At 41.3% G+C, this 121896-nt stretch overlaps 4 protein-coding genes across 8 annotated transcripts in view; 1 reads left to right on the plus strand and 3 right to left on the minus strand.

The window, feature by feature from the left end:
- Positions 1-33504, minus strand: part of HLCS (holocarboxylase synthetase) — a 118848-nt gene extending 85344 nt beyond the window's left edge. For both annotated transcript variants that reach the window (XM_041487753.1, XM_041487752.1), the window contains exons 1-5: positions 33265-33504; positions 29472-29624; positions 24378-24540; positions 21878-22755; positions 17882-18064 (exon numbers count right to left, since the gene is read on the minus strand). In XM_041487753.1, coding sequence (XP_041343687.1) covers positions 17882-18064; positions 21878-22755; positions 24378-24540; positions 29472-29624; positions 33265-33456 — 1569 coding nt within the window. In that variant the 5' untranslated portion in view covers positions 33457-33504. The remainder of the gene's footprint in view (positions 1-17881; positions 18065-21877; positions 22756-24377; positions 24541-29471; positions 29625-33264) is intronic.
- Positions 33505-45354: 11850 nt separating this feature from the next.
- On the minus strand, positions 45355-49358 carry LOC121364482 (phosphatidylinositol glycan anchor biosynthesis class P). Of its 2 annotated transcripts, none has more exons than XM_041487785.1 (4): positions 49037-49358; positions 48139-48211; positions 47569-47687; positions 45355-45599 (listed from the first exon to the last, which is right to left on the minus strand). In XM_041487785.1, exons 1-4 carry the CDS (start codon positions 49116-49118, stop codon positions 45541-45543), a joined length of 333 nt encoding a protein of 110 aa, XP_041343719.1. In that variant the 5' UTR covers positions 49119-49358; the 3' UTR covers positions 45355-45540. The 2 variants fall into 2 exon arrangements, with proteins under 2 accessions (XP_041343719.1, XP_041343718.1); XM_041487784.1 differs by lacking the exon at positions 45355-45599 and adding an exon at positions 46509-47298 and having other exon boundaries at positions 49037-49349.
- An 80-nt stretch (positions 49359-49438) lies between these two features.
- Positions 49439-104678, plus strand: TTC3 (tetratricopeptide repeat domain 3). Its single transcript, XM_041487786.1, has 47 exons — positions 49439-49537; positions 50194-50282; positions 52352-52397; positions 53877-54009; positions 54528-54612; positions 55427-55480; positions 57244-57367; positions 57592-57677; positions 57886-57980; positions 62908-62970; positions 63412-63466; positions 64121-64283; positions 64376-64421; positions 65133-65256; positions 66833-66887; positions 75736-75796; positions 77029-77095; positions 78427-78543; positions 78774-78911; positions 79445-79525; positions 80334-80446; positions 83559-83685; positions 85598-85720; positions 85855-85956; positions 86310-86402; positions 86777-86841; positions 87430-87566; positions 88916-89230; positions 90327-90590; positions 90804-90850; positions 91848-91904; positions 92914-92990; positions 93102-93254; positions 93422-94262; positions 95172-95237; positions 95681-95830; positions 96348-96487; positions 97152-97220; positions 97504-97600; positions 98098-98198; positions 98709-98802; positions 99331-99429; positions 101419-101831; positions 102352-102472; positions 102562-102774; positions 102979-103068; positions 103606-104678. The coding sequence occupies exons 2-47, from the start codon at positions 50205-50207 to the stop codon at positions 103711-103713; spliced, it is 5946 nt and encodes a 1981-aa protein (XP_041343720.1). The 5' UTR covers positions 49439-49537; positions 50194-50204; the 3' UTR covers positions 103714-104678.
- Positions 102707-117510, minus strand: VPS26C (VPS26 endosomal protein sorting factor C). Of its 3 annotated transcripts, XR_005956868.1 has the most exons (9): positions 117354-117510; positions 114293-114436; positions 113399-113548; positions 111654-111734; positions 109764-109838; positions 108783-108933; positions 107118-107270; positions 105501-105839; positions 102707-102834 (listed from the first exon to the last, which is right to left on the minus strand). XR_005956868.1 is itself a non-coding variant. In XM_041487782.1 (8 exons), exons 1-8 carry the CDS (start codon positions 117408-117410, stop codon positions 105757-105759), a joined length of 894 nt encoding a protein of 297 aa, XP_041343716.1. In that variant the 5' UTR covers positions 117411-117510; the 3' UTR covers positions 102841-105756. The 3 variants fall into 3 exon arrangements, 2 of the variants coding, with proteins under 2 accessions (XP_041343716.1, XP_041343717.1); XM_041487782.1 differs by lacking the exon at positions 102707-102834 and having other exon boundaries at positions 102841-105839; XM_041487783.1 differs by lacking the exons at positions 102707-102834; positions 105501-105839 and having other exon boundaries at positions 107132-107270; positions 108671-108933.
- Positions 117511-121896: the final 4386 nt, after the last annotated feature.

Raw genomic sequence — 121896 nt, forward strand, 5'->3', positions numbered from 1 at the left:
TAAATAGGTTAAAAATAATACATAGGGAAATTAATTATGGTCTTTTCGGCAAATTTGTTTTAATTCCACCTCTCCTGGCTTTAGCAGAGAGTTCCACTTGGGAATTGGGATGCCAGGAGAAGGATGGGAAGAGGTAACCAGGTAAAAAAATAGTACATAAAGAAATTAATTATGGTCTTCACAGTAAGTCTGTTTTAACTGCACCTCTCCTGGCTTTAGCAGAGAGTTCCACTTGGAAATTGGGATGCTAGAAGGACAGGAATAGGTAAAGAGGTTAAAAATAATACATAAAAAAATTAATCATGGTCTTTTCAGCAAGTTTGATTTATCTGCATCTCCCCTGGCTTCAGCAGGGAGTTCCACTTGGGAACTGGGGTGCCAGAAGAAGGACGGGAAGAGGTGCTGGAGGTTTGCTCAGCACAAACCAGCTCTGAGGGGAGGAACAAGGAGGAGGCTGTAAGGTGCATCCCAGATTTTGCTTCCTCTCCTTCCTCAGCTGCAGCAGAACAGTCTGGAAACAATCTTCCCAGCAGCTGCTCTCATCAACAAACTGTTTATTGTAAGAAAGTGCCTGGGTCAAAGGCTAAACGTCATCCAGAACTGAAAGCATAGCTGTAAAAAAAAAAACCAAAAAAAGCCTAAAAAAAATCCTGGGGCCGTCCATGCATGTGGAAAAAAAAGCTCATGACATTGGGAAGGGAACCATATTCCATCTGAAAGGCCAGCAGTCCACTGAAACAAAAATTCCTTATTTTGGTAGAGCTGGGTTTTAGGACACTGAGCTCCTTTCTTGTGGCTGATTTTGAGGCCTGCTCGAGGTTTCTGCTAAAAGCAGAATTTACAGCTCAGTCTGGGTCTCGTGGTGAAAATCAGCAAAGTGGAGTTGTGTTAAAATATTCCAAAATGTTTTATTAGTGCTCAGTCATCTCCACGTACAACAATAAAAGAAGGACTTCTCTAATTTATCACAAATGCACCGTTGGCGCGTTACACAAAAATCCAAGTTCAGGCCCAGTAACAGTAAATGATCAAATTTTCTTTTAAAGCACAGGACACTAAAAATCACAGGGCAAAATCTCATTTACCAGCAGCTTTGAATCTCAGAAATCCAAGAGTGCCCGAGCAGCTCTGAGAGGGGAACCGGTCCCACACCTGCAATTGGGACACGTTTGCTGCCCCAGCCCATAAATCTGCTTTTGAGGGAAAGGACCCAGAGGAACAAGGTCCACCTTTGACACAACATCACCACGAAACACTTCACCAAAAGGCTGATAAATCAGACTTCTGCCAGGTGGTGATTTATCCTACCAGAAAAAAGGTGTGAGAAATTACGGGTCGGGCGTTTAATTCTTGGTGACACCTACTTTGTAACAAAATTGTTATTTTTCTGAGGGAAAAGTCTACAGTAAATTAAACCTACATGCAACTGGGCTAAAAATAAGCCTAGGCAGAAAGGAAAAGACATTCCACTTTTGCACAAAAATCTGAGCACGATGCATATTAAACTGGGTTGATTTTTCTTTTTTAAATGATATAATCAAAGTCATGTTTGGAAGCATAAATTGAGATATAAATCTAACCCCAAATGCTGTACACATATATATTAAATTACTCTCAAAAGTATTCTGTATGGACTAAGAAAAAAAAAATACAGAAGAATTTTGTTCTCAGCTAATAGGGCAATAAATTAGATGCAATATATTCAGCAGCTAAAACTGGCTCTCTTCAACAGCTATCACATAATACTATTTTTATTTGGTACCAAACTTTTTTTTTTTTAAACTAACAACAAAATTGTTTGTTGAAAATCTTGGAATTAGCAGTAGAATGATTAAAGTAAATAAAACCTAAGCAAATATTTTTTCTTCTCCCTGATAATACCCAATTCTTAGCTGAGGGTTTTCCAGCAGGTTTATTTTGCCTTTCAGCAGGGTTACACACATCAAATGTGAATGAATTTAGTGTTCATGAATATGAAATAGCAGCACAGGAGCCAAAGATTCTCCTCTTAGCACTGTAAACATGCTTTAAACTCCCACAAGCTTTCAGCTGGACCTCATTTCTGCCTTTTTTGAGGGGAAAAAAACCTCCCCACTGTGTCACACTGGAGGGGTTTGGGAGCTGGAGAAATGTCTGGGAAATGTTAAGGTGAAACCACAACGCATTTTCACATGGACCACGGCTCGGGGATTCCAGCACAGCCCCAAAACTGCACGGCTGATGCACAGGATTTTATATTCCTTCCTAAAACACAGGCAGGTTGGCAGAGTGGTTTCCCAAAAACAACTTGGAAAAGAAGAATTTTTTGGGAATTTTACGCTACAATGGCAAGAATACACTTGGTCTGTTATCCTGCTCCAAAGACAAAACCCAGTAGTAAGCTGCCAGTAATTTTCATTCAAGATTTCTTTGCTAATCAAAGATATTTTACAAATATCAACATGACAGCATGGGATTATTTTTTTTTAAAGTACAAAAAATAAGAAAGTAAAAAAAAATTTTTAAAAGTACCACAACTTGGGGATTCCAGTATGGCCCCAAAACTGCAGGGCTGACGTTCAACATGGACTGTGGATTTTATATTTCATTATAAAACACAGTCAGTTGGCAGAGAGGTCTCCAAATTTCAAAAGGAACTTCTTGGAACAGAAGAATTTCTTGGGAATTTTATGCTACAATGGCAAGAATATGCTTGGTGTGCTGTCCTGCTCCAAAGACAAAACTCTGTAGTAAGCTACCACTAATTTTCATTTAAGATCTATTTGCTAATCAAAGATATTTTACAAAAATCAACACGATAGCATGGGATTATTTTTTTAAAGTAGAAGAAAAGGAAAGCAAAAAAAATTTTAAAAAGCACCACAGCTTGGGGATTCCAGCACGGCCCCAAAACTGCACGGCAAATGTTTTGAGACTCAGCAATCTGTGACCCCTCTTCAAAAGACTTCAGTTTCTAAATGATCCAAAGTCCAAACTTAAGTTCTCCCCATACGCAAAAATGGACCATGGATTTTATATTCCTTTCTAAAACACAGGCAAGTTGGCAGAATGGTCTCCAAATTCCAAAAGGAACATCTTGGAAAGGAAGAATTTTTTGGGAATGATACGCTATAACGGCAAGAATACGCTCGGTCTGTTATCCTGCTCCAAAGACAAAACCCAGTAGTAAGCTACCACTAATTTTCATTTCAAATCTCTTTGCTAATCAAAGATATTTTACAAATATCAACATGGCAGCATAGGATTATTTTTTTTTAAATACAAAAAATAAGACATTAAAAAGTTTTTAAAAAGTACCAGGGCTCGGGGATTCCCAAGCACAGCCCCAAAACTGCACAACTGATGCTCAGCATGGACCATGGATTTTATATTCCTTCCTAAAACACAGGCAGGTTGGCAGAGTGGTTTCCCAAAAACATCTTGGAAAGGAAGAATTTCTTGGGAATTATACACTTTAATGGCAAGAATATGCTTGGTTTGTTATCAAGCTCCAAACATAAAACCCATTATTTATCCTACCACTAATTTTCATTTAAGATCTCTTTGCTAATCAAAGATATTTTTTAAAAAATCAATATGACAGCATGGGATTATTTTTCTTAAAGTACAAAAGAAAAAAAAGAAAGTAAAAAAAAATTTTAAAAGTACCACAGCTTGGGGATTCCAGAGCATGGCCCCGAAACGGCACGGCTGATGTTCAGCATGGACTGTGGATTTTATATTCCTTTCTAAAACACAGGCAAGTTGGCAGAATGGTTTCCCAAAAACATCTTGGAAAGGAAGAATTTCTTGGGAATTATATGCTAAAATAACAAGAATACACTTGGTTTATTACCAAGGGTTTGTCTGAAGACAAAACCCAGTAATAAGCTACCAATAATTTTCATTTAAGATCTCTTTGCTAATCAAAGATATTTTTTTAAAAATTAACATGTCAGCATGGGATTATTTTTTTTAAATACAAAAAATAAGAAAGTAAAAAAAATTTAAGTACTGTGACTTGGGGATTCCAGCATGGCCCCAAAACGGCACAGCTGATGTTCAGCATGGATTTTATATTCCATTCTCAAACACAGGCAGGTTGGCAGAGTGGTCTCCAAATTCCAAAAGGAACATCTTGGAAAGGAAGAATTTTTTGGGAACTTTACACTACAATGGCAAGAATACTCTTGGTCTGTTCTCCTGCTCCAAAACCCAGTATTAAGCTACCACTAACTCAGTTTAAGATCTCTTTGCTGATCAAAGAAATTTTTAAAAAATTAACATGACAGCATGGGGTTATTTTTTAAAAGTAAAAAATAAAGAAAGTAAAAAAAAAAATTAAAAAGTAAATCTGCTTTTTATTTAGCAGAGTATCAAAGAAGCTTCATGCTTCAAAAATACATTAGATACATACACAGCAATGTAAAACTCTGACAGCAAATAGAGAACCTTGAAAGAAACCTCACGAATTCCCAGTTTATGAGAAATTAATGATTTTTTCTTACAAAACATGGTTGAAAATACAATATTTAAACACAGTATTCACACAAGGCTCAGTTGTGAGAAAGGATGATACAAACTCCATTTACAGCTCTCCCAGCCATGTGGTTTTTAATTATTTTCTCCTTTTTCAGCCTTTTCAGATGCAACACTTTCTTCTGCTGGGACTGAACCTTTCTCACAGAAAAAGGAGCAAAGTTTTCCCCCAGAGGAAACCCAGGAAGACGAAGATCCAATCCTAGACTGCACCTTGGATTTAAGGATCCAAGAACGAGCTCCAGAGCTCTGGAGGGAGCTGACAGCATTTCAGGGAGAAACGGAGAAATAAACACCACAAATTTAATTCCTCCTTTAAAACCGGGCATAAAACTCATTTAAATCTTACAAAATAAGGTCCAGTTTTATGGAACAAACCCAGGGTTTGCCTCAAGTCCAACACACCACGAGCTCCTACTCCACAAGGGCGCATTTTGATTTCCAAGTCCCAAGTGAAAGCTCAGCACTGAAATCAGGGTTTTGGGGAAAAAGGCACTCAAAGAATGAGACAAGGACAGACCCAAGCTGAGGCAGTGCATGAGAATTGCCCTGCAGACCCAACCACAGGCAGGGAGCAGCATTTCTGACCACGGCACATTCTTTATTCTGCAGGATTTTGGATTTTCCTGGGTTTTTTGTTTTTTTTTTTTTCTGAGCAGAACCACCTGTCCCTGCCCCTGCAGATATTTGTGCTCACACTGCGAGCAGGAGTTAATCCAAAGTGCAACTCAAAAAAGAGAACTCAAAACTGACTAAAACCAAACCACAGTGGCTGCAAATACCTCTCACTTCTGTTTTTTAGGACTTCTCTGAATTGCACACCTGAAAAAAAAGATTTTTCACACTAAAATTTTGTATTAATCCAGGCAAGGATTCGCTTCATTCTGGCCAGGTTCTCCACTTCAGAAGGGTTTTTGTTTCACTCCTTGCTTTTGTAAGACTGTCCTGACCTTGGCTGTTTTTCTTTTAGTGTCACGAAAGGATCCAAAATTTTTAATTCTACCACAAATCCACTCCAAAGATAAACTTTTAACTGATTATATACAAACCAACTTTGTAGAAAATCTTTATATTATAATAAATAGTCCCAAACTGAAGGGGTAACTTCTAAAAATGAATTGCCCTAAAAGAAAAAGTTTCAGGGATTAATCAGTATTAAAATGCAAAAAAAAGGAGTTTAAAATGCACATCCAGAATAGCTGTACACAAACTTTGAGCACTAGTTGTACTCAAACCAGACAAAATCTATATTAATACATGGTATTTAGTGATTAATTAATTCATCCTTGGTTAAATAAGGACAGTTTTTTGGGTTTTGAACATAATTGCTGGGGAAACACGAGAACTGTGAGCAAAACAATGATTGTTTAATTTTGAGTTTAAAGTTTGATACGTGCTTTCAGTTTGCCAAACCAGTGGAAAAAAAAAAAAAAAAAGGAGGATTGTGACAGTGGCTGTGAAAGTTAAATTCTATCAGCAAAATTATCAAACACCAGCAAATCATCAAATGCTTCTAAGAGAAAAAAACGTCCTTGAACATATGGAGAATTTTTTATCTATGGAGCAATAAAGGCAGCAATAATTATAATAACGTTTAAATGCAGTTCAAAAATGTCCAATCTGCTAATCCTGGGCTGCTAATTAAACAGAGTGGATTGTGTAGGATAGAAAAAAGCTTGGAAATATTTGGAGAAAAGTCCACTTCCACCTCCAGAAGTGCTGCAGAGATATCAAAAGCAAACCCTTATCTTTTCTGGATATTCAGAAATACCACTGGACTGAAATATCCAATCCAACACTTACCCTCCCACATGTGCTTTAATACCAAAATGTGTTAATATCTGTTAATATCAGTATGTTATTAGTATATTACTAATATCAATATGGCTACAACAGGAAGAAAAAGGAAAAGATGCTAAAACAGGAAGAAAAAAAAAGGCTAAAACAAAAAGAAAAGGGAAAAGAAGGAAAAACCTCCCATAATTGCAAAAAACTCCCAAGTACATTGATTTAAAATAATGAGAGAAATATTCCAAAGGCAGAAGGACAGTTAAAAATGTTTCCTGGTATTTCTAACAAAATCTTTGGAAATTCAAATATTGATTTTAATTTGCAGCTCATACTGCTTATGGTAACCTTGGCAAAGTGCCCCTCTCTTCAAAGGAAGCAAAAAAATAAGAATTACCATTTGTTTTCAGCTATTCTATTTTCTTTTCCACCAGCAAATAATTGTACTGAGATCCCAACACCTAAAACACAGTTAAAAAATGGAAAATACCCAGATAAAAGCTCTCTCTGCAGCTGCTGCTCCTGACAGGGAGCTGTGGTACACTCACTAGTCCTAAACCCAACAATTCCATCTTGGAAAGAAGAAATGTCTTCCAGACCAGAAAAATGCAGGGGTAATTGCTCACTTTATGTAATAAATTCTAAAGTCAAAACATGCCAGATGCAATTTTTTATTTAGATCCTGACAATCATGCATCAAAACACAATTATTGTTCCTTATCTTGCAGAAGAATTTCAGACATACCTCCTGGAATTAATTTGCATCGATTCTGACTCCATGGAAATGCTGAGACATGCTCTCACAAAGTAAGTTTTTAAAACTCCTGAGGATCTTAAGATGTTTTTTAATTCCTAAAACTTGACTTTATTCCATAAGCAGGGAACATCCAAGCACAGCTCTTAACACGAGACACTTTCTCCAGCTGAATGCTGCTCTTCCTTGAAATTATTTTAACAACGAGACCAATGTAACTTTTTATACTTCTACTATGACCTGTTCATCAGTTGAATGCTAAATTACAAAAGAAATTGTGATTAATTTTTTTGTTCCAAGTGTAACATCAAAACACAATCACTAAAAAAGGAGACATAAGTGAATGGTTCAATAATCCAAATTAATATCCATATATATCCATAATCTCTCTTTCTTTCTCTCAGCAAATGAAAACAGCTTTATTTTTGTTCAGTTTCTCTGTCTGAAGTTGTTAAGGCATTGAGTTCTGTAAGTAAATCTATATGCAAAAGAAAAAAGCTGACTAAAAATTTACATGTGGATTGTTTGTCCAGCAAATGTTTTGAGACTTAGCAATCTGTGACCCCACTTCAAAAGATTTTTGTTTCTAAATGATCTAAACTCCAAATTTAAGTTCTCACCATGTGTAAAAATCATAAATTTATTACAATTAATACTCTCAAACTGAAGAAAATATTATTTTCCATGTTAAAATCTCCTCAATACTGATCCTGCTATTGCCTGGCTTTTACTATTATTTTAATTATACATTTATTGGTTTCTTTTACAAATTAAGAAGTATATTTTGAAATGTTTTCTGAAGTAGTTCTTGAAACATTTCTTAGATAAATTCAGGAGCACAATTCAGTACAGGCTTGAGAAACAACTAGAGCAGGAAAGTGATTCTCAATAAAACAAGCTGTAAAAATCCAACCTTGTCCCACATTTTACTGAAACCATCAGTCCAAAGCAGCACAATTTTTATAGTTAAAATTGTGAGACATGTACATAACAACCAGCAGCTGTAGGGAATGCTAGAAAATGCAGTAATAAAGTTATTTTCTCCATGTTCAAGTCTTACTCCTTACCTCTGCTCTTCAGCTGTTGCCCCATTCCCCTCTCTCCTCCTCCCACACAGCCTCTGCTTTTTCATCTGCTATCAAACCAGATCCACCAGCTCTTCCTCCTGCATTTTTTCTCTCCAAAAAAAAAAAAAGTTCTTATCCTCATCAGTCAAGGAGCATGCTCTGATTTACACACTCCATGGAGAACTCTCATCCCAACTTTTCTCAGGGCTGGAGCTCTCTGGTCTCCTCTGGGCCTCTGGCACTTGACTCTCTTTTATTATCTTGTGTATTTAGTAAGAAATGGGTAAAGAAATGAGATAATTTCTGAAACCTGAGGTGGCCAATATGACTGATAGAATAAAATTATACACAGATTAAATAATTACATATTTTTAAACATATTAAGACACACATACACAAGACTGTATATAGAATTATGGAATTATACAGGTGCAGGACCAAAAGTCATCCCTGCTGTGGATCCTCTAGGAAATGCTGGCAGAGATAAAACTGTGAGCAGCTGAAATTCCTGCAATTAAATCACCTCATCCTGTGAAGAACAGCTCTGCATGAGCTAACTGTAAAATACAGGTTGCCCTCATAGACCTTTACACAGGATACTTTTCCTGGGAGAAGAAAAATACATGTACCACGAAAACAGACAGCACAAGATGTATTCTGATTTTTTTTTTCCTTCTGAGAAAACCTTGCCTCGATTTTCCTGTAAATCCTTTGTCATCACCAGTCCAAGTCCAAGTGAGTACAGTGGTTTATTAAAGTCAAACATGTTCTGCTTGTTGGGAACACCCACTGCAACCCCAAAAAAAAAAGAGTAGGAACTACAGCAAACTTTCTGATTTCAGCTAACAGCTGCTCTTTAATCAGCTTTTCACTCTAGGAACTGCATCGTGTCAGCCAGACAGGCACATGCCAAATTCCACTGCCCCTGCACCTGGAATTTCCTGATTTCCTCAACAAGTCAGAAACCATGGCTGGAAATGAACTGTCAGAGGATGAACACACAATCCCTAAGGCAGTCCCTTCCCCATCAACTGCTGGCACAAGTCACACTTGGCAATGGTTTTTTTTGGAGTTTTTGCCCAGTGACAAACTCTGAGAACACCACGGTGTCTTTTAAATCAATAACTCCAATTAAACTCCCATCTTCATTATCCAGAATAAATCCAGCTTGATAAACTTCAATAATAAACTTTGTGTTGAAGACAAGGTTTTTTTCCTGCACATTACTGGACAACTGGACTGTCAAAGGAATAAAATACAAATTCAGAAGACCTGGATGTTGCAAATGCAGCCTTTCAAAGGAATAAAATACAAATTCAGAAGACCTGAATGTTGCAAATGCAGTGTTTCAAAAGCAGATGAAGTTTGCAGTTTTTTCTTTTTTGAAGAAAGATTTGACAGGACACTTCTCTTTCCTCTTGGTTATATACATTTATTTATCCCTATATTTATCCAGCTTGCCCCTTTAATTAAAATATATGTTAATTAAATATATATTCTGGTCATAATCTGCTTAGAAGTGAAGCTACAAAAGGAGCTCTAATGGAGCTGTCAGACAAACCCTACAACAATTTCCCATTGTGGGAAGGAGGCGTCATTTCTGAGCAATGGTAACTCGAGAGGATCTCGCCAGGCTCCAGCTGATGCCAAGCCTGCTCTCATTTTCCCAGTCTCACTTCCATAAATTAGCTGCAGGCCCCATGGACATCAGGGAATCTTGAGGGTTTTTTTTTTATGTTTGGACATCCTCCACTTTTGTCAGATCTTCAGCAGTGAGGTCAGAGCAGTGCCAAACGCGCGGTGTTTGTCACAAGGCAGGGATTCCCGCCCTCCAAAATCCCCCATCTGCTCCAGGGCAGCCCTGACTCCAAAGGCTTTACCAGGAGTGCTGAAACAAAATCCACACCCAGCCACCTGAACCACAGCCCTCACAGCAAGGCAGAATGGGACACCTGAATTTGGATCGATCTGCCACCGAGGGTTGGACATTTTAAATTTAGATCCCCATCCCAAACTCCCAGATTAAACTGAAACTAAGAAAAGTCAGCCTCAGCACTCTGCTGAGCAACCTGTACCCAAGAAATGCTCAGGCCTGGTGCTGCTCTCTGTCATCTCAAGAGTGAGAAGTCAGCAGCAGACCGAGATCACAAATGTTTTAAATATATATTACATAAGCCATTCTGGGGGGATAATGAAATTTTCCATTCTCTCCAGCACAGAAGGAACATGCCTGCTGAAGAAAGTGGTTGTGAAGTATCATGCACACTGACTCGAAGCCAGCCTTGAAACATGAGAGAATCCAATTCCATGAGTGGCACTTTGGTCAGATGCCAGCACATCATAATTTCACATCAGAGTGAGCTCCACAGAAAGATTAAATGCTACTCGGTACAAAAGGCATTAACTTTTAGTTCTCACAGCAGCATAAAGACCCTTTTTATGGAGATTGCTATAAACAGCAGACTTGCTTTCACTCCTCAAAGCCTCCTGCATTTTCCAAATGATCCTCAAAAACATTTTTTGAATCAATACACAGCCCAAAAGCTGTTTACAAACCATAATGCAAAGTAAGAATGTTGTTCATTATTATGTGCCTACAAATGTGCTTGATGCTTGTTTAACAGGAACAGTATGTTTGCTGCCATCCAGCAAGAAGGAAAACAAAATTTGAAGTAGAGAAGTGTAAAGTAAAGGCAATGTTTGCCAGATTTCCCTTTCCCTCTCCCCTAAATACATGGCAAATATTCCCTGAAGATAAAGAGCAGAAAAGGAAAAGGTATCTTTAACCACCACCTGGAATTACTTGGCTCCACATTTGGAATTCCCTTCACCTCCCATCAAGATTTCTTAATTGGAAATGTTTTACTGTATTCTGACACTACATGGCATCAATTCTTGTGGAATTTCAAAGGCTGGTTTCAAACTGAGGAAATATTATACAGGGCAGTTGCTGCAAACATGCAAAGATATTTTCATGCAAATCTATATACAACACACTATGCATGAAATGTTTTTCATCCCTTCCCTGTTTTCCCCCTTGAAATCCAGCTCAGAAGTGTCCCCTGCTGGCAAACACCTTCCCCAGACTGCAAGAGAGGTAGGGAAAGCCTCAGCTGCATCCAGCTTTGGGAGCAGCAGAAATTCCTGGTGATTTGGACAGAATTCCAACTCCAATGTGGCTCAGCTGGGCAGGGACACTGCTCAGTACTGCTGAATGCACTGGGAACACCTGCAGCACCCCAGGGTTCCCTTAAAATCAGCTCCAGGAAAAAGGCTGAAGAAAGTTTTGAGAGTAAACAAATTAGGAGGTAATCCAGCCTTCTAATAATTAGAGAATTCCAGAAAGGATTGGGTTGGAAGGGACCTTAAAGATCACCCAGTGCCACCCCTGCCATGGCAGGGACACCTTCCACTGTGCCAGGCTGCTCCAAGCCCCAGTGTCCAACCTGGCCTTGGGCACTGCCAGGGATCCAGGGGCAGCCACAGCTGCTCTGGCAATTCCATCCCAGCCCTGCCCACCCTGCCAGGGAACAATTCCAAATTACCAATATCCCATCTGATCCTGTCCTCCTTCACCTCAAAGCCAGATTTACAGGATGCAGGCCGAACAAAGTTCATTTGTCACTCAAATCCTGTTTCCCACCAGGATAAACAATCTCACAATTGACCAGTTGAATTTTTGTCTCACAAATTAGTAAAAAGCCTTTTATAGTTTCACAGCCATGTTGCACTATAGGGTTGGTTAAAAAGTTGCCTCTGAACAAAGAGCCAAGAAAATTTTCTTGAAAAATGTTCCTGTGACTGTGTCATTAGTCCTCAACATCTTCTTCTCCACGCCTTCCACCTGCAGTCACTGTTACTATTCCTGATACCGTGGAATTATCAAGATGGGAAGAGCCCCTCAGGATCACCCAGTGCCACCCCAGCCCCACCAGCATCACCCCAAACCCTGTCCCCAAGGCCACATCCAGACTCCTCCTGAGCACTCCCACAGACAGAGACTCCAAACCTCCCTGGGCAGCTCAGCCCAAGGCCTGACCACTCTGCCAGGGAAATTTTCTTTCCCAATCTCCAACCTGAGCCTGCCCTGGTGCCATTTGAGGGCCATTTCCTCTCCTCCTTTCCCTTGGGACATGGCAGTAGAGCCTGGCCCCCCCGGCTGTCCCCTCCTGGCAGGGACTTGTGCAGAGCCACAAGGGCCCCCTGAGCCTCCTTTGCTCCAGGCTCAGCCCCTTCCCAGCTCCCTCAGCTGCTCCTCACAGGATGTGTTTTCCAGCCCCTTATCAGCTCCATACTCCTTCTCCGGACACAGACAAAAGGGTTTATTTTGTTGTTGTTTTTTTGTTTGTTTTTGTTTGAGAACAAAACAATTTTTCAAGGCAAGGTGTTAATTTCATGTCCTTCAGTGATCCAAGCAAGCTCTTCGCAACTGAAGAGAGCCATGAAAAGGACAACCTCAAACAGGGCCTTGAGGGGCTGGAGAGTGTCCAGGGCAGGGAACGGAGCTGGGAAGGGACTGGAAAACTCCTGATGGAGCTCAGGGGCTCAACCTGGAGAAAAGGAGGCTCAGAGGGGACTTCATTGCTCTGCACAAGTCCCTGCCAGGAGGGTCAGGGAAAGGAGGAGAGGAAATGGCCTCCCTTCCTCAAATTGCACCAGGGCAGGCTCAGGTTGGAGATTGGGACAGAAAATTTCCCTGGCAGAGTGGTCAGGCCTTGGGCTGAGCTGCCCAGGGAGGTTTGGAGTCGCTGGAATTGTCCCAGAGGAGTCTGGATGTGGCCCTTGGGGACAGGGTTTGGGGTGATGGCACTGGATGATCCTGGAGGGCTCTTCCAGCCTTGATAATTCTGGGATTCTGTGACTCTCATTTTTCACTGCCAGGGCTACCTTGGCACAGAAGTACCTGTGAAAAGCATCCTGCCCTGGACTGATGCCTTGTGCAGGCTGCCCTAGAGCAGAGGCTGCACAGAGCTAAAGAATAAAGCAGGGATTTATGAAAAGGCCTCCATGGATCCACCTTGGGCAGCACAAGAGCCCAGCCAGGGCTGCACCCAAGATGAACCCAAATGGTCCCAAAATGCACGAGCGCTCACGGGGTCTCTCCCTGGGATCAGCTCTGCTCCATGTGCACATTGCAGTTCAGTGTCCAATTCCAGCTCAGCCCCTGCACTCCCATCCTGCTTGTTTTTCTCTCTCCAGCCCACGGGGTTTGTGCTCTTGGGCTGAGATTTGGATCATTTGTCCTTGGTGCCCAGCTGGAGCAGGAATTGTTTTGTCTCCCTGCTCTGTGCACAGAGCTCACCATCCCCTCATATGAAGCCCAGCCCCACACACTGAAGCAGCACAGAATGTGAAAAATAGAAAAGCTCAAACCTGAGGCATCAGGACTGTTGCAAAATCTGCTCCACAAACTCAGCTTCTTTTAAGCTTTTTCCTCTACCAAATAAGTGGAACCCAAAAATTCACAAATTTAACTCAAGAACCAACAGTTCCATAAGGAAACTTCATTAATAAAAGTGTGCAGAGTAATGGAAGACTGGGGAGAAAGAATTAAAAGATGCTAAAATACACAGAATTTATTCCTCCATAGGACTGTGTGACAAGTGTTAGAATTGCTCACTTGGAGATATCGTACAAGAGGAGATATCACTGAGATATAAAAACCAGACCAGAGCAGCTCTGAACTGCTGAATTTGGACACAGTCCCTACATAATTTCATTATTCTGAGTGTTAATGAAGCAAAAAGAGGAAAACAATGAGGCACAGACTGTCAAAAACCATATTCTTGGAGAACAATTCCCTTCAGAACCACACTCCAACACCAGCAAACAGCAGGAATTAGTATTAGAATCCAGACATTGACACTTCCCATGAATGCCAACACTGAAAAAAAGTTAGCTTTATGATTTGTGTGGCCCTTCTGGGCTTGCAAGTTTTTGTTGTAAAGAAACAAAAGTGAATTTGAGGAGGGGAGAGGGAAGAACACAAAACCAGCAAATACAAACCAACCCTCCCTGCACACACAGGCAACTCAAAGCCTCGCAGCCCGACAAATGACTTTGAATTTATTATGGAAAAAAAGCCCTAAATCCATGAAGTTAAATTCCAAATATTTTTAACTGATAGCACAGCTATCAGTCCTTAGGTGAAGTTTCACAGATACATTAAATCCATTCCCCAAAACCAGTAACGTGCTTCAGCAAATACCCATTTTTATTGGTACAAATGCATTGACATTGCTTAATCTGATTTTTTTCCTTGAAGCTACTTTGCCTTGAAAGACATTTTCATTTTTAGCCAAGAAACAAACTCGGAATAGCTTTCAAGTTCAAAGGTTTTTGCTCATTTCAAATAATACACAATAATACATTTTAAAAAAAAAGGTTAGACACAAATGATTTATCAGTGATTTATTCAAGTCTCTCATGGTCTGTTGGTCATTTAATATTTTTCTTTGCTCTTATTTTACTTCTGAGACAGAGAAAAGAGCAAATTTATTTTCTGGAATAAATAACTCCAAAGAGCTCTTGTTTTTTGTTCCACTGTCTGTAAGGCAGGGATGATGCTCATGCTTTGAGAGTAAGAGAAAACAAGCAAATCTCCCATTTTGTAGAATATACATTTTTGGTTCACTTATAAACAAAAAAAACCTGGGTAGTAATAAAAACTAGGGAGTTTCAGGGTAACTACCCTTTATTTTAGCACTGGAAATTTTTAAAAAAAACAAACCCTGAAGTTGAATCTCAAGTCCTACAACACCCATGAATATGCATGGAAATATTTCAGAAACAATTGTCTCCAAATGTACCCTGAAATCAGGGTTCATTATAGTGTTAGCTGAGAGTTCAAATTTCCCATCCTCAAAGGAAGATTTATTCAGGATAAAGTAACTCCACATTTTCTTGGCTGACATAATGGACCTGGAATTTAAAAGCAGACGATGCCACCCCAGAATCAAGACATGGAAATCTGCTCTGAGCTGATTCTGCCCCAGCTACTGAATTACTCAAAAACACAAAAAAAAATTTGAGTCTGAGGAGTTTTTACTCAAGTTTTAAGATGAGCAAATGTGTGGGTGTAACAACTCCTAATGGGAATAATCATCACTGGGACAAATCTTATTCTTCAAGGAGTAAATCCTTGGTTTGAAACCTACTCTGGCAATAAAACACAATCCTGGCATTTATGTCTGAAAAATTATCCTTGGAGATGGCTGAAAGAGCAAATATTTGAGAGTTTAAGGGCAAAGCTGCAGAAAAAATCAGATCTCTATGCTTGGAGCTGCCACTGAACATGTGGGTGCCAGACACTGGAGTCCCCCCTCCCCGCAGGACACAGAATTTCCCTCTCCATTTGCTCAACTGCTCTGCAGCCCAGCAAGAAAAGCAGAAAAAAACAAAGATTCTGGGTTATGCTATCAACACAGGCCTCTAAAATTACATTCAGCACCAAATTGTGTAGATTTAATTAAGCTTTTAACCAGCATTTTAATTGTTCTTCATTCCAACACTGCCTTTGTGGTTGTTGTAGCAGAATTCTCCCTGCTAAGATGTAAAATCCTTAAAGATGGACATGACCATCCATTAATCAGATAGCAGAGCTTTCATTTGGATTTAAAATAGAATAATTCCAGTTCTGCTCATGTTTTGTTGGCCTTTTGTAGTCCATGCAGCAAGACTATGGTGAATTGGAAATGAAAACTTCAAAATGTGAATTCTGAGGAGGAAAAGTGAAAAAAAAATCCAATGCACCCCTCAGGAATAGCTTCAAATTCCACTGCAAAAGACACCAAGCAACACTCACAGAGTGGAGACGAACATCTTAAATTCTAAATAATCACATTTACATCAATCAGCAGCACGGGTTTGATGGGATCATTAACAGCATCTCAACAATGATGCAGAAAAACACAGACTGTCCAGGAATTTCAGCAAAGGCAAATCAGGAGAAGCTATTTGTTCACAGAATAAAGTTTACAATTTTATTTGATGCCCAAAAGGTACCAAAAAACAGGTCTGGTGAAAGTTCTGATAAAAGATGGAAGAGGCACCAAGGGAATCCCACAGAATTTACAGCTCTGCTGCAAATTGAAGAACTCCCCAAATCACCACTTAAAGCTGAAAGAATTTTAAAATTACCCCAAAAAACCCTCAGCTTCATTTTTTTTTTAATGGAGTAAAAAATGCAGAGCAAACACAATTATTACTTTTTCCTCATAAGCAAAAGGAGCTTGGGGCTCCTGAAATTAATTAGAAAATCTGAGCAGCTGAGGGGAACCAGCAGTTTTTAAACACAACAGAAACTCCAGTTTGGGGATGAGGAATCCTTCCTGAGCTGCCAAGTCTCAGCAATAGTAAAGTATTTCTCATCATTTTTGGATCTGCTAACAAGAGCTTGAGCTTGCTAGATCATCATTTGACTAATTATGGTATTTGTATTACAGGGAAGTAAGAAAACCATCCCAAAATCACTTGCCGGCAATACAATTAAGGATTTCCTCAAATAATTCACATTTTTGGTATATCCTGGCTCTCTGGGAAAGCAACGAGGCCTATAGAGAAAAATAAATAATGGATGGATGGAGAAAAAGAAATAATTTGTGAGAAAGTTAAACTCAAACACATTCATTATTTATTTCAATGTGCTCTCTCTTCGTTAGGAATGCAGTTGTTACAAGTTGCAATTTCCTTTTACACAAAATTCTGGAATTATACCAAGGCTAAAGGGAAAGACATTACAACAACGACTACACACAGCAAAACTACCATTAAGATATGTGAATAAAACAATTAAAATCTCATGAAACCAGATAAAAATTAATAAATTTTAGGAATAAAATAATTTATTAATATAATTTATTATGTAAACTTTAAAAACTAGTTGTGGTATAAACTTTAACTAAAGAAAATACAGTTAAAATATCTTTACTTGATGGTCTGCAGCCCTGGAGTATGCCACTAGATGGCAAGTTTGGATAGAAATTAGCTGAATTTTAATTTATAACATGCTTGAGAAGTCCAAAGGCATTGGATAGAAACAATCATGAAAAAAAAAATAGTGATAGAAAGGAACACAAAAAGGAAGAATTCAATAAACAAGTCTTGTGTCTGGAGCACATTTAATACAAGCCAAAGAGATTAAATGGGTTTTAGTTGTTTCCACATTGCCACACAAATGGAGAATCAATTCACACAGGATTTTGAAGCTGTATTTTAAAGAAAAACAAGTGAAAATCACTGTTTTATACATTCCTCACAATTGTTCAGAGCAGTGTCTCACGTGGATGAGAGCAGCACTGAGAGCTGACATTTGAATTACAAATATTCCCAGGAAATATTACAACATCCTCAGGAACCAGGGATTGATTTCCCTGTGCCATCAGCCCCTTCCCAATCACACCACTCTGCTCTTCACCTTTTCCTCTTTTGTTGCCAGCCTGTGCAGAACTTTTCATCTTGACTTAAAAGGAAAATAAATCCTGGTTTTCAAAGCAGTTCTTTCTGTAGCTCACTACAGCCTTCAAAAGGAACAGCATTAAAAAGTTCTTACCAGAAATATAGAAATATAATAAAATTAACCCTGCACAGTTCCCCTGTGGTGAAATTCAAAACTCCATCTAGCAGGGACCAAAATTGGATGGATTAAAAATTAAAATTTTTGCTTACCTGAAGTATCTGTTGAAAACTCTCCAAACAAAAATAGCAGGCTTTAAGAGAACACTGAATTTCCCTGGCAGGGTAAATCCCAGCTTACCTCATCTGGAGAGAGCAGATAAATGGGTGTTAATTCAGGAATTTCACTCAGTTCACAGCTGAGCCCAAGGCAGGTCAGGATCTCCCTGAGAACTTCATATCTCTTGGAATTGCTCATTTTAAGCAAATTAAAATCCTCTTCAGTTTGCACATCCATGGAATTGCTGTCCAGTTCCAAATGGGCCTGGCAGGATTTATAAAAAAAGAAAATCAGTTTGCAATTCAAGGATCACAGCCATCAATACACCACCATTTCCTCTGAAATCAACCTAAAATTACCCTTCTTAATAAACTTTTTCTGGAGTAGTTGATCAAACTTAGCTTACCAACTTAAATTTAACTTCCTGCTTTTCAGGTCTGCCAGAACCAACAGCAAGGCTGGACATTTTCTGGCTACAACATGAGCAGAATTCCATTACAATTAAAACTGAAATTCCATTAAAATTGAAAGAGCTTTTTAGAAGCTCCTTTTTGTGGTCTGTAATGTGGACTTCCTTATTTCATTACACAAAACCACCCAAACCCATAGAGAAGAAGGTGAAGAAGGAGCAGCCTCCACCCTAAACCCTCCATCCTGCTTTATATCTATTACTGTATTCTAAACCCTTAAACTCTGAGTTTCCCACCCTGTGATATCACACACTTCTATTCAAACTGCACACCCACAATCCCAGTTCTGTCATTCCATTTTGGAAGCTTCTCCAGGGCCTCAGGTCAATGCAGTGTTCTCTTGGGGGTCAGTGCCTGGCAGCACAGAAAGTCTGGAATTCTCAGCAGCCAGGGTTCTAACACACAAGGGCTTTGAAGTATCTTGGAAAAGCAGAAAAAAACGAGCCAAAAAGGAGGTTTATGAAGGATTTTTTTTCCTCTTGCATTTAATGTCAACTTCCAAGCATCTGCTTCCATGAGCAGTGATGAGGAGTGATTTTCTGCCAGGTGAGAAAGTAACTTTTTTAGACAGAAGAGTTTCTTTATCTGCACTGATTTCCACTAAATTAATGTGACTTGCTTGAGTTCCCCATATCTTGTAAATGAAAGTGAAAATTTAAGTGAAAATAATTTAGGTGTCATTCCTTAATTGGACAGTTTATCCTTTAAAGGCCTTGGAGAGACAGGGCTCCATTTTAGTTTGTTAGAGTGAAGTGCTGTAGAACTCAAGGTTTGTGAGACTGCAACAGAAATAAAAACTAATAAACATCTGAGTCCCAAAAAGAAATACCCTCTCACACATTTAATCCTGACCCTGGCAAAAAAAAACCCCAAAGAACCCACACTTGTACTCTCTGCAGATTCATTTACTGCTAATAAATAAAGCCCTTATTTTTGTTAATGTCTTCCATTTTGTAAAATTTAATGATGTTCTTTGTGTTTTACACATTGAAATTCAGGGAAATTAATGAGTGTGGCTGCCCCTGGATCCCTGGCAGTGCCCAAGGCCAGGTTGGACACTGGGGCTTGGAGCAGCCTGGCACAGTGGAAGGTGTCCCTGCCATGGCAGGGGTGGAATGAGATAATTTTAAGATCCTTTCCAACCCAAACCATTCCATGATTGTAAAAAAATACACTAAAAAGGAGGCAGGACACACCCACCCGCCAGAGGAGTACAGAAAAAAGGGAAACAAATCTGCCAGAACATTTCATGGCTGATGTCACTGCCTGGAAACAATAAGGGCTTTTCAAATCCAGACTGGAAGTCATTTAGAATTATAAAATGTCACACTAATCCTTTTAATCTGGTTTTTGAAGCTGTGCTCTGATGCCCTTTTCTTTTTCCTGGGGAAAACCTCTGGAGTATTAAATTTTACTACAGCAGGAGGATCAATTTAAAGGGTGCAGCAAAGCAGAACTTGCAGGGACAGAATCAAATCCATTTTCTGGGTGGCAGAGGTGCCTACAAAAAAAGCAATAAATATCCTCCAATGTCTAACAGAGTTCCCAAAAACCCAGCAGATTTAAGCTGATAAAAGACAAAAACACTTCTAAGAGCCCCCTCAATATTTCTGAGCTACATAACTGCTACAAGAGTCTTGATACCTGATCCCTTAGCAGTTAAATTTCAGTGCTCTGGGCTCCTAAGAAAGTTCCCTACCTAAAATACTGGTAAAAATAGAATCTTTCATAAGTTTGTGCATCTTTTATATTCTCTAACTTAATCTTGGAAAATAAATCTTGCTCTGCTTTTCTCAATGATTTATTCTCTATACTCCATGGTACCTCTTATCAACCTTTCCATCACCCAAAACTTTAGCTGGGAATATTTAAATCATTTCAATCATCAGTGACCAACATTTACCTCCCCATGGAAGCTTCCTCACCCATTATCCAGAACGTAAAATTAAGAAAAAAATATTATGAACATTTGAACTTATCTGTTTCATTTTTTGAGGGCTTTGGCTGTTTTGGTGTTTTTGCTAACCAGAGATCACAATATCATGATACTGGAGAGGCACCTACTTCCTGGGATATTATTTTTAAGTGAAATTAATGATTTTGGCTCATCCTGGACTACCCCAGTTCCATCCCCCAGATTCTCTGAGCTGTTTGATAGGTGCAGAATATTAAACATTGAAACCCTTTAAAGCCTGAATAAGGACTCAGGAAACAAAAAAGTTTCCAGCAAGGTTTATTCTGCACTTCTTGCTTTGCCACAATTCCTATTTTTGTAAGGATTTTGTGGGATTTATTTCCCATCTCCCAAAATCTGCTCAAGCTGTACTCCAGCACCACCTCCAGCAGGCAGAAAAGGAAAGCTCTGCTCTGGAATATGACAAAATCCCAGAATAATTAGGGTAGGAAGGGACTTCTGGAGGTGATCCACTCCAACGCCGTGCTCAGGCAGGGTCACCTGGAGCAGGTGACACAGGAAAGTGTCCAGGTGGGTTTGGGATGTCCCCAGAAAGGGAGATTCCATCACCTCCCTGGGCAGGGCTCTGCCACATCCATGGAAGGAAATTCCTCCTCAAGTGGAGGTGGAACTTCCTGGGGTTTGGTTTATGGCCACTGCTCCCTGTGCTGTCTCTGGGCACCCCTGGGGAATCTGGCACATCCTCTGGCACCCTTTGGAGATATTTCCTTGGATTAATGAGTAAAATTCCTGCTTCCTACACAAAACTGTTCTTTTTTACCTTGCCTGTTCCACACATGCCTGACACCATGGTGAAAATAAGGAAATGTTTTCCCAGCAGTGACATTCCCCTTATTTAACACCAAATGAAACCCACCCTGCACTTGGATCCCCTCTACACCCAGGACATCCATTTACACCTGGGAATGGCTCCCACTGGGAAAGGGGAGATTTGGGTGGGATATTGGGAAGGAATTCCTGGTTGGGAGGATGGGCAGGGGCTGGGATGGAATTCCCAGAGCAGCTGGGGCTGCCCCTGGATCCCTGGCAGTGCCCAAGGCCAGGCTGGACACTGGGGCTTGGAGCAGCCTAGCACAGTGGAAGGTGTCCCTGCCATGGCACTGGATGAGTTTTAGGATAATCCTCTGCTGGCAGGAAAGGCTGGCACAGCTGGGATTGTTCAGCTGCACAGGAGAAGCTTTGGGCTGAGCTCAGGGTGGCCTTGCAGGGCCTGAAGGAGCCCCAGGAAACCTGGAGAGAGACAATTTCCAGGGCATGCAGGGACAGCACACAGGGAATGGCTTCACACTGAAAAATTACAGGTTTAGATCAGATATTAGGAACAATTTCCTCCCTGGGAGGGTGGGGAGGCCCTAGAACAGAATTCCCAGAGCAGCTGTGGCTGCCCCTGGATCCCTGGCAGTGCCCAAGGCCAGGTTGGACACTGAGGCTGGAGCAGCCTGGCACAGTGGAAGGTGTCCCTGCCATGGCAGGGGTGGCACTGGATGGGATTTGAGGTCCCTCCCAGTGCAAACCATCCCATGACTGTACACCTCCCCTTGACAGGAACCCCCAAGAACATGCAATGGGAACAATTTTTTAGGAGTGCACAGCATGCAGCAATGAGGAAATGAATTCCCCTGCCCACAGTACCTGGGAAAGGATGGCTTCTCCTCCACTGCTCCCGTGAGTGAGGTGCACAATCACTGTGTCTTCAGCAGCATTATTCAATCGACTCAACACCTTCACTCTGCTGCCATCTCCCTTCATGCCTTCCTCAAAAACACAGCCACTGACCAGCAGGTTCAGCTTCACCTCAGTGCTGTCCTTTTTAGACACCACCAGCTCATGCACCACCCTCCTCAGTTTGTTTTTGCGCTTTATCTGCACACCCCCAAAGGTGAAGGACGAAGAAAGCCCAAGAATCTTCCCCCCTTTGGACAGAAATTTCATGAATTGCCTGTGGATGCCCTCAGGGATGGGCTCCTCTGTGGCAATGAGCAGCAGCAGGGAGTTCTCAACCCAGGGGTCTCTGAGCACTTGCTCCTGGTGCAGCTGGTACACGGTGTAGCTGTCAGCATCGATGCACTCCCTGAGCACTGACTTCACCTGCTCAAACCTCCCTTTGGCAGCCTCAGAGCCTAGATAAATCAAGATATTAGGGGGTTTCCCAGCCAGGTTTATTCTTTTGATTCCTTTTTGCAGACATTCATGCTCCTTCTCCTCCCTTCTGCTGCTGCAATCATCGGGGAGCTCTGGGATGTTTTCTGCAGAGGCGAATTTCACTGACTCAATGGTGCTGCTCTCAAGCTGCAGGCACTCCTGGCAGCTGGAAAGGTGCAAGTGGTGGTGCTCCCCACCTCCTCTTTCCTCATGTCCCCTTTCTTCTTCCAGCTTGCATTTGTCCTCCTCAGCTCGCCCTAATCCTGATTTCCCAGCAGGAGTTACTGCATCCATGTCTGTGCTTTTCTCCTTCACTGACGGTGCCTCCTGTGCCAACTCCTTCAGAGCAGATTCCTCTAAATGGACAGCTGCAAAAGGTAAAGGATACCAAAAAAGAGTTAGGATAATGAGATTAAAAGGGTTAGGATAAATATCATTAACAGCAGAATTCAATTTCAGTACAAATGCCCTGTAACAGCAAGAGTTTCACTTATTTGACGCAACAAATCCTATTTGCCCCCAGGACAAGATCTGCACTCACACCATAAATCTAAAGACAAAACTAAGAAAAGAAAATACCTCTGGAAAAATACTGCTCTTCTAAGGAGGGCAGGGTTTAAAATTGCTGCTGTTTTGAAATAAACTGTTTTGAAATAAGCTAATAAAGTGATGGTATTGGGTAAGACAGATATTGAACCACGTCCCTTGCACTGCTGAAGGCTGCAGATAAAGGTTTGCCATGAGAAAAGGGAGTAGAAAGACATTTGAACAGATTTCAGTCTGCAGAAAGGCAGAGAGACCCACCCACAGCAAGATTTGGGAGCTAAGAACCCAAGAGAAAACAAGGAAATAAGATGAACTGTTAAAAATTCCCCTTTTCCCCTAAAAATGACAGAAATGTGAAGACAATTCAGAGCAAATACAAGTGAGAAGAGAACAGCAAGGATGATTACTGCCAGCAAGAAATGTGCAGAGCAAAGAGGAGAGAAAAAATACTCTTCACAAGGGAGGGTTTCAAGGCAAAATCTGAAACTGAATCCTTCCCCACTCACACCCAACCAAATCAATTTATTATGCTTTTAATCCAGGGAGAAACTTGATGAACAATATTTTGTTAATCCAACTTCAATCCCTTTCCTTATTATGAAACTACATCCCCTTTGGAGCAGAAACATGAAGCAAGATGATTTTTTTTTTAACATCCCAAGGGAATTTCACAGCTTCCAATCTCTGTTATTTCATCCAGAACCTCCCCCAGCCTGTTCTGGAGCAGCTTCCACACAGCACTGGAAGCAAAACGAGGCAGAAAACATTTTAGGAAGGGACTGCCTGGGACACTCTCAGCTCCCATCCTTCCTTGGGGAAATATTTATGCAGAACAGCACCCAGAAAGACAGAATTTTGCCTCAGATTCTTTTGGGAGAATATTCCTGTCCTCTTGCACTTCAGCTAAATGTTGTTGATTTTGTCATTCCTTCATTTCTGCCTGTGCACTGTGATCTACATTAAAAAAACAGCAAAGCAAAAACAAACCCCATAAAAAAGACCAAAAAAATCCCACTCCAAATTGTTCTCAGTCCATGTTCAGCTTTGAATACACTTTAACTTCAAATATGAAAAAAAAAATTGCCTAAAATCTTCCAGCTTTGGATTTTTATTTAAATAGATTTGTTAATCTAACAGACAAGATTTAAAGAAAACATTTTCTAACTTTGGGTTTGGAGCACCCTGGGATTGTGGAAGGGGTCCCAGCCCACAGCAGGGGTTGGAAATGGATGATTTTTAAGGTTCCTTCCAACCCAAACCATTCCAAATCCTACAAAATTAAAGCAGAGCTACAGAGGGATTCAACCTGGAATCCCAACAGGAAGAAAACATTGCCAAAAAAAGAGCGAAATTTTCAGGTAAGTATAAAAACTATGCACAAAGTCCTAAAATAACCATAAAGCAAGAATGTTGTGCTATTAAAAATGAGCAGGAGGGTACTTACAAACAATCCTGTGTGGCACCATCCCGTTCTCCATCTGCAGCCTGTCTTCCAGGAAGGCTATTCCAAGGCTACTGAAATTATCTACACTGGCTTCAGCAATTAACTTAAAAGGTTCACCAGCTTTATAGGCCAAGGGTGAACAAAAGTCTGACCACTTCACAATCTAGAACAGAGCATAGGGATGGCTTTCAGTTGGGAAAATTATGGGAAAATCCCCAAGTAGCAACAATATTGTGAGTTTGCAAGAGGGACTGCAGGAGAATTGAAGAGTTGACTGAGGGGATGTTGCTTTAGGCAGCAAAGATTGAGCCCTGATGGAAGAGAACAACATCCACATCAAGTGTTGGGAGCAAATTGGGAGTACAGAGGAATCATTCCCAAAGATCAAGGCTCTAAAAGTTCCAAACAACAAAATGGCAGCAGAGCTGTGAGAAAAATTCTATTTGGATTTGTTTCCTTCAGCACAAACTCCAAGCAAGAATGCTGATAAAAAGAACAAAATTAAACTACAAGGGTTTAATAAAAATTATCAGAAGCATTAACTAAACCTCGAGGGTTCGAGATGTTTATCTACATCAAAAATTCCTTTCTCCAGGAAAGAAACATTGCACAAGTAGGTGACACAACTGGATACACAAACCACTTGTTCTCCCGTGAAAGAATTTTTAGAGACCTGCCTTCATGACCTAAAAAAAAAAAAATCAGCCTTTGCCATGTTCCAAAACATGGGGAGACAAAGTGCAACTCCATCAGGGCAGCTGCAGCACTTGGACTCCCCTTCCATGAGCTTCAGCTTTTCACCCCCACACACCAGATATAAAACACTGATTGAAGGAAGGAAAAACTTATTTTGGATGCACAAACTGAGGGTGAGCTGTCAGTTATTCTACTTGTTCATAATTAGACCATCAGCTAAATTTACCTTTTTATTTACTGCAATAAAATGGTTTAGACACCATCCAAGAGAATCCTGCTGCAGCTTTTGACTTTGTGGTGTTTCCCAAGGGAACAAGAGGAAAAAACAAACAACCCCAATGGTTCTGTCTCCTTTCTAAGGCATTCTCAGAGACAATTTCTGGTTAGTAATCAACAAACCCAAACGAGACCATTCAGTCACAGAATCCCAGAACGGCCTGAGTTGGAAGAACCTTAAAAATCATTCCATTCCCACCCCCTGCCATGGCAGGGACACCTTCCACTATCCATATTTATATTTCTGACCTTTGGACTTTGGATTTCTGACCTTTCTAACAAGAAACCCGGCTGGGTATCTTCTGATCTGTGATTTCTGCTAACCCTTAGTGAAAAATTCCCTTTCCAAGAGGAGAAGGGGAGCAGAGTGTGGGGTTTTACCACTTTGAACCTGGGGGTGAAAGCCCAGCTCTGTGACACCAGAGCACAGCCCAGCCCGTGGTGGAGGGTGAGGGGCTCACAGAGCATTTAAATATCCTTTCTTTTCCAAGGAACAGGCACAAGTAACACCCACACCTTGAAGCTGTCAGGAAGGTCTGTTGATGCTCTTGATCTCTCTTCTGTGGCACCAAGTAAAGTCTCAGATGTAAAATGTAATTATTGCTGCACAGTGCAAATGAAGTGAACCCACAGAAGCAGCTCACAAAGTAAAGCTCTTGCCAAAACCTATGACCCTGAAATCAGGCAGCAATCCATTGGCTCAGAGCAGAGCAAAAACCCTCAGGGAATATTTTCCAGCTTTCCTGCTATCCAAATCCAAATTTGGATAGCAATTCTAAATCAAAATTTCGTCAGAATAAAGGATGAAAGCTCTTAGCAAGAGATGAGACATTATTCATACTCCTGTTTTCTGAGTACCCCTCATTTTCACCAGCCACAGATACTGACAGTCCTACAAAAAATGGTTTTTCTGGCCAGAAATTCCCCCAAGAGCAATGTGTTCCCACAGCCCCCAGCTATGGTGACAGCCAGAGGGACCAAAATTTAGAGCACTTTGCTGTGTTCACACAGAACAACAATAAACAAAGTAAACCAACAGTCCCTTTCCTCTTTAGTTTTGATTTTTTTGCCTGGACTATCACTTTTGAGCTTTCTAAATCAAATTAATTAGCAATGTCCTCATAAGAGTGAAACATTTTCCATCCCAAGGAAAACAAAAGCAAACCCAAGAATATTTTTAAAAAACCAATAAACCCCAAAAGAATGGATAATTAGACCTTCAACGCAGACGTTTTTGTGGATCTTTCTGCTACAAAAAGTAAAATAAGACTCTTCCATGTGAGCTGGCCCAGGTGTACAAGAGGGAGGGCACAGCTCATTTATCTGCAGAAGCATCCACCTGGATGGATTCCACCTGCCAAAGGCAATAAAACCATTTCCAAACCAGCTGATGCAGGTTTTCCCAAGGAAATGTGTGCCCAGTGCAATCAGGACCAGAAGATTTGAGCAGAAAAGGTCCCACCAAGCTTCACGGAGCTCCATGAAGCCCAGGATTTCCAGTGACGCAGCACTTCTGGACATCCCTCCTGACTCACAGGCTCCAAATCCAGGCTCTGCTCTGCACCTGGCAGGGGGTGAAGGCTCCCAAAGTCTGACTGCAGCCCCAAAACTGGAGCTGAGCCCATTCCCAAGCTGTCCTCCTGCCCTGCCCTGCCCTCAAATAAATCTATTTATCCTCTCCTCCCCATGTTCCCTCCAGCAGGATCATCTCCTGGGAAAGGTGACCTGGAGGACACTGGGTCCTTGCTGGAACTTTGGGTATAGGGAATATTTCTTAGTTTGTTTTAACAAGTCTTGGCTCTTAGGAAACCACTGGTTTTGGCTTTTGTTTATGGAGAGGGTTTTGAAGACTTTGGAATTAATTAGAATTTATGAGTGTGTAAAATAGATAGTAGTACAGTTTATCACAGGGTGAAAAATTTAGAGTTTTGAGGTTTTAGTATGAAGGTAGATAGAAGACAAAATAGAGGATTTTGGGTGTTGTTTGACCTTTTTCTTTTTCTTCATCTGCTTTATTTTCTACTGTGTTGGTGGTATAGAGTGATTAGTTAGGGAGAGCTGTAATACAGATGTTGTGCAGCAGACAAATAATTAGTTATTGGTAGAAAAGCAGAAATAAAGGATATTTTAAGAGTTAATTAGATAAAATAGCTTTAAAAGACCTTGAAAGTGTACATTTTGTGACTTTTTTTGCTGCCTTCTCTTTGTGTGCCAAGTTTGGTACGGACAGTGTGTAGAACTTCTGATAAGATAAAAAATAAACAACAACTTGAAGACTAAAAAATTATTTTACACAGATCCTCAAACAGGGAGCAGCCAGGCCATGAGCACCTGTGGATGTGATTGCCTGGAACCCCAAGGAGCCTGAAAGCTGATTCCAGGAAATCAGGTGACAGGTGGCCCTTTAGGGACACCCAGGACAGCACCTTAGCTGTGGGAAGTGGATTTGTAGAGAATGCTTCAAGTTTGACAGAAGGTTCAAATAGTACACATCTGTATTCAAACTTTGAGATAAGAAATGCTGACTTTAGGGTTTAAATTAAAATTAAGGTTTCAAATAAAATTAAGCCCTTTTGATGCTGCTTTAGAAATTCTCTACAAATCCATTTCCCACACTTACCCATGGCCCCAGGGGTGATCCCAGCCTGGGGCAGAGCCTGGTTCATGGAGAGCTCTGGGATTCCAACAGCAGCCCAGATGTTTCACTACAGACCCATCCTGACATGGACATCTTCCCTTTCCTCCTCTTCCCTGGAGGCACTGAAATCCATCCCTCCCCTCCCACAGCCTTCCAGGGCCTAAAGGGGGCTTAACAAAAAGCAGGAGAAGGATTTTCCACTGTCCCAGGCTGCTCCAAGCCCCAGTGTCCAACCTGGCCTTGGGCACTGCCAGGGATCCAGGGGCAGCCCCAGCTGCTCTGGGAATTCCATCCCAGCCCCTGCCCACCCTGCCAGCCAGGAATTCCTTCCCAATATCCCACCCAAATCTCTCCTCTCCCCATTCCCTGTGTCCTGTCACTCCATTCCTTGTCCAGAGTTGCTCTCCTGGAGCCTCTTTAGGCTCTGAGCTCTCCCTGGAACTTTTTCTTCTCCAGGCTGAACAATCCCAATTTCTCCCAGCCTGGTTCCAGAACAGGGGGGCAATTCCCACCCACAGCCAGAGAAAAATGCCACTGAAAAGTCTCAACAAAATGTCTCTGGGTCTGTTACAAACACAAAATAGAGCTTAATTATTACCAGTGATCTGAATGAAGCAATTCCCTTTTTATTCCCCATAACACCACAACCCACCTGTGCCCCCTTCTATGCAAGAATATTGAATATCTGTGCCCCTTTCTATGCAAGAATATTGAATATCTGTGCCCCTTTCTGTGCAAGAATATTGAATATCTGTGCCCCTTTCTATGCAAGAATATTGAATATCTGTGCCCCTCTCCCCTCCCACAGCCTTCCAGGGCCTAAAGGGGGCTTAACAAAAAGCAGGAGAAGGATTTTCCACTGTGCCAGGCTGCTCCAAGCCCCAGTGTCCAACCTGGCCTTGGGCACTGCCAGGGATCCAGGGGCAGCCACAGCTGCTCTGGCAATTCCATCCCAGCCCCTGCTCACCCTCCCAGCCAGGAATTCCTTCCCAATATCCCACCCAAATCTCTCCTCTCCCCATTCCCTGTGTCCTGTCACTCCATTCCTTGTCCAGAGTTGCTCTCCTGGAGCCTCTTTAGGCTCTGAGCTCTCCCTGGAACTTTTTCTTCTCCAGGCTGAACAATCCCAATTTCTCCCAGCCTGGTTCCAGAACAGGGGGGCAATTCCCACCCACAGCCAGAGAAAAATGCTACTGAAAAGTCTCAACAAAATGTCTCTGGGTCTGTTACAAACACAAAATAGAGCTTAATTATTACCAGTGATCTGAATGAAGCAATTCCCTTTTTATTCCCCATAACACCACAACCCACCTGTTCCCCCTTCTTTGCAAGAATATTGAATATCTGTACCCCTTTCTATGCAAGAATATTGAATATCTGTGCCCTTTTCTATGCAAGAATATTGAATATCTGTACCCCTTTCTATGCAAGAATACTGAATAGCTGTACCCCTTTCTATGCAAGAAACAAAGAGAGTTTCTCACCTCCTTTGAAGAGTCAGGTCCTTTCTGCAAATTCTCTGTGTGAGCAGAAATGCTTTCTGTCACAAAAGCAATGTGCTCTGCTGGCAGCAGCTTCTCAGGGTGAATAAAGGGAGAAACAAGAAGCCCACTCCACCTGTTTAAGTCATCAAGGAACTGAAAGAAATGGGAAAGGAGAATAAGTCTGTACAGGAAGCAGCTGATTCAATAACTCCTTTTTAAATTGTGCCCAGCTTAAATCCAAATCTGACCCTCCAGCCTTACAGGAAGGGTGATGATTATTTCACTTTCCCCATGAGACAAAGAAAGGGATAAAATTCTGAACCACTACAAAGGAACACTGAAAGTAAAACTGGAAGTGACAAGCCACGTTTTTAAGGCAACTCAAACTCCAGCTTTCAGCTTTACAGGAAGAGAGGGTGGAACACAAAACCCCAGAGCCCCTGGCACTGGGACTCTTGTGGGACATCTGCCACTGGCAGCATCCCTCATTCACCTGATCCTCCTCTCCCATCCACACTGAACATTGAATCCTCATTTCTCTGCAGCAAAATTCCTCATTCACTAAGGAACTCATAAAATATAAAGAAATAATTCATCCAGAATCAATTTTTCCACAAGTTGTTCTATCCACCACTCAGATGATCACTGCACAAAAGTTTTCTTCATTAAATTACAAAAGACTCCCTCTCTTGACCTCAGCAAGGAACAAATAAAGCTGAAAACCTGGAATCAGCAGACCAAAAACCACATTTGAGACATCTCACAGCTTCTCAGGAAAATATTACATAAATTTTTAATTTTTACATCGATTTTGCATAGAACTTCATTTGTCTGCCATATTTAAAAAATGGCAAACACTAGAAACAACTGTTTTGCTGTGGGAAATAGTACAGGTAAGAAGACTTCTAGAAAGTTATGAAAGGAGGCTTTAGAAACAGAAAGTGTATAGAGCTTAGAGCTAGCCGTGGTTGAAAGTCTGAAAGTAGAAAAGTTACAATAATACAGTAAGCAAGGACATGAAACAATAGTTTGAGTTTTAGGTTTGGTTAAGATAGATTTTAGGACTGTAGAAAAAGATGTTTAGTAAGATAAGAGAAGGTTTTAAGTTTAATAATTGTGTATTGTTAATAAAAAGTATGTAAGTAAGTATTGTTTGAAGTAGGTGTGGTTTCAGTGATGAACTACAATAATTATCTGTAAGTTTTGGTAATATGTTATTGGTTTAAATGTTTTTTAAATGTTCTATAACAAAGAAACTTTTGGTTGTTGTTAGTAAGATGTGAGTTGTTATCTTTTAATTGTCTTAATTATGTAATGAGATTGATGTAATAAAGCTCAAAGAACATATCTTGGTAGCCTTGTCTTGTTTGTCAACTTCCTAAAACTCCTCTTACCTTTACTATTTCCCACTTTTTCCTTCTGCCATACCACGAGCACACACCTTCAGTAATTCCATGTGGAAGCAGGAGAGAATTCCCCTGTGCACTGAATTCTAACACTAAATGTGTTCATCCCTGCACACCTCAAATGAAACCACGGAATACTGAGGGGACAGCTCACTGACCCAACCACCCTTGGGAGCACAGAAGCTGCACAAACAAATACTGATTTCTCCCACAGGAAAGTGAACTGAGCTCAGGAAGTTTAGAGTACCTTAAACATCCCATTTGGCTAAAGATCAAACCAAAAAAAAGCCTTTACAGGTCATGATTTATGACTTGCTAGTGTCTTAAGCAAGCTACTGATCACAGTCCAAGCTACTGAGAGAGCAAAGGAGCTTTGCTGGCTGCCCAGAAGCCAAAAAAAAAAATCTGAATTAACCTTTTATCTCTTCAGAGATGATGTAAAGAGCTCCCCAGTGATGCAGAGCCAGAGCTCTCACACTGAGGTGCAGCACAACAGGACCTGCCCCAGGGATTCTCAAATGCTGTCACCATGTATTTTAAAGAGACAAAAATATATTGAATAACAGCCCTGAGCCCTTGCCAAACTTCATGCCAATCTGCAATTCCCCAGAGGGCTTCCCAGCTCCCAATAAACCAAGCAGATTATAAAATCAGTCTGCATGAACAGCACTGCAGACAGAAAAAAATGTGCTGGCAGTGCAAGGACTGAGGAAAAGCTGTTTCAGAAATGAGCAGGAGTGGAGCAAAGAGCAGAAATCAGCTGAAATCCTCTTCACAGAACAATAATCCAGGGCAACTGAGGCAGAGCTGCTCTAAACACAGCTTTGTTTTGTTTTTGAGGGCTTTATTGGAATGTGAATTAGGTATTTCACTTGGCTGTGAAAGATTCTGAGATTGCCACCACCGCTCTTGAGTGTGAAATAATCTGTTCATTAAATAGCAAAAAAACCTAGCTTTAAATAGAACCAACTCCATCAGCATTTCTAATCTTGTTTTCCCTCACTGCAAAAGTTCTCTTCACCCACTGAATTCAAGAAAAGCTTCTCTGCTTCCTGAAGAGCACTTAGCCACTGACACGCTCCATAAATCCCTTCCCAGCAATGCCTGCAACAACTGAAATAATTCCCAACCACTCACACATCAACATCAGCAAAAAGCACAGATCAAGAAGAGCCTCACCCAGACCAATTCTGGCATTTAGTGCCAAATTCAGAGAAATCCACCATTCATTTAAATAATTCAGACCAGCTGGGGGCAGTGCCAGTTCCAATCCTGAAAGTCAAGCAAGCTCGCTTTCAGTTTTGCTTCCAGCAGTGCCAGGTGGAACTGGTTCAGGCACAAGGTTTTTCCACTCTCATGGGCTCCCACAGCCTCCCCCAGCCCTGTTCATTTGTGATTTTCATTTTTCACCTCATTTTCCTCACTTAGAACAACATTTTGTATGGGGAGAAGCAGCCAGCTCTCTCTACAGCTCACATTCCAGGGCAGATCCAGCAGCATTTTGAAGCCCTGACACGAATCTTGAAGGCACAAACACAGCACATATTTTTAGACTAAAGCCTTATATGTTCTCCAAGTATGTTGCTAAAATGGAAGGAGGCTTTTCCCAGGGACAGGACAAGGGGGAATGTCCTTAAACAGAAAGTCAGCAGATTTGGATGGGTGGGATATTAGGAATGAAATCTTCCCTGGGAGGGAGGGGTGGCCCAAATGTCCTTAAACATAAAGTCAGCAGATTTGGATGGGATATTAGGAATGAAATCTTCCCTGGGAGGGAGGGGTGGCCCTGGCACAGGGTGCCCAAAAAAGCTGGAAGTGCCCAAGGTCAGGTTGGATGGGGCATGGAGCCCACAGCAGGGGGCTGGAACAGGATGATCTTTAAGGGTCCCTTCCAACCCAAACCATTCTGTGATTTTATGAAATTCTTTCAAGCTCTCCCAGCCATGCTTTCCTAGAACCACTGCTGCCCTTGCAAAGCTGCACTTGATACATATACATACATATATATATATATACACATATATGGATAGATAGACATACAAATACACATTTGTAGCGCACAGAGCATCCCTCAGCCCATTTCCTACTCCAACAAGCTCCGGCAAGCAGCGAGGAGAGGAAACCACACCTGAACTAACATTTCCCACCAAAGCGACCACCTCGCTGTCCCCTCCTCCTCCTCCTCCCCCTGCCTGTGACAGCGCGTGGGAATTCCCAAATCCCAAACCCCTGCCCGTCACCAATCCCCACAACCAACCCACAACCCCATCCCCGTCGCTCCGCGGGGCCGGGATGCTCAAACCCGTTACCGCGGCAACCGCCGCATCCCCGCGCATCGCCGTTACCGCGGCAACCGCCGCATTCCCCGCGCACCGCCGCCGCTCTACCTGCGCCTCGCCGGTGCAGAACACCTTCCCGCCGATGCGGAGGCAGACGCGCTCCTCGGGGTGCGGCTGTCGGGCGCAGAAGGTGAAGGAGCAGCGGGAGCGGTGCAGCCTCCGCACGGTGCTGCGGACCAGCGCGGCCGAGCGCGGCCCCCAGCGCGCCCACAGGTAGAGGTAGCACAGCGTGATCAGCATGGCGGGCGCGCGGCCACGCCCCCCCACCCCCGCGCGCCCGCCCCGGCCAATGGCAGCGCCGTGCGTCAGGGAGGGCGGGTGGCGGTCCCAGCGCTGATTGGCGGGCGGGGGCTGGCGCGCGCGGCGCCCCGCCCCTTTTGCACGGCCGCGTCTCTCCCCTCCTCCCGTCAGCGCTCGGCCGTGAGGCCGCCGCCTTCCCCTCACGCTGAGGGGAGCGCGGAGTCCTGCGGTGAAAGGAGATGTGAAAAGGAATAAAGAGCGCTCAAAATCGTTAAAAGCGGCTCGGGGCGTTTTGTATTTGCAGCGGGTTAGTTGTAGGCGTGTTCTGGAGGAGGAAGAGGAGGAGGAGCAGGCGAGGTCTTCTCGTAGCCGGCGCCACGACTCGGCTTCTCTGGGAATGGCAGAATGGTTTTGGTGAAAAGGGACTTAAAGCTCATCCAGCTCCACCCCCTGCCATGGGCAGGGACACCTTCCACTGTGCCAGGCTGCTCCAAACCCCAGTGTCCAACCTGGCCTTGGGCACTGCCAGGGATCCAGGGGCAGCCACAGCTGCTCTGGGAATTCTACTCCAGGGCTTCCCCACTCTTTCAGGGAAGGATTTTTTTCCGATTTTTTTCCCCAACATCCCACCTAAACTTGTAATTTTTCAGTTGGAAGCCACTGCCTGTGTGCTGTCCCTGCATGCCCTGGAAATTGTCTCTCTCCAGGTTTCCTGGGGCTCCTTCAGGCCCTGCAAGGCCACCCTGAGCTCAGCCCAAAGCTTCTCCTGTGCAGCTGAACAATCCCAGCTGTGCCAGCCTTTCCTGCCAGCAGAGCTGCTCCATCCCTCTGCTCATCCTGGAGCCTCCTCTGGGCTCTCTGCAGCAGCTCCAGCTCCTCCCTGTGCTGGGACAGGGCTGGGGCAGCTCTCAGGTGGGCTCTCACCTGAGGGGCACAGGAGCAGAATTCCCCCCTCACCTGCTGTTCCCACCGATTGTGATGGAGCCCAGATAAGTCTTCTGCTTCTCCAAAGCTCAAACTGTCCTGATGGACAACAGGAAAGGATCTCATCTTCCTCAGAAATGACTTGACACTGCTACCTGACCTTATTCCCGGACTGATGGTACCCTAAAGGCACAGTATTCCCTTTTGTATCCCACACAGGGATACAAAGACACCTGTCTCCAGTTCCCATTCCTGTAGCCACCAAAGCCACAAATGGATGTATTTATTTCCAGCCAGAAATGCATTTAAATCCAATTCATTGGATTCACCAAATGAGAAGGGGCTGAACACTGACATCAGAGTGAGGAACAGCCTGTCAGGGAATCAAACTGTAGGATTTGCACCTGCCCTGTGTGCTGCAAACAAAAATTGCTCCTCCAGAATACACAACAGACAGCAAATTATCCTTTACTCCTCCAATATATCTATGCACAAAAGTTATCAAACACTTTCTGTATTTTATACAGAAAGGAATCACAACAACAGCTCTGGAAAAGGAGCGTGTGGATCCTAGCAGATACTTGGTGTGTGAGTGGAAAGAGAAGATTAAAAAAAGATGAAAAATGCAAGGCTACAAGAAAGAAGCCAACACCTGCCTTGACAGATACATGACATTTGTTTCCTGAACAAGTTGGGCAGGAAGCCACAACCTTTTTTTTTATTATTCTGAACTCAAGGTCTTGTCCTGCACTTGGAAATTCAGTGCAATGGGTATTCTAAAATAACAATTTTGTCCCTAAGTGTATCTCTAGCAGTAGCATGCTGGCTCTGTAGATAAACAAGGAACAAACTGGCTCTGCTCTCACATTTCAAGTGAAAGGAGGAGAGGAAATGGTTTTAAGTTGTGCCAGGGGATGCTCAGGAAATATTTTTTTCCCTGGCAGAGTGGTCAGGCCTTGGGCTGAGCTGCCCAGGGAGGTTTGGAGTCACTGGAATTGTCCCAGAGGAGTCTGATTGTGACCCTTGGGGACAGGGTTTGGGGTGATGGCACTGGGTGATCCTGGAGGGCTCTTCCAGCCCTGAGCATTCTGTGATTCTGGCCTTGAACACCTCCAGGGATGGGACATAATATTTCCACAACTCATGGCACAAACAGATTACAGTTTCAGTTGTGAGGCCAAATATTTTAACTAATTGTTCATCTCAAGCTTCAGAAACACCAACCTTGTGCTGCTGCCACATCCTGCCCTGCACAGAGAGGAACAAATCTCCAGTGCTCCTCACACCGCTCCTTTGTGTGACTTCATCTTGTGCAGGAAGTCCAGATACCTGCCTGGGCACATCAAAAGAAAGAAAACAATCTCCAAAGCCAGCTCTCAGCTCTGGAATTCACTTTCCCTGGGTTAGCTCAGGTGCCTGCACAGAGCTCTGCTCTTTGTGAAACCTTTCCACAGGCAGGAAGGGGCTGTGCTTCAAATCCTACAGTTTGATTCCCTGACAGGCTGTTCCTCACTCTGATGTCAGTGTTCAGCCCCTTCTCATTTGGTGAATCCAGTGAATTGGATTTAAATGCATTCAGCTCCACAATGAGCATTTCTTGATTTCTGAGCTTCCCCTACCCTGGAAAAGTTCATGAGGAAATGAGAAAACTGAATCAAAACCTCACCATGCAAGGGAATCTAAAGCAGAACGGGCAAAACCAGTCCCTGTTTCAAGATGAGCTCCTGCCACGTTGGCACAGAATTAATTTAGAGCTGTGAAGCTGCTGTTTCTGTTGTAGTGTAACTTCAACTTCATCATGACAAGCTTTTACTAAAAATTTCAGAATTTTATGACAAGCTTTGACTAAAAAATTCAGAATTGTATGACAAGCTTTGACTAAAATGTTGAGAATTCATGACAAGTTTTGACCAAAAAGTTCAGAATTTTAGACAAGCTTTGACCAAAAAGTTCAGAATTTTATCACAAGCTTTAACTAAAAAGTTCAGAAATTTATGACAAGCTTTAACTAAAAAGTTCAGAATTCTATCATAAGCTTTGACTAAAAAGTTCAGAACTTTACCACAAGCTTTGACTAACAAGTTAAGAATTTTGTGACAAGCTTTGACTAAAAAGTTCAGAATTTTAAACAAGCTTTTACTAAAAAGTTCAGAGTTTTAAATTGGGAAAACATTCTGTTGTTATTACTTTTATTATTCAACCAAGGCCTTGCATGCACCAGGGAATTTACTGAAATAGGTTTTCTAAATAAAATAAAGTAACCATGTCAGTCAGCTCCTCTTTACAGAGGGTGGAAGGAAACCTTGGAAAAAACAGGGAGTAATATCAGCCCTCAAACTCCCAGCTCCACTGTGTAACCTTGGAGTAGCTGAGCTGCTCTTGTTGACTTTACAGGAATATTTTGAGGCTTTGCTGTGCTTTGTGACCAGCTGGTTCCTTCTCCTTCTCCTACTTAAAAGCTTTTCCAAGGATTTCTCTGGGAGCAGCTTTTTCTCCTGTGTTTTTTTTTGTTTAATATCAGATATTGTTCAAAACTATAAATGCTGCAGAGGTGTCCAGGTTCCCCAAATATACCAATTTATGTTGGTAATAATTTATTAATTGCCCTTTATTCTTGCAAATGCACAATTGCCTTCATGAGAAAACTGCATGAAACCCATTTCTCATAAAGATCAAATGCTCTTTTAATTAACACAAAATGATTAGCACAGGGCTCATCTTCTGTAGAAGTTGAATCTGTCAAAGTTATTCCCAGGTAATGTCAGAGATCTGAACAATTCCCCTGACTTCTTGGAAAACTTTTCTGATTCTGTGTTCTTCACCAAATATCAAAATTAAGCACCTTACATTAAAATTACTGCAAAAAGGAACCTGACTTCAGTTAATGATTTCCACAAAAATGCAAATTAATATTGTGTGGTTTCCTTGATTAATACTATAATGTAATATTCACATTTTTTTCTACAAGTATTATATTTGCTCAACATTGCAGCTTCATCACCAAAGTTGCATTTTCAATAATTCTGTAATAAATTTGGTCTTGCAGAGCTTTATCAAGAGATTTAATTGAGAATAACTTTGCATCTTCTGAGTGTTACATTCCAGCAGTTTAGGCTCTAGTCCTGCACTAATATCCATGCAGGCGGAGGAATAAATCAATTATCCTCACATCCAGATCCGATCGCAAGATCACAGATATCAATTCTCCAATACAAACTTCCCTTTCAACTCTCAAGTTAAATCAGGACTAAACAAAACTGAGCTGCTGAAATTAAATATGTGGAGGTCAGCCTGTAATTTAGCAAGATATTTAATTACACTGCAGGTCACTTAAGTTTGCCATTTTTCCTCAGGACTTGTGCTGTTATTTAACAAATATTTTGGATTTTTAATATTATTCACTGTGTTATTTGTTCTGTTAATTGTAGTGATTTTGGTACAGAAATGTTCAAAGGGATGGAGACCGTGCATGTATTTTTTATTTGTAATAGGGCACTATTGATTTCTTTACAACTTCACAGATATCACAAGGTATTTAAAAGTGGCAGGGAGTAGATTTAGACTGAAGGTGCCCAATTCACACTAAATAATCTGTGGTCAATAAATAAAATTATTTTTCCATCTCTGGGAAGAAAGTTTAATGTCAACTTGGACTTTTTTTTAGCACAGGATGTGGATGAGTTCTTCCAGGACATGCAAAAATGCATTTACAGAGTGTATTTAATAAAGAGCAAATCCTGATTCTGCAGTAATCCTGAGAATTCTGTGAATTCACATTCAGCAAAACAGCACCAAGAAAGATAAATAGGATAAACATGTTCTATCCCATGGGATTTGCTAAAAACAAAAACCCCATGTCCCTGGGATTGCTGTCCCTGGAACAGCCTCCAAGGTGCGAGTCTGTCCTACCTTTGAACTCGTCTTGGTTTGGAAAGCCAGGTCTGCTAAGGAAGGCAGGAGCCTCCCCTGAAATGGAGAATATAAACCCCCTCCCTCTGAATTACTATAAATTTGAAATTAAGGGGCTCTCAGGCAAAAATATGGGAGCAGGAATAACAGTTCTGTATTAGGGAAGAAAATAAAAAAAGATAAAATAAACAATGCAGTAAACCAAAACAACACTGACAGAGTCAGAACACGACCTGACACCCTGTGGGTCAGGGTGCTGGTAGCAATCCAGTTGGAATGGTGGCTGCAGCCCTCCTGGAGGGTCAGGAGTGGTTCTGCTGGAGCAGGGATCCTGTGGAAGGGTGTAGTCTTCCTCTGAAGATCCAGTGGAAGAGGCAGCTGCTGTTCCTCTGGGAAATCCAATGGAGAAGCCGTGCTGGTGTTCCAGACCTCAAGATTGTATCCAGGTAGGAACCTGCTCTCACCCTGTTTGTTTAGGTGAGTTCTTGGGCAGTTCACACACAGGAGGGGCTCAGAGCTTCTCCCGGCTTTTGGAGCATCCAGAGCCATGGCAGGAGCAGCCGGGAGCCACTCCCGGGATTCCCGGGATTCCCGCAGCTCCTGACCTGGCCAGGCAACACCTGGGCAGGTAAGGCAGGACCAGGGAAGCTTTTCCAGCTGGGGAATCTCCAGCTGGAAAATGTGAGTATGGAATTATTCCATTGCCTAGAAACCCGAAAACATTTGTCAACTTTAGGAGTAAAGGGCAAAATATATTTCTGAAAGTGTTCACAGTTATTTTATTTGTTTTGCTGAGACTTCCTCCTTTTAAGCCAGTATTTTAGAACTAAAATTGTCAGTATTTCAGAACTAAAATTAAGAATTAAAGTAATAACAATAATGTAATAATAATTATAATTATACAATATTATATATTATAATATTATAATCTATTATATAATTATATAACACTACTACTAGTACTTCATCTTCTTCTTCTTCTTTTCTGTTTATTTGAAAGCACTTTTCCATTTCTTCTTCTTCCTCTCTTCCTCTTCCTCCTCTTCTTCCTCTTCTTCTTTTTCTTCCTCTTCTTCTTCTCCTTCTTCTCCTCCTCCTTCTCCTCCTTCTCCTTCTCTTTCTCCTTCTCCTTCTTCTTCTTCCCCTTCTTCTTTTTTCTATTTTTTTTAAGGCAATTTTCCATTTCTCCAGCTGGATCTGTTGCACAGCACCAGAGATGGAAAAAATCAGAAAATCTTGGTGGAAAGAGCATCTAGAATTGTGGTGACCCCACCAAAAAAAGGCAGACACAGCACCCAGCACTCCATCTGGGCTAATGGGGTCAGATTGTCCTCCTTGGATTGATGCTGGAGTTGCTGCCTCAAAAAATAACCAGGCACTCAGAGAGCACAGGGAACGTGTCAGAGAGGCAGGCAGAGGGAATTTGGGGGTTTTGTGCATAAATAAAAAAGATTTCAGTGTTATTTAAACCATCTCGAGTTCACTTGGAGCTGGGAGATCCTAAAGGGAAAGGAGCCCTTGGTGAAAAATGGGCCAGGGGGTGGCTGATGTGTGGGAAGAACCCAAATATTGCCATAAAAATCAGATTTACTCCATGAAAATGGTCCCAGGGATGCACAGGGTGGGATTTTGGGGGGTCTGAGCAGGGCCAGGAGTTGGAGTCCAAGGTCCTGGTGGTCCCTCCCCACTCAGGATATTCCATGATTCCATTGTATCCTGATTTTCCAGCAGCTCTGCTTTGTGGAGGCCCTGGATGCTCCCAGCAAGGGATGGGGAGAACCAACAAAAGGTGAGAGCAAATCCTGGGGAAGAAGAAAGAATCCTTGGGGAAAAGCAGGAATTGAAGATGGGAAGCCAGTCTTGGTCAGTTCCTGATTTGTTCTTTCAAGCATTTCTTTAGTGCTGGAAAACGTGGTTTAAATTTGAGTTCTGTGCATGGTGATGGGTGAAGGTGTCTCTCATTTTGTGTTAGATATAGAATTTTTATAGAATCTTTAATTTTGTGTTAGATGTTAGGATTATTATCAGTTCTTAATATATTTAATATATCTTTTTAATCTATTGAATTTATCTTCTTAGTATATTTAATTCTGTAATAATAATTGATATTACTAATATAATATCAAGAGCTGCAGAAGCAACTGCTTACTCCACACAACCCTCATTTTAACAGCACTCTACATTTGCTTAATTTTATATATATATATATATATATATAAAGAATAACCTCATTTTGAAATCTCCAGGCATAATCTGGATGTGATGTTTTGTATAAAGGGGGAGTTGAAGTGAAAATGACTTTTAAAAACATGTTTTCATGTGCATAATTTTATTTATTGGGTTTTTTGGGGGGGATGTTGCTATAAGTAAACCACTGAGGAAACCAAGAGAAAATTGAATTTTAAAGTAACTCTGACTGGCTTTGACTTACACTGTGATTTTTAGTTTTGCTTGCTGGGGTGGGAAGGCTGAAGGAACAAAAATAGAAATTGAGGCACAACCAACAAAGGCCCTGAGGTTTTATTTTTATGAGACAACAGACCCACAGTGATGATGTCAAGAAAAAGCAAACTTAGAGTAAAAAACAAACAAAGCAACATTGCTGTGGAATTCTCCAGTTACCTACAGAAAATAAGTGAAATCTTCATTTTGAGTCCGTTCTAATTAATAAATGTGTCGCTTTCCAGCCAGAAATGGATGGCCAAGGAATAAATGGGAGATCAAAAGGAGTCCTGGGATTCCAGCATCCAGTGAGGTGAGTTAATCCTGTCACCTGAGAGAGGAAAAGTGACCAAAAAAAAAAAAAAAAAAAGATGAAATTCCTTCCTTCTCAGGAGAAGGATCAGTTAGTCCCTGGAAAATCTCATTTTAGTAACAATTTAATTACTCACCAAACTTCACAGATGTTTATCCCTCAGCAAAGATGCCCAGGCTGAACAGAGCCTGAAAAAGATGAAAATAAGGAAAAAGTAATTTTAAAACCTCGACTTTTTGCCTCACCTAATTTATATTTACATTAATTGCTCACTAAGGCCAAATAATGAATGGGAACAGCTGCTGGTGGAGTGGGATTGGTGCAGATTTGAAGTTGCTTTAAGTTGCTCTTGATTAAAAGTTGAAGTCCAGGTAAAGCTTTTTAAGGTCAGAGGACTGATAAGGGTTTTCACCAATGTTTGTATTCTTTCATTAGGAAACTCCTAATTGGGGTTTTCCTTTAGAGAAGGAAAATCAATGAATATCCCTCTTCTTTACAAGTATTTGTTTTAAAGCTTTGGCAAATGAAATTCTGTCGGACCTTAACTGCTGTCAGATTTCACTGGGAATTGGCCCAGGTGAAACCAAGAGGGGCCATCTATGATTTTAATACAAAACAATGTGGATTTGGAAATAAATAAATCAGTCTACACCTCCTCCTCCACCTGGAGACACAAAATCCACTAAAATCAACCCCAGTCTAACCCTGGTATCCTAATTCTAGAATTAATTAATTAAAAAAATAAATTATAATGTTTAAGCTAGATTGGATGGACAAGTGTTGCACTGTTTAACTTTTTCTCTTAAAATGTGTTTTCTTCTTCTCAGGCTTTATTTGCCCAAATCCAAACCCCAGAAGTTTCTTGCTGACATTGGAGAGAAGGTTCTGGCCAGTTTTCCTGCACAAGCCACAATTCACTTCTACAATGATGATGCTGAGTCTGAGTCTGAGGAAGAGCCCTGAAAGACCCAGAATCCACCTTAAAAAATGAAGAATTTCAAAAAGAACTGTCAGGAATGGGTGGACAGACATCTGACCAAACAGAGAAATACAGCAGAGCTCAAAAAGAAATCATTTATAATTCTCTTTCCAAGGAAAATGAGTCAAAGCACTGGAAAATTGGAGGAAATCCTTTTGTGTTTTTAGAGACTTTCACAAATGATTTAAATCAGGTTGGTTTCAGTAACAGAGATAAAGAACATTGGGAGCATTGTACTGAGTTTTTATTTTAGACACTGCAGCCCTGAGAAAGTGAAAATTGCATTTTCATTGCAGTTTCATTTTCATGTGCATTGATTGTGAGGCTGAATAATGTAATGTACAGCCCCAAAATAACCCAAACAAAACACACTGAACAAATAACCCAAACAAAACACACTGAAATTAGGCAAGGAATTGTTTCAAATGTTGCTTATAGGCTCCCTGGGATATATTTATTCTGCTAAAAATGCTGAATGCCCAGCTGGCCTCACCCATTTCCAGTAGAACCCACAGGTTCTGCCAAACATTTGTGATATTTTCTGGGCTTCTGCCATTCTCTTCTTATCAGATTTTCCCCCTGCAATCTTTTTCCAGACAGAAAAAAAAAAGTCAGCCTTGATTAAAACCCACAATTTAATTTAATACCACATTAAAACTTGCATTATGTGGCACCTTCCCCACAATGTCTTTCATGCTCAGAGAGTTTCTCAGCACTTGCCTTTCTACCAGCACCTCTAAATACCTCAAGGATTAAATATTTGTCCCCACTAGGTTTAAAATTTGTTATTTTTAATGTCCTTTAACTCCAACCAAAACTGCCATGAGACAAAGCAAATGCAGAATTTCAGATTTTGGACCTTTCCTGCACCTCTGGTGGTTGTGAGATGAGGTCAGAGAGTTTTCAGAAGCCCTGGAAGTTTGTGCCAGCTCCTCCTCTCAGTCAGGTACTGGCAAACAAAGGAGTGTCACACATTTAAAGTCTGGAAAAATTAAGATTCCAAATGAATAAACCTATTAGAATGAAGGATTTTTTGGAAGATCTCCACTTGCAAACTCACAAGAGGATCATTAATTAAATTTACACCACGAGACAAAATCCTGTCACATAGGGAATGACAAGAACGAGTTGAAATTGAAACCTCAGAGTGACAAAGGAAAATTCAGCTTTTAGATTCATTTCCACTTCTCCACTTCCAAACACATGGCACCAAAACACAGATAATTTAAGGTGTTTCACAAGATATCCTAAAATAATTTTATTTATTTAAATTTTTGTTTAATTTTGTTTAATTAATTTTAAATTTATTTAATTTATTTAATTTTAATTTTTGTTTTCTTCAATTCACTGAAACGTTTCCTATTTAATGCTATTTATTCTGCACTGCCTTCATCTCTCAGCTGCTTTCCATCCATAGCACAGCACCCCAACAAAACTGACTTTGGCAACCCCTCTGGAAGGGAACTGGCAGAAGAAAACGGAATCCTTCCAAAACTTTCTCCTCAGAAAAAGAGAAACTTCCTGAATGGAGAGATACAAAACACCCCTTTCATCCCAGCTGGGTGAAAGCTGACTGGAAATTCAACAGGACTCAGCAAGCAGGACTCTTAAAATTAAACATTTTAACAACTCAGGCCCACAAGAAAGGTGAACAAAATATATCTACACAAGATCAGTCAAATATTTTGTTTATAAGGCAGAAACATTTTGGGATTTCCACCCACAAATGAAATTGAAGTTCAGAGGAACTTGTTGCATTTTTAATGTTTATAGACTCTTAGCACAGATGTGTCCCAAGATGAACATTTAATATTAATATTAGAGCTTTTTATTTTATATCAGAGGGTCTTGGGTTGTCCTTGCTCCTGTTCTTCCCCTGCCCAGCCACAGGGGGTTTGAGATGATCCAGTGGAGCTGACAGAATTCATTATGGAATAAGGAATTATGAAATAATTTTGGGATGGTCTGGACAATGCTTTAGAGATCAGCAAAAGTTTATCTGCTTAACTCAAGGGAAATCATGGAATGGTTTGGCTTGGGAGGGACCTTAAAGCTCATCCATGGCAGGGACACCTTCCCCTGTGCCAGGCTGCTCCAAGCCCCAGTGTCCAGCCTGGCCTTGGGCACTGCCAGGGATCCAGGGGCAGCCACAGCTGCTCTGGGAATTCTATTCTAGGGCCTGCCCACCCTGCCAGAGAGGAAATTGTTCTTAATATCTGATCTAAACCTGTGATTTTTCAGTTGGAAGCCATTCCCTGTGTGCTGTCCCTGCATGCCCTGGAAATTGTCTCTCTCCAGGTTTCCTGGGGCTCCTTCAGGCCCTGCAAGGCCACCCTGAGCTCAGCCCAAAGCTTCTCCTGTGCAGCTGAACAATCCCAGCTGTGCCAGCCTTTCCTGCCAGCAGAGCTGCTCCAGCCCTTGGAGCATCTTCACAATCCATGTTTTTATCATCCTTCCCATTCCTGCCAAGATGGAAAGAAGAAAGAGACACAAATTTGGCAGCCCCGCTCCATGGAAACCCAGGGACCTTCCTTATTTCATGGTGACTTCCTTCCCTTCCCTTCCCTTCCCTTCCCTTCCCTTCCCTTCCCTTCCCTTTTCACAGCAAGATGTGTAAAACATCATCCATCCCCAACAGGATAAAGCCTGCAGGAGAACCCAAAAAGGTGCATTTAAATGCAAAACCGAATTTTCATGCCTGGCTTTATTCCAGCAGGGACAATGCAGTGGATTGAACTCCACCAGCTGTGCCACTAGTAAGGCAGAAAGGCAAAAACAAGGGCAAGTTTTGGTTTGTTTTTTTTTTTTTTTTCCTTTTTTTTTCTTTAGTTTCCCCCCAGTCTCTGAGAAGAATGGACCCCTGATATCCAGGTGCCACTAGTAAGGCAGAAAGGCGAAAACAAGGGCAAGTTTTGGGGTTTTTTTTTTCCTTTTTTTTACTTAGTTTCCCCTCAGTCTCTGAGAAGAATGGACACCTGATATCCAGGGATGTTTTGTAAAGAAAGGCACCACCGTTCAGTCACGTGGGAGACTTTTTTCCCTCAAAATCTAAGGCAAAATTTATATAAATCTACATTAAAAACCTCCTCTTCTCTTTGCAGAACTGTGTATCTTCTCATCCCAGTCACAGGCAAGACCTGTGGATGCCCAATTCCCCAAAATCCATATTTTAGCCCCAAACTCCCACTATTGCCTGGTTTGATTTTGCTCCCAGAGGCAATTTCTGAAGTGTCACACATGGCCAAGCTGAAGGAAAGGTCACCACGGTGTCTCTGAAGCAGCAGTGACAGAAAAGCCAAGATTGAGTTTCACCCCTGCAAGTTCTCCTTGACCAAAGAGCCCCCCTTGGCCTCCCCATAACTGTGGGGTCTGCAGAGAAGTGAAATTCATCCCTGATCCAATCTTTGCCCAAGGTTTACATCCTTTCATTTGTGTTTTTCAGGTCGTTTTCCAGGAGTTTTCCTTGACCCTGAAGGGATTTGGGCATCCTTGACAAGGCACTGAATTAATCCTCCCATCAAATGATCCCAAAGGTGGCCTTCACTCGTTGGCAGGGAGGAATTCCAGGTGAAATTGCTGTCTCAGGAAGGAAAAAGGGTGGAAAATACACAGGAAAAAAAAAAAAAAAAAGATTGCAGTCAATACTTCAATGTCTGGAACGGGATTAGAGGAGTGACAAAAGGGTAAACACACCTTTGTGGCTGCTGGTCATCAAATCATGAATTCATGGAAATTAAATCATTAATGAAAATTAATAAAAGGACAGGATTGTGGCAGGGCCAAGAAACAACAGCAAACAAAACCCCAAAACTTCTTTAATAACTTAAAATTACCACACAAATCAATGCTGTTCTAATTTAGAAACAAATTCATTTTCATACAAGGCCCCCACATGCCAATACAGCTAAAATTCAGTATTTCAAAGTGAAATGTTGAAAAGCTTTTTTCCCTTCAATAAGGAGGTGTTTTAATCCTACCTGGAATACTGAACAAGGAGATTTTTCCTCCAAATTCAGGCAAAAACCCAACCAGCTACAGATTTATATTTACACCAAAGTGATTGTTACCAAGTCTTAAAATATTCCAGAGCAGCTGATGATCATTTTGACAGATTTCTAAAGAACTGGCATAAGATTTTCCAGGCAAATTCTCAAAAATTTATTATCTTTTAATGAAATAATAACATTTTAAATTAAATTCTCTGCTGAAGTTGGTTACAGGCTTAATAAATACTGAGGTTCTATTCACTGGGTTTTAAAATAGACCTAAATAACATTGAGTCCTGGAGATAACTGTATCTGTGACACTTGGGAGAAGGGAAATAAATAAAAAAAAAGTACAATTCACTGTTTATAAACATCTGAACCACTTAACCTTGGGTTTTAACAGTATGGACCTGTCAGTTCCTCTATTCCAGCTATTCTCTTTAACTTTGTTGTCAGTATTTTCTTAAAAATAAGTTTGAAAAAGTAATTTCAAGACTTGTTTCATCAAATCTTCTCAACCCACCTTTATTATTTTTGGTAACTCAGTAAATCTGATATTTTGGGGGCTGGGGGATCAACAGATTTGGCTAAATAAAGAATTGTGTGAAGGAAAATGGATCATTTATCACCTCAGCCCAGGAGAAACCTCCCAGAACCACAGGTAAATGGTGAAGATGGAAAAAACAGCCACATTTTATTAATATTTACAACAGCTAATAATATCTTTACAATGCAAACACTTCCAGTTAATAATGAAAAAAAGATCCTCAAGTGTTTGACTGGCAAAACACATTTTCTCTCCCTGAATTCAAAGAGAAATAGAACTAAACTCTGTCTAAAAGCTGCTCTTTTTTCCCTCTCAGAGGGGAATTCCAAGCAGAAAGCTGCAAGTAACAGAACACTTTTCAAGCCACTTTTTCAATTTCTAAAGAATAACCAGATAAATTATTGGGGCATAATTTTCAGAGGAATGCAGGTTATTAAGGTGAATAATAATGATAATAATAATAATAATAATAATAATAATAATAATAAATTTAATTAGAAATCCAGGGAAAAAAAAAAGCTGAGAGTTTTTATTTTTAGCTTGGAGAGGTTTTAAATAGTAAAACTCTGTAAGTTTTATTAATCCTTTGTCCAAACAGATTTTAACAACAACTATCTGCTGTTGCAGATCCCTTTTTCAGGGAGGAAGAACATCCTGTTGACTTCACTGATGGGAATATCTCTCAGGGCTGGAATTGCCTCCTCTTGGAATTTCTTCTGCTGCTGCTTTTTTGCAAAGTTATCTACAAAAGATAAGGAAAACATTTCACGGCTTCCAGGTCCTTTTCTTCCAAGAATATGATGTAATTTTATAATGCAGCACTACAAATTTAGCTGCTTTAAAGGATGAAAACCCCACCAGGACTTCCAAGGAATGAAATATTTGAGTTTAAAAAAGGCTTAAAATTTGGGTTTTATTTAAAGGCTTAAAATTTGGGTTTTATTCTTTGTAGAACAAATTCTTCCAGAATTCTCAGTGAAGGATTAAACTTTTCAAAAAGCAATAAAATTACCTGTGATGGTGTGAGTGGAGTTGAGTGGAGCTGTGCTCATCATGTTAATCCCAAAAAGCAAAATATACCCAATTCCCACTGCCACCAGGAGATAAACTGGCAGAGCAACTGCCCAGTACCTGAGAAAAAGGATTTAAAAGTTTACATTTAGTAACAAATGCCTAATAATAAATCAGTTTTAATGTTGGTATTGTATCTGCGATGAATTTCTCCAGGAGGAAAAGAAACAACACCTCTGATTATGGATCCTGACTGCACTGGAGCTACTGACAAGCCATCACATAAATTCCTTTAAAAAGGTGCTTATTTTTTAATTATGGCCTAAAGTTTGCTGTATTCCCACCAGCAAACTTCCTAAAAGCAAAATGTCACATTTATCCTAAAATATCCCAATATTATTTATTTCATGGCACAACAAAACATTTTCACCATAGCTACATAAAAAAATGCTTTCAGAAACATTACAGCCCTTTATCATCAGGAAAAAATGGATTTAATGCAAGGCTATTATTTAAAAACAAAAGGTTTTTTATTTGAAAATAATTAAGGAGTTTAATTGGCTGAACTTACTTTTGAGGCCAGTATGTCAGTCCCAGGGAGAAGAGCCAAGTCTCAGGAATATAAGCCCAGATAAGGTACAAAACTGCACAACAAAATTAAAAAGTCACAGTAAGACTGATGGTGTTTTGGACTTCCTGAATTTTGCTTTTATTTAAACCAAAATACCTCTCCCAAAAGATTGCAGAATTTGCCTCTCAGACACTAATCCTGCCCAGTCCCTGGTTACACTGGATCAGTTTTATATTTGCTTTAACATTTAATGTCTAATTTCCTATGAAGGCAGACAAGAATTTATTCCAATTTAAACTGCAGAAAAATAAAGAAAAAACAACAAAACCACCCCAAACACCTCAATAAAAAGAAGCCAAAGGAATCTGAACAGAGGTAATATTAAAGCAGAAAATTATCTCACAGAGGTCATTTAATGGAAAAAAAAACCGGGTGGAATTGCAGTGTTTGTATGGAACTGTAATGAAAAATTATTGAAAATCCTTCCTGGTTCTTCCTGGGAGAGGAGCTGAGCCCAACTCCCCCTGGTTTCTCACTGCCCGAGGGTGCAAGAGACCCACAGCAGGATCCTGCACTAAAGAGATTTACAGCACCTTTTCTTGTGTTGGAAAAGTGTTCCCTACCCTCTCCAACCCTGGATCCCCAGAGAAATGAGGAACCCATCACACCAGCACAGAAAAGCTGATGGAACCCAAAATATTTTCCACTGCTGTTGACCAGACCGACTTATTTTTTTAATTATTTTTTTTTCAGTATTTTGGTGGGGAAGGCAACGCCACAACTACCTCCAGTGCTCAGTGAATGTGAGAATGTGCGTGATTCGAGTAAAAAACGGATTAAAACGGGAACGCAGCACAGCAGCACTCCGGGGTGATGGATCCGGCTGTGGGATACTCACTGAAGCCAAACCACGAGCCCAAAAAAAGCGCAAATCCGTAAATTGCCCTTTCTGGCAGCGGGGCCGGAGAGTTCTCAACCATCCTGGGCTCTTCCCTTGAACTTCGCGGGGAGGGCGGAGAAGGGACACGAGGATGGCGGAGATTTCCTGGGGAGCCCCTTGGGGGCACCCCCCGTGCCCCTCCCTCCCCCACCCCCCGCCGGGCTCTGCCCCTTCGCCTTCCACAGCCTGGGACAGCGGCAGGAGGAGGAGGAGGAGGAGGAGGAAGAAGAAGAAGGGAGGAAGGGGGGAAGGGGAGGAAGGGGCTCCCTACCCCCGCTCCCGCATCCGGCCACGCGCGCAGGCGCACGGCCCGCCGATTGGCCGCGGCCCGTGACGTCAGAGGGCGGGCGGCCAATGGGCGGGGTGTCCGGCGGGCGGGGCGCGCTGGGGCGGCGGGAGCGGCGGCGGCGTAGGAGCGGATCGGATTGGGAATCAGAATCGGGAATCGGAGCCGGAGCGGTGCGTGCGCGATGCGGGGATGGATACAGGGAGGGAGGAAGGGAGCGGGTGCTCCTCGGCTGCCTTCTCCCGCGCTTCGCCCATCGCGGAACCCCCGCTTGCTGCCCGGTTTGTGCCCGGCACCGTGACGGGCGCTCCCGGCCCGCCCGAGGCGGAGCGCGGTGCCGGGAGCCTCTCCGGGCTCTTGCAGCACCGGCACGGACAGCGCTGTGCCGGCGGGATAACACACGGGATAACGCACGTGCGAGAGCCCGCGGGTTCCGGGATGGGATGGCGACGCTGGGGGGAGCCCGGGAGCTGCCGGGACGGGGCGGGGCGTTCGGCATTCCGGGGTGGAGCCGCGATTCCCGAGGGGTGCAGCCGCCGCGATTCCCGGGGTGAAGCTGCCGTGATTCCCGAGGTGCCGATGTGATTCCCGGGCTGCTGCTCCTTGGCCCTGCAGAGAGAAGTGCCCCGGCTCCTGTCGCGGTGTGGATCAGAGTTAGTCGCCGTGCCAAGCTTTCAGCCGGGTTTAGGATGGCTGTTCTCAGCGTTAAGCTCTGCTTAACTGCTGCTCGGTTTTCCCTAGACCCGGCAAAGTGAGGTTTAGCGCTGTGATCGTGGCAGGTGGGGCACAGCTCCAGGTGTTCGTGTTTCTCACCCTCCCTTTCTCTCAGGGTGATGTGCCATGGCTGATCCCCTCTTCAAATCCGACCTTGTTGCAGCTTTGGCTCTTTTTGCTGGTGATTCATCCTACTTTCAACAGGTAAGTGGGGTTGGAGCTCCATGGGAAACTTGCAGAATGTTCCAGGGGGGTTTTACCCTGATCTGACCCTGGCACAGGGTGCCCAGAGCAGCTGTGGCTGCCCCTGTATCCCTGGAATGTCGAAGGCCAGGATGGACATTGGGGCTTGGCACAGCCTGGGATGGTGGAAGGTGTCCCTGCTATGGCAAGGTGGGATGGGATTATATTTAAGGCCCCTTCCAACAAAAATCATTCTGGGATTCTCTGCTCAGATCTCCAGAGTCATTCCCAGTGCTGATGAACTCAAGCTGCCATACAGGTACCTCACCCTGGCCATGACTCCCTTACAAAAACCCCAAACTGGGGCAGAGCCAGAGCCTGTGTGCCCTGACAGCAGCAGGGGCTTGGTGAGTGCAGCTCCTGTCAGCACAGCCTGCCCAGCCTGTCGGTCCTGTGGCCATTCCTGGGCTGCGGCAGCTCAGCCTCACACATCAAACCCTGGCCCTGCAGGGCACTCTGCTCTGGCTTCCTGGGGTTTCCGCTCTGCTTTCTTGGGATTTCAGCTCTTGGCCCCTGGGTTTTCATGCCTCTTGGCCTCTGGCCTGTGGCATTTCAGCTCTTGATTTCTGGGATTTCAGTTCTTGGTTCCTGGGTTTTCACCTCTTGGTTCCTGGGATTTCAGCTCTTGGTCTATGGGGTTTCAGCTCTGGGTCCCTGACATTTCAGCTCTGGGTTCCTGGGATTTGAGCTCTTGGGCTGTGGGATTTCAGCTCTGAATTCCTGGGATTTCAGCTCTTGGCCTGTGGGATTTCAGCTCTGAATTCCTGGGATTTCAGCTCTTGGCCCCTGGGTTTTCATGCCTCTTGGCCTCTGGCCTGTGGCATTTCAGCTCTTGCTTCCTGGGTTTTCACCTCTTGGTTCCTGGGATTTCAGCTCTTGGTTCCTGGGATTTCAGCTCTGGGTTCCTGGGATTTCAGCTCTTGGTTCCTGGGTTTTCACCTCTTGGTCTGTGGGATTTCAGCTCTTGGTTCCTGGGATTTCAGCTCTGGGTTCCTGGGATTTCAGCTCTTGGTTCCTGGGTTTTCACCTCTTGGTCTGTGGGATTTCAGCTCTTGGTTCCTGGGATTTCAGCTCTGGGTTCCTGGGATTTCAGCTCTTGGTTCCTGGGTTTTCACCTCTTGGTTCCTGGGATTTCAGCTCTTGGTCTATGGGGTTTCAGCTCTGGGTCCCTGACATTTCAGCTCTGGGTTCCTGACATTTCAGCTCTGGGTTCCTGGGATTTGAGCTCTTGGCCTGTGGGATTTCAGCTCTGGGTCCCTGGGATTTCAGCTCTGCAGTGACTGCAGCTTTGCCCCTTCTTTGTTCTTCCAGTCTCTTCCAATTTTACGCATTTCTTTGTGCCCAGCAAGGCTCTGTTTATTTAATCCCAGACTGGTTTGGGTTGGGAGGGACCCCAAATCCTATCCAGTGTCACCCCTGCCATTTCAGGCACACTTTCCACTGTGCCAGGCTGCTCCAGCCCCAGTGTCCAACCTGGCCTTGGGCACTGCCAGGGATCCAGGGGCAGCCACAGCTGCTCTGGGAATTCCATCCCAGCCCTGCCCACCCTGCCAGGGAACAATTCCTCATTCCCAAGATCCCATCCAGCCCTGCTCTCTGGCAGTGGGAGCCATTCCCTGTGTCCTGTGGCTCCAGTTCCTGATGAATTTTCCCTGTCAGTGTCATGGTTTTACATAAGAATCATTTATGGAAATAATGTAAAAGCTTCTGTGTAATTGGCAGTCTGTAGAACCACTAAAAAGCTATACATGCCTCTGAAAAACACATGTTAAACTTAACTGAAATTTAATAAACTAACTACAATTTTAATAAACGTGAGTAAATTAAATTTTAATATAAGTGAGTAAAGCTTTTCTTGTCCATTCATAACCATTAACATATGGCCATTTTTTTAATGGGGATGCAGGTAAATACTCTTTTTTTCTCCAAACAAAACGCTTTCTTTGCTTGCTATTGGCTGTGCAATGTAATAAATGGTAAATATGTAAATATATTACATATAAATATGTAAGTATTGTGTTTATCTTTAGCGTCATGGAACCTTTGGACAGACAGTGCTGCCTAATCCTAAAACAGGTATGGAAACGAAACCAATATTCTTCCATTTCTTGGATCTTTGAATTGCTATTTAATTTTACTTTTCCTTATTTTGCCTGAAAGTTGGTTCATTATTACTTTTTAGCAGAAGCATTGTTATATTCTGTTACCCTGGAACAATTCTCATCTATTTCTCCTAAAATAACTTAAATATTCAGTAATATTTACATAAATGCAGGCAATGAATGCTGTGAGGATGGAGATTCAAGGCTGGTGGTTTTAGCTGTGTAGGTCTAAAAACAACTTCCATTTTTTGGGTTTTTTTTTTGTTTTTTTGCAGAGAAGGTTTTGCAGTAAGAATTAACCAAAAATTCCCAGTTGCAGAAAAACAGATGGCTCAAATTCAAAATTATATTTTCTTCACCACCCTCTAATTTGTGGGAATAAGCAGATAAACAGCTGTGGAAAGTGATTGTTTTGGTGGTTGTTTTTTTTTTTTTTTTTTTTGTTTGGTGGTTTTTTTTTTTTTTTTTTTTTTTTTTTGTTTTTTTTTTTTTTGTTTTTTTGGTTTTTTTTTGGTGTGTGTATTTTTCCATGGGTTTTTTCCTTTTATTTCCCTGTCTGTCTTTTCCCGACTGTCAGGTGAGGCTGCTCTGCTCTGAGAGTACCTGAAGCCACCCCAATAAACTTTAATTTCCTCCGGAGGACTTGAAGCCACCTCAATGCCCCCATTTAATTTTTAATTCCCCTCCATCCCTCCCAGTTCTATCCACATTCTGGGAATTGCAGGATGCTTTTGAGGACAAACCCTGATGCTTTTGTGCCCTCTTGCCCTGCTTAATTCAATTATTCTTGTCCAGAATAATTCATGGATACAGGTGGAAGAGGCTGATGTTTTCCTGGAAAAGAACATTCCCTTCCAGCCCAGCAAGGAGAGGCTGCATTTATCCATTTTTATCTTAATTTATCCATTTTTGTCTTAATTTATCCATTCAGAATACAGGGGTGCAAAACCTTCCAGCAGCTCCCTATCCATAATTCCATAAAAACCCCCTCTCCAAAACCCCCTCAATTACCAGGTGAGTTCGGAGTGTTCAGATTCCCTTGCTTTGGTTTGTCAGGAATACAGGCTGGAAATCATCCTGGATTTTAATTATTGGCACTTCGGAACGCCTGAATTCATCCTTTATTTTAATATTTATTGGTACTTTATAATGATTGATTTTAATATTTATTGGCACTTTGGAATTCCTGAATTAATCCTTTATTTTCGTATTTACTGATACTTTGGAATTCCTGAAATAATGATTGATTTTAATGTTTTCTGGCACTTTGGAATGCCTGAATTCATCCTTTATTTTAATATTTATTGGTACTTTATAATGCCTGAAATAATGATTAATTTTAATATTTATTGGTACTTTGGAATCCCTGAATTAATCCTTTATTTTAATGTTTATTGGAACTTTGGAATGCCTGAATTGTGCCCTGTAATTCCCATTTTTTTTGCCCTTCCAGGAGTTGATCCCTGTGAGGTGTGGTGCAGTCAGCCTGTGGAAAAATTAAGGGAATTTTGCAATGTGATCAAAATCAGAATCTTTTGGTGTGCACTCTTCACGAGGGAGAGCACGACCTTTGTGGATGAATTTTGGTGAGTGTCCACATTTTCCAAGGAGATTTCCCTCCAAATCTTCCCACTTTTCCAAGGGCATTTCCCTCCAAATCATCCCACTTTTCCTTGTTCCGGTGAAAATCCCTTGGGTGCTTCCAGTAAGGCTCCAGCTGGTGCAGAAATGTTGGAGTTGGTTGAGGTCAAGTTCTTGAATCCACAGGAAATGAAAAGATTAAGATTGATTTTCTGAAGTTTGGAATCTTTGGGATTTTGGAGTTCGGAATCTTTGGGAATCTGAATTTTGGAATCTTTGGGAGTCTGGGAAGCTGAAATTTGGGAGGTATTTCAGTATTTTTGTAGATGCTGACATTTCAAAAGCAGCAAAACCTTTCCAGCTCTTCTTCTTTTAATTATTATTATTTTTCTCCTTCCTCCTCTGAAGGGTTGGACGTGAATTTTTAAACATTCTCAGATCTAATCCCTCTAAGTATTCGTAATTAAGAACCTCTAACAGCTTGGTGTTTGTCTAAATAATAATTCATTCTGTTTTCCAACAGCTTGGTGTTTCTGGACTGGAACACGAAGAAAATCTTTGAGTTCAATGTTATGGAAGACCTTGCTGATTTAATTAAAAGAGTTGTTGTAAGTCCTGGATTTTGAATTTCAAATTTCTCCACTTTCAAATATATGTTCATTAAATCTGTCCCTTGAGCATCTCGGGGTTATATCCTGAATTAGACATTTCCTTTTGCTGAAGTGAAGACATAATTATCAATGATTTGATAATTGGGTTGCAGCTTTCCAGAAAGAAATTGTGGCCTAGGCTTTATTCCAGATGGGATAATTTAGGAAATATTTGCAGTCAGAAATGAAGTTGGTGGGTGAATGACTTGAATAAATTTTTTCCCCTCGTTCAAAAAATGATATTTTAAATTTGCTTTAACTGACTTAAAACAGAAACAGAATAGTGGAGAGGAGGATGTGAGGAATTTGTTCCATTTGTTGTGGATTTTATTTTAGATTTACGTAATAAAACATTTCTTACTTCTTTTCTTGAAATTGTGTGTCCAATCCCAAGCTACATTTTTATTTTGTAAATTTAGGTGTATTTTATTTTATAAATATAGATATAACATATTTCTTATTTAATTTCTCTTCATTTTCTGGCTTGTACATCCAAGAGTAAAATGGATTTGGAGGAGCAGATTTTGGGATGTCTCAGCTTTGGGTTTCTTTGGGATTTAGGGCTCAAAGGGGCAGAATTTCCTCAGCAGAAATTCTCTCTTCTCATTTATTTTTCAACAAAAATCTGGAATGCAGCTGCCCCAGTGATGCTGAATTCCAGCAGAACAGGAAATGTCACTGAGCTGAACCTGAGCAGGCAGAAATTCCAATTATCTCCTCTCAATAACTGATTTTTTAAATTTTTTTTAATTTTTTTTTATCCTTGTTCCAGAACATCCCACATTTCATCAGTGGCATCTTGAGGATTGGCAATGGAATAGAAAATGTGAGTTTCTGGAATTGTTTGGGAGATTCCCTGGAACTCCTCAGCTTCAAGGGCCTGGCACAGGCAGAGCTGGGAAATCTCCTGATCCATCTTTTTATTTACAGAATTCAGTTTCTGCTAGAACTGAGCTCGTTGCATTTTCCAGCTTTGGAAACTGTAAACTTTGGGCTGTGAAGATCCTGAATTTCCCTGGGTTTAATCTCTTTTGTCCCACTTGGAAACAACAACATCAATAATAATAACGTCAATATAATAACACCACTATAATAACAATAATATTATTATTTATCAATGATGTTATAATGGTTATTTATTAGTAATATGAATAATAAGCAACTCTTATTATTAGTCCTTTAAGACTAATCCTTTTATTCTTTTAACTACATTAACTACATATAAGTAGAATTTATCATGAAATTGAGAAGTTTTTAAAATAGTTAAAATGCTCTAATTACTACTGCTAATTTGATAATTTGAGGAGAACTTTGGATTGTTTGAATGTTTCATTCTGATGTTTTTCATGTATTTGACACCCTGATTTGTGTGTTTTCTTAGAATTATCAGTAAATATTCTTACAGTGTTTAAAGGCACTTCACTTAATATAGGTTTTTCTCTGAAATTTAGTTTTGTTTGTAACAGTTGGTGACCTAGAAAATAAATATAAACACCTAAAAAGTTTAGTAATACATTTTATAAATCCTCTAGATTTTACAATACCTAATCAAAACATCTGTTTTATCAAGAGCAGATAAATCACTTTAAAATCTTTACCTGCCATTAATAATAATCTTGATTTGGTTTTAATTATTATTCGAATTGTTATTTTTAACATTATAAAGATTACTTTTAGAAATTTATAAAGTAAAAAAATTCTATTATTAGTGAAGGATTTTTTTTTTCAAAGTGTTCTGTTAAAATATGAGACTATACCATTACATATTTTCTCCTAGTACTATTAAAAATAAAAAAGTAATAATATTGTACAACAGTGTGTTTGTTTTCTGGGGCCAAAAGTAAAATAAAATCATTGAATTTGAAAACCAACATGGCAGGAATAAACAGAATAAACACAGCTGTGGATTCCCCAGCTGCTGCATTTTCAGGGATATTCCTGATTTTTTAATAATATTTTTCAACAGCCATAAGAAGTAGTTTCTAAATAAAATTTTTGGGCGTTTATATTATTATTTTTTTAATAATTTCAGTCATCACAGGGAAGTTTCTAAATCAAATTTGAGGGGTTTTTTATTATTTTCCAATCATTTCAGAAGCTTCTAAATGGAATTCTAGCATTTGAATTCAAAAACCAACATGGCAGGAGCAATAGGAAAACCAGAATAAACACAGCTGTGGATTCCCCAGCTGCTGCATTTTCAGGGATATTCCTGATTTTTTAATAATATTTTTCAACAGCCATAAGAAGTAGTTTCTAAATAAAATTTTTGGGCGTTTATATTATTATTTTTTTAATAATTTCAGTCATCACAGGGAAGTTTCTAAATCAAATTTGAGGGGTTTTTTATTATTTTCCAATCATTTCAGAAGCTTCTAAATGGAATTCTAGCATTTGAATTCTTCCTGTTGCAAGTCTGGTTTGATTTTGTGACTGTGCTGTGCTGGAGATCTCCAAATATTTGTATTTATTTGCTGTTGTCAGGTGAAAAATCAGCTGTACACAAGCAGAGATAAGAGCTCCAACACTTTGCTTTGTCAATTAATGACTTTTTCTTGATTTTTCTCTATTTTTTCCCAATTCCAACAGGGTCTCTTCCACCTTGGAGAGGCCCTGGACTGGGTCAGGTGTGTGGGGGATGCCAACATCCTGCAGGACCTGGAGCAGCTGGGGGACTTTGGCAGGGCCATCCTTGCCATGTTTTTTTCTGAGTGTGAGTATGGACACTCCAGAAGGGCAAAAAATCAGAAAAAAATCACTTTTCTCTTGGAAATCATGAAATAATTCCTGTTCTTATCTCCGTTCTGGGCTTCTCCAGTAGTAAATGATTAATTTGGATTGCTCCTGTTGCTGAATTTGTTGTGGGTTTGGGGGAGCAGAGCAGGATTTTTAGTGGGAATTGCTCACCCTCTGTGTTCTCCTGAATTTTGTCTCCAGGGAACCGTTACATCACCAGGGTGGCACTGGAGGATTGTGATTTAGTGGCAGAACTGAGAGCTCTGACCTGTGAGAGCTCCAGGAAGGTGAGAGAAGCTCTCAGGATGTGTTTGGGTCGTTTTTTGGAGGGTTTTGATTGTAAAAAAAACCCCAGTTATTGAAGAGAAATATTTCAAAACCTTGAGTGTTTCATTCTGGCGTCAAAAATTCCCTTTACTGCATGAAATAATGACCTTTACACTGCTGAATTTAATGAGTTTAGTGCATAAATTTGTTTTTTTCCTGGTCCCACAGAAGAGTGAAGCCATGAAGCAGAGAGGAAATGCTGAATTTTCCCAGGGAGCCCTGGGCTGTGCCATCATGTCATACACCAAAGCCATTGAGTTTTGGTAAGAACTGATCTCAACTTCTTCACTTTTCTCCTCATTTTCTGCAGTTTTGCATCAGCCATTTTAATTAGAGGCCAAATGAGACCTAATTTTTTTTAAAAAGCCCTGTAACCCATTTTTATTATATTTTTTTGCTGGTTTTTTTTTCTGTTCCAAAAGTCCTCTTAGGGCTTCTAAATCAAATTTGAGGGGTTTTTTATTATTTTCCAATCATTTCAGAAGCTTCTAAATGGAATTCTAGCATTTGAATTCTTCCTGTTGCAAGTCTGGTTTGATTTTGTGACTGTGCTGTGCTGGAGATCTCCAAATATTTGTATTTATTTGCTGTTGTCAGGTGAAAAATCAGCTGAACAGAAGCAGAGATAAGAGCTCCAACACTTTGCTTTGTCAATTAATGACTTTTTTTTGATTTTTCTCTATTTTTTCCCAATTCCAACAGGGTCTCTTCCACCTTGGAGAGGCCCTGGACTGGGTCAGGTGTGTGGGGGATGCCAACATCCTGCAGGACCTGGAGCAGCTGGGGGACTTTGGCAGGGCCATCCTTGCCATGTTTTTTTCTGAGTGTGAGTATGGACACTCCAGAAGGGCAAAAAAATCAGAGAAAAAAAATCACTTTTCTCTTGGAAATCATGAAATAATTCCTGTTCTTATCTCCGTTCTGGGCTTCTCCAGTAGTAAATGATTAATTTGGATTGCTCCTGTTGCTGAATTTGTTGTGGGTTTGGGGGAGCAGAGCAGGATTTTTAGTGGGAATTGCTCACCCTCTGTGTTCTCCTGAATTTTGTCTCCAGGGAACCGTTACATCACCAGGGTGGCACTGGAGGATTGTGATTTAGTGGCAGAACTGAGAGCTCTGACCTGTGAGAGCTCCAGGAAGGTGAGAGAAGCTCTCAGGATGTGTTTGGGTCGTTTTTTGGAGGGTTTTGATTGTAAAAAAAACCCCAGTTATTGAAGAGAAATATTTCAAAACCTTGAGTGTTTCATTCTGGCGTCAAAAATTCCCTTTACTGCATGAAATAATGACCTTTACACTGCTGAATTTAATGAGTTTAGTGCATAAATTTGTTTTTTTCCTGGTCCCACAGAAGAGTGAAGCCATGAAGCAGAGAGGAAATGCTGAATTTTCCCAGGGAGCCCTGGGCTGTGCCATCATGTCATACACCAAAGCCATTGAGTTTTGGTAAGAACTGATCTCAGCTTCTTCACTTTTCTCCTCATTTTCTGCAGTTTTGCATCAGCCATTTTAATTAGAGGCCAAATGAGACCTAATTTTTTTTAAAAAGCCCTGTAACCCATTTTTATTATATTTTTTTGCTGGTTTTTTTTTCTGTTCCAAAAGTCCTCTTAGGGCTTCAGATGACCAAGAGGAAGAAGAGTAAGCCTGCAAGAAAATGAATTATTTTAATATGGATAATTTTAATTTTAATTATTTTAATTTCAAAGGAATTATTTTAATAATTTAAATATTAATTTAATTATTTCGTGTGGACATCCAAGAGCAACCACTTTGGGTGTTTGCCCTCTAAATGCTCTTGCAAATGTTGCCAATATTTATCATTATTTATCTTTATTCCCATGATGCAAAAGGAATAAAGAACAAATATTTCACTGCCTGTTCTTGGCAGCTCTCAGGCTTTGTTTCCTTTTCAAATCTTTGTTCAATTTCTTCCCTAAAGGCATTTCCTGAAAAGCTCTGGAGACTTTCCTGGGCTCTGTAGAAGGGAGAAAGGGATGAAATGGGAATTTTTAGGACGTTTTTCCCCTTCCCTTGGAATGTCAGCAGGGTTGGTGTGTTCACCATTGGTGCTGTGCTCATGAAAATGCTGATTTTACTCCTCCTGCTGTCTCTAAAATACAGGAAAATTGATAAAATCCCACTTTCCACAAAACCCCCTTGTGCAAAGAGTTGGATTTTTCATTTTTTTTGAGCTCTGTAGCTTTACACCTTTGCCCTGGAAAGGATCAGGATTTTTGATTTATTTACCTCCCTTTCATCTATGTCTCATCACGTTTAATTGAACCAAATTCAATTTAATCAATGAATTTCCAATATTTTGGGAATAAATCCATTTTAATCCCCATAAATGCCACATGGCAGGAGGGGGTTTGGTCCCAAATTCGAGCTGATTTCACCTTTCTTGCATAACTGTAGCAAGGGCAGAAAGGGAAGAGCAGAATTTGGCAGAAAACCAGGAAATCCTGGGGCTGGGAAAGAGCCCAGGAGGTCATACCATTTCCAGGAGCTGCAGAGTAAGCTGCTTTTTAAGAGCAGCCTGAGAATAATTTGAATTAATTGGAAGTTGCATTAATGGCCCCAAAAGTTACAAATGGTCCCACAATTATCATGAACATTCCCATATACACCCATGGGATTTTCTGCGTGGAGTTTTTGCAGGCAAATCTGGTGAAAATCCCTTTTTTTTTCCTTCTCCTTAAGGTTTTCAGTAGTGAAAATCCCATGTTTTCCTTCTCCTTAAGATTTTCAATAGGAATAGCCATCATTAACTAAGTGGAAGTTGCATTAATGGCCTGAAAACTTAAAAATGATCCCACAATTGTAATGAACATTCCCATGTAAACTCACTGAGTTTTCTGTGGGGAGTTTTTGCAGGCAAATCTGGTGAAAATCCCATTTTTTTTCCTTCTCCTTACAGTTTTCAACAGGAATAGCCATTATTAACTCAGAGCTGCTTTTTAAGTGCAGGCTAAGAATAATTTGAATTAATTGGAAGTTGCATTAATGGCTCCTAAACTTAAAAATGATCCCACAATTATATTGGATATTCCCAGTGACAGCTTGTAAACTCACTGAGTTTTCTGTGTGGAGTTTTTGCAGGCAACTCTGGTGAAAATTCAGGATTTTTTTTTAATCTTAGGGTTTTCAGAGGGAATAGCCATTATTAACTAATTGGAAGTTGCATTAATGGCTCCTAAACTGAAAAATGATCCCACAATTATATTGGATATTCCCAGTGACAGCTTGTAAACTCACTGAGTTTTCTGTGTGGAGTTTTTGCAGGCAACTCTGGTGAAAATTCAGGATTTTTTTTTAATCTTAGGGTTTTCAGAGGGAATAGCCATTATTAACTAATTGGAAGTTGCATTAATGGCTCCTAAACTGAAAAATGATCCCACAATTATATTGGATATTCCCAGTGACAGCTTGTAAACTCACTGAGTTTTCTGTGTGGAGTTTTTGCAGGCAACTCTGGTGAAAATTCAGGATTTTTTTTTAATCTTAGGGTTTTCAGAGGGAATAGCCATTATTAACTAATTGGAAGTTGCATTAATGGCTCCTAAACTGAAAAATGATCCCACAATTATATTGGATATTCCCAGTGACAGCTTGTAAACTCACTGAGTTTTCTGTGTGGAGTTTTTGCAGGCAACTCTGGTGAAAATTCAGGATTTTTTTTTAATCTTAGGGTTTTCAGAGGGAATAGCCATTATTAACTAATTGGAAGTTGCATTAATGGCTCCTAAACTGAAAAATGATCCCACAATTATATTGGATATTCCCAGTGACAGCTTGTAAACTCACTGAGTTTTCTGTGTGGAGTTTTTGCAGGCAACTCTGGTGAAAATTCAGGATTTTTTTTTAATCTTAGGGTTTTCAGAGGGAATAGCCATTATTAACTAATTGGAAGTTGCATTAATGGCTCCTAAACTGAAAAATGATCCCACAATTATATTGGATATTCCCAGTGACAGCTTGTAAACTCACTGAGTTTTCTGTGTGGAGTTTTTGCAGGCAACTCTGGTGAAAATTCAGGATTTTTTTTTAATCTTAGGGTTTTCAGAGGGAATAGCCATTATTAACTAATTGGAAGTTGCATTAATGGCTCCTAAACTGAAAAATGATCCCACAATTATATTGGATATTCCCAGTGACAGCTTGTAAACTCACTGAGTTTTCTGTGTGGAGTTTTTGCAGGCAACTCTGGTGAAAATTCAGGATTTTTTTTTAATCTTAGGGTTTTCAGAGGGAATAGCCATTATTAACTAATTGGAAGTTGCATTAATGGCTCCTAAACTGAAAAATGATCCCACAATTATATTGGATATTCCCAGTGACAGCTTGTAAACTCACTGAGTTTTCTGTGTGGAGTTTTTGCAGGCAACTCTGGTGAAAATTCAGGATTTTTTTTTAATCTTAGGGTTTTCAGAGGGAATAGCCATTATTAACTAATTGGAAGTTGCATTAATGGCTCCTAAACTGAAAAATGATCCCACAATTATATTGGATATTCCCAGTGACAGCTTGTAAACTCACTGAGTTTTCTGTGTGGAGTTTTTGCAGGCAACTCTGGTGAAAATTCAGGATTTTTTTTTAATCTTAGGGTTTTCAGAGGGAATAGCCATTATTAACTAATTGGAAGTTGCATTAATGGCTCCTAAACTGAAAAATGATCCCACAATTATATTGGATATTCCCAGTGACAGCTTGTAAACTCACTGAGTTTTCTGTGTGGAGTTTTTGCAGGCAACTCTGGTGAAAATTCAGGATTTTTTTTTAATCTTAGGGTTTTCAGTGGGAATAGCCATCATTAACTAACTGGAAGTTGCATTAATGGTCCCAAAAACTTACAAATGATCCCACAATTTCAATGAACATTCCCATATACACCCATGGGATTTTCTGTGTGGAGTTTTTGCAGGCAACTCTGGTGAAAATTCAGGATTTTTTTTTAATCTTAGGGTTTTCAGTGGGAATAGCCATTATTAACTAATTGGAAGTTGCATTAATGGCCCCAAAAACTTACAAATGGTCCCACAATTATAATGAACATTCCCATATACACCCACGGGGTTTTCTGTGTGGGGTTTTTGCAGGCAAATCTGGTGAAAATCCCATTTTCTTTCCTTCTCCTTGGGGTTTTCAGTAGGAATAGCCATCATTAACTCTGGATAATGTCATTTTTTCCAGCCCCACCAACCACCTGCTGTATGGGAACCGAGCTCTGTGCTTCATCCTCACCCGGCAGTACGAGTGAGTAACCCTGCACCCCTGGGCTCAGCTGCTTTCTAAACAGGGGGCATTTGGAATTCTTGGCATTTTCTTAAAGCCCAAAACATCAAATTGGTTCTGGTTCTGTGGCTGCAGTTGTGGTTAAGGATCCCCCATCCCTGGAGGTGTCCAAGGCCAGGATGGATTTTTTTCTTGGAGCAGTGGAAGGTGTCCCTGCTCATTTTGGGGTGGAACTGGGTGAGGTTTAAGGTCCTTTCCCACCCAAACCATTTCCATAGCTTGGGGAAAAAACCCAAACCATTCCATAGTTTCCATGTGAGCTGCTGTTTTATTCAATTTTTAATTGTTATATTCTCATTTATTGGATTTGTAGTTACGCTTTTTACACCAGCCTGGAGATTTTTTTTTTCTTTTTTGAGCTATAAATAATAAATTTCTCTTCTTTCCCCTCCCTTCTCTCAGGAGAGCTGTTCTTGATGGAAAAAGAGCCATAGTTCTCAAGCCTGACTGGCCAAAGGTTGGTTTCTTGCACATTCCATTCCAAAATCATCTTTTTTCTTTTTTTTTTTTGGCATTTTAGAGCAAGATGAGAACCCAGAGCTGATTTTTAATAAATGGACACGGAGCTCTGTGGCCTGAGGATTCTGCCAAGTGCATTTTGCTTGGGGTTTTAGATGTAAATTGTTATTTTGAGGTGCCTGTCGGTGCTGGTACGAGGTGCTTGGCATGTGTAAAGACAGAAGAAAATGTTCTATTATGTTTTGAGTTAACAGAATACTTTAAAATATAAATTTAGATATATAGCAAAATCCTGGTTAATGGCCAGCAGGTCTTTCCCAATATTCCTGGCCTGAAGGAGAGTAAATAAGGGATACTTAGAACATTGCAAAGTAGCTGAGATTAGAGAAGAAAAAGCAAATTTGCTCTTTTCCAAAACAGAGAAAGCAAAAAAAAAACCCCAAATTTCCTTTTTTCCCAAAGCTTTCCCAGTGCCTTATCCCTGTTCCAGCTAAAATCTGATTTTTCACCAGCTGAGGGCAGTTCACTTGCTGGATTATACAAAATTTGCCTTTTTGCTGCTACCTGCAGCAGGTTTGGCTGTTAAACCCTCCTCTCCTTGGTGTGGCTAAAACCTTGAAATCCTGATTTTTTATGTTTTTTTTTGTCCTAGGGTCACTACCACTACTGCAAAGCCCTGGCCCTGCTGGGCAAGGCTGAGCTGGCGCTGGTGGCCAACGAGAGAGCCCAGGAGCTGTGCCAGAGCAGCCCAGAGGGGCTCAAGGAGCTCGTCCAGCAGCAGGAGAAATTCAGGAAAACCTTCCAGGAGATCCATGGTAATCCCTGCTGGTTGCACACTCGGGGATTGGCTTGGGATCAGCTCGTTTTTGATTCTTAATGCCTTATTTTTTCTTTTTTTTTTTTGTAGGTAATGAGCATAAACAGAAGGCAAGGAAGCCTCTGCCTGAGAAAAAGTAAGGGGTTATTTTTGGGTGATTTTTGGGTGATTTTTGGGTGATTTTTGGGTGATTTTTGGGTGATTTTTTTAAAACATTAGCAATGTTTTTTGGTTCGTTTTAAATTTATTTTTAATTGATTTTTAATTTTAATTATAAAAAGTAATTTTTAATTTTAATTTTTAAAAATTAATTTTTAAAACATTTATTTTTTTTTAAAAATAGTGTCTTTAATTTTTTTAGAATTAGCAGTGTTTAGGTGCTACATAATGTAGATACTGCATAAATTTTGTTGTCTGTCAGGAAATAAAAACGGAACTCATAAATTGATCAGGAGTACTGAGGATTTCTATGAACTAAATAAACTTGAGTATCCAAAGCAGTGTGAGGCCAGGGTATTTTTAACAATTAATTGCCATTGTTAATTACTTCCAAATATATAAATTTAGTCATTCACTTCCAATTCTGGAGGAAACTGAGGTGTTTTTTCAAACTGTTTTATTATTTAATTAATGTTGTTATTTGTGGGTTTTTTTGCTGTTGCTGAATCTTTGCACAAGTTTGGACTGTGCAGTTTGAAGCTGTAAAAAAAGACTGATGAAATCCTTTACATCTGTTTATGGGATTACACACCTCTAAGAGGGGCAAGATTAATTTTTATTAATTTTCATGTTCTATTTGTGTAAAACATGGAGAAAAGCCCAGGAATTCTCTCTTTTCCCACATCAGAGACTGCACTTCCTCAAAATCTCCTCCCAGAATCTCCCAGGAGCAGAACGGAGCGGAAAAGGAGAGGAAGAGAAGCCAGGCTGAGCCCAAAGAGGCCCATGGGGCTCCAAAGCAGGATGCCAAGGTGAGGCTGGGATTGCAGGAATTCCAGCTGGAATGCTGGGCCTGCACCTCTGCAATTCCTTCAGCAACTGTGCATTTTCCTGGGATATTTCCTTCCAAAGCCACCACAGAAATTGGGATTTTCATGTGCTTGTTGGAAGGAGGAGATGGCCACTGTCATGCTTGGACTTGGAATTTTTTAGATTTTATTTTTAAAATCTAAACCTGAAATGTAAATGATTATTTTTAAAATCTAAAAGTAAAATTTAAATTTTTCTATTTAAAATTAGCAAGAAGTAATTATTAATTTAAAGAGCTATTTGTGACATTTTTCTTGTCTTTGCTGTCATTATTTTAAGATAATCAGTTATAATTTATATGTTATAATATATATTTATTATATATAATACACATTATAAATATATATTAAATATAAATATATAATATATATTTATGTATTAAATACAAATATATAATATATATTTATATATTAAATAGAAATATATATTATAAATTTATAATAATATACATTGTCTTTGTATGTCTTTGTAAATGTATAATATATTGTTGTAATTAAATAATGTAAATACATTATTTACATTATGGTAAATACATTATTGTCTTTGTAAATGTATAATAATATACGTTGTTGTCTTTGCTGTCGTTGTTGTAAGATAATCAATTATAATTTATGTTATAATATATATTTGTAGTATGTTTAATATATGTATATTAAATATATATTTATATATTTAATATCCATTATATATATTAGGTATATATAATATATATTATATATAATATACATTATACATATGTTATATATAGAAAATATAAACATTTAATATGTATTTATATATTAAATGTAAATATATAAGTGTATAATATATTTTATATAATATATTATATAATATATAACATTATATATTGTTATACAATATTATATAGTATATAATACTATATAATGTCATATACATTATTATATTATATATAAATATATAATAATATATATTCCTATTTATACATATTTTTATATATGTAATTTGCATATTATAATATAGCCCGTGAATTGCACCATAAAAAAGCTGCATGATGCAGAAAATGCAGAATAATTCGAATTTTCAGCCAGGGCAGGCCAGCTGCAGCAGAGCTGTTTGTGCTGCCAGAGCAGGGGGAGGGCCCTGGGCAGTGACGTGGCCCTGGGAAAACGAAACCAGAGCAGGAGGGCAGGAAATGGAAATTTTGGAGTTTGTTGGCAGAGAAAAACAGGCTGGGGAAAGCCCCAGAAGGGCTCAGGGCTTTCTTGTTGTTTTCTCCTGAAAATCTCTCTGCAGGTCTGTGAGTTTGGCTTCCCTCAGGGGGAATATTTCTGTGTCAGATCTGTAGATAATAGAAATTGAGGCAAACTTGGGAGGAAAATCGTTAAAGAAGCGCTTTGATTAATGAAATCAATTTTTTTTTTTTTGCCTCTTGATTAGGAGCATAATGCAGCACGTTTTCATTTCTTTAGTTGCTGAGGGGTTTGGGGGTTTTGGCTTTGTTTAAATCCACTCAGGGAGATGGATTTGGGGTTTGTAATGTGATATTTTTGCCATCAGGTGACTGAGCCCCAGAGAACAGAAGGCAAAGGTTCCACGCTGGAGCAGCCTCAGAGTGAGTTTTTCTTCTGTTTTTTACCAAGTCTGAGCCACTTCTTCCTCTGCTGCTGCCATAATTAATGACCAGAAGTTAATTTCCTGCCATTTCCACAACAACAAGCAATCGACTTTTACTTCTTCCTTAGACACTTTTCTATTTCTGTCTTAATTCCTCGATGCTTCTGCGGTTTGAATCACCTTGACTGAATTCAGAGCTGAAACTGGAATTAAAGAGTAAAATCTGAGCCACAGGCTGGAAATGCTTTCCCTCCTCCTGAGCCAGGATGTGAATTAAAGAGGAATCTGTATTTCAATATTTACAATTAATTTGTGGTTAGTAAATGCTCCATCAGAAAATAATTCTGCAGGTAAAGAGGGAAGAGGCCACAAAATATTTGGCAGAGTGAATTTTTAGCTGCAGACTTGGGAGAGTTGTGTGGTTTCTTGCTCATGTTTGGGGTTTTTTTAATGAATAAATCATTTTACTGAGAGAACTCCCAGCCCCCAAAGCTTCCCCAGTGCCAGAGTTGCTTTTCTGCACTGAAAGTGAAGTTGAGGCAGTTCTGAGCTTCAAAGGGAAATCCTTTCCTAATTTTTCCTGGGGGTTTTTACCACCTCCTCTCACTTGTCTGAAGCCTTTGGTGCCCCATTCCTGGAATATTTAAATACCTGAGGAGGTGGCAAAGCACAGAGCACTTGAAAATTGGATTTTAGGAAAGCACTGAAGGTGTATTAGGAAATATTATTTTTAAAAGAGCAGGAGGAGAATCCTGATCTTGTGAGCTTTGTGAACACCTTCAAGGATTAAAGGATTTCTTGGGAGGTGGAAAACGTGGGGAAGGCTGCACAGGAAATCCCAAGAGGTTTTTGTTGGGAAGATGTCAGGTAGTAAAGGAGGAAAAAAAAAATGAAAACTTTCTTTTCTGGAGACAGGCTGGGAGAGTTGGGATTGTTCAGCCTGGAGAAGATTTTGGGGAGAGCTTGGAGTCCCTAAAGGGGCTCCAGGAGAGGGTCAGGGGATGGAGGGACAGGACACAGGGAGTGGCTTCAGAGTAGGATTTGATGGGATATTTGGCAGGAATTGTCCCCTGGGGGGGTGAGGAACTCCTGGCTTTCTAAATCTCTTCTCCAGAAGGAGTCTGGGTGTGACTGGATCCAGGTTTAGCGGCAGAGGGACAGACCTGGCCTCTGGTTTATGCCCAAGGTTTGTTGGGTGGGATTGATCCTTTCTGGGAGTTTGTCCCTCAGGATTAAGGATGGCAAACCCAGGGAATTCATACAGGTGAAATAAATGCTGGATTTCAGATGATGGAGATAATGATTAGAGAAGGGGATTTTAATCAATCTATTACACAATGGAAGTGGTAATAACCTGTGGGAAATTTTAGAAGGAATTAAAGATGGGACCTCTGATTTATTTTTGATGATGTGGTTTATTTTTCTTATCTTCTGCATAGGCAGGAAGGGTGAGTTCAGCTCACATCTTCACTGCATGGTTCAGGTCCCAAGACCCTTAGTTAGAAGACTTCTAAGGAGTTATTAACCCATAAAACACTGCTAACAAGGATAACTGATACTTCAGTGCATTGTTTGTTCAAACAATAGTTTAATAATGAAGCAATATTTAATAGTGATTATTTTTTAGCCTGGAGAAGAGAAGGCTCCAGGGTGACCTTAAATCCCCTTCCAGCACTAGTTAAAAGAGATTAATACAGCATAACTTTCCAACATACCACATACAGTATTCATTTTAATATTTGTGAAGAGCCAGTCATATAATATGCATTTTTCACATATACTATTTCAGGGAGACGTATAAGTGTACTACAGTGATGAGGTTACAATCACATACACAAACTTCTGCATATAACAACATCTCTTGCTTGCAGAGTTTAATGGGATTTTCTTTTTCCTGTAAACCTGTCTGACTGAATCTTCTTAAAATCTAGGTTTAATTTTTAAAGTTCCCTTTGCTTTTGCCAAGGCATCCTATTATCAAATCTCTGATGTTAACCAGGTCCAAAGTCCATCATCTGTCTTGTGTCCCCCAACATTCCAACAGCAAAATAAATCCTGGATTTCAGTTGATGGAGATAATGATTAGAAAAAGGGATTTAAATCAATTTACTACACAATGGAAGTGGTTATAACTGATACTTCAGTACATTGTTTGTTCAAGCAATACTTTTATAATGATTATTTTTTAGCCTGGAGAAGAGAAGGCTCCAGGGAGAGCTCAGAGCCCCTCCAGAGCCTGATGGGCTTCAGGAGAGCTGGAGAGGGACTGGGGACAAGGGATGGAGGGACAGGACCCGGGGAATGGCCTTGAGCTGGAGAAGGTGATGCTGAAACCAGCCAAACCCAAACTTTCCAACCCAACCTGAAGCAGTAAAACTCATCCATTCCTCATCCTCAGTGCTGAACACACCCAGAGCCTCAACTCCACTTTTCTGGAATTCATTTCTGTGGAGTTTGCTGTGGGTCTTGGGTCTTCAGAGAGCCAGGAGCAGCTGTTGGTTGTAGTAAAGTTGTTTTTTGCATGAGTTCCTCAGTCTTGAAGGCAGAGAGTTCAAGTGAGTTCTTAAGTTAGAAGATGCAGCTGGCAGTGTTATTCTGTTACTGTTTGTTAAGGGTAGGGCAGTTGTTTTCTGGTAATTGAGCAGTTTTCTTTATCTTTTCTACAGATAATCTTCTTTTTAGAAAGGTGTCTTTTGTTACTAGGCTATTGAGCTTCACTGTATAACTGATAAAATTACATTATTTTATTGCGAGATGCTCCACCCAGTGAGAAGAACTAAGCATTTTTGCTTAAATATAATCAGAGATTTAGAACACCACAGTCAGCCTTTTCTTACTAAATTCTCAGAAGAGCAACTTTTTTCTCTGCTATAATCCCAGAAGAAGACCAGGCTTATCTACTCTACCACTAGATCTTCAGAAGAAAACTACACTTTTCTACAAGATAACTGCTTTAACAAAACTCCATCTGTCACTTTAAGAAAACTGCAGCTATTATTTAATCAGACTGCTGCTAACATTTTGACTAATAGGGTGTCAGGTTGTATTTTAACTCTTCGTGTTGTTTTGTATTACTGCATTTTTAATTTTATTTTTATTTTCTTCCCTAGTAGAGAACTGTTATTCCCGCTTCCCATAGTGTTGTCTGAGAGCCCTTAATTTCAAAATTACAATAATTTGGAAAGAGGAGGTTTACATTTTCCATTTTAGGGGAAGCTCCTGCTTTCCTTAGCAGACACCTGGCTGTTCAAACCAAGACAGTGTAAAAGTCTGTGCTAAAGCTTTCTGGCATAGAGTCCCAAGCAGAGGCAGAAGTAAAAGCTCTCACAGAGTCCCAGGCCAAAGCAGCAGCAGCCCCACACCTTTCTTCTTTCTTCTTCTTGATTGTGATGATGAAGAAGAGAGCAAGGAAGAGCGAGCAGGAACGGCCTTTTCTTCTTCTGATGCCTTGAGAAGGCTGACCTAGAGCAGGGATTAAACAGTTGCAGAATAAAGCAGGGATTCATTAAAAGGCCTCCATGGATGCACCTTGGGCAGCACAAGAGCCCAGCCAGGGCTGCACCCAAGATGAACCAAAATGGTCCCAAAATGCACGAGCGCTCACGGGGTCTCTCCCTGGGATCAGCTCTGCTCCATGTGCACATTGCAGTTCAGTGTCCAATTCCAGCTCAGCCCCTGCACTCCCATCCTGCTTGTTTTTCTCTCTCCAGCCCACGGGGTTTGTGCTCCTGGGCTGAGATTTGGATCATTTGTCCTTGGTGCCCAGTTGGAGCAGGAATTGTTTTGTCTCCCTGCTCTGTGCACAGAGCTCACCATCCCATAATATGAAGCCCAGACCCACACACTGAAGCAGCACAGAATGTGAAAAATAGAAAAGCTCAAACCTGAGGCATCACTTTCTTCTTCTTGTCCTATTGTTCTTCTTTTTGTTGGTGGTTGTCCACACCCCATTACAGAGGTTTTTATACATAAACCACCCAATCAGCTAAAACCATGAATCTAAAACATTCACAATCTGAACTTGACTCTGATGTACAAAAGTGATAGGGAAGTAGAGTCAGTTCTTACCTAAATTAGTTTTATCTATTTACACATACAGCTTTTTCTGTTTGCATGAATAATTCTGTCTAGAGAAGCAAGCAAGTTTCTGCTGTGTTTTTGTTATGTCTGGAGCTAAGTTTAAACTGAGCTTTAAACTAGGCCTTAGGGCTTTTACTAGCTAGTTTTTTAAGGCACTTAAGAACTTTACTGCTAAGTAAAATAAGTAGTAGTAAGTGGTATTTTTAAGAAACTTTACTACTGGTTTCTTAAGGCACTTAAGATACATTTCTGCTTACTTAAAACTTGAACTTACACTTCTACTTCATCTTGTTATATTTGCCCAGTTATCCAATCAAAAAAAAACCCAAACAAAATTAAATGTAACAGCAGTCTTAATTAAGTAGCTTTAATATATATAAAATTGAATACACTCGAAATATTGACAATATAGTTTGGTTAAAATAAGGAATAATTTGGTTCTGATAATAATTAGCGCATAAGCAAAAATAACCGCGCGGGGTGCGGAGTGCAGGGCTTGACCCCCGTCACTTGTCACCCCACTTGTCACCTCACGTACAAGCTTACCAAGCCAAAATTCCCCTTTTTATGCTGTATGTCATTACTGAAATAAATGGGGCAGGTGATCTGTCTCCTTTTTTAGTGCCTTTATTAAAAACCAGCTCGGATGGGGAGAACTGACGGGTCGCGCCCACGCCGCTGCTGCTCCCAGGAGTGGCAGGGAGGAGGAGGATAATGATGATGCAGCTGTGTCCCCTGGTTTGCAGGCACAGCTGGGGTTTCCATCCTCATGAGAGCCCCAGGAGATGCCCCTTTTTCAGTCTGACATTCGAGGTCCTCTTTCTAGTCGACCTCCTTTTAGGTTGGGGTGAAAGGTAAAAAGGATCACAGCAGACACTGGATTCAGTTCCTCACCTCTAGACATCACTTAGATCTCTTAATTCCACGGTGGCTCGTTGTTTTAGGGGTTTTTCCTGCTAGATTTGGTGAGGGGCTTCCTCATCTGCACACCAGCTCTGATGTCACCTCCCCCCTGTCACCTCCCCCCCTATCTGCAGTGTCATCCTCCAGGAAGCAGCAGGGAGACAATTGGGCTGATTTCCAACATTAACAGGTCATTGAAGAAAAACTGTTAACAGCAGGTGATTACAACATGAAATTATTAACAGCTAATGGTTTAACTTGTTAACTCTGCCACTTAAAAAAAAATGGGGAACTTTTCCACTCATAACAGTGACCATCTCCTCCCATTTTTGATGGTCACACTTGTATCTCCACCCTCATCGTCACCTTCATCACGCATGCCCCGCCATTCTTTTAGGGGGTCGTGCCACTCTTTGGGGGTCTCCTTTGAGGAAGGCCTCTCCTGTTCCTCGGTGTCCTTTTGGTAGTTCACCTTTTGGATTACACATGTGCACCAAGCTGGTATAATGTAAGCCAAAGCTAATATAATGTAAGCCAATATTATGTTCTAGCATCAAAGCAATAAATCTCATATAATTAACATTTTCCTGGTGTCGAACCAAATTCTCCTCTCTTCCAACTAAATTTAGTAATAGTTATCTCTTGCTTCTTCCTGTTCTGAACATCTGCAGGAGAAGCAGGGGGGGGAACCTCTCCTCTCCCTTTCTTTCTTGGCATTACACCTTTAACTGTTTCATTATTTCTAAATATTAATTACTGTATCAATATTGATTACTGTTTCAATTTTGTCAGCACAAATCATACCTATTTACCACAATCTCCATGTGGCTTAATAGATCTTAATTTCTCTAAATCCTTAACTTCAATCCCTGCATTCATTCCTCTGTCTGAGGAGCCGAGGGATGCTTGCATTCCATCACATTTCCAGGCATCCACCTCTCCTGGAGCTCCTTTCACAGCCCTGGAGAATCATCTGAAGGTTTCTCTGGGGCTCCATTCACTGAGAGCCCCCAATATTTGCAGTTTCCTTTCCTGAGCTCCACTTTGGGTGTGTGCTGGTGTTTCTGGGTAGGTAATTTTGCCCCAGCCCCTCTGTGTTCCTCATTATCTGTTCCCCCCCAGTTCCCAGCTGTGCTCAGCATCCTCTGTGCCTCTCTGACATCCTTTTATCTCCTTTGCAAGTTGGGCTCTGAGCCCTTATCACCCAGCTTCAGGGGGACTGAAAATTTCCCTTCTCCCTGCTGTGTGTCAGAGGACAGGCACTGACAGAGGATGAAATTGGGCATTAAATTGGAAATTCTTCCCTGGCAGGGTGAGGTGGCACAGAGAGGGCGGGGAAAGGGCAGGGTGGCTGATTTTTGGAGGAATTGAGGAAGAAAGAGGGATAATTGTGGGAGAGAGATCTGACAGTTCTTGGCCAAACACCACAGAACGTGTTGGCTGCAGTAATTTCACCCAACTTGTGTTCATGCCATGTTTCTTCTTTATTTGCACTGCTTTATTTTCACTTTCTGTTCTCCCTTCCTCCTCCCCCTGGTTTTGTAGAGCAAAATATTTGATTTGAAAGGAGGAGGAGGCTCCCAGTGACTGGCTGGCCCCAGTTTGCTGTGGGTGGGGGAGGAAGAGCTTTTTTTTTTTTTTTTTTTTTCCTTTGCCTTTGTTCACTGAACTTGCAGGAGTTTTAATGGAAAAGAACTTAATGCCACATTATATTATAGTAAAGTTGTTGGCCTTTTTGATTTATTTTTCCTGCTACTTCCTATTTTTGGTCTTCATGTACTGTTTCTTTGAGCTCGTTTATATTTTTATTAAATATCTTTGGTCGCTCCTAATGGAAAGTGCTAAGAAAAGTAATACTACTTCTAATATTTTTAAGTGTTTGTGGGGTAAGTAAATGATGTTTTCTGTGGAATTAATACATTTACTTAAGTACTTTAATTGTAAATCAGCTGGATTTCCTTGTTAACCTTGTTTTAGAAGCTTTTTTATTTCAATTTAAAGCAGCATTTGAAGTTGAGTTTTGTAGGGGAGGAGTTGTTTCTATGGGAATTGTTGCTGCAGTAATTTTTGTTGAATGGCTTTTGAAATTGGATGAAAATAATGCTGATTGATTTCTTCTTTCCATGCTGAGGTGGTTTCTCTTCTCTGCACTAAGATTTTGTTGTGAATTAGATTGGTTCCTTAAGGGAAAGCAACACACAAAATGAAGAAAAAGTGAAATATCTCAGTCTTTAGATGGTTAAATGACGATGTGCTGCAGGTGTTTCCAGGCTTTCAGAAGGATTCTGATTTTCCATCATTCCAGTATCTCTATTTAGAGGAATTTGTGGGGATTTTTAGCGTAGCTTTGGAGTTCCCCTGAGTTCCAGCAGCCATCCACTCAAGGAGTGGTCCATGAAGTAACTCTGAACATGTTCAGTCCTAGACTCCTGATTTCTGCGCTGACTCATTTAAGTTTCGGGTCATTAAGGAGCTTTTCATGAGAAATTGCTGCTGGCAGGAGGCTTTGGGTGCCCCTGGGCAGGATTTAGCTGAGGAATGCTCCTTGGCCACCTCCCCTGCCCGCAGGGAGAGCTCAGCGCTGCCTTGGGTTGTTCCACAGTCGCTGTGGCTTTCGCTATTTTCTCTTTGAAATACTCTGAGAATCATTTTTAAGCACAGACGGTTGCTAAAGTTTCACCTACAACGTGAATAACTCCTCCTCCTGTTTTCAAATCTGATTTTCTGGCAGTTCAGCAGAACGATCACCCAGTGCCCGGGAGTTTCAATCCAGGTGCTGCTTTGTTTTCCTGCGGGTGTGTCCAATAAAAAAAAAAAAAAAGATGATTTTGCAGTTAATGGCAGGAATTCCTGGGTTTGTCATCACAACAAAGCCTTAAAGCGCATTTTCTCCTTCCTTGTTGCTCAGGAATTGTTCCCTCAATCACTGTTCCACAGAAGCGTTGGATCTCTGGAGTTTTGAAGTGCTCCAGTGAATTCTGTGTCAAGTCTTTGATGAGAAATTTGAGAGTTAAAAGTGAATTGGTCTCACCTGATAAAAAAAATTTATCTCACCTGATAAAAAAAAAAAATCCTTCCTTGTTTTTGGCATCCAGTATTTCCACTCTGAGTTATTTGTCTGTCTCTGTTTATTTCCATTTGCGATTGACAAGGCTTGAACTTGACTTTAATTTGGGGCTTTTGAAGCAAAAAATTCATCCTCATCGTTTTTTTCCAGAGAAACTTGGACCTCCATAAGGATTTGTTACTCCCTTTGAAAATTCTGATTGATCACTAATAGTATAAGAAAAAAAAACCCAAACAATTTTAATATAACATAGTGCATTATATTATTTTATAATACATTACCTAACGTACAATGTATGCAGTCTAATATACAATACATAATTGTATAAGAATTAAAAATAGATGTTTTTCTGGTATATATATTAGAAATACATCTACTTCTAATATATAAGTAATATATTTAATATATATATGTATAAACTGGTTCTTATATATATAAAACCTTTTATAGGACAGACTGATTTCTTTAGCCTGGAGTCCACTTTAATAATCAGGATTTTGTGATTATTTAACCAGAATTTTGTGATTAAAGTCCTGCAATCCTGCAGGATTTTAAGATTCCTCTATTTGTTTGAAATCTCTCCCCTTTAGGATTTTTTTAATCCTATCTACTATTGAACTAAAACTAAAATCAAATTCATGGTATGAACACTTTTTGTTTGTGTTAGTTTTGACCTTGTCAGTTTTTAAGATCTACATTTCACAGAGCCAAATGTGAGTTCCAGGTGCATTTTTTTGTTTGCTCGTTTTGGGTAATGATCATTTTGTTTAAAATCCTTTTTTTTTCCTCTTTACAGACCAAAGTCAGCAAAACAAACGAAAGCCAAAAACCAAAACTTGTGACTATGAAAAAATGAGGTAAGAAATACTATTTATTTAAAAATTTATTCTTATTTTGAGCTATTTTGTGTAAAATTAATACAACTTGGATTTGCTGCCTGCTCCTTGCTAATGGCTTTGTGTAATTTTTTACATCCTAGTAGTGGATAAAGTCCCCAAAATTCCAATTTTTCCACAGTTATTACTTGAAAACTGAAAATCTTCAGCTGAATTTTTGTAGATGAAGGCATAATTTGAATATTTGCTGTTAAAGCAGGGAGGGGGGACAGGAGTTGTTTCAGTTGTTACATCCAAAGTTACAGCAATAATTGTAACTTTTACCTCATTTCCAAGGCCTCCTTGCACCAAATAATTGTTCAGACTCCTCTGACACTCCCTGAGCTCAGGAAAAAAAATGAAATCTGGTTTTATAAGCTTTATTTTAGGAAAGAACTTTGCTTGGAGTCCTTTAGTTGTTTGTTGGCTCCAATTTCCAATCAAAAGTCTGATTTTAAGGCCAAGGATGCTTCTGTGGAAGAGGAATGTGAATGGTTGGACTTGGGGCTAAAATTCAATTAATTCAGGTAAAACTATAGATTTTATAATATTAAATATTTATATTTATATTTATATGTTAAATATTCATTAATATAGAATTATATATTAAATATTCTATTTATGCAATATTTATGCTTGCACTTAAAACAGAATTTATCAGAGGAAATCATTCAATATTTCCAGTGGTGCTGGGGCCACCAGGCTCTGGAGATTTGTGTTGTGTTTGGGATGGCTCAAAACATGAGGGTGCAGCAAAATGAGATTTTTAGTTTATGGAAATAGGGAAGTTTTCCATTCAAGAGAATTTTTCCAAGGCAGATTTCAGGTTTCTTTAGGAAACCTGATAATTCCCAGTCCTAATCTAAGTGTGACCACAACCCCAGATTTCTTTTAATCAGTGTTTATTTCAGTACAATCCTGTTGTTCTTCTATAATTTTTTGAGTACCAGTGTAGGTAGAAAAATTGAAATTTTGCCACAGGAGAGGTCATGAAACTGAATTATCAGTGGCTTCCTTTTCCTTTCACTTCAAGGAGGGGGAATATTTTTATTTATTGTGGAACAAATCCTCTTTAAAGCAGCTGAACCAGCTCCAAAATTGCTTCTCTGCTGGGGGGAGATGATCAGGCCTAAGAAAACCACATTTTATTGAAAATAAATTGAGATTTAAAGCACATTTACAAACCCTTGGTGCCCCTGTCCTGTTTTTTGTAGGGATCACATGGATTTGAAGAGGGAGTCTAAAGCCATGGAGGATAACGGTTTCTGTGCTGTGCCACAGGTAATGGGAATCCAGCCTTAAATTGGAAATTATTTCTCATTTTTTAGGAATATTGCACAAAACCATGGTTATTTCCAAAATTTAACACTCTGTGCTCTGTGTGGCTTTAGTCACAGGCAGGAGTTCTGTGCTTACACTGATTTATTCTGATTTTCTTCTGGTTTCTCTTTCTTCTCCTGCTGTAAAAACTGGCTGGGATAATTTTAAATCAAAAATTAAAACCTGGCTGGGATCATTCAGGGATTGAAAAAGCCCTTCCCAAATTTCTGCCTCAATGTTTTTTCCAGTGTTGGATGCATTTGGAGATAACCAGTTTTGTGGGATGGCTGTTGGAAACGCTGTAAAATTCATACACATTTCATAAAATTCATGCATTGGGGGAAAATTCTCCTTCTTTGGCCTTAGCACCAATAAATTCCTGAAGGAAATAATGGCAATGCTTGACTAATTAATTAAATTATTAAATCATGCATTCATTCATCCCTGTTAAATGGGGGATGTAGATACCAAAAATCTTTATTCTGATTAAATACCTCACAGGACAGAACTGAATTTAGGAGAAAATGCAGGTTCTACCCCTTATTTCCTATCAAATACCTCTTTTTGTTTTGCTCATTCATTTTGGTGTTAAAAGGAACATTTTCATTAATTTAATCTGCTTCGTATGTCATGTAATTTAATATTAAAATAATATAATTTATTCTGATCTATAACTGCATAGGGCACCATTAATCCAGGAGTTGTAGGAAATTAAAATAAATCTTCATTATTTACAGACTCCCTGCTGGAAATTCCTGCAGATTTTGGGAAGTATCAGTAAAGAAAACAAAAATAAAATTTTTACATAACATAGTAGCAAATAACAGAATAAAATAATGGACTGTGAAACCTTCCAGCATGAGCTGAGCTGGACACAGAGTGCTGCAGAATGAAATAATTCTCAGTCTTCCAAAAACATTTGGATACAAAAAAGTGAGGAAAAGCAGAAGCTTTTTGGTTTTTTTTATATGTGAGGAGGATTAAAATGGTGCTTGAACCAAAGCTGCAGCTTTCTGGAGAGAAATTTAGAATAAAAATGAGGATTTTAAGAGATCAGCAGCTCCATGAAAATCTGATCTGAGAGTTTTATAAAGATGCACCTTGATTGCTGCTTGAAAAGTGAAATTGTGGTGAAACAATTCAGGAGGATGCAGAATTTCCACTTGGCTGTCTCAGAAGTATTTAAGCAAATACTTACTTCCTGAATTAAATATTTTGCTTGCTTTTGAAAGCCAAAAAAAATAATTAAAATGTTGTTTGCTTTTGAACTTTCTGTCTGTTAAACATTCCAGGTGGATTTCAGTCCAGATGTAAAATCCCTTGGGCTGGAGGGTGATGGAACCTTGCTGGACAGGGATAAACCCATTTTATTACCCCTGCTGAGAGCCTTGAATACTCCAGAATTCACGGTAAACTTGGAGAAATAACTTGATTTTTTTATTTTCCCCCAGAAATTAAAATTTATTCATTCAACACCCTCCTTCCCCCAAAACAATCCTGTTGGGTGCAGCGTAAAGAACAATCTGGAGGTGCAGCGTAAAAATATTTGCCAAAATATTACTATTAAGAAATGAAATGAAATGAAATGGAGGAAAATTCCGTTTTCTTTTGGATTGACTGACTTGGATGCACATTCCAGGTGGATTTCAACTCTCTGCCAGAGGAGGTGAAGTCCCTGGCCCGGGATGGCTGCAGAGCCCTGCTGGAGCAGCAGTGCCACGGGGCTGAACGAGCCTTTTCCCAGCTCCTCAGCATCCTCTACACCTCAGGATTTTCGGTAAAAGGAGCAAAATTCCCCTCTTTGTGGTAGGGATGGAGGTTTCTGCCTCCATCACCCTGTGCTACTCCTCCCTTCCCCCAAAATAATCATTATTTTGTTGAATTGTTGGCTGCAGAGCTAAATATATTTCCAAAATATTCCTCTTTTCCCCCTTCTTTTCCCCCTTCTTTTCCCCCTTCTTTTCCCCCTTCTTTTCCCCCTTCTTTTCCTTTCCCTCTTCTTAGATGAGTAGTAGCAAAGATTTGGATGAAATATTGTGATTTTATTAATAAAAACACCACTGTTGGTTGCACTTGATGATCTTAAAGGTCTTTTCTGTGATTGTCAGCTGAACTTTGATTTATAAGAACAAAGGGTAAAAAGGATTTTGATGGCAAATTCTGTAAAATTTGGTGTTTGTTTATCTTTAACCAATCAGCCACGGACCCAAAAGTCATTCTGGATTTCTCTTAATTAATTTACAGTATTTTTACCATGTTTTTGTTGTTCTGTGACTATAATTTAACTCTCTTTTTTATTTTTTTTTTCAGTATGTGAATATTCTTAATATTAATTATGTTATATTCCTCTATGGACATGCCACTGCCCTACTGGGAATAGGACAGCCTGAGGTAGGATATTAATTTATTTGTGTTTTTATTTATTTGTATTTTTATATTTATGTGTATGTTTATAATTAATTGTATATTTATATACAATTTATATTATAATTATATAATATATAATTTGTTATACAATTATTTTATTTTTAAATTTTATTTTATATTTAAATATCGCTTTAATTCCAATTTCTAGCTCAGGCAATTTCCCATCCCTTTTTTGTATCTTCCTAACTGAGAAGATGAGGGGGGAAGGAAACCTCTGGACACATTTTGAAATTGTCCAAATTGAATATATGGGACTAAATCCTTGATGGTTTTGGGTGAATTAAGCTATCAAATAAAACTTCTTTGTGAGCCTTCAAATGAGCATTTGAGTATCAAGAAATTGCAGTCAATAATTTTTATTTCTGCTCTGCACTGGTGTTTTGAACAGAAATATTCTGGTCCTAAAGCAAGAGCCAGGAATTGCTTTGGGTTCTGGGAAATGCCAGAACTGGGGGTTGGTTTTTTTGGGGTGTTTCTTCCTGCAGTGTTTGGTAATATTCAGTGTCTTAAAATGAATTTAAAAACAGCTGAGCTCAGTCATTTAAATTCTTTGTGTTACAGCAACTCCATGTTTACAGAATAAATTGGTTTTTTTTTAAAAAGGAAAGGAAGTTTTGCCTGTGATCACAAGGGTGTGTAATTCCATTTACTGTTCCTAAGATTGATCAGGGAATAGGACACACTGACCCAGTCTAAAGGGGGAAAAGAGCCAGGAAAAGTGGAAATATTCTGGCAAAGCTCCCTGTATTTGTGTCTCACATTTCTTTTGAAGGCATTGGCAAAGGCTGAAGATCAGTTTAAGAAAATAATTGAGGACTATCCAGAAGAAAGTTGTTTTTGTTTGGCACACTATGGAATTGGAAGGGTTTATCTCAGGCAAAACAGGTTGGTCTGATGGAAAAATTCGGGGTTTGTTGGGGAAAAAAAATTATTTGAGGAACTGTGCTTGGTGGGGCTTTAATTTTGCTGTGTTAGTCATTAAATTAATCCATCAGGTGGGTTTAATCCAAAGGGTTTAATAAAATGGGTTTAATCCAGTGGGTTTAATGAAATGTATTTAATCCAGTGGGTTTATTCCAATGGATTTAATAAAATGGATTTAATCCAGTGGGTTTAATGAAATGGGTTTATTCCAGTGGATGTAATAAAATGGATTTAATCCAGTGGGTTTATTCCAGTGGGTTTAATAAAATGGGTTTATTCCAGTGGGTTTAATAAAATGGGTTTAATCCAGTGGGTTTAATGAAATGTATTTAATCCAGTGGGTTTATTCCAATGGATGTAATAAAATGGATTTAATACAGTGGGTTTAATCCAATGGGTTTAATCCAGTGGGTTTAATAAAATTAGTTTAATCCAGTGGGTTTATTCCAATGGATTTAATCCCATATGTTGAATCCAATGGTTTTAATAAAATTAGTTTAATCCAATGGGTTTAATCCAGTGGATTTAATCCAATGGGTTTAATCCAGTGGATTTAAGCAAATGGGTTTATACAATGGATTTAATGCAAGTGGAAGTTTGTTCCTGCTGAGGAGCTGATGGGAGCTGCTGAACAGAGCAGATGTGAGGGAATATTTGGGATTCAGGGATCACAGCCCTGCAGTGGGGGAGAGCTCAGAGGAGAAGAACAAACCCTCTTTGTTCTGAGGGAAAAATGCATCCTAAAGAAATGTGGCTTTATCTCATCCCTGGGGAGCCAGAGAGTGACCTTGGGCTGAGCTGAGGCTCCAGTGAGTCACAAATTCCCTGGAGCTGATAAGCAGGGATGAGTTCCTGAGCTGGCACATCCCAGAGGGACAGGGAGAGCCTGAACTGCAGGGCCAGGACAAGAAACAAACTGGGAGCAAAAAGCTGGAGCTGCTCCCTCCCAGCCAGGGGTTTCTCCCTCGTGGAATCCTGGCTGTGGGAAGCTGGTGGGGGGGATTTTGGGATATTCCTGGTGCTCTGTGGGATCAAAATCCTCCCTAAAGGCTCGTGGTGAGAGCTCCTTATCCGGCTGTGATCCTGCTCCTCTGGGGGAGGGGGGAGAATTCCATGGAAAAGCTTCAGGGTGGAGGTAAAGACAGGGAGACCATGACTCACAGGAAGCACTCAACGTCAGGAAAAATGATTTATTGTCCATTAAAACAGAATTGGAGAGCAGGAAACAGAGTAAAACAACTAAAATCACCTTTCTCCTCCCCTCCTTTATCCCAGGCTGGAATCCACTCCCTCATTCCTGACTCCTCTCCCTCTGAGCTGCCCACAGGGATGGGGAATGGGGGAGGTTTTCTCCCCTGCTCCTCACAGGGATTAAAGGAGGTTTTGTGCAGGATGTTTTTCGCTCTGTCCTGCTCTCCTTGAGGAAAGCACAGCTGGGCCTGGCTGCCTTGGCTCCAGCTGGAATTGGGGTTCTGCCATTGCCCAGGGAGCAGCCCCCAGCTCCCTGCCCCCCTGGCCATGCCAAAATAATGCCAAATGAAGGAGTTTTGGGTCTGAACTTTCTCCCCTCCTGCTGTGGGGTGGCTCAAAGCACGTGCTCAGGGTTGGTGGATGCTCAGAGGGAATTCCTCCTTCCTGGGATCTGCATCCCACTCCTGTCCTTGGGGCTCATTTTCTTGGCAGCCTTGACCCCAAAAAAAAGTCCCTACACAAATGACAACACCTCTGGCTGTTGGATTAAGAAGCCCTTTTTTGACCCAGAGATGGGGCAGCTGAGAGGTGTTTTAAAAACTTTTATTCCATTTTCAGTCTCATGTGAAGGCTGAGACAATACAGATGTTATAATTCACACCATCACATTCAGAAGCCAGCTGAAAACCAACCATCTAGAATTACCCCTCATAAATCTTACTGCAATACATTTTTCATCATTCTATTTCTCCAAAATATCTAGTTTTATTTACAAAACCACCTTTAAAAAATTATTTCCATTTCTCTCAACAATATCTCTCCTATTCCATAACATTTCTAAGCCAGCATTTCTTATCTCAAACTTTACATACAAATCCATGCTATATGAACCTTCTGTCAAGTTTTCAACATTTTCTACAAATCCCTTTCCCAGCTCTGGGCAGTCAGGCTCATCCAGGCAGAGCCATTCCCACTCTGAGCTCAGGGAAAAGCCAAAGCAGAATGCTGTGTCCCCTCTCTGTCCCCCTCACCCTGAATTCCCATGGATCCCTTGGGAGCACAGGCTCATCCCTGCCTGCCTCCCTTCCTTCCTCACACCTGGAGGGTTTTACCTCAAAGATAACCAGAACATTTAAATGTTGGAACCCTGGATGCTGAGAATTTTAAACTTTCTGTGCTGAAAGACACAGACCCTCAAGAGAACACTGCATTTAACCTAAAGCCATAGAGAAGACTTCCAAAATTAGTTAATAACACTATAATTACAAGTGTGGAATTTAATTAGAAGTGTGTGATGTCACCAGGTAGAAAACTTATATAGTAATATATGTAGAACAAGATAAAAGTTTTAAAGCAGAAGCTAATCCTTCTTTTTTACCATGTTCTTTTCCTTCTTCTCCTTCTTCTCATCCTTCCTTCTTCTCCTTCTTTTTCTTCTTCTTCACCTTCACAAGTTTAAGTAGTGTTATATGCTTAGACAAAAAAGTCCACATTACAAGACAGGAATAATTATTAAGTTAAAAGTAAAAATAATTTAAGTGTCATTTCTTAATTAGATAATTTAACCTTAAAAGACCTTATAGAAAAAAAATTAACCATTTTGTAACTTATTAGTAAAATACTATAGAACGCACAACTTACACAACTATAAATAAAAATAATAAACATCTAAATCTAAACATAAAACACCATCTCAAACACTTCAATCCCAACCTTAACAAAAATAAACCCTGAAAACCAGCATTTAATGAGCCAGCTGATCTCTCATCCCCCGTCCTCTCAGTCACCACTGTTTGCTCCTGGCAGGATAAAATTAATGGTGGAAATTTTAGGAAGTTGCTCCCAGGGGATCTGAGTGTGTTTGACCTGTTCCAAACTCCAGGTTTGTTCATGCCCTCGACCAATTCCTGAGGTCAAAGCTGATGATTGATTTCAAGATTTTCCCTGGAGTTTTAACCTGGCCAGGAACAACTCAGGTCATCGAGGAGACACGAATAGAGAATTTACAGGTATGTTTAAAAAAATCCAAAAAACAAATAGAAAGTTGTCCTGCTCCTCCCTGCCAAGATACAGGGGAGATGTGGGTTAAAAAAAGGATGGGGAGCAGCAGGGCAGGGCTTGTGTCAGGCTCTGAGACCTCAAAGTGAGCTGGCAGGACACAGAGGCAGAAATTTCTGTGGGGTGAATTCCAGTTCTCCTTTTTCCACAATGGGAATTGTGCAGTTTCCACAGGCCAGTGGGTTTGGAGAACAAGCTTTGTTTGAGCTCACGAGGTGTAGCCATCTTTCTTTTATCCTTTTTTGTTTATCATTTTTTCATTTATCATTTTTTGTTTATCATTTTTCCATGTATCATTTCCCGTTTATCTTTTTTAATTATTTATCAGAAGTGTCCAAGCAGGGCCTGGGTGTGGCACTCAGTGACAAGTTGGGGATGTGTCACAGGTTGGATTTTGGAGCTCTTTTCCAGCCCCAATGATTTTGGGGTAATGTTTGATTCTCTTCCTTGCACGCTCCCAAACTTTCAGGTGTGAACATGCAACAGAATTCTGGGGAGAACCACTTAAAAATCTGAGCTGGCAAAACCAAGAATTTGATAATTTAAAACAAAACTAGGAGACTTTGACTGTGTAGTTCCTGAATAAAACATTGGGATTTAGTGGTAAAATTCCCTGTTTGACTGGAAAAACCTGACCAGGAGCTGCTCTGCACAGAGGCATTTTTAACACAGCTGAACTGGGGAGGTTTTTCACTTGGCCAAACTGCCCAGACCTGCAGAGTTTGTGGTAGAAATGGCATTTCTGGGCTTTGTCCTGCCAAAAACCACCCTCAGGATTTCTCAGAGACAATCTGGGTACATCCATCCATGGTCTGGGACCTCTGACAATGCAGATGTCTGCCAGGCTTCATCAGGGCTCTGTTCTTGGTGGTGTTAAATTAATCTGGGCTCACTTCTGATGCCTTGTGCAGGCTACCCCAGAGCAGAGGCTGGACAGAGCTAAAGAATAAAGCAGGGATTTATCAAAAGGCCTCCATGGATCCACCTTGGGCAGCACAAGAGCCCAGCCAGGGCTGCACCCAAGATGAACCCAAATGGTCCCAAAATGCACGAGCGCTCCCGGGGTCTCTCCCTGGGATCAGCTCTGCTCCATGTGCACATTGCAGTTCAGTGTCCAATTCCAGCTCAGCCCCTGCACTCCCATCCTGCTTGTTTTTCTCTCTCCAGCCCACGGGGTTTGTGCTCTTGGGCTGAGATTTGGATCATTTGTCCTTGGTGCCCAGCTGGAGCAGGAATTGTTTTGTCTCCCTGCTCTGTGCACAGAGCTCACCATCCCATAATATGAAGCCCAGCCCCACACACTGAAGCAGCACAGAATGTGAAAAATAGAAAAGCTCAAACCTGAGGCATCAGTTCCAGCCCTGCCCTGATTTCACATGAAGCCACTCTGGCGTCTTTCCCTCAGAAATTTTCCTGGGAGCCCTCCCTGGTTCCCCAGGGCCAGCTCTGAGCTTGGTCCTTTTCCCAGGTGCCAGGTGAGACACTCTGGAAATGCTGGGAGTCTTCAGAAATGACCAAAAAACCCCATTTCTGCCCCATAATCTGTTTAATCATTTGGACAATGATAAAACCCTTTGGAATGGGGCAGGATGTGGGATGCTGGCCCAGGACAAACCTGCATTTTTTGGGGTGTTTGAGGCTGTGAGCACTCAGCTGCCAGCGCTTCAAGCAACCCCTGGAATATTTTGGCCATAAAAGGCCAATCTTGCCTGGCTTTCACTAGAAAAGAGTTGGTTTTTTGGGATTAGTCACTGCTTTGCCTAGAGGGATGTGTTTCACTGCAGTCCCCAGGAGTTTGTGAGTAGAAGTTGAATCTTTTCCTGGTTCTGTGCACTTTAACTCTGATAATTCTGTGTTTTCCAGATGGCTTTAAGGAATTATATTGAGGAATGTAAATTCCCTCCAGAGCCAGATGCTGTTTGTCGATATCAGCAGTGCCATGGCTACTCCAAAATCCAAATATATTTTACAGACCCAGACTTTAAGGTAAACTTCCAGTTGAGAAAAGTTTGAGGAGTAAAACTTATCTATTTTCTGCTCCTTTTTATATGATCTGCTGAGCTGAGCACTGCATTTTGTTGTGGTTTTGTTTAAAAATGTTCCATTTTTGCCATTTTCAGGGTTTTATACGTGTTATTTGCTGTCAGCAGTGCAGAGTGGAATTCCACATCAGCTGCTGGAAAAAGCTGAAAACAACAAGCTACAGTGATAAAAATGATAAGGTGAGGGAGGCCTTTGCCAGACTGCCTTTTAGCATCATAGCATTGAGATATGTCAAGGAATTCCACACAATTCAGCAGCCAGGATAAAATGAAGAGAAATGTGGAACTCCTAAAATTATTCTGGAAGTTGACTCTTGGGTGTGAAGTTGGAGGGAGTAAAAGAGTAAAAGATGCCACAGATTTTCCATGATTTTTGATTTTCAGCCCTTCCCAGGTCAACATCCAGGATGTGTTTGGGATTGTGCTTCCTTTAATTGCTTTGGTCACCTCAAATTGAGGAATTAATTTGTGCAGGGATGTAAATGGTGTGGGGATTTAAATGCCTTTGTTGTGTGTGTCCTTTTCTCCTGCAGGATTTCCTTAAGGAAATGTGTTTTACTCCTGATTGTAAAGGCCTTATTTCAAAAATAGCTATTTTCAATTCTTCTGGGCTGGTAAAATGTGAAGTAAGTATGGTCATGTTTTATGTGAAATTAATCAGAATATTAAGGGGGATAAAGCGAAGTGAGAATGTAACTGCAAAAAACCAATTGTGCTGCCTTAACAGAATGTGAGGATTATTTAGGAATATGAATTTCCTGTTCTAATGGAGCAGGAATTGCCCTGTGGTGTTGGTCAGATTGTCATGGATGGGAATGGAGTTCAATGAATTCAATAATCCTTCAGGAATAGCTCCCCAGAGGCACAGGAAAATTGAGAATTCTCCCCAGATTATGAATTCTCCCCAGGGCAATATTGACCTGAGAGAAGCAGAAATGATTGTGGGGTTTGTTGTGTCATAACCCAAACTTAATTCCTGTCCTATCCCTTATTTTGGTAGTTCGAACAAAAAATCCCAAAACTCAAGGAACCACCAAGGGCCTGTATAAAACAGAAATGTTCAAGGTAAGATTCGTCCTGTTTGAATTGATTTGAGAGCAAAGCAGGAGGGATTTTCATGCCTTTTTACAAATATTTTGGAAAGCTTTCCTTGCCCTTGATAAACAAAAAAGTCTGATAAAATCCATTATAATCCAATGGTAAAAGCATTTAGATTGTTCCACAGAATTTATTTTGTGTGAATGTTTAGAAAGTGTAAATAGAAATGTATTTTATGCTGCTGCTGTAGTTACTGATACCCAGACATTTGACATAACTGGGTTGGCAATTTTTTTGGTCAAGTAACCTTTAAATAATGAGGAATCAAGCTGAGAGGACAAACAAAACAGGTTTTTTAAAAAGGAAAGGAAGAAAATGTTAATATTTGGTTGAAAATGCTGAGTGATAAATTAAGAATAAGAGTATTGAAGCCAATCCTAATTTAGACATCCTTAATGGGAGTAAAAGTTGTTACATCTTGAGGAAATCAACATTTTTAGGAAGTTTTGTGGTCTCTGCTTCTAAATGAAGACCACTTTTATTCCATTTGTACTTTCCAGTGTGATATTTGCACCTCAATTAACGTTTGACTGGCTGCTGAATTGCTTTTTGCAGTCTTAGGAAGATAAAAATGAAGGAAGAAAAGAAACAGCGGCGAAAACGAGCGCGAGAAGAGGCCAGGAATTGTGCCAGGAAAAAAGCTGAGGAAAAGCAGGAGGGAGATGACCAATCCCAGTTCAGCCAGCACAGGGGTGGGTGAAAATGGGGAGTTTTGGGCTGATTTCTCCATGGGAAGGGTGGGCACTGGAGTGGGAGGTTTGGGGTCCCCATCCCTGGGGTGTCCAAGGAAGGAGCTCTGGGCTGGGACAAGGTGGGGATCAGAATCAAAGGTTGGGTTTGATGATCCTGGAGGGCTTTTCCAGCCTCACTTTTCCTGGGATTCTGAGTTAGCACAAATCAGTGGGATCAGCATTCTGAATAATCCCAGCTTGATCACAGCAGAATCCGAATACTGAGCATCACCCCCCTGTCAAAAATTTGAATTTTTACTTCAGACAAATTTTATTTCACTTCTGGTTTTATTGTCCAGACTGCTGGGGGATGTTACTGTGTGGTTTCATTGCTGTGTGGTTTTATTCCTTGTAGAAAATTTTCCTTGGCTGATTCCTGCAGAATCAGCCTGGAGGGGGGAAAGGCTCCAATTCTGAGTAAACCCATTGGAAAGGGATTTCAGGAAAAGCACCCTGGGACACTGTTAGAGAAGAAAATATCTCAAATAAAGACAGAGTGATCTTGAAAAGTTCATTTCAGATGATTGGGGGAAAAAATATTTCAGTCTGTGGCTTTGTAAGCATTTAAAGCCTCAGTTTATGCTGTGATGGATGATGGCTGCTCCACATTCCAGAGCTGGGAACTTCCCCTGCAGCTTCTCAGGGCAAAGGAAAAGGGGGCATGTTGGAAAATGATTTTTTTAATCTGTATTATCAACTTGGGATATAATTAATTTATAATTTCCTAGGATTCCTTGTTAAATACTCTGGGGTGCATTTTTTTCATCCCATGCTTGGTGCTGTCTGGGTGCCTGTTACCTGTTCTGTGGCATATCCTGAAAATTTGGGAGATTTTGGCTTCCCTGTGGATTTGTAAAATCATTTATTATTATAACTTCATTTATTTCCTGTTTGTTTTGTTTTAATTCTTTGCTCTCTCCTTTTCTCTGGCTCATCTTTAGTTGTAATCCTTGGAGCCACTGCAGGTCACTGTGACCTCATCCTAAAATCTGGGCAAGGTGTTTGTTTGTTTAAACAAAAATTTAAATGTATGTTGGATCAAATTCCTAATGCTGAGGATGTATGGGGAGAAATAATTCTTTAAATCCTGTAATTCTCAGTGTAAAACAAATAATTAGAATGAAACCACTTAACCCAAATTATCTGTGCTTTTTAAGTTGGTTTAAGTTTTTGAGCTTTTTTAAGGTTTTTGAGCTTTTTAAAGTTTTTAGAGCTTTTAAAAGTTGCTTTTTAAGTTGGAATTGTGGTAAGGACAACGAAATCTTGCTGGTTTTGTGCTTTTTTTAGTTGCAATCTTTTGACTTTTCCAGGTTCTGGCCAGGATTTATACTCTGGGGACCTGATCCTGCAGCACATCCGGCGCAATTCCGAGCAGATCAAAGCTGCAGTCCCTGACACTTCCAAATTATTAGAGGAATTACTGGCCTGGGGTGTGATCAGAGAGGAGGATTTCACCTCGTATTCCCAAATGAGCAGCACTCCCCAGGAGGTGCTGGAGCAGCTGCTGAGCTCCTTAATCCAGGAGAAGGGGCGGGTGCGGAGCAGGGGCTTCCTGCACGTGCTGAGCCAGCTGGGAGAGGTGGATCCCAAAGTGCACAAGTGGCTGCAGCACCTGGATCACCTGGGTGGGTTCTGGGCAGCACAGGAAATTCTCTCTTTTCCTCATTGAAACAGCAAAGCAAAACTTCTCCTCTTTGTCCTTTCCCTGATTTCCAGAGGGGAGCACAGCTTGGGTGGCTCGGGAGCTCGGCAGGGATTTGGCAGAGAAAATTCAACAATTTTTAATGGTCCTAGGACTCCAGAATGGGCTTAAATGCTGATATTTGTAGCAATAGCCTGATTTTGGAGAGTAAATAATGGTGGGGTTTTGCCATTAAACTTGGAAATAATTTCATGCTGGTACTCTGCAGTTTCCTGATGGGTTTATGATGGAAAAAAAGTGGAATTTTGGGGTTTGGGGTTCCTAATTTTGCTTTTTCACATCCATATCCTTCCAAGAATTCAATTCTATTCTATTCTATTCTATTCTATTCTATTCTATTCTATTCTATTCTATTCTATTCTATTCTATTCTATTCTATTCTATTCTATTCTATTCTATTCTATTCTATTCTATTCTATTCTATTCTATTCTATTCTATTCTATTCTATTCTATTCTATTCTATTCTATTCTATTCTATTCTATTCTTTGGAGAGTAAATAATGGTGGGGTTTTGCCATTAAACTTGGAAATAATTTCATGCTGGTACTCTGCAGTTTCCTGATGGGTTTATGATGGAAAAAAAAGTGGAATTTTGGGGTTTGGGGTTCCTAATTTTGCTTTTTCACATCCATATCCTTCCAAGAATTCAATTCTATTCTATTCTATTCTATTCTATTCTATTCTATTCTATTCTATTCTATTCATATCCTTCCAAGAATTCTACTTTCCTCTATTCTATTCTACTCTGTCCCATCCTATCCTGTCCTGTCCTATCCATTCATAGAATAGATCCAAATCTTATTATTATTATACAAATAACAATTGGTGAGAGCAGAATTTATATCAACCCCATTCCTCGTTTTTTTTTAGCATTTCCAAGACACAAAAGCTCTCACATCATCTGTACATGGAATTTCTGGACCAAACTCTTGCCCTTTGAAGAGGAATATCCCATTTTAAGCATTAAAAATTTAAAGCTGGAATGAAATATTGGGATTTTTTTTCCCATCTTTTTCAGGTCTGACGGCTACAGAAAACTTTCTCCTTCAATATGGCCCAGTTCTGCAAGAGCTTGACCTTTCTATTTTAACCCCACTGTGGAACCAGAAATATGGCAGTAAATTTGATTATGTGGCAGCTGATAGTGAAAAGCAAGAAATCTGTGATTATTTCCTCACCCCTCCCCTAGAGAAATCCCGTTGTTTTATATGGCTTTTAGAGGAAAACAGAGAACATTTTCCAGACCTGCATCAAGCTTTAGATGAATTCTTTGATAAAATGGGTGAGTAGGCAAAGGGATCAAACATTTCCAGTAAAAATTCATTTTTATTGTGCATTTTTAACATTAAAGTTCTGCAGCTGCAGTTTTGGAGCTGCTTTGGTGGTGTTGGATGAAGGATTAGAGCAATAATTCCTGGGATTTCACAGTTAAATTGTAAATTAATTAAAATATTGTTATTTCCATCAATCACCATGAATTTTATCCTTTCAACAGATGATCCAACCATTATATTAAAGAAGCAGGGAAATGAGAATTTATCAGTAAGTGAATTTCATTTCTCTTTGGCCTCAGCTCGGAAAGAACTTTTTGCTATTTTAGAAAAGGAAATATTTTGCAGCCTGGTCCTTCAGACTTATTGGAGACTTAATCTCTCGTTTTAGCTCCCTTTTAAATTATTTGATATTTGAATTACTTAATAACAGTTTTTCAAGTGTGCCTCATTCTGAATCACTTTTTGATTGGTGGCATCATTAAAATCCATCCCAATTGGCCGAAATAGATTTTGGATTTCAGTTAATTCTGTGTTTGAGGCACCCTCGTTTGAAGTTCTTGTCTGCAGTTAAATGTACCTTTACAAATCCAGGATTTACTTTTGATTGAGAATCAAGCTTCAAGAGTTAATTCATGTACATATTAATAAAATGCAGAATTTTTAATGTGCGCATTAATAAAATGCAGACTTTTTAATGTACATATTAACAAAATGCAGAATTTTAAAGTGTACGCTAATAAAATGAAGAATTTTAAATGTACATGTTAATGAAATGCAGAATTTTTAATATACATGCTAAGGAAAGGCAGAATTTTTAATGTACATCTTAATGAAATGCAGATTTCTTTCAATCTACACATTAATTACATGCAGAATTTTAATGTTCATGTTAATAAAATGCTGAATTTTTAATGTACAGTTAATGAAATGCAGATTTTTTTTAAATCTATACATTAATGAAATGCAGAATTTTTAATGTGCACATTACTAAAATTCAGATTTTTACATGTATACATAAATAAAATGCAGAACTTGTTTTCTTTTTCATTTCCTGACTTGGGGAAATCCAAGAATGAAATGAAAACCAGCACAAAAAACTGCTTTGGTTTCAGTGTTACAGCCTAGAATAACTTGTAATTATTCTGTTCTTGTGTAATCCCAATCCTGTTAAAGAATAATTTCAATTTCAGTTCCTTCATCTTTGTTTTTCTTGGAAAACCGAAACGTTTACCAATCCTGTGCCTTCATTTTATTTTCTGTTTCAGAATAATGAAATCAAAGTTAAAAACAAAAACAGGAAGAAGAATTTGAAAGATTCAAAGGTCAGTAACTTTGGAAGCTGCTGAAGCAGCTTTTACCAAGCAGGTACCATTTATTTACTACTAAAAACCCACCAAAAAATTGGGATTTTTTTAGAATTTCTGGCATTCAGGTGGATGGGAGCTGTTTTTGTAAATACCTTGAGGAGATTCCTTACTGAAGTGGCTTTTCCTGAAGTAAAATTAAGCTGTTAAGACCTAAATGATACGGTTTTGTTTAAATTTATCAGTATAAAAGCTAATTAAAAATTTATTTATGACTCCCTTTGGCTCTGACTGGAGGCACCTTCCACTGGCTTAATTCTCAATTATCGTTGTGATTTTAATTTTCCATGTGGGAAGATGGGAATTCAGTGCAAAAACTCCATTTCATGCTCACAAATGTGATTAATTATTCATTATTTTATAGATTTTATTGGAATATTATTCTGCCTGAATTTTCTGCTGCTTTTTGGAGGATTTTGCTTTATTGAAAACCTCATGCTCTCACCACTTCATCATTTTTCTAGAATTTCAAGAGTAAACTTCATATTTTTTCCTCAGGATTTATTTTTCTGACTCAGGTGCATGTATTTGTGTATTTCTAAATTATTAGATAATAAAAACAAAGACAATTAAAATGTCTATAATGGTATAGACAATAATAATAACCAGAGTTGTATGGGGAATTAGGGATAACTCCTGCTTGTGGTAAATTTGTTACAGACTCAAATTTAAAAGAAAGTTTAATTAAATTTTGATGAAATTGGTAAAAAAGAAGGATTTGGGGCTGTATATTCCAAGTTCTCTTTCCCAAATAAGTTCTGAAAAAGAAATTAATAACTTTAATTAAGAATTTTCTTGCTGTGGCTTAGCACTGATAATTTTACCTGGAAATTTTGCAGTTCATAATGAACACGGTGAATTTAAAGAACAAAATTCAGTGTAAATAAGTTACTCCTGGTCTTTGCAGTGGATTATTTTACATTAGTTTTTGTGAGATAAAAACTAAAAGGAATCTGTTTTTAATTAGCCTATTTTAGTATTATCCAGTGGAGTTAGTACAGCACCACGAGAAGAAGAGAAGATATTTATAGAAGAAAATAATTTGTGAGTATTTGATTCTGCTTTTATTGCCCAAACTCCAAACTGCTGGAGAAGAATCCCTTAAAAACACCAAGGTTGGGTTAACTTGATTTTTTTTTTTTTCTGATTTTTAAGGTACAGAGATTTTTCCAATGAACCCTTTGTAATCCCAGAATATCTCCAGGAGCAACTGGAGGAATTCGAAGTTCGCTATAATATTTCAAATAGTAACAGTTATCAAATGAATAATAATAATAATCCAGATCCAATCTCTGAGAATTTATATGAGTAAGTATAAATTTCTGTATTTAGGAGCTTCAGGGGGTTTAATTTTACTTCATAATTTTAATAATTTTTTGGATTAATTGGGATCCTGGTGTGTGTAGAGTGACTATGAAGGAATGGATAAATGGATTAAAAAACTTTAATTAATTATAACTTGGTTTTTTTTTAAGTTATTTCTCTCAAATCTTGGAAGAGCATGGCCCTCTGGAAATTAATAATAAATTACTGGTTGGGGAATATGAAAATTTCCCTGAGGAGACTCGGAAGGTGGTGGAAGATGAAGGCGGCCTGCAGGCCTTCCTGCTGAAATCCCTTCGTTTCATCATGGTGGATAATCTGATTGGCCTAAGGAAGCACTCGGTCCTTTTTGAAGGAAATCCAAGCAGAAATGGGAATAAAGAAGAAAATCCACCTGGGGAATTCCAGGGGAGTTCTTCCCCCAGCAAGCTGCCCTTGAATCCCTATGCCCAGGAGTTCAAGCCTCTCTCGTACCCTTTGGGTGCCCCTTTGGCAGCAGCTCCTGATTTAGCAAATTATCACACCCAGCAATATTTTCCCTGCTCCTTCCCTGCCTCCTGCATTCCTGGGAATCCTCTGGAAAATGAATGTGTTGATTCCATGGAAAATGAGACTCCATTTTCAGGTGTTTTGCTAAAGGACTTCGAGCCTCCAGGCCCGGCTGTGTTTTTACCTCAGAGCTCCTGGGGTTATCAGTATGGAATATTGCCCCTGGCACAGGCTGGCTTTATTTATGCTGATCCTGCAGCTCCTCAGGAAAATCAGGAATCAGCAATTCCAGGTGGGAAATACAGTCCTGAGGGTTTTGTGCCAGGTGAAATCCAGGACTACAGAGGCTCTTGGGGCCAGTTGGAGAACTTGGATAAAAAGGATTCTGCTTTTCCAAACGGTTCAGATGAAGCTGAGGGAGGCAAATGTGTTAAAAAGGAAACAGGAAGTAAAAATAAACCTGGCATGAAGAGCAATCCTCACACAAAGATGGTGGCTGTTCAGGTAAGGAGTGGGAAAAATGCTGGAAAGGTTTTATGGCCACCAGGATGAGCAGAGGGATGGAGCAGCTCTGCTGGCAGGAAAGGCTGGCACAGCTGGGATTGTTCAGCTGCACAGGAGAAGCTTTGGGCTGAGCTCAGGGTGGCCTTCCCTGCAAGATTCCTGCTAAAAATCCATGTTGTATCCCTGGTGTAGAGCTCTTCCATTGTTGTGTTTTCATCCCAGACTTACAGATTCCAGGCCCAGTTAATGACTAAGATTAAACCTTTCCACATGGCAGGGGTGGCAGTGGATGAGTTTTAAGGTCCCTTCCAACCCAAACCATTCCATGATTCCTGAGAACTTTCTGTGATTAGTCATTTTTCATTTGTAATTCTTCAGAGCTGCTCACTGAATTTTTGTTGTTCCTGAAGTTCCTGCAGCTCTTTTTCCCTTTGTGTCACACAGGGAACTGCTGCACAAAAGTTTCAGTTCACTTTAGAGAGGAAGCAAAGTCATTCTGTGTTGTTATTTTTCTCCTTTTGTGATGAGTTCAGGGATTTATTTTCACTTCCACATCATTTGAGGGTTTGGATTTGTGGAGGAGGTTCAGGGGGAACCTTCTCATTCTCTACCACTCCCTGACAGGAGGGTGAGACACTTCCTGCAAATCTTAATTTTTCAGATTTTTAGAGCATAGCTTTGTTTAAAGACCCACAGAACTCCCTGGAGTTGCTCATGGTCAATGAAATCAGGAGAAGAAAAAATAAATCCCTTTCAGAAACACCTCCACAATGTTTTCCTACATCATTTCTAGGCCTGGATTAGAGTTGGACTTACAAAACCCTCAGTGAAGTACAAAAGCTCCAAACCAGAGCAGCTCGTCTATGAACTGAGATTTTTAATCAAATTCTCCTATTTTTTCTGTTCTAGGTAAATCAGGAAGTTGCTGATAGGGAAACCAATACTTTGCCTTTCCATCCATTTGAAAATCAACAAGTAAGTTGCCTGCATCCTGGTTTACATTTCTCATGGGAGAAATGGGAGGTTAAAAGAATGTCCAAAAAATGAACAGTGAAATTAAAATTCTCTGAGAACAACAGGTTTTTACAGATATTTTGAATTTTGGGTTGTTTGGCTGTTTTTGTGTTCTGTGATGTTCTTGGAAGCATCACCCAGCCTCACGAGGAAGTGATTTTTGAGCTTTGCTCTGATATTTGATATTCTGATTGTTTTATTCTAAGCGATTCAGATGTTGAATGTTTGAGGTATTTCCTCACCCAAAACCTGGATTTAAATATTCCATTTGGGCATGGAGACAGTTCAGACTGGTGTTAATGGCAGGTTTATGTCTGTACCAGGAGGTAAAAGTGAGAAAATGTGACCTTTGAACTGGGAGCTGGCATCAATCAAACTGGTTTTTGTAACTGATTAATTTCCAGGGGGATATTCTCCGTATGGAAAAGGAGCACCAGGTATTGCAAGAACAACTCAGAGAAGCAGAGGAGAAATTTGAGCAGTCACAGAGCAGGAGCTTGGAGGAAATTGCTGCTTGGGAAGAGCTCCTGAAAAAAAGTATTGAAGAGACTGAGGTAAAGGTTTTCCCATGGATCAGAGGTTGTGGAATCCCTGGGATCCCTGAAGTGTCCAAGGAGCTTGGGGCACCCCAGCCATTCCAGCATTCCCTGACTGATCCCTGATTTGGGGTTTGCAACAGTAATTAGGAAATTATTTTGTAGATATGAGGTAATTCTTGGGAGAGTACTGTTGGTAAATTTGAATTGTTTGGTTAAAATGTGTGAGAAATCACAGTGATGTTTGGTTTTGTGTGCTTGTAATATGAACTGTTTTACTGAGGTGTGTTAATGTTTATTGTTGATATGTTTTATCTAAAGGATATTAGGTATTGGCTTAAAATCCCTAAAAGGTGTTTTTTGGTATATATCTTGTTTATTTATATTTATTGGTAATGTAATAGTAATAATTGTTGGTTTTGATTGACTTACTGTAGGAGTATTGATAGTAAGAGTCAAATATCCTCAGTCTGCTCCAACTTTTATCAGAATAAACCACAGTTTTCAGAAATGAAGTTTCCTTTTCTGCCTTCAGGTGTCCCAGAATGAGCTGGATTGGTTCCACCAAGACTCAGAAGCACAAATGAAGAAATGGCAGCAGGAGAAGAAAGAAAATCGAGAGAATTTAAAAGCTCTGAAGGGCACAGCTAAAAAACACTCAGACACAAATGAGAGGTACAGCTGTAAATAGATTTACATCCCCTCATTCTGACAGTAAAAAGACTTCAGAACTCTTTCAGGAAATTTAATCCTTGGCTGTGAAACCAGCCAGACATTTTCTCCCAGTGTTAGGCTGGAATATGGATATGGCCCCTATCTTATTTTGAATTTTTTTGGCAAATTACAGGTAAACATCTGAAATATCTTTTAAATAACTGATGAAACTGATTTAGCAATAATTCTCCTGATCAGATTTGACAATTCCTACTGTATTTTAATGTCCTCTGAGTTTATAGAGCCCAGACTTTGGTCCTTGAATGCCTTTGTTTTATCTTTAGTCTTAAGTAGTTTGGGCCAAATCTCTCCTGAAAAAATCATCAGCCTGGTTTTATCTTAATCACTGCTTTATTAGCAATAAAGTTAAATGTATTTAGAATAGAATCCCTGAGTAGTTTGGGTTGGGATGGACCTTGAAGACCATTTATTTCCACTCCTCCCACTGTCCCAGGTTGCTCCAACCTGACCTTGGACACTCCCAGGACTGGGAATTCCATAATTCCTCAGGGATTAAACAGGATCCAAACCCTACAGATTGTCCCGCTGGTTATAGAGGAACATGTCCCATATTTGCAAATAAACCTTTTCCACAGCAAGCTCAAGAAATGTTTCATTCCTGTAGGTATTTGAAGACCATTGATGACAAGGAAAAGCAATATAATACATGTTTAAATACATTTCTGGAGACCAGGTAAAACTCATGTTCCTTCCAGCAATATTTACATTTTTCTGCCTCACTCTGGGTAAAGGTTTAGGGGAAAATCAGCACTTTAACCCATATTTCTTACTCTTAGTTTGCTTTTACTTGCCATGAGTAAATACTAATATTTAGAATAAAGAAAATCCTACTCTCATACATTTGCCTTGATTACATGACACTGAGTAGCTGTATAAAACCTCTAAAATGGCATAAATTTTAAATGCTGCTCTGCTGTGAATGTTACTCAAATATTTCATTTCTTTTTCTTTCACAGTAATAAATTTGCTAGTGAGAAAGGCAAATTAGAAGAGCTGATAAAAAAGAGTCAGGATGACAGCCAGGAGTGTGAGAAAAGAGCTGTTAAAGCAGAGGTACAACCAAAAAAAATCCTTGAAAAGCTTTTGTTACAGCTGGGGTTGTGCTGATTGGAGGTGGGGGAACGGTATCAAAGATGTTGAGTAAATATTGGAAATGCCAAGGATGGAAATTCCACCTGAAAATTCCTCACTGTAGGAACAGTGTGTGCACTTTGTATCCTCAAACTCTTACTAAATTTTAAATTCTTATTACATTTTAATTCTTAAATGAAATTCTTAAATTCTTATTAAAACCCAGTTTGAGGTTTTATCCCTTTTTTTCTTGTTTGTTTAACTTGGTGTTGGTGGTTTTTTTGGGTTGGTGTTTTTTTGTGACTTTTGTGGTGGGGTTTTTGAGGTGGGGTTTTGTTTTGGGGTTGTTTTTTTTTTTTTTTGGTTGGGTTTTTTTGGTTTTTTTGTTTGTTTGTTTGTTTGTTTGTTTTTTGGGGTTTTTTTGTTGTGTTTTGTTTTTAAAATTTTTGTTTGTTTGTTTTTGTTCTTTTTTGTCACAGGTCTCAGTGCTCCAGACCTGGAAGGAAACTGAAATCTGGAAGCTCAAAGGCACCATTGCCAAGGCAGAAGGAAATCTCAGGATGCTGAAGGCACTGGGCAGGTCCTGGCAGTTCCCACCAGGAATTCCACTGCTTCTGCTTGTTATTTATTTACTATATAATGCTTATTTTATATTCTATAATTATATCTACTATAGTTCTTATTTTATGTAGTTATATGGAATATATAGTATTTATATGAATAATAAACAATAATAATAAAAAATTAATAGTAGTAGTAGTATAAAAGTGCACAGAATTGGGGGTAAATAATATTGCCCCAAACAAAATTCAGCTGGAAGTTGAGTTTCATCCTGATCCTTGTTGTCTTTCTGAGCTGGGAAAATCAGATTATCTGGGTGGTAGTAGTAGTAATAGTAATAATAATAAAATAATAATTCAGTTATTCCTGCCCAGTATCCCTTGAGCTGCAGTGCAACTGATTTTAACCTGAAATCCTTTGAAAACTTGAACTGGAATTAATTGTTGAGGGAGGAACTGTTGGGCCAACAGCACTGGTGTTAAAAATAATGGGAATGTTGGAGTTTAACTGTAAATCCTCGATATTCCAGCAGCTCAGCTTCAGCAGCTCCTGTGTTGAAGTCCCAGATTGATTCCTGGGAAATATTTATTTCAAATGTCAAGAAACAACTGGAAAAAGTCGAGGTAAAATTTCATTTCTCTCCACCAGCTTCTCAGTTGAACTTTGGAAATGAAAGCATTAAATAACTTTGCATTTGTTTGTTAAAACACCAGTAGCTTGTCCTCCAAATGCTGAGGGGAATTTTTTTAATTACAAAAGAAAGGAGACAGTTTGGAGTCCAGGCTGCTGATTTCTAGTGGATATATTCACTATTTTAAAAGCAAAAATCTGCCTTTTATACACTTGCTTCAAAATTGGGGCCCCACATGTGGTGGTTTTGATTTGTTGAGATTTTACGAATTTCAAGATTTAATTTAATTAATTTAATTTTAAGATTTTTGCATCACTTTCCTAGATTTCCTCCTATTCCAAACCACGACACAATATTAACAAGTCTGTTATTTTTGTTGGTGACCTGTCCATGGAAGTTCTTAAAAAAAAAAACAACCCAAAAACCCAGGGAACTCTGTGAGAAGCTGACTGTAAAATGTGATTTTTAATGAGGAGGGAGCTCAGGTTGATGCTGCTGATGGTTGGTTTTCCTTCTGCAGGCTGAGTATGAAGAGAAAATCGAGCTGGTGAAGAACGGGGCCCGGAACTGCCTCAGTAAAGTGGAAATTGTGGATTTTCCTTGGCCTCAGGGGTTTGCTGTGAGTATCCCACCTTCCACAGCAGCTCCAGTGCCTGGCATTTCCCTTGGCATGGCTGGCACTGCTGGGAGGTGTCCAGAGCTGGAATTGCAGCCTTGGACACAGCAAGCTCTGCCTGCAGCCAGGGGATGCTCCAGAGGAACAGGGGAGGAATACCATATTAACAAGTCTATTATTTTTGTTGGTGACCTGTCCATGTAAGTTCTTAAAAAAAAAAAAAAAAAAAAAAACAAAAACCCAGGGAACTCTGTGAGAAGCTGACTGTAAAATGTGATTTTTAATGAGGAGGGAGCTCAGGTTGATGCTGCTGATGGTTGGTTTTCCTTCTGCAGGCTGAGTATGAAGAGAAAATCGAGCTGGTGAAGAACGGGGCCCGGAACTGCCTCAGTAAAGTGGAAATTGTGGATTTTCCTTGGCCTCAGGGGTTTGCTGTGAGTATCCCACCTTCCACAGCAGCTCCAGTGCCTGGCATTTCCCTTGGCATGGCTGGCACTGCTGGGAGGTGTCCAGAGCTGGAATTGCAGCCTTGGACACAGCAAGCTCTGCCTGCAGCCAGGGGATGCTCCAGAGGAACAGGGGAGGGAGGTGGAGCTGGGGAGGGTCAGGGAGCAGCACATTCCCAGCTCCTGAGAGAGGCTCAAGCTGCTTCAAGTTGGAAATGACTCACTGATGGTTTTGTCTGTTGTAGGGTTCCTGTAGCACCAAAATCCTGGAATTCAGGATGGTTTGGGTTGGAAGGGGCCTTAAAGATCAGCCAGTTCCAGCCCTGACACCTCCCACTGTGCCAGGCTGCTCCAAGCCCCAATGTCCAAGCTGGCCTTGGGCACTGCCAGGGATCCAGGGCCATCCCCACCCTCCCAGGGAACAATTCCTGCCCAATATCCCCTCCAACCCTGCCCTCCTTCAGCTCAAGGCCATTCCCTGTGTCCTGTCACTCCATCCCTTCTCCCAAGTCTGTGTCCAGCTCTCCTGGAGCTTCTTTAGGCACTGGAAGGGGCTCTCTGGAGCCTTCTCCAGGTTGAACAGCCCCAGAATCATTGGGATAAGCCCCATCATGCAGAATCCCCAAATCCCTGAGGCTGGAAAAGCCCTCCCAGCCCATGGAGTCCCAGCTGTGCCCCATGGCCACCTTGTCCCCAGCCCAGAGCACTCAGTGCCACCTCCAGGGGACACCTGCAGGGATGGGCACTGCAAAGCTGCCTGGGCAGCCCCTGCCAAGGCCTGAGCACCCTTTCATGGGGAAGCTTTCCCAAAGGAATTCCTGCAGCACTGTGTGTCACTGACTGCAAACTCCAAGCTCAGCCCCCAGCCAGATGTGTCAGGAGGAGCAGAGCCATTTCTGGGGTTGCATCTGGAATGAGAACAGCTCCAGAAATTCTGTTCACAGACATTTTCTCATGGCCCAACAGCTCCACCAATGCTTTGTTCAAACCAAAGCAGTTTCTTCTGACCTCTCTGATTGGTCCTTTTTAAGTTTTGGATTTTTTTTTTTTTCTCTGTTGAAATCTTGGTTTGGGGTTTTTTTGGTTTTTTTGGTTGTTTTTTTTTTTTTTTTTTTTTTGATCTGAGTGTAGTTTAGATTCAAGGCTCTGGTCTAATACTTGAGATGGCTATTACACTTTTTCTGGGCTTCTGCAAGTTCCTCTCCTGCTCTCCTGTGTAATTCCCCACTTATTTTTAGGTCTGTCCTTTCTATTTACTGACACAGAATATGGAGACAACTTAATCACCACCAATTTACTGGCAAAGAGAAACTTTTCTGCCTCTTGTTCTGCATTTGGAATTTATTTTTCCTGCAGTAAGACCAGAGTGACCTTTTAGAAGAGAAATAACCATGAGGTCGAACAACTGCCCTGATGTCAGGGAGTTTTTAAGATAAACTGATGTCACCTTTGAGATCCTAGGCAGAGCCAAACCTGTTACAATCCCCACTGCAAAGGCTGAATTTGTTTTAATCACTGTTTCCTGTGAAATGTGTTTGTTTCCTAGACAATGCCAGGCAGACCTCCCATGTGTGACCCTGCCATTGTCACCTATTCCTCAGCACCTGCACATCCCAGTGCCCTCCCTGCGTTTTCCAGTTGTGATGGAAAAGCTCCAGCCCAGCCTCCACTGCAAGCACAGACCGGAGCTAAGGCAGCACCTGCCACCTCTGAGGCTTCTTCTGCAGCTGGGAAAGCACATCCCAAAGTTCCAGAGGGATCACATTCCAATAAAATCTCACCATCCTGCCCATCAGGCATTTCTGGAAGTACCTCCCAGCATGTCCAGCCCAACCAGACCCACCAAGATCCCTCAGCTCTGCAGCCGAGGCCTTCTGGAATTCCAACCAACAAAAAGCTTCCAAAGAAAATTGAAAATATTTTAGCCCAGCTCCAGAGTATATTCCCAAGCCACAGCAGGTACTGGGTGGAAGGAGTGCTGTGAAACAAGGTCTGAACAGCCTGGGATGAAGGGCAGAAGGAATTGATTTTGTTGTGCTGACCAGGGGTGGAGGGACAGGACAAGGGGGAATGACTTGAAACTACCAGAGGGCAGAGCTGGATGGGATACTGGGAATGAGGAATTGTTCCCTGGCAGGGTGGGCAGGGCTAGGATGGAATTCCCAGAGCAGCTGTGGCTGCCCCTGGATCCCTGGCAGTGCCCAAGGCCAGGTTGGACACTGGGGCTGGGAGCAGCCTGGCACAGTGGAAGGTGTCCCTGCCCATGGCAGGGGTGGGATGGGATGAGCTTTCAGGTCTCTCCCAACCCATTCCATGATTCTGGTGATTCTTCAGGGGTTTCATCCTGGATACTGAGAGTCACTGGGAGCAGGCTCCAGTTCCTGGGAAAAGCTGCTATCTTTGATCCTGCTGGGATCAAACAGTGAGCCTGTCCTGCTCTCCAGGGCCATCCCTGACCCTGCCTTTCCTGTCCCTGCAGCTCAGACCTCATTGCCTCCATCAGGGATGTGCAGAGGAGAAATGGGAACAGCGTGGCCAGCCTGAGCCCCGATGAGATCCTGAGCCGGGCCACCGAGCTCATCCTGGACCAGCAGCTCAAGGTACTGGGGCTGCAGCTGCTCCTCTTCCTCCCATGGCAAGCAGAGCAGCACAGCCCCAAGAACACAGTTCCTTTCTGATCCCTGTGCAGGCACCTCCAGCAGGCAGAGCCCTGCACTCCCCGGGCTCCGCTCCCCCGGTGCGGGGCAGGGAAGCGCCCATGGAAGGAATCGGCCCCGGCTCTCTCCGGGCAGCACCCGCCCCTAAAACCTCCTCCAGTAAAAACCCCTCCCAGCCAAACCTGCAGCCCTGGGGAAATGCTGGAGCTACACCTAAAGCCAAATGGAGGAAGCAGGACAGTGCTGTAAGTTTTCTGTTTCACTGGAGTTGTTGCCATGTGCTTTGTACAAGACACGAAATAATCCTGGAAAAAAAAAAAAATTGCCTCGTTTATTTTGTGTACAAAAGCTTCAGTAGACTTGGTTAAAGTTAGTGACCTTGTTAATTGAGTAGATTGTGCTGGTTAATTGCTGATTTTTAAATATCTGAGCATTCCTCTCCTGGCCAGGCCTGCAGTGAGGATCCCTGCACCATCTGTCACGATGAGCTGAGCAGAGACTGCTGTGAGCTCGAGTGTGGCCATCACTTCCACAGAGAGGTGAGTTCTGCTCCTGTTCCTCATCTCCACCTCAAAAGCAACCCCTTTACCCTCCCCTTACCCTTCTGTGCTTAAACAACAGGGCATAATTCCTTTTTCTAGCCTTTGCCATCCAAACTTGACCCACAGCCTGTCAGAAAGCTTTAGGTGTTTTTGAAAGTAAAATGATTCATCAGAGTGGATTTCAGATGATGCTTCAGAGAATGAATTTGGTTGGGATTGCTGGCAGCACACTCAGGGAATGGGTTATCCCTGAAAACTCTGTATTTGCCTCCTGCTAGTGGAAATTCATGAAGTAAAAAAGCCAGGATTGTGTTGGAATAACTCCACATGTCTCCCTTTACCTTTTTGGTTTTAATGCTGATTTGTTCTTGCAGAATAAATCTGATCAGAGCAGGAGGACAGTTCCACACCACTGAAATTTGGGGGTGTAGAACTCCCTGAAGAGCTTCCCCACTAGTGCCAGTCAATCATTTTCAGCCTCCCCTGGGCTCCCCTTCCCCAGTTCTGCCTGTGACCCTCTCCCTGTTCCCGCAGTGCATCCGAACGTGGCTCAAGCAGCATTCCACCTGCCCCATCTGCCGTGTCCACGCTCTGCTGCCCGAGGACTTCCCTGAGCTTCCTGCATGGAACAAGTCCAGCTGAGCCTGCTTTACTCCTGTTTTACTCCTTCACTGCAGAATTCAAGATGTAAAGGGGCTGCAGCACAAGCCCAGTGCTGGGGGACAGGACAGAACCCTGGGTTCATTGGCCATGGGATTTCACTCCAAGATCCAGGATTTCTCCTGGTTCCTGCCCGAAGCTGTGCAGTTCAGGGCTGGCAGCACACAACACTGCTGAATTTTTGGCTAAGGGACACTGAAAGTAGCAAATTCTTTTAGCTAAAAGGCCAGTGCATGATTCCTGTGAAGAGGGGGCTTTCCCCTCAGATTTATTCCAATATCAAACAAGTAGGTGACCCAAAGGATGGACCAACAGAATTGGAAATCAAGACATGCCCTTCCTCTGGCATTGATAATCCAGGATTCAAGCCTGGTGTGGTCTTTGCAGCTCCTCTCTCCCCAAAAACCCACAGCTGAGAATTCAAATTGTTTAAATAATGACTTTTAGTCACATTTTGAAGCAAGAATTTTAAATTAATATGGATCAGTTCTTTAATCTCAAAATAAGGTTGAAATTTTAATTTCCCCCCGTGTTGAAGAGCTGCTCTGTTTAACTGGGAAGGATTTTTTAAAGGATTTTTAAGTGGCACTTCCTCTGTATTTTGTGCAGGAATGGTCACCAGTAGCAGGAGGGGCAGAATTCCAACAGCTCAGGGAGTTTTCTCCCACTGTTTTCTGAGTCTGAAGTGGCCAGAGCACCTTCAACACAGACAAATTTGTCCCAAACAGCCAAAAGTGAGGACCAGAGCCTGAGGATCTTAAACTCAAATATTCTGTTGTCTGAATCCAGGGAGCATCACATGGATTAGGAGCTCTTGGCTAATTCCAGGGATCACTTGTTCCCCACACTGCTACATCTTCTCCAGCTGAAGTTTTAAACTCCTCTCTCATTAATCACTGTATTAGTTACCACTTGAATAACAAAATAAAATTACTGCTGCAGTCAAACCTGTTGTTTGTGTGGTATTTCTGCTCACTCTGAGTTAGGGGTGAGTAACTACTCTGTGCTGTAGGATTAAGGCCTAAAAAATCCAGCACTGGAATCCTTTTCAGCTTCCAGAAGTTTGGGGGGCTGCAGCTCTTCCCCAAATCCCCCTGGTCTCAGGGAAAAGTGCTAAGTTTCAGTAAATACCATTTTCCTCCCCATTCCCAGACACTGAAAGGAAAATTTCAGCTTTTTCTTCCTAAAACACCAGGACCCAAACTGGAATTACATTCTCCTGCTTGGCAATGCTGCTGGACAAACCAAAGAAAATGATTTTTCTTAGTTTTCTTAATTCTGCCTTTTTAGAGGCTCATCTTTACACTTCCAATTTCCATAATATAGACTGAGCCTGCCTCTACTCCACATGGAAAATTAATGGAAAACCCACAAGTTGTGGCTGTTCCATGAAAACAACATCAAAATCCACAACCTGTTTGTGTTGGGAAGGTTATTTCTTACTGAATTACTTTTCCTTTAAGTTGTACAGTCACAAACACATGAATTTATTCCTTCAACACCAACTCCTGTTCCCAGTTTGACCAAAATTTCCTTGGTGTGATTTGAAATAATTCATTTCCCATCCACCTTGGGACAGATCCCACAGCACCACCTTCCAGAGTTGTAGCACCATTTTTTAGACCTTCAAAGACCTTATTTCTCATCGTGTAACAATTCCCATATCCTCCCAGTATGGCTACAATGGGATTTATGAGTTTTAAGGGGTCTTCAAAGGACTTTGGAACAAATATTACAAAATTAAATCAAGAGAGGAACTTGCTACATACTTCTACAAGCTGTAGAAAGCTACAGAATGATTCCTTCAGGATTTGCCTGAGAAAAATTGGGAAAAACATGGTTGTTGAAGGCAGTAGGATTGGGAAATGAAGAGAGGCCAAGTCTTGGCCAGGCTAATAGAGAAGTGGAAGCACAAGAAGTGTCCACAGGAAGAAGGAAGTGAGGTGGCTCCAGCTGAAGTCAAGCATGGATAAAGTTCCACTTTCCCTCTGAGGAATTCCCAGAAAATCCTTCTCCTGTGGATGTTCACATCCTGCACAGCTTCAGGGGGAAGTTCTCTGTGATGAGATGGTCGTCGTGCAGGAGGACCACGATGTTCACTTCAAACTCTGGGAGAAGGGAAAAAGAGAGAGAATTCCATGGGAAGCTGAATCCTAGAACAATCCTGCTTCAATTCCACAGGAAGCTGAATCCTAGCAGCAATCCTGCTTCAATTCCACAGGAAAGCTGAATCCTAGCAGCAGAATGAGGCAGGAGCTCCTGAAACATTCCATGTGAGGTCAGAACCTCACCCAGGCATCCCAGCCCTTGGACCATTCCCAGAAAATCCTGCTTTGTTGTAATCTTACGGAATTCCTCTGGATTGCTTTATCACTGATAAACCATGGCAAACAATCCTCTGGAAAAGAGGATTCAGATATCAAAGAACAAAATGGTTTGGGAAAGACACCACCAAGATGGTGTTTAAAGCATGGAATGGGAGAATTCCAGGACAGACCCATTGCCTGTTTCCAGCATGTCACAGCCTTGGGAAATGAAATACTGGAAGACAATAGGCCTGCACACTGGGGAGCAAAAATTCCAGAGGAAAATCTGCTCTTAGATACTACACTGTGTCCTTCAAAACCAAAATCAGTGTCAGATGCAATAATCAATTCTAAATAGAACAAAAAGCCAGGCAGAGTTAATAAATGAAGGGAAGCAGAAGTCAAAATAAATTCAAATTCTCATTGTAAATTGCTAGTGAAGAGCTTAAAATGGCAAAAAAAAAAAAAATTATTTTGGGGAAAACCACTGCACCCAGATTCTGTGCCAACAGATTCCAGCAGGATCAAGGGAAGAAATACAAACCAACCAAGTGGATTCTTGCAGTACTAATTTCAACAAGTGAGGAAAATCCTGATTTTGTTAATAAAAATACTTGATTTTGACAACAATCAGCAGGAAGGAGCACGTGGTGTAGGTAAGAGAATCACACCGTGACCAACCTTGCTGCTTGCAGGGCTTTCAGCAGGAGAGTGGGAAACAAAAAGGAGAAGAAATGGAAAGGGGGGGTTCTCACTGCTGAGGAAAAGAGGGAATTTTATTCCTGCACTACTCCTCAAGTGTTTTATCACATGACCTGTATTCCACTGCTCCTCCTGGAGGAGGAGTTTTGTCCCTCATCATGGAATTTTGTTAGGAGTAGCTTAGTGGCTGCACAGCAGTTTGTGTTGAAGTGTTTGGGCTGAGTTTTCTCAGTCTGAAATGCAGCAGGACTCAGGCTCAGGGAAGCACAGGGATGTCCTGGGCTCCTCCTGCAGCTCTGCTGGATTTATCCCCTCACCTGCCCATGGAAAGGGAATGAACATGGCCACTCCTCTCCCAGGAGATGCCTCCCCACTCACCCACTTTGAAGTTAGTTGTTTCCAGGGTGGGGCAGGTGAAGAGCCTGGGGAACACCATGTGGATGGGGATGGGGAGGCCCCTGCAGACGTCGCCGTCGGCGATCTGGATGTTCTGGATCTCCGTGGCATCCCTGGCATAGCCCTCAGCACACCCTGGGCAAGGAGAGAGAGGAGGAAAATGGGAGGAGATGAGAGAAAGCAGCGGCCAAAATTCACAATGGAGATATGTTGGAGTCCTGGATGCTGAGAATTCCAGACTTTCTGTGCTGCCAGGCACTGACCCCAAGAGAACACTGCACTGACCTGAGGCCCTGGAGAAGCTTCCAAAATGGAATGACAGAACTGGGATTGTGGGTGTGCAGTTTGAACAGAAGTGTGTGATATCACAGGGTGGGAAACTCAGAGTTTAAGGGTTTAGAATACAGTAATAGATATAAAGCAGGATGGAGGGTTTAGGGTGGAGGCTGCTCCTTCTCCACCTTCTTTCTCCATGGGTTTGGTGGTAATAGGACAGAAAAGTTTGCATTGCAGACTTCAAGTGATTAGTTATTGGGTTAAAAGTAAAAATAATTTAAGTGTCATTTTGTAATTGGATAGTTTAGCCTAAGAAGGCCTTGTAGAGAAAGACAGTTAGCCATTTTGTACCTTTTTAGTAGAATACTGCAGAACTCAGGGCTTTTATGTCTGTGATATAGATAAGAAATAACACCTGAGTCTGAACACAAAACACTGTTTGAGAGCTTCAATCTCGACCTTGACAGAGGCAGAAAAAAGAAGCCAAGAACCAGCAGAGATCCACCAGGATTAGGGGGAAAAAATGCCCTGCAAGTTTTCACAGAGTAAAGGATCATGGAGATAATTTAAATTATACTGGGGCTGTTCCTCCAAAGTGCAAACCCTGCAAGGCCTCAGAGCTCTGGCCCTTCTTTCATGCTGGTCCCTGTTTCCCTGGGAAGGTGTCCCAGATTGCAAGGCAAGATGTATTCTATGTGCCACCTGTCAGAGCTGGGGCAGTTCTCTGCTGTTCTTTGGGCAGTTTTTTCTTTATCTCTCCCACAGCCAATCCTCCCTCCAGGAGATCTCTGCTGTCCATGGCCAGGGAGCGTCCCTGCAGGGCTGATCAAATTCCATCATCCCACTGGGAGATGCTCCGCCCAGGGGAGGAGCCAAGCATTCCTACCTGGATACAATCTGAGATCTTGGGACAGCAAGAACAGCTTTTCCACTGGATTTCCCAGAGGAACAGCAGCTGCCTCTTCCTCTGGATCTTCAGAGGAAGCCTACACCCCTTCCACAGGATCCCTGCTCCAGCAGAACCACACCTGACCCTCCAGGAGGGCTGCAGCCACAATTCCAATTTGGATTGCTACCAGCACCCTGACCAATAGGGTGTCAGGTCGTGTTCTGACTCTGTCAGTGTTGTTTTGGTTCACTGCATTGTTTATTTTATTTTTATTTTTTCCCTAATAAAGAACAGTTATTCCTACTCCCATATCTTTGCCTGAGAGCCCCGTAATTTCAAAATTATAACAATTCGGAGGGAGGAGGTTTACATTTTCCGTTTCAGGGGAGGCTCCTGCCTTCCTTAGCAGACACCTGGCTTTCCAAACCAAGACAGAAGGGATGGAGGGAATTCCTGCAGCCTGTGCCTGCCCAGGAGCTCACCACAGGTCTCCACACGCACGAGCTGCAGCTCGATGCTCTTGACGGCCGCCTCGGCGCTCTCCACCACCAGCTCCCCCGTCAGCGGCTGCGTGATCACACAGTTGGTGGAGTTCAGGTGCCCTCTGATCAGGAATTTGGGGAGGGAGGCTCTCTGAAAAGGTTGGAAGGAGGAGAAAAAGATGCCACTGTAAAGAGCAGACTAAGGAGAAAAGAAAAAAACTCTTAAAATAAGTAGGAAATTAGCCGAAAGTTCCAAAGTTGAGAATTCAGGAGTTCAGAAATTCCTCATGTAGCTTAAATTCATTTCTGTCTCTCTGTACCAGAATTTCTCCTACAATATTCTCTCTTGACATGTGTCCTTCCTGCTCCTCCATCCACCCATGGATGGGCTTTTCCTGGGAAGAACTGACAGAACTTGGTTGTTAGAATTCATCCAGGAGCTGGAACCGTGTGGTGAAGGAGGTGGGGACACCTTCCACTGTGCCAGGCTGCTCCAGCCCAAGTGTCCAACCTTGGGCACTGCCAGGGATCCAGGGGCAGCCACAGCTGCTCTGGCAATTCCATCCCAGCCCCTGCCCACCCTCATAGGAACAATCCCTATTTCCCAAGATCCCACCTAAGCCTGCCCTTCTTGAGGCTTCCCAAAGCCACAGAGGGCTGTAAAAAAAGGCATAAGCAAGGCTCCAAACACCTTTTTAAAGGCTCTTGGCTGTCCATGTATAGAATGTTTTCCCTTGCTTCACTGCCATTTTTCACTCAGGAAAGGAATAAAAAATATTTAACCACTCCTGAGCAAAATTCCACCTTCAATTGGTCACCACAGTGCAAGAGATGAGGCATAAAAGTGAAAAAGAAAATGGAAAAACAAAACAAGATAATCTGCCTGATAATCTAAAAGGCAGAATTTAGTCACTCCTCTGGTCTCACTCAGAAACACATAAACTTTACATTTAAAATAAAATAAGAAAAAAATCTTTTTACCTCTTTAACATTTTGCAGAGTTTCAGGAGTAATGGTGAAGTCCACAGGGCTCGGCAGCAGCTTCCCTTTCTGTGACTGCAGGGAGTGGAATGGTTAAACTGAAATCTGATCCCCAAAACAGAGAGAGAATATTAAAAAACCACAACAGCTGGCTGCCCTAAACCACCTGGAAAAGCAGGAATACCCTCCCCATCTGAAGCAGAGAAGAAAAAAAGCTCCATTTCACATTTCTGTATGTACAAATAAATTCATTGTACCTGTCCCTTGGAATGTTTCCTTTCATTATGAAATTTGGGGAGTGGAGATTCTAAATGAACTTATGCTTCAAATCTGCTTTATAAATTCTTGTTCTCCACCAGCAAGGGGCTGATCTGGAACTCTGACTGAAGATCTGCCCTCACTGCTCAAGAATTCAAAATAGCTGCTGCTGCCCAGCTGCAAGATGGAAGAGATTAGCAAAAGATTGGCTGCATTTTCCCAAAATGACAAATTCTGGCACAGAATAAACTGAAGGGAAATGGTACATTGAGCACTGACAGTGAGAATTATATGTTCAGTAAAACCTCATTAATTCACCCTGACTGAGAGATTCATGATTTACTGACTGGTGAGCTCAGAAGTGCTGTAGTGGGAACAAGAAATAAACCCAGGAAAACTGCAGGATGTGTGATTTGTCACTCCTCTGACAAGTGTGGCTCACTTATAAATGTAATAATGGACCAATAAAATGTAGCATCAGACATTGCAGAAAATATTGAAATCTTACCAACAGGAAACTTGTTGGTAACACCAAACTACATCTTTTAAAAAGTTACTTCAGAACTAAAGTAACATTTCCACCACAAGTCCTGAGTAACACAAAGGATTTTGATGTTTACTGTCCTGTTAGAGTTCAAAGGAGTGATAGAAGCAGGGTGTTCCAGCAAGTTATAGATGGAAAAAGAGACATTTCATCAGCTCTGGCCTGTCCTCAGCTGCTCTGGACAGCACAGCTCAATTTAACCAACCCCAAATCCAACACAGGAACTTCTGTAAGAACCAGCAGAGCATTTTCTGGGAGTCCAACCTCCTGTCACAAGGATTAGGATTAGAAACAAGAATCAGAAATCAGAACCAAGTTTTCCCTTGTTTCCCTTGCAGGGCTGGTCAGGCATTGGAATGAGTTGCTCAGGGAGGTGCTGGAGTCTCTGGGAGTGTTCAGGAGCCTGGATGTGGGACATGGTTTGGGTTGAGGATGGGACTGGGTCATCCTGAAGGCCTGTCCCACCATCTTTCCAGGATTTGCACCTGGATGCAGACCCAGCTGTGATAGTTTGGAGTCAGAACTCCTGAAGAACAGAAATCAGGGATTTTTCACCACCCAACTCCCGTTTCCAGGACTGGGGGAACCTAGAAACTTTGGCTGAGAACTGCTGGGATAATTCAAAACAGTGTTTGGAAAAATGACATCACATTTATGTGACCACCCCATTGTCTCAGAACTCCAAGGATGAACAAGAGAATAAACTCAGGGCACTGTAAAAACATCTGAAAATCCAACTCCTCTTTGTTCTTTAAGAGAGGAATGGGTTTTTCTAATCACAAGCAACAGCTCTTTGGGGTGGTTTTGTTTCAGGGCAGATTTCCTTTACTCCTACATTTTGGACAAAGGTTTCAGGCAGAGGATGGGATTTTGGGGTGTCCTGTGCAGGGCCAGGAGTTGGGTTTGATGATTTTTGGGGTCTCTTCCAACACAGGATATTCTGAATCTACACTTCTGTAATCCCTCATGTCACTATCACAATTTCCATGGGTTTATTTGGGTTTATTTTTTTCCCTTAAAGTGAAGTGGGGAGAAAAAAACAATTAAAAGAATTAATTAATTGCAAAATGAACAGAAAGCACACTCACCAGGGAGTGGACAATGAACTCACAAGTCTTGGTCAGGTCCTTTGCCAGCAGGGAACGTCTCATGTCACAGCGCAGGGTGTACTGGGGGAAGGGGATGAAAAAAGGGGAAAAAAAGAAAAGCTTTAATTCAGATTTCCTTCCTCCTTCCCAAATTTTCACCTCCCTTCGGCCTCTGTGCAGAGAGTTGTTGCTGTTTTATCCAGTTAAGGGTGATTTTTCACCCTGTTTTAGTTAAGGGATTATCAATGTGATGTATTTTTGTATTTTGTATTTTTGTTTTCAGCCCCTTTAATTTTGGTTTCATTGTGGGATTGAATTTACAGTTGTTGGGATATTTCACGGGGAGCTTCAGCCACCCAGCTGAGCTCAAAGCAGCACTAAAATCAGGCAATGAGGTGAATTTGCTTCCAATTTGCTCCCCTAAAATGGGAGCCATAAACCAGCAGTTGAAAAATATTAAGAATTTGGTTATCCCAGAAATCCTACACTTCATCTCCAACAAAGCCTCTCCGTGTCCCTACAGGACAGGGAACTTGCTGGGATGGGGGTTTTTTGTTTTGTTTGATTTTTAATTCCTCCATCAGACCAGGATTTGGGTTCCTGACTTCTGGTTCATGGCCACAGCCCCCCAGCAGTGTCTGATTAAAGGTTAAACTGAGACCTGAACCCACAATTAATCCCTAAATCAAGAAAGAGAGGCTCAATTAAACTGCCCAGAGGTTTAGGAAGTGTCTCTTAACCAGCACCTCTGTGTCACAATTCCCTCCTCAGGAGAGCAGGACTCTCAAAGTTTGGCTGAAATTTAAATTATTAAATTTAAATGATATTTTATCCAAGAAAAGCTCCACAGAGGAGAGAAGGAATGACAAAATAAATATTCCTCATTAAAGTGTAGCTCAAACTGACTGATTGATCACAGCAAATTATTTGGGATATGGGAAGCAACTCAACCAGTGCTGCACCATTTTTGACATCCCTACCACAAACAACAGCTGTTGCATGAGGGAAGAAGCCAAAACTGAGCAAATAAAAGGAAAGGATTTAAAAAACACCCAAACACAGACAAAAAACAAGAGATTTTTTTTTTTCTTTTAGTTACTTCTGATAGGCTGCTGGGGGTGATTTGGTTTATTAGGTTGTTTTCTTCATTTCAGTGGCATCAAACTTCATTGTCTAACACGGAATTTATCTTCAAGAGATGGCTGAAGAAAGACTTTCCCCCTAAAAAATACACCAAAAACCACCCAAACAAACCAACCACCTATGATAAGGCAAGTTTTAACCAAAAAATGATCAAATTTCAGAACTCTATTTCCACAAGACTGTGTCCAAGCAGGTATTCCATGCAGATCTGGGCAGGGAATATTACTGCTCCTCATCCCAGCAAAGCAAACAATTCCTGATTTGTGTTGCTCTCAACACCACGGGAAATTACACATTTATCTGGAATACAACCACACTGTGGTGCTGGGGTTTTTTTTAGGAAGGGAATGGAAACAGTTTCCTACCACATCAGGATGGATCAAATTTAGGTTACAGATGCTCTGCTGAGGTATTACAGGTCAAACATCTTGTTTGTGCCATCACTCCTTAAAAAATTTACTGCATAAAGGGTGGAAGGCTCAGTCAGTGTGAAAAGAAAACACCACCAAACTTCCTCCTCAATTTCCATGGATTAAGAGCTGCTTCAGAAGACATTGTGCAGATGAAAATTCCCATTTTCTCTCCAGACAGGATTTCCTCACCTGGATATTGACAAAGACTCCATGGTATGTCTCATAGAGAACTTTGTTGCCCTTCATTTGCAGTGGGAATTCAAAGGGAATTTCTGTCTTGCCACTGGGGAGCTTCCCTGGTTTCACCATTTCAATGGTGCTGTTGATAATCTGAATAGGCTGCAAGGATAAATGTCAAAGAGGTTTAGGCTGAGACAGAGAACCAACAACATCTAAACTCCACCAGAATTCCCGGATTTCCAGAATCCCAGGGACACAAACTGCTGGAATATTTTTTTACAATAGAAATAAACATTAATATTTTGCTCAAGAAAACAATTTCTATTTTAAGGGTGCATCACATTAATGACCAAAGATATTCAGGGAGCTCACCAGCTTTGGGAAGTGGAGCTTTATTTCCTAAATTATGACCCTTAACAGCAGCAGGAATGACCGAGGCCACTGAGCCATCCCCCCTGGCCTCTGCAGTTTATTCTTATTTAGGGGAAGTCTCTCACTACAATGAGGGTTAACTGTGATGTGACTGGGCAGGTGGCTTGGACATGACATTTCTTTTCTCTCTGCAGTTTTGCCATTCTTGTCCCCAACTCTTAGGCTTCCCATACAAGAAGGAAGTGGAGCTGTTGGTGAGTCCAGAGGAGGCCACTAAACTGATCCCAGGGCTGGAGCCAGGCTGGGAGAGCTGAGGGTGCTCACCTGGAGAAGGGAAACTCCAGGGAGAGCTCAGAGCCTCTGGCAGGGCCCAAAGGGGCTCCAGGCTCCAGATAAAGCTGAGCATTTCCCTGCTTCCCATCCCTTCCACACCATGAGCAGCTCTGACCACCTGAGAGCCTTGAAGGAAAGGTTTCATTTGAGAAAAACAAAGTTTTTTGTGCTAAAAACATTCACCTGGGCAGGCCTTACCTTGGCAGTGTTGCAGAAGGCCTCAAACACACCCACATTTTTGGCACTGAGCTGCAGATTCACTGAGCCCTCCATGGTTAAGGAGATCCCCTGGTGCTGCACTGTGTCCTTACTGGTTATGACCACCACTCCAGAAAGAATTTCCTAAGAAAGAGGAAAACATTTGTTTAAATCCATTTTTTCATAGTTGTTACCTAAACAGCCTGGAACTGATCTCCAAACTCAAAAAAAATCCTGCTCCCAAAGAATGGTGTAACCTTGTCAGGACAGACAAACACTGATGAAGGGATTTAGGGTGAGAAAGAGAAACAACAGCATCTCAACTCTACCAGAATTCCTGGATTTCCAGAATCCCAGGGCTCAGGATCAGAATCCCAAGCTCAGGATGAGAGCTCTGCACTTTTGGTTTTTCCTTAGAAATATCATCACCCTCTTGGCTGAAGTATTAACCTGAGCTTCAACTTCTTCCCACAATTTCAAGATTTTTCTGTCCAGGAAGATGAAAAACCTTTCTTTTGGGTCAGCTGGTAACAGCCAAGTTCTGTTTGTGTTGGAATAAACTGCCAGGAGGAACTGCTGTATGAAAATTGGGATGGTCACCCACAGGAGAGGGAAGGAAAGGCACAACTGGAAAAGGGATGGCCAAGCTGAAGGTGAGATTCACCTTGAGAGTGGAGCAGAAGAGATTTATAATACAAAAAATGAACACAAAAACAGTTTTGAAGTGAATCTGAATGAAAGGCAGGAGTTGTGTGGCTCCAGGGATGTTGTCACTCATCCCATGAAGGATGTGCTGTCCACAAAATATCCTTTGCACAAAAATGCTGCATCCTCAGACTTTGTAACACTCAAAACCTGGTGAACTGCAGGAGAGCAGCACAAAACTCCCTTCCCACACTCCATGGTATATCCTCCCCTTCTCCCACACTGCAGAATCTGCTTCAATCCTGAAATAATCCCAGCTGGAAAGGGCAGCAGGTCACTGAGAACTGGAGAGTTCCCTGGGGATAAAGTTCCTCTCCTGCTCCTTGCCCAGGTAAGCTGGCCCCAAGGAACAGCTCCCCCCAGCCACGGGACAATCCCGACTGCTCACTCTGCAAACAAGGATATCTCCAGCAGAATGGGAATTTTGGCAGGTTTTTGTCTTTCCTGGTGGTGCAGGGTGGCAAAAATGGGTCGGGGGGGTTGAGGTAGCAGGAAAACATCCACATCCAAGCAAGGGTGACATCCTGAGAGCCTGGGAAGAGGAAGTGCAGCAAGTGGGAAATGCCGGAACAGGAGCACAAAGGGACAGCAAAGAAAAGCTGACCTAAATTCTGCACTGCTCTGCTAAGGGGCCTTAATTAGCACAAGCAATTAGGTTATTGCTTTAAAAAATGAGTCCAGCTCAACTCTGAGAAGCAAGGACAACCCTGAACACGTGAACTGCTTCAACAAAGGAGATGTTTCCTGTCACACAGCAACAACCCATTCCAGAGCTGCTGCCTGCACATGGGAAGGGGGCACGGCCTGGGAGCAGGAAAGGCAAGGATGACTGGAAGTTAAATATCAATTTTTCTTTCAATATTTCTTCAGAAATGCAAAAAACAGCTCAAAATTCTGCCCCTGTGCTCAGATGAGAGCCCACCTGCTGAGGTTTGCAGCTCCTTTCTCTTCCTAGGAGATTCCTACTAAAAATCCATGCTGTATCCCCAGTGTAGAGCTCTTCCATCATTTTCATCCCAGACTTACAGATTCCAGGCCCAGTAAATTAACTAAAATTACAAACCCTTCCACATGGAGTTAAAGTGGAAGGTAAAAACAAAACTGACAGACTGATTGACCAGATCCTAATTTCAGCTTAAAACCCAGGGAATATTCCTTTCCATACCAATAAAAAATTCATTTTAAAGTGATATAAAGCAAGCCAAGCTCAGTCAAACTGAAAATAGACACAGCACTGAGAAACTGAAATAGATAAATAAACAAAATTCTAATAATTTATCATTTTTTAATGCACAAAGTGATGTGAAAGTGAGACACAGACAGTGTTTACCCCTCTGGAGCCATTCCTAAAGGGAATAATTCAGCTTTGCCAAAGCCATTCTCTAGATAATCTGACAATTGTAGGACAGATGCTGCACGCCCTTCCTTTCAAATCCAGTTTTCCAGGATTAAAATCATTCAATAAATGGAATTCTGGTGGATGGAAAGGATTTTTATTATAGAAGTGCAAGAAAAAAAGACAGACCTGAACATTGCTGCTGAGCAATTGAGGATTTCCAGTTAAACAGTGATAAAAATTAAAAGTATTCTTTTCTCTTCAAGCCATATCAGCCTGTGCAGAGCTGGGTCAGGGTCTGCCCGCGGTACCCAGGAAGTGGGGAAGGAAAAAAAGCACGGCTCAATCCCAAAGGAAACGCCCAAAATCCCGGAGCTGAGCACCTGCTGGGAGCACACCGGGAAACCGGGAGCGGGACAGCTCCGGGCAGGGACGGGGAAAGAGCTGGGAGCGGGGGAAAAGCTCCGGGGAAGGGCAGAGGGAAAGGGACACACGGGCAGGGACACGGGGAAAGCTCCGGGACACACGGACAGCTCCGGGACACACGGGCAGGGACACAGGGAAAGCTCCGGGACACACGGGCAGGGACACGGGGACAGACGCCGACACCGCGGCAGCAGCGACAGGAGAGGGCGAGCGACTCCGCTGCCGAGCGATCCCCGCTGCCAGGGCCGGCCCCGGGCAGCTCCCAGCGGGAATGCCGGGCCAGGACACGGCCCCGAGCCCAGCGGGGACCCCGCAGTGTCCCCGACAGTCCCCGGGTACCCGCGACAGGCTCAGGGAATGCCGGAATAGCTGGGCTGGGAAGGGACCTCTGGAGATGATCTGGGAGCTCTGCCAAGGCAGGGTCACCTGGAGCAGTGACACAGGAACGCTCCAGGTGGGCTTGGAATGTCCCCAGGGAGGAGCCCCCAGAGCCCCTCTGGGCTCTGCTCAGGGCTGGGCACTGCCCAGGGCAGAAGTGGCCTCCCTGACCGCGGTTCCCCGCTGTCCCCGCGGGCTCTGTCGCGACACACGCACCCCATCGCGATAGACCTTCCCGGCGCGCTTCACCCGCACGTCCAGCGCCGTCCCCATCGCTGTGTCACGTGACCGCCGCCTCACGTGATCCTGGGCGGGGTGCGCCTCAGCCCCGCCCCCGCCACATCCGGGTCCTCGCTGCCGTCACTTCCCAGCCGCTGACGCCGCTTCCCGCGCGGCCCCGCCCACTGCCCCGGTTGTCATAGCAAAGCGCGGGCGGGGTGAGTGACGCAACACCCTCAGCAGCGGGGAACTACGGATCCCGGCGTGCTTTGCGCGCCCGCAGCGCCCGCTGCGGGCCGGGGAGCCGCGTGGGCTGATGGGAGTTGTAGTCGCTGCCGCCGCCGCCTTACGCGGCCCTCGAATGTCGCTTGTCGCGACTGCGGGGCGGTGACAATGGGAGCCCGGGAAAGGCCTCGCTGTCCTGAAATGTATCCCTCTGAGTGTATTGCACAGCCATAAGCACCGATATAAACGAGGAGCGAACTTGTCTCCGTTCTAATTCCACGCGGGATTCATCGCTTCGAGTTCCCAAACTCGGCCCGGCCGCGGTGCCCAGAGCTCCCCGAGCCTGTGCGAGACATTCAGGAGGGCAGCGCCTCGCAAATACGCAGCGAGGAATTTCGCCTTGAAAACCCGAAGCACGGAACCGATCAATGTGGGAATGCCCCAGCGCTGAGGGAAACGCTGCCATGTCCTCCAGGTGTGGCCTCAGACGGGATTCCCGGGATTTCAGCCGAACCGGGACTTGTCGGTCGGCGGAACTGCAAGTCCTGAAGGAAATCTGTAAAGCAGCGGTCGAGTTGTGAATGTTATTGCTTTCCTGAGTCGTTATTTTCACTTCATTCTTCACAGATTATTCACTAAATTAGATTTTATTCAGATTCACATCGTTAAAATAAACATAACACTGTCAGTTCCTGGAGGGTGGTTCTGTGCTCTTCCTCCTCAGCCTTCAGTACCCAAACCCATCCACATCCCTTCCTCTGCAGCCCTTACGGAAAACTTGGCAAAACCCACTGCATGCTCCTGTTTAGGGACGAAAAACATAGATATTAAAGTTGTCCCACATTTCAGGAAGGAGAGGGAAAGTGGTCATTGTAGAAAGAAAGGGGTATTTAACTGGGATCACTAAATATTACTGGCAGGATTCAGGTAGCTGAGTAGTTGAGGGAGGTAATTACTGTCATTAATTAGTGTGGGGCAGATAAAAAGGCTTTTTTTTGTTTCTTTTATTTTTTACCCCATCCAAGGGGCACTCAGAAGAGGAAAAAAAAAAGCCTGGACAGCACAGCTGCTTCTGAGTGTGAAGATTTGTTTTGCCATCACTTTCACAATCAGCTGTTTTTCTTGGGAAACTTCTTCCAAGGTACTTCGGTTACTCATTTCTAGGAACTGGAGCCTCGTGTCCAGGAAAAGCTCTGGTTGGAGCAGGCAGGAGCTGCCCCTGAGCCTGGCAACAGAGATCCCACAAACAAACCAGGGAGCACAAGGAACCTGTGTCCCAATCCTGCTGTGCAGAGAGCTCAGCACCCCCAGGGTGGCTCCTCTGCAGAAACAATCCCAGAGTGGTTTGGGTTGGAAGGGACCAGGAAATAAAATTATTTATTTTAAAAAACCACAAAACCAACAAACAAAAAAACACACCAAAGAAACTCTCTAAAAATAAAAAACCCAAACAACAACAACAAAACAACCAAAACCCAAAAAAGCAAGAGAACAAAAACACAAACACAAACCAAAGAAACAAAAAACAAAAAACAAACAAAAAAAAAAACCAAACCCAAAATAAAAACCCACATACATAAAAAAAAACCCCTAAACCCAGAAAGCAGGAGGAATAAAACAACTCTTTCAGGAAGAGAAATATCCCCATGTGGGAGAGGTCATCACTGTCAGCCCAGATGTAGGGACAGGTGAATTCCCTTCGCACCTCCAGGCTGTGGGCACCAATATTCCACTGAGAAGCCCCTTGAGTTTTGATTTTCTGAAGGAATTCCCATTCCCAAATGAAGCTAAAATTGTCAGTCTCAAATTGCCCAAATTTGGGGTGGATTTTCTAAGTGGACAAATGCAGCAGGCTTCTGACAATGAGAGGGCTCTGTGCCAAAAATTCCAGCTTTTGCTCTGATGCTCAAACTGTTTCACTGATTTTGCTGAAATCTTCCAAAATAATTCAGTGGGAGGTGGATACCCTGTAAATTTATCATTTGGATCAACCAAAAGAAATCCTGTTACAGGGCAGGAAACTTTTGTAAGGTCAGGGGGAATGGTTTCAAGTTGCCAGAGGGCAGGGCTGGATGGGATCTTGGGAATGAGGAATTGTTCCCTGGCAGGGTGGGCAGGGGCTGGGATGGAATTCCCAGAGCAGCTGTGGCTGCCCCTGGATCCCTGGCAGTGCCCAAGGCCAGGTTGGACACTGGGGCTGGAGCAGCCTGGCACAGTGGAAGGTGTCCCTGCCATGGCAGGGGTGGCACTGGAAGGGTTTTGAGGTCCCTTCCAACCCAAACCACCCTGGAATTCTGTGATTGAGGAGCTCTGAATTAATGTAAAAATGGTTGGCAGCTCTTAATCACTTAATTTTTATAATTGTTACTGCTGTTGGTTCATTCATTGCTGTGTTCAGCTGCAAGAACAGGATTAAATAAATATATTCTGGTTATTCCTGGGTTTATCACAAAGAACTAACCAGGAGGGTACAGATTTTGCTCAAATCCATTTTGGATGTAACTCCACTTGTGGAGTCAACCAGATCCAAACTTGACTTGGATCTTCATTTGTTGTTTTAGAGTTTGGTGAGCCAGAACTGAATGGAAGAAATCCACTAACAAATGAACCTAAACTGAAAGCCAAGGGAAAATCTGTATGAACTTAGAATGATCCATACATTTGTTTTTCTTCCTGGTTATCACAGAATTCTCATGGAATGTTTTGGGTTGGAAGAGACTTTAAAGACCATCCAGTTCCAAAAACCTTCCACTTTTCTACCTGATTATTTCTGGGACATAATTTAACAAATAGATTTAAATTATTTTGAAAAATTCCATTTCTATATTTGCCTCAACCCAGAGCTGAAATGAATGGATTAATTGGTTTGGAATGACAGCATTCCTCATTTAGGATAACCATAGGGAAGCTGGGGTTACCCAAAATTTTCTTGGGTACCCAGAACCTTTTTTTCTGGTTTTTTGGGGTTTTTTTATTAGTTTTCAATTTTTTTTTTACTCAGAGGACAGTGGTGTAGAATCACAGAATTGTTTGGACTGGAAGGGATTTAACTCCAGGAATTCAATGGGAGAAATTTTACAATTTACACAAATTCATGACAAAAACTACACTTTTAAGGAACTCAGACATTATTAAGTCTAATAAAAAAGTAATTTCAAATCTTGTTGATGTGTTGGACACTTTTGAGAGCTTTCCATGGTTTCTGTAAGCACATTTGACAAATTATTTTCCAGAGCACCTGGGTGGAAAAGCTGCTCTTTAACACCAAGGAGGGTGGAGAAGAAAAGTGATGCCCTGAAGAACAGGAAATAAATTGAAATCCCTTCTTTTTGGTGGAGAAATCAGCAAATCCCAGCTCTGCACCACACAAGTGGTGGTGTTCCTGAAAGAAGAAAGGTAATAAAAAAGAAATTAAAATCTCTGCACCACGTAGAGGGACTGTACACACATTAAATCTCACCAGTATTTTCTAAAATGTTTCCCCACTGCACAGAAATTTCCTTTTCTTTAAAAATGATGTTTGAACGTATATCAGACATCAAAGAACTAGTAAGAAAATACTGAAGAAGGCAACAAAATAAACTTAATTATTCACATAGCAAGGTGAGAAAAGCTGATTGAGATGAAACAAAGCTGGGGGAACATCCAGGAAGAAAAAAGTCTGAAGAAACTGTTTAAATTGAGAGAGGTACAATAAAAGGAAAAAAACCCCAAAATTACAATAATATTGGTGAAGAGTTTTAAAAGGTATGTAAGAATGAACTAATTTTCCAGCCAAATACACAGTTTTGAAGGGAATTCCCTCAGAGGAACTGTCATTAGGTACTTTAAAAAGGACTTGGACTGACTGAAAATTGTACTGAGCTTCACTTGCCACTCAAGAGAATTAGCCAATAAGGAAAATAACGTTATAAAATGTGTAGGGGTGACAAAAACAGTGGATAAAACAAAACAAGTGGTTTAGACATTTTAAAAAAGTGTATTTGGCAGGGAAAGAAAATAATGACTGAATATCCTGAATAAAATGTACTAAGGAAGGAAGGAAGGAAGGAAGGAAGGAAGGAAGGAAGGAAGGAAGGGAATTAGGTATTAATTAGGTAATTTTTCCTAGTAAAAGGTTGTTACTGGATGTAGAGACATTCTGAATGATGATGGGCAAGTGGATATCTTTAAAAATGTCATGGAAAAAGAAACACAAAATAGTGAATTTTGCAGGCTTGTGTGTGAGAACTGATGGATATGAAGGAATTGTTTGGGAATTTGGCAGATAACCTATGGCAGGTATGGAGAAAAAACCACAAATAAATACAAATAA

The sequence above is a fragment of the Pyrgilauda ruficollis genome, unplaced genomic scaffold, assembly GCF_017590135.1.
Source record: "Pyrgilauda ruficollis isolate IOZ18807 unplaced genomic scaffold, ASM1759013v1 scaffold84, whole genome shotgun sequence".
Taxonomy (NCBI): domain Eukaryota; kingdom Metazoa; phylum Chordata; class Aves; order Passeriformes; family Passeridae; genus Pyrgilauda; species Pyrgilauda ruficollis.

Coding starts and splice junctions, on each gene's coding strand:
- VPS26C (XM_041487782.1), bottom strand. CDS start 117,410: ATGGGGACGGCGCTGGACGTGCGGGTGAAGCGCGCCGGGAAGGTCTAT. Junction 111,735..113,398: donor GAGTCTTTGTCAATATCCAG/GTGAGGAAATCC, acceptor CCCTTCCCCCAG/TACACCCTGCGCTGTGACAT. Junction 105,840..107,117: donor AACAACTAACTTCAAAGTGG/GTGAGTGGGGAG, acceptor CCCTTCTCCCAG/AGTTTGAAGTGAACATCGTG.
- TTC3 (XM_041487786.1), top strand. CDS start 50,205: ATGGCTGATCCCCTCTTCAAATCCGACCTTGTTGCAGCTTTGGCTCTT. Junction 54,613..55,426: donor ATTTAATTAAAAGAGTTGTT/GTAAGTCCTGGA, acceptor TCCTTGTTCCAG/AACATCCCACATTTCATCAG. Junction 85,957..86,309: donor ACAGTGATAAAAATGATAAG/GTGAGGGAGGCC, acceptor TTTCTCCTGCAG/GATTTCCTTAAGGAAATGTG.
- LOC121364482 (XM_041487784.1), bottom strand. CDS start 49,118: ATGGTTGAGAACTCTCCGGCCCCGCTGCCAGAAAGGGCAATTTACGGA. Junction 47,688..48,138: donor CTGACATACTGGCCTCAAAA/GTAAGTTCAGCC, acceptor CCTTTTTCTCAG/GTACTGGGCAGTTGCTCTGC. Junction 47,299..47,568: donor CTCCACTCACACCATCACAG/GTAATTTTATTG, acceptor TATCTTTTGTAG/ATAACTTTGCAAAAAAGCAG.